Source organism: Gallinula chloropus, assembly GCF_964237585.1.
Source record: "Gallinula chloropus genome assembly, chromosome: 4".
Classification (NCBI taxonomy): domain Eukaryota; kingdom Metazoa; phylum Chordata; class Aves; order Gruiformes; family Rallidae; genus Gallinula; species Gallinula chloropus.
Genome location: NC_140088.1, coordinates 58,548,418 through 58,664,998, shown reverse-complemented (window position 1 = coordinate 58,664,998; position 116,581 = coordinate 58,548,418). Strand labels below are relative to the sequence as shown.

Here is a 116,581-nt window from a genome sequence, read left to right as displayed (position 1 = left end):
GCGGCACGGCCGCGGGGTGAAACGCAAAGGGAGACGAGAAGGAGCAAGCCTCGGGCAGGGCCGGGACCGCGGCGGCGGCAGGAGAGCAGAGGTCGAGGGAGGAGTGGAACGTGGCCTGGCGAGGCTGCCAGAGGCAGCGGCTCCAGGCGCCTGCCCTGCCGGACAGCCCAGCACGGTTTCAGAAAGCGGCCCGTGAAGCCAGCGCGTACCCCAGCCTGAAGCCACACGGGGCTGCGGCCATGACACCAGCTAAAGTTCTGTAGAGCGGCAGTACCTCACTGATCGCCTCTCCCTGCCGGGTGCCCTGGAGCAGTGACAGCCCCAGAGGAACCCTGGATGAAAGAGAGAAGGGGGGACAAGCTCAGCGCACCCTTTGCTGACAGGTGCTGAGTCCAAAGGGCCAGAGGTGTGAAGCAAAGGCTCCCCCGAGCGGTATGCGGCGTGGACAACTCCACCTTGTCCTAAACCGCTCTACAGCTCCACTCCTGTAGGTGTTAAGAGTTGGCGGCAGGGCTGCATTCCCAAGTTGTGTCAGTGTAGATGCAGCCAGTGCCCTCCGCAGGGGCTGGGGAAGCTTCATCGCCCACATCCTGAGAAACCTGTGTAAGAACGATGTCAGCACCTAAACCATCGGGGAGATGGTCTCCATTAAAACAGCAAAACAGACTTGTAATATTACAAAACATCCTTTAAATTTTTTTGAAGTTAAAACGATTTGCTTTGACATTTCCAAAAGATTGTTTTACTTAATTTCTGCCAAAACTGCTCAGAATAACAACTTTCCAGGAAATCTCCAGAACAGTATTTCTCAACAAGTTTAGTGACGTATTTGTCCCCACTGCTTGTTGTCATCTCTTACCACAGATGAAAACGCAGTTCCTGAGCTTTGCTGAAGGCTTTTGTCCAGTTTAAATCTGCTCTGCCTCAGCTTCTGTCCCCTCTCCTAGAGTCACTTCAGATCATGCAGTCCTGTTTGCATGGTGTGGGTATGGGTGGGAAGCAAGCAATGCTTCCCCTCCTCATTTCATGCTCTCTTGCCCATGCAAAGCACTTGGAAACACACATGGCAAAGTAGGTAGGGTAGAAGGTCCTTGGGGAAGAGTCAGGTATTTGGGAAGAGAGGTATACCTGTTTCTGCACCTTTGACACCATATTTTATAAACAGAATAACATTGCCAGGTAAGATCTGGTTTGGTGGAGAAGGTAAGAAAAATTAAGAAAGGAAGAAGGGGGAAAAGCACCACCCCTATCCAAATCATACTGATCCTTGGCCATCCAGCAAAATAAAACCGCACCATGCCAGCAGGTGGTGAGATACTTGCATGCTTGGGACCAGACAAAATTAACATATCCTTCATCTCTGCTTTGGAATGGTTTCTCTTCCTGGCTATTGCTCTAGCTTCTCCCATTTCTATTACTTTTGAAAAACTCTACCATATAGATTGAAATTTAAGCAAAAATTGTTCTAAGTTAATATACAAGAAAATACCAGCCCCAAATAATATTCACAAAAGGTGAAATTTTAATAATATTCCTAAGCCAAAACCTGAATTCCATAACAGAAACAGTATTTATTCCTGCCCCCCCCCCCCCCCCCCCAGCAGAGGTAGGGGGAAAAACTAAACATGCCCCATAAGTTTTGCAGCTTTATACAACCTGCAATATCATATGAGTATTTTTGGAGAACCTTAACAGGTTAGTAATCAAATAGAGTTTTCTAGACCCAAATGCTTCTGAACTGATGATTCACTTCAACAAATACCCTAACATTATTCACTGTTACTCACTTGAAGCTGCCGTGTGGCATCACTGCAAGAGAGAAATGTCACTCAGAGTCAACTCTGACATCAGAATTTTGGACAAGCAGTTTCCAAGTGAAGAGGACCAATGCTGTGAAACAGCTGAAGGTTACAGAAACCTCTGCCATGCTCAGAGGAAAAGGTTCAGCTACAGGCAAAAATAAAGCAAAGTATTAAACTTCCAACAAGTACAGAGGGCAGGCATAATAGTAACATCTCTTGCCAAGAATGGAACCTAAGACTAAAGGTTCTAAGTTTCTTAAAGTCTTGAGAGCAGAACATATTAAGCAAGAACACCCCAAAGAAACAGAAAACTCCAACAAAATCAGAAAGGACTTTCCAAGTGAACATGAACACATGAAGTCCTAGCAGTGCCTACAGAGCCTGAATATAGAGACTGTAAAAGCAACCAGAGGCGTAAAGCAGCTCACAACAGTGTTTACTGATGTGCTAAACAGCAACATATGCTCAAATACACAGTAAGGCAAAAAATCCTCCCCAGCCAGTAATACATTGCAGAGACAACTAATTATTAACCTTTTTATGAAGTTAGTTAAAGAACAGCTTAATTACAGATTTTTGTCAAATCTCTCAGGCAAGCTGTCTTTCAATTTTCTCAGTTGTGTTATCATAACTAATGTTCTTTAGATGACTTCTTGTTAAACAAGACTGAAGCACCACAACTCTACGTGACACTACCACGGGTGCAGCAGTTAAGCTAACAGGCATTGCTGCACACATATCAACACTGTAATTCTTCCCCAAGTTTGGAAAACAAAAAAAAAAATGCAGTAGAGTTGTTAGTGGTGACATTATCAGATGGGTGTGAGCCATATGGATTCAAGAGAGTGGGAGAGGGGAGAGAGCCTGGTTTGCACTTAGAAGGTTTGTTATTTTTTAAACTTCAGCTTTAAAAGCAAGAGTAAAATACTACCCAGGTGAGATTAGATACTGCCAGTTTTTCTAGCCCCTCACAACACTGATGTTGAGCTGGACTACCCCACCCAAAGAAAAACAGAATTAGCCCTACTTCAAAGCCATCTGTCACCATCACTTTTCTTTCTGTCTCAGACTAATGGTGCTGCAGGCAACAGGTGATACACACACTGAACCAGCAGCCAAGTCAGCCATCAAAACCATGCTGTGTTTGTTAAAAAAGAAAACCCCTCACAACCCCAAACCACGAAAGGCACAGCTTTGTCGTAATTTATAACACACTAATTTTCACTCAAAAAAAAAAAAAAATCAAACATATGTAAATGATATTATGCATTCATTTCAATAGATTCCTTAATGCAATGGAAACAATGTTTTAGAGTTTACTATGTGCAAGTGTGAAAATTTCTATCCACGTGCTCCCTAAATTGAATACTGTGAGGATGACACTGAAGATGTTCAAGTTACAGTGCAACCATCCTAGCAAAATCAATGTTTCATACAAAATAAACAGCACTGAGTTGATCTGCAGTGCTTAAACTGCAGTGAATGTTTGTAAGCCTGCTGTGTCTTGGGCTCATCTTCAAAAAGCAAGACACGCAAAGACCAAAAATCTTTCAGATTTTGCACTATCACAAATTTGGTAGCAGTGACACATGCACATCAGACTCTGCTTGCGTGCAGCTTAAAACAAGCCATTTGATCAATAAAGTTTACCTGTGCAAACAAACAACCCCATGCAGAGTCAAGCACTGATACTTGTCACAGAAATCCTGGAAGACTGGAGATTCTGTAACAGACAGCACTCACGAAGCAGCCCAGAGTAAATAAAATGCTGTTAGCTTTTATTTGCCTGCAGCTGTGACTGAAAAAGCTCAAGCAAAATACAGAACTAGGGCTTTTTTAATATGTAAAGTTCCCTTTTATATATAGAATACACACAGAGGCATTTCCCTTTTCAAACCTCCAAATTCTCCTCCCTCGCAACAGCCAGGTTCTCCCTGATCCCATTTCCTTGCATCCATCAAGTTCTCTTCTCGCCATTTGGCAACGGCAACCAGAGCGAGACAAGAGGCTCCCTTGCAAAAGTCATTTCCTCCATCCATTGGCACTCCAGTTACTGCCATCCAAATTCCACCTCGTGCCATCATTCTTAGAGCAAAAATGGATTTTAAGAAGTTGGATAGAAACCTGGTCTTCACTGAGAAATAGGGATTAGTCTGAAAAAGGCTCAATACTTTTCTAAAGTATTCTGGAAAAGACTTAAGCAAGACTTAATACTTCCACTTTTCTATTTAAACTATATTTGCAATTCTATCCCTGGAGGTAACAGCTCTCATGGGATTCCACATACACACATTATCTGTCCCTGTACTCAGATTTGCCCTATCAAGGCCTCTGCTGTAGCATTTTAATCAGATTTCCATGGTTTTCTTACCTTTCTTGCACTGCTTCGCATCTTCTCAGCTGTGATCCGGGCCAGATTTCCCCATAGTGTTTATTTAAACAAGTATCATGAAAGTTTTGGAAAAACACTTCAACACTTAACTCACACTGACCAATAGCTGCCCCCTACTTACCTGTAATTATAGCATCAGAACAAATAGGACATACAGGGGCTGCCAATACAGTTTTTATAGCAAAAATGGTGTGATCCTATGTGTGCTGTAGACTCTGCTTGCTCTGTGCCACGCGTATTTTCCAAGTCCTTGGTGTTAGACATGAGCACACATCTTGTATTGGCCACATTCACTTCTTTTGAGTTACTGGTTTGTATACATCATCACCTGAATTCCTTTCTGCATGAGTGATTATTCTGAGTAACGACAAAGATAACTTCATATGTAAAAAAAAAACCCCTTCAGCTCACTCATGAAAAACAGAGCAGCTGTTACAGAAATAATTATTTTTCAAACCTCCTTTAATTGAACAGAATATTTTGGGGAAAAAAAGCATGTCAGACACAGGAAATCCAAGTGAGGCTTCACCAAAAAGCTAAGTGTCTCAGGGAAAGATGTAGCAGCATGTTTTCAGATCACTATGATGCAGGGGAGAGAAAAGCTACTGAGAGAAAAGTCTGTCAGATGACATGCCCAGAAACGATAGTTTTAGAGAACTATCTGACCAGAAGGGAGTCAGCCAGGCAAAGTTATTTCAGCAGCCCTGCACAGAAAGCCCCAACCAACAGAACTGGTGGTGTTCAGAAGGGATGCTTTCAGAGGGAACAGAAGAGGTCTGCATGGCTGTGGTTTACCTGAAGATAGACCTATAAATAGGAGATACTAAATAAAGATACAGAGCTGAAATCAAGTTCTCTTTTCTTAAGGGCACTCTCAGTGGTTACTTAGTGTTTGTTTTTTCTTGCAGCAGATTTTCATCCCATTTATAGAGTAACTGCTTCTTTAATTTGAGGTTCCCATCTTTCTACACAACGCACCTAACAAAAGAAAAACTTAAGAAGAATCTTAGAACTATCAACTGTAATGTTATGCCTGAACTTACGTGAAAGTACACCTCAACCACAAAAAAAAGTTGAAACTACTAAAAATAAATGAAATCTGTGTGGCCAGCCACACACCAAGTAGTACATTAGGTCCAGAATAAGTTTCATAGAATCACAGAATGGTTTGGGTTAGAAGGGACCTCAAAGCCCATCTAAATTTATGTCCCTGCTTCTGAGCGCTGGAATCAGGGGTAGCAGCACCCCACAGTGTACAAGGGGGAGGGAAATCACTGCAAGACAGATCAGAGGCTAAATCCTGGTCCTGGCTGGTTCCTTTACTTCCTCCCCCCCCTTTACTTGAAAAAAAGTTCCTTAAGGGCTGAGTCTTCCCTGCTCCCTTGTATTGAGCTGACAAGGAGCAGAGCTAATGGTGAAAATGGTTTCAGGTTTGTCACTTTTCATTTATGCAGCAAAAAAAAAAATGAATCAGTGTTCATATAATTTAGTACTTAAACTTATGTTTACATACCTAAGTAGAAACAAGATTATTTTGAAGAGCTCTTGGAACTTTCACTTAAATAGGATACACCAGTGCCTCAACTATTAAAGTCTGCTCCTCAAAAGCACACACAATGCATTTGCGTGCCTGGGGAACTCACAACCTGTTACACTTAATGCCATTCAAAAATGCTACTCCAAGCCTAACTAGAAATTATGGGATCTAACTCTGGATACTATTTGTTTCAACATTTTATTCCCAAATATGATTGGTTTTTAAAATAACCCTAAATACACCCATTGTAATTTGCATTTATCACTATGAAGACAACCTCAGCAGAGGGCTGGATCACCATTTTGATGCAGTTTACTCCAGACTCAAGACTGAGGTAACTCCAGGAGGCCAGTCTGAGGCATCTCCAAAACTCTAAGATGCCCTACTGTGAACCTTTTCCTTTTTCCAGATAAACCCCATTTTATTTCATACTTAAATACGCTCAATTGATTCTAAAATACTAAGCCTGCTTCTATTTTGCAGACCAGCTTTCCACACCCTGTCCCAAAGTGGGATCAAGTTGCTTGGGTACCCTGCACAAGCCCCACACCCAGCACCAGCCAACAAGAACCTCAAATAGGATTTAATAAAGCCTTATTATAATAGTAAAATTAACCTTTTTCTGTAATTAACACACATTTTCTTATTGCTTCATTGCAGATATAACTTGCCAGGTAAAGGCTTGGCAATGATGATGGATACTGCAACAATCTTCAAGAGTGAATCATGACGATTATTACAAAAGCTGATTTTATAACTGCAAGAAAATGTTGAGTCTTTTTACAGCTTTGTATTTTATGTTCTAAACTGTAGGAGATTTTCTCCATTCCATCTTACCATAGTAAACTAAAATATTTAAAAACTAGTACATTTTTCTTTTACTTTTTGTTCTTAAACACAGAAGTAAAGGGCACTGGTTGTGCCTTGTGGTTTAGAAACTAAAAAAAATAACTCCACAGACTTACTAAATTTGGTATCTCAGTGAAATACTTGATTTACAAGTTGGTTTTACCAAAGCATTTACCATAAGTTAGAATCATTGAATACCAGGTTGGAAGTTATGTGTGTACACTGCAGATTACACAACTGCACGCTTCAGCTAACCTGTTTGTTATTAAAATGTCAAAGATAGATCACACCTTTCAAATAAAATGTGAATTTTCTGTTTAAGACCATCTAAACAGAAAACCACCTGCATCAGAACGGTCCAGCCCTGTTTATTAATGATGAGATGGCAAAAGCCTTTCAAATTAGTCATGCATCCAGCACCTGCTGTTCTCCCACTTCTGTTACTGAAAACTAACATCAAGGATGCTGAACCACAAACATATACTGGGAAACCTGTAATGTCAAAGACATTCATCACCCTCTCAAGCACCTTTTCTTTTTGTCCCACTCTGCACCTCATCAGGTTGATGCCCATACCCAAACTGTCTATTCAGTTAAAACAAATAGCCAAATGAAAACATCACAACTTGGTACTTGGGTCGTCTACCCCCAGTCAATACAATGGGGTTTTTTTAGGCCATTTACTACACTAATTGCTGGTCAAGTACTTCTTTTTGTGGCTGTGGACCACTTTAGTACTCCTATGTAATAAAACAGGTAACAAGAAATTATTCTCAAGCAGCTGCATTTGGTGCAGTATACAGAGACCAAGAGCAGATGCAAGAAATACAGAGGATAGGTGTAAAATATCCAAACATATTAAGTGACATTACTGCTTTCTAGAATTGGACAGACACTGTATAGCAATGCCTTTTTCTTGAGCAAAGAAATATCCTTTGGCTTGTCAGGACCCAGACCCCTACAGCAAAGGAGGGAATGGAAGGTTTGTCCAAGGCTGCTAAATTTCCAAAGTAGTTTTGCCAAGACCTTGATTGCTATGAATTGACTGCTGCGATCAGTAATAGGTAAGCTTACGTTTCACTGCCATAAAAAAATTTGCTTAGCAATATGAAAGCTACAGAGCTGCCCATCACTTTCAATGAAACTACATGGAACAGTGACTTTTAAATGAAAACAGCAAGATTATAATTTGTTTGTGTGCCCTCCATGTGGCATTACATCATAACTGCCATACCTGACCGGACTGTTGGGTTTTTTCCAAAAATACAAACCTTGTTAAAGTAAAAAAAGACTAATGATCACGCTTTTATCTTTCCATCCTTTTCAATGTCACTCACTTCACCAATTTTTAAGCAGAAGATCCGTGTTTGCCCCTGCACTTCATGAAGCGCAACAGCCAGTATGTCACAGCGTGTGAAAGTGTCAGCATTAGTACTTACCAGACAACACGTTGCCCAGATTATGGCACAGAGTCATACCAAACCATCTTTAGAATCAAGTTTAGTGCACAAGGCACCAAGTTTTCCTTTTAATTACTGTGAGCAAGATTTTATGAATCTGTAAGAGACGCACTACAGACATATATTTGCAGTTTAAAATGACTCATTTATACCACACTCGTTTACACCACATACTGCAGTGAAAACTGTATCCACAACAGGTAATATACTGGTTTAGTGAAACAAGAAACAACCCGTCTGAAAAACACTGGACAAACACCACACTCAAACTACTTGTGCACCAGTACCTACCGGAGTTTCCACCAGCACCCGTCCCTAACTACAGTATCCTCACAAAGCTACACCTTGTGTAAGTTACACAAGTCTAACATCAGTCTAGCTTCCTTCCTACCACCTACAATTTTAGGATAAACCATTTCAATATTCACACCCTGAGACTACCAAGACCTCAGACCTGCACCATGAAGCCCCGCTGCAGTTTTATAGGGGTTTTTTGGTGTGTTTTCTAGGACTAATATTTAGAAAGCATTATACTGTCTGTACAGGCTAATAACTGATTTCCTGAACAAAAGGAATGGGAAAAACTTAAAAATGAAGACTGGACTCTCAATTGCAACAACATTCTGAATATTGCCAAATTTAAAATGAAGACACAGTACACTCAATCTGTAAACAAAAGACGGATAACAGCAAACTAAGTGCAAAACCACCTTGCATCACTAGCTCACAAGAAGAGAGGCCAGCCCAGGAAACTGATTCTTTCAGGCATTTATGCTTTACTATCAGAGATGCTGACAACATTTGAAAAAATAGTATAGATATCTAAATAGAAGAATCACCGCTTAATTACAAAAATCCAAAGAGTTTTAAAAATAATACATAGTTCCTTAGTTGGTAAACGTTTCAAGGACAGATGATTAGGGATAGGCAAACAATGAGCAGCCCTTCCAAACCTTCTCGCTCAAATTCTCCCATCTATTGAGAGATTACAAAAATGCAAGCTTGAGGTATTCCAAGATCATCCTACTCCTTGGGTGCACTCACGAGTGCAGGAATCCACAGCTTGTTTCTTCTCCCCAATAGCAAGCACCAAACCAATTATGTAGGATAAACAGTTAATTGATCATATAATAACCACATCTCTGAATGAATTACAGGCATCTCAGCAGTGATGATATACTGCCATCATTACACCAATAAAATGCTTAAAGCCAGGGTTCTAGAACAAAACAATCATTGCAGTAGTTACCCAGTACTTACCATGCCCACCAGCACTTCAACTGCAGCATCAGTGAAGAAGAGTTTATTATTCGATAGGAAGAGCGTCGAAGCAGAGTGGAGTGCCACAATTCTTTACAGATCTGAACTACTTTTGATTGAGCCACCAAGGTCCCCCAGCTCAGATCACTGCTTCTGGCTCCCAGAAGACAGGGAATTCTGCTTGATGCAGGGTTTTAAATTAGATACACAAAATTGTTTCAGCTGCACATTTTTTTGAGAGGTACTAATTTTGAAAAAGTGTGGTGGGTATCTAGGCACCTTCATGGACGCATTAAGGTCAGTTTGTTGTTTCACAGGAGAGAGTTTACACATCAAAACTGAACAACTTGATTTATTTAAAATTCACCTCAAAATGCATCGTGTTTAGTTTCTTTTTTAAATGAACATTCAAAGCATCAAAATATTACTAATTTAAAAAGAACCCTTGTTAAGAATAAGATAATTTACATACTGTAGGATTGTGGCTGTGAGGGGAGAGAACAACCAGTGGTAGATTAGGCACAGTACTAAGGCAAACATGCCAGAAGACAACACAGTTCTATGCTCAACTTTTAAATATCGGGACAAAATAAAACAACTGGGTGGGAAAATAAAACCAACTGCTTACTTGAGGGTCTTTGAGTAAAAAAGAAAAAGTGTTAGTAAGTTCTCTATCTAGACCTAACTCATTCACGTATTTAAAGAACTCTATCTTCATCCAAATAACAAAAATTGTTTCTAAACCAAGGCAGATTATTATTTGGAACTGGCATAGTAAAATAAAGGATCACAGTATACAGAGCTTAAAATCCTGTACCAGGAAAGAGCAACAAGTGGTTTACAAGGGGATCATTTAGGTATATTATCTAATTTGTAAAAACAGATATAAAATATCAGTTGCATAGGGATTTAAATATAAGGCCAAGCAGGAGATTAAAGTAAAATAGAGATCATAAGAAGGGCACTATGGTGTCAAAACATAGTATTTCCATTTGAATTAATGTCTAATTCAAAAATCACAGTATTTTGCTAGTACTACAAACAGTGAGTGTCAAACTGTCCCATTAATCTTGAACTGAAAACTGACATTAGAACTTCTAAATAGTACAAAACTAAAGCTCATTGTCTAAACCTGATCAGTGTATTAGCACAATAGTGCTTGGTACGTACCTGATTTATATACTCTACCTTCTGTAAATAATATAAAGGTTATTTCTTGTTAATAAGTGTGAGATCACAATATTACTGCATGCCATCAGTGGTTTGCAGGCTTACTTGATATTTAATTATTCAGTCCTTGAAAGTGTAAGATCCCACCCTGCAGAATCTTCACCCATTGAACACAGAACACTGTCATTAATAAAATACAATAGAAGTTCCACCACTAACAACTAACGTAAGAGCCAGGATTGTAGGTCTAAACCCAGTACAGTTCATTATTATTAACTCACAGCGATTTTTGTTAGGAAGGTAACCTGTAGACTTCCAAATAATCTTGTGTGTATTAAATATAAACAAGAACGTAACTAACGGTCGTCTCTTGGCATTTCAAGTAGATTATTCAATTGTGAAAGTATTTCCGCAATCTCAATTTTAAGTTGTTAAAACAAATATTAATTTCTGTATCTACATGTAGCTTAATTAACCTAGAGTTGTAAGGTATAGTAGTGTAAGGAAAAAAAAAATTTCTCCAGATGAATTAGGCATTAAGGGACACTAACTGGGAATACCTGAACCAACATTGTAACTGAAAAAGTGCATAAACATAGTAATACTACAAACGTGTTAACTACAGAACAAAAGGTTTTCTGAAAGCTAAGCAATACTATTTTACATGTTATTATACAGGTTGCCATTTTTCCAAAGACCACAGAGCAAACTTATGATCTTAAAATTCCTTTGATGCATTCAAAGTGTCCTTCGGCTTCCATCCTATCTAGTGAACCAGGTACTGACTGTACAGTCGAACAACACTGACAGCGCGGTTCTGTACTTCTTCAAAATCCTCTCCTTTCTGTTCTTTGAAGAAAAAGCAGCATTTTCATTTCACGCTTTTCGTAGGCGTTTCAGACTCTGTAGACTGCCTCCCATCAGTCCATGCCTCTCGCGTGCTCTTCAGTGCTAGTGTTTTCTGCTGGTCCACCACAACGTAATCAACTCTTTCATCTGCCACACTGCTGCCCGAGCCACTGCTCTTTTTCTGGGAAAGGCCAGGGAGAGCAAAAAACAGAGGTTTAAATAAATAAACAAAAAAGGCATGTAAATGCCCCAAACAGATATAGACCAAGCACAGGTTTCTTTTGACAGGTCCAACATAGCCCCTCCCTCCAGGCTGGCCATTTGACTGACTAGTTAAGATGATCTTGATGGAAGCTCCATCTTTCCCAGCAACAACTTGTGCAAAAAATTTAAACTCTCCATGGAAGAAATGCAAGAGTTGCAGATTTGCTTACCTTACGAGGTGGGGTAGATTTTCCCGAATCTAGGTCCAGGTCTAAATATTCCACTTGCTTGTCTCCTTTTGGTTTTACCATAGGGCTGCTTCCTCCATCAAGACTGTTGCTTCCAAACAAATTCTGAAATTATAACGTAAATAACTTCAGCTACAAACATAGATGCTAATGGTCCTCATTATGAAATATGCTTGTTATAAACTGCCAAAATATTGAAGGTTACAGAACTGAGAGCTCTTGCAATCAGTTAAGCCATGCAAATTTTATTGACGTTGTTGAACAAGGGCATATATTCTAAGACAAAACTGGGACAGAGTTGAAAGCCAACAGGGGAAAAATACCCAACCCCCCAACCCCACCAAATTTAAGGTGGCCACCAAACCAATCTGTGCCTTCCACCTGATGTCCCTTTCATATCATGAGGTAAGAATGGAATGTGGTTTGTTTTTTTCAAATTAAGTCGTTACATCTCAAATTTAGCATTACTTCATTGCAAACTTTTTTTTATTTCCTTAAATTGCTGTTAAACACCTTAAAAGAATTTCAGCCTTACATGAGTGGCAAAACTTCAAATGAAACTTTTAACATTTCTTTCAAAAGCCATCAGGGTTAAGCTGAAAATCAAAAAGTACTATTCAATTGGTAAGACGGAAAGATTATAACTTTGGAAAAATCGTACAGGGCTGCCTGAACTGAAGTTGCATTGTGTATACCTAAATTTCAATTAGCCCAGATTTTTACAACCTCACCTCCTCTGTCCTCTCCCAGCCTGATCCCTCCCTCTTAACAGGTGTTATAGGAACAGTACAATAGAAGGACTCTTCTCTAAAAGATAAAGAAAAAAAAGGAAGACAGAGGGCAGCAGTCAGCAAAAAATGAAGAGGAAGGCAGAAGGAAAGACAGAAGGATAAGGCTGACAGCAACTTGAAAGAAAAAGCAGAATATTGCGGATTTTATTAAACAGAAGTATGACATGTCCAAACAAGATGCTTCCAAGCTGATGACAGAAAAAGATGAAGAAGTATGGACTCCTAAGGTGCAGTTGAAACAAAAATTTCCAAGAGGTCTATGTAGTTGGCACATTTTAAAACAAAGGCCTTCAGATATCTGGAAACATTCAGGTTCTCTAGGAAATAAGATATTTTATGGATTAAAGCTTAAAGGGCCAGGCTTTTAAAATTGAAATCATCCATTATATTTGTACCATCCAACTACTTTAATATGAAGTGGTAACAAGGAAAAACACAAACAACCGAGGCAAAGTTGGTTTCTGTTGCCCAAATTCTCTCAAACTTCTACATATTTAACATATAAAAATCAGGTTCTGTATTGAAGTTTCCAGCATAAAATTTAAAAAGCTATTACTCGTCAAAGAAAAATAATCTGTTATTTCAAATAAACTAGACAGGCAGAACATATGCATTAGAAAACAGAAACTTTAAAGATACATTAATGAAAGGAAATCTGTAAAACAACCTTAAAGAATGAGCGGTGCAAGCAAACAGAAGATATTAATTACAGGCCACCTGAGCTGTGATATTAATTATACTGTCTTGGCACGGCCGTTAAACCCGTGAAGAAGGGATTTTTAAGAATCAACAGAAATCCCCAGTTTGGACTGCGATTCTGCTGAGGGGAAAGCCTCAGGCACAGGCGATTCTAAAACTCTGCGTGAAGTGGGATGTTCCTGGCATCTGTGAAACGGGACGTTACCGATTACTTACCAACGCCTCTTGCAAGAGAGGGGCTAAATTTTTACATCATCAGCTCCGCGCTGCTGAAGCGCGCTTCGCCTGGGAAGCGTGCCCATGCTGCCAGCTGGTCAGACATGGTACAAGGCGCAGGCCAGGATGCTCTGCGGGCTCATGAGCTTGCACTGGGTCAGCACTGCCGCAGAGAAATTGGCAGAAGGGGCTCAGGGGGACCTGAGAGGCAGCAATGGCGAGCTGGAGGACAGGGAGGGTGGAGGAGCTGAGGTAAGGTATCCAGAGCAGCAGGGGATGGGGGAGCAAGCAGCACTGGGAGAGGAGGAGAGTCCAGGGTGTAGTGAAAGGGGCTAGCACATGCCATATAAGGACACAGACAAACAACAAAAAAAGGTGCTACACAGGCACTCTCCAAAGGTCTTTCATAAGGCTTTGCAGACGTTGCTGTATTGCCTACCAAAAACTCGAGCCATGAAAGTGAACGCGTTGGACTATACTGAACAAAGAGCTGAGCTCATCCATGTTTTCCTCCAGTGCTTTAGGAGTATTCTGGACCACATTTTAGTTTATGCCTAGGTCTACTGCTACTCTCTTAGTCTGAAATACAATTATTGGTTCTTCATTTTCTTTCTTTCCTGCCCCATCATTAACTTTTCCTAACATCTCTTCTCCTATTGCACTGCAAACCAAGTATCTGAAATTGTATTATCTGAGAAAATTCTGCCCCAAGGGGAAAAAATACAGATATTCAATACACAAAGACCCCTTCTATCCTCTTTTTTTTTTGAAAGAAGTCTAATAAAAGTACACACACAGTTTTTATAGAACGAAAACAACAAATATCAATCCTCCCCCCCCATTCCTTCTACATTTCTTAGAAGATGTCCTTTTTAATAAAAGGGTTTTAAGCATGTCTCAGGGGTTCCAAGACAGTGATTTTCCCTTGATGCCATAATACTGAACTGGTGCATAGCCCAGGACAAGCAATTAGAAAGAGGAGACAGTTTCTAGAGAGGAGGAAAAAGAAGCTGTGTATTGAACTGTTTTATGCAATAGATATGTATACTAACCATTCTTTTTATATATGGTTACGCTCTTAACTTCCTCAGTGAAATCCTACCAAAATTACAGTTTTTCTATGAAATTTTTTTTATTATTATTTTGATCTAGAAGTATAAAGGGAGTGATGTTGAGTGGAAGGATTTGTGTTTGCATGATTTAAAAGTAAGGACTGCACAGGAAGAGAGTAGTTAAGACGTAGATTTTACATACTGGGTCTTCAGTGGACTGATTTGGATTCATGGATACATAATTCTCTTCACTGTCGTGCGAGTCACTGCTGGAAGTTGTGCTATGAACTGAATCCGGTCTGGGAGACATGGGAAACCTGGAGGAGCTAATTACCAGGAATTATTTTACAAACAATACATCTCGAATATCTTAAACCTCCTGGTAAACAACAAAAATAAGCATATTAGAGCTGAAATTCTCATTCAAGTTTACGAGAGTGTCACATTTTTTGATTATACACAGTCCCTCATATTTAATATTACAAGATAAAAATTCACATGGGCACACTTCATTTTAAGGCTTATGTTCATATACACACACACACATATATACACATACTTCCAAAGGAAGCCTCAACTCATATTACACAGGCTAAAAATATAACACAGATGTACACATTTATTAACACTCTAGTCAATGAAAATAATATGAATGACAAAAAGCTGAGACACTTACTCTCGTGCAAAGCTTCTGGTGATAGGAGATCTAACTGGGGCTTGTAATTCCTCCCATTCAGGCAGAGGCTTTATTTCTAGTGGAGCTGGTTTTGCTATATAAGAAACAGATAATCTTAAAGAACAGAACATTCCTAGAGAAACTTATATTACTAGTTTTTTTAAAGCCTAAATAAAACCATGCTATTTTTTAAAAAGTAAACACTAGTTAGGAAAAGGAGATACCGCTCAGTTGTCTGCAAACCATGATATATTAACTTACATTTTTAATCTTTTCAGACACTGAAAAGCAACTTCAATAGGAAAACCCCCACAATTTAAGAATTTAGTAAGATGTATGCAGTAACTCTGTTTTGAAAAGAGACTCTGAAAATGGCACCATCATGCTTGGTCTTTACTTTGTCCCATGATGACTTGTTGAAATGACAAGCCCAGGATAGGGTTGATGGATTGTTTCAGCTTTAACTGCCAGCAGACCCAACTTTGGGTACTTTTCTTGGCTCCTGAAGAGTTGTTATTATGCAAACTCTGCCTGTACTGATGAGGTTTCACAGCTCAATGCGTGGGCAGAATCTGCAGCTTAGTCTAAGTTTGCAAATGTAAGAGATGAGCCAAAACCCAGCTTCAGTTCCAAGAGATGCTTGGCTTGCTTCAGTGGTTATCAACAGATGAGCAGAGTAGCAATGTGTTTGTGCCACTAATGACAGCTAAAAGATGTGCCATTTTTAAATGCCATTTTCATAACAGAACCACAAATAGAGTATTAGTGAGAAATGCATCATCCCTCCCTCCAGCCTGTACACTTCACCACTCCTAAATGTTAAGAGGGAAAAAAAAAGTATCATCTATTCTATCATAGGACTTGTGGGAAAGAAAATAAATGACATACAAATTGCTGCCACAGTTTGAATCCTAACTTCTCCCATCCTAAAGCTGTTTTTTAGAAAATAAAATACAATACCATTATAGTAACACCCTTTACTCTCCTCACCCCCATCAGTTGTCTGTCTCTTAACAGGTTTACCAAGATCAAGTGTCAGGCATGTAGCACTGGTTCATGTGGAGAAAGAGCTGTCATAAGAGACCACATGAGGAACTGAACAGAAGAGTTGCTTCATCAGCGCAGTTGTCTCACAAGGAGAAAGCAAAACTGTACTCCTATTTTCATTATGCTGACTCTTCAGATTGAGTCAGCTACCATATATTGAACATAAGGACTCTTTATTCAAATCTTCTGGATATGTATCAGTCTTTAGTATCCCAAACATTTTTCTCCTTTTCTCTGTTAAGAAGTCATAGCTACACACTCAAAGCATCAAGCCTACTCCAGTAATTCTGCCACTTTAACTCGCTTGCTTACAAAAAGCTGTCACCACAGACTCAGATGAGTTGTCATTCCTCTTCTATCTCAATATCACAAGAATCACAAGGTTGGAAGAGACCTTTGAAGATCAAGTCCAACCATAATATACATTGTTATAGGAGAGAAGAGCGGCAGAACCAAGCTTGATGTAGGCAAGATGATACTAAAGCTTGAGTGAGAAAAATGACCAGCTTGGCACAAGTCCAGGTGTAATCAGTAAACAAGGGACCACTCCAGCAGAGAGCGAGTACTTTGTCTCACTGGGAACGGCAGGAATATGTCATTGAGTTTCAATGGGCTTTAACAATGAAATGTAATGATGGGCTGCCCAGAGAGGTGGTGGTCACCATCCCTGGAGGTGTTCAAAAAGCATGCAGACATTGCCACTTCAGCACATGATTTAGTAGATATGGTGGTGCTGGGTTGACGGTTGGACCTGAGCATCTGAGAGGTTGTTTTCAACCTTGAAGATTCTATGATTCTACAATCAGTGACACTTCTCTAAGACTTTTAACATTATTTGTCATCTCCTCTACTTTTTGTGACTAGAACAACTCAGCAACTTCAATAAAGCCCATCAGACTAATTACAGTGCTCATTAAGATGCATAAATCAGTCTCTGTACTAGTAAGGGTTCATAGGATCATTATTTTGCTTTATTTCAGTGTTTAGCCAACAGCGGGAGACTTGGGTAAACTGATTTCAGGTTATCGCCTAACAAAAGTAGTTACAAGCCACTTAAATGTGAAGTCATATATACTTGCTTCTAAACAGAAAAAAATAAATCCAAAATATAAGCAGCTAAAACTTAAGAGATCAGAACATCCACGTTTAAGTAAAGGAGTGTTTCCTTACACTGTTTAAGCCAGGAAGACCTTAATTTCTTATATGGGAAACTTTTTGCTTAGCAATGAAAATGCATCTATGATCTTAGATTACAATAGAAGTAAAAAGGCTTATATACAAAAATAGTTCTAGAATAACAGGTTTCTTATTTTGTTTTACTTATTTTTATAAAGCTCCATATACATACAGCACTAAAGTACATACCCTTTCTTCTTGTAGTAAAGTCACCTATGGTTTGTGAATCAGTTCGCTCTAAACCATGTGGTTTAGGTCTTAAAATTTTAGGACTTTGACCTAATTGGTAAAAAGAAGACTCTCTTAATATTCTATTTGTAACTGGAAAATGGAATTTTGTAAATAAACAGCACAACCCCCTGCAGAAAGGTTATTGCCACAAGCATAAGCAAGCTGCTGAAGGATTTTACAGTCTAGCTAGGTCTCACACTAAAGGCTTAAGCACCAAACCAGAAACAAAGAAAACACTGCATGCAAGTAATTGGTTGGAGGCAAGCATAAAAGGTGTACAAAAAGGCTAAAAAGTGCATCAACAAATACCACAGCTGATCATCACTATTAACTGGTTTCAAGTTGCACTATATAAAAAAAAAAAAAATCCGTATTTTAGGAATACCTAGCATGAGAGGAGAACAGCCATGTTTCAGATAGAAGTTGAGATACTCTCAAAGAAAATAAACCCTCCTTAGTCACAGTATTTCTTTGGAAATAGTGATACTCTGTGAAGGTCTCCTATCCACTATGCATTTCCCACTTGAGAAACCCCAGTAATCTTTTTCCACATTGTATTTGTTAAAATTGTTTCCCAGAGGCCTGTATCTGTCTGTACCAAAAACACATCTCTGACCTTGCAGATAGCAGAGGACTTTCTCACCAAGCTCCCAGCCTGGGCATTGTCCAGGCAACAAAGCACAACCCAACCTCCACCACAAATGACCCTGTCATAAAATTCTCTAAACAATTGCTTATACCTATATATAAGTCACAGAATCACAATCACAAGGTTGGAAAAGACCTTTGAAGATCATCAAGTCCAACCATTTCCATCCTAAGCTAAACCATATCCCTAAGTACCTCATCAACCCTTTTTTTGAACACATCCAGGGAAGGTGACTCAACCACCTCCCTGGGCAGCCTGTTCCAGGCCCTGACAACTCTTTCAGTAAATTTTTTTTTTCTAATATCCAATCTAAACCTGCCCTGGCACAGCTTCATGCCATTTCCCCTTGTCCTATCTCCTGTCGCCTGGCTGAAGAGACCATTGCCCACCTCTCTACAACCTCCCTTCAGGTAGTTGTAGGTGGTGAAGTCCAGTAGATGCACTCATAATGTCCCAATACGTTATGCTATCATACACTACCATGCTAGCATAACATTCCCCAGTGTGGCGTTATCACACAACGTGACACTTCAGATGAGTCTGGTAACAAGGTGAGGAGTACAAACCTAGTAAAATGCCAGGGTCAACAAGCTCCCTGCAAGCATTAATACAACCCCTCTCTCAAAGTAGCTTTTAGCCAATATGACCAAACTCCCTGAGTGTTTCAGGTCATACTAGCTATTTTAAATAAACACCATCAATAACGCGTAACAACCCTTTCACGGAAGTCTATCTGACAAAGTGTTCTAATATGAGAAAAGGTGTCTTCACATAGTACACCGAGAAGCCATAGGAAAGGTAAATCTTTACAATAAACCAAATGAAGTCTGATTATGTATAGAAAGTTGCCCTACAGCACAAAATGGAAAAGGACTGGCAGACTCAGATGTGCGCTGGTACTACTAGCAGTGAGTGAGAATGCTTTGTAAAAAATAAACTTGGCAACAAACACCAGAAGTTTGCAAATCTCTACCCCAAGGGTTTTGCATATGAAGTGCTCTATTACTGTTATCACTGAAGTATTGGGAATAATCAAGTAACAACAAGAAAGGTAAACAGAAAGGTTTTGTAAGGGTATCTTAACTTTTACACCGTGCTTCTGAGAGCCCATGCAAGTAAGTACTTACTAGTAGTTCTGCATAGAAGCTTCCTAAAAAAGGACACAAAATGCTTTTCACACAGACAGCTCTTTTTTGATCTCAAAGTCGGATGCTCCCTTAAACAGGTCCAAGTGCCAGTGATGAAAAGGCCAAGCAGTTGGGCAATGCTGACCAAAGCCCCAGATTGTAAAGTGGCACACAAAGCATTCCCATCAAGTACGCTCTTGACTAGAGCTAAGGCAAAAGCATGACTCAGCATGTTGGCATAGTTCATTCTGATCTGATTCGATGTCCTTAAGTATCTTGCCTACAACTCTCTGATAAAAACTTGCTGATATAAAAAGAGAGAGCTTAACATTGATTGAACAAATGCAGAAGTCCAAATTCAAGCACCTTTTATTAAGAGCTATTTAATGCTGAATATGATTACCTAATCATTTTGGCTTTGTGTTCCACAGTTTTCTAATTGGTTTTAAAAGAAATTTGGCTCAATACACCCCCATTTAAAATACCAATTGATGCACTGACATAAAAGCACAGATTTTAAGTGCAGTAAGAAATCTAGCAGAGGTAACAGGGTTAATGAAATTATTTAACCACTATGTACTTTAGAGTCCCTGTGCTCTAATAGCCAAACACAAGTTGAAGTGCCTAAAACCTATAGTACAGAAAAGAAGCACAAGGAACACAGTTCTGTGACTCATTATTTCTGCTTTTGTTAAGGATGCTAACATGGTCTCGTGCAGCTAACCTTCCTGAACTATGATCATCCCTGCTTCACAAACGGGGATATTATGTAATCACCTGCCTCATACTTAATTTGGCATTTATAAACCATTCTAAGCCTTAGAGGAGAGCAATATAAGTACAGGTCCCTATAATACTTTTCTTTCTGCACCAGACAAGAACATACAAAATGTTCCAGCACAAAATAAATGCACTGAGCTTTCATCTCTTGCTGCTGAAAGACTGTGCAGCCTAAAAAAATTTGGTGGCAGAACAGCTTGCTGCTACCAACCAGCCAGGATAACGCCATTCCTCTAGTTTAATAATATGTCACAGAGAACTAAAATGTTCGTGCAGCATTGGTGTGTCCATGTCCTCCCCCACCCCCCAAAATGAAAAGCAAAGGGCATAATCCTGCTGAGCAGCTTATACTGTGCAAAAGAACAAAACCCCACACTAGGTAAAGGGGAGGGGGGATCACAATCAGAAAACAGAGATTACTTATTTGTGTCTGTACGTACGGCAGAATTCCTCCACCACACTTTTACCTGTTTAAGAAGATAAAGTAACACAAATTTGTGTGCAGAAAGCATTCAACAATATCCCTTACTCCCTCACAATCCATGCTTTAAATAAATCATCAGAAAGTTTGAGAGTGCCATTCTTTACCTAAAAATTGGCAGTTCTGTCACTATCTTAGGCCAGATCTGTTAATGGCAGTACGTGTTTTTTAGAATTTCATCTCTTACGTACCGTGACTTAAAGTCTCAGTGCTGCTCCCAAGTAACCTCACTAATTTTCTCCGAGAGCACATCCTAGCTGAATATAATACAGCTGACAAAGTGCCTCACAGCCATGCAACAAGTGTCTATTTTATTCAGAAATAATCACTACAGATAAGTGCCATAGGGCTGTTTTCAAACCAGCTTAGCTAAGGGGGAAGGACAGTAGTTCTCTGGAGAGCCTGGCTCCATACAGCATCTTTCAATGTCAAGAACACCAAGGGACACTTCTGCCATAGTTTAGGCCCACAAATCCACATTTGCCTCCTCTAATGTTTAGGCATTCATGTAAGAGAACACTTTTAACTTACATGGCTATTCTGGGAAAGAGAAATCTGGTTAAGAGAAGTTTTAAAAACTTATTTATTACTGAAAAGGAAATAAATTGTGTTGCAACACCACTGGATGCAAACCTACAGAGGGCAAAAAACAAACCACAGAAATTGTGGCAAGTGAAACCAACCAAACAAGAAGTGAAAATTAGATGTTTTCATTGTTAAGTCAAGTCACCACCTGTGAAATGCAAAGCGCTACAGCCAGGAGAAGCTCAGCTTCTGCACATTCTGTCAGACAAATACAGTGCAAGGGCACTCTGAGCTGAAAAATCACTAATGAAGTCTATTTTTCTAACAAATGGCTGCTTGTAAAAACTGCCAGGCAGAACATGCGATTATGGATCTAGCGTTAGAGTGCACTCAGACAGCATGAATTCTGCTCCTGGCATTTTGGTGTGTGTCAATGCTGCCTTTGTCTGAGAAGTCATCAGAAGAGTCTGTTTCACATGTTTGGTTTTGTTTCAAATAAAACCTTTTGGTTTTTCCATAGGTTATTGTAGTCTCTCTTCTTGTTTTACAGAAAACACTTGGAAAACAATGTTGGGGGGGAGGGAGGGGGAAGGGTACCCCACTGCAGCAAATTCCGACAGAGTAGGTGGGTCCTAGCATTTTTGGTTTTGAGGACGTAAGCCACTGACTGAAGAGCCTCATTTGTTTTCTGGCTACTGCCTTGAAACACTAGTACTAAACAAGATTTCTGTTAAGAACGCTTCTTTTCTGACTGACTGCTTGCTCCATGGCTTGCTGACAAGGGATTTTAAGTCAGGAAATTACAAACATCCTCACAAAAGAGGCTAACACTATTTAAGTACCTATTCAGGGCTTAAAATTTTAAAGTAAACCTATTAATGTGACATAAAATTTAAGAAATGCATGATCTGTTAATACTGTTTCCGGGCCAACAGGACTAATCCTTATGAGACAAGGAGATCAGACGTAGGAATGCTATAGCAATGCTCTACTTGGAATAGGAGGGGGGGGGGGGAAGCAAGACGCAACACCAGCCAGGTAAGTGCCTTGCATCCACAAGGGTACTTTCAGATACACATAACCAACAGCAGTTTCCTTTTTCCATTAAAAATTACCTATCTTCCCCCTTTTCTCTGCAATTAGAGGAAACTGAAATTTGCACCACAATCCAAGAATTCCAGTACTCAGAATAACTGGAGATTTTCCCTTAAAAAAACAGGGCTGAAGCTCATGGTCTTAATCCCCACAGGGTTTATTACTTGGTTTTCAGTTCTGCGGAATAACCTCCCCCCCTTTCCTTCTCTTCCTCACCTCAGTAAGCTCTGATTCCTGAGTACATGGCCTTCAGCACAGAGCTCTACAAATATCCTGAATTTGCTTTTTCATCTCTGTTTTTATTAAGACTATTTCCTGCCAAGGTACTACTAATTAGAAACATGTATTTAGTTATACAACATTCCTATCCATTTCCATACTAGTATCCAACAACAAATGGGAATACCAACAACAGGCTTAGTTCTGGTCAGTGTTATCACATGGATGGTGATAACTACAGCTTTTTCAGGACAGTAAAACCAAAATGAAATAAATTTATTCTTCCACTATTATGTAATATAAAAAGCAGCCATCTAAAGAGATGTTCTTAGACATCTTTATCATCTCAAAATAACTTCCCTTATAGCACTGGTACTTTGAATGCTCCAGAAATTAAGAATGAGTTGGGGAAAAAAAACCCTGATTATAATGACGACCAACTGCATCTGACAGCTAAGGTTCACTGGTATTCATAAAATATTTGCCAAATGCCATAAAACTATTCAGAGAATACCAAAGCTATTAATCATCTAAATACTATTTGACTGCTCTAATTTGCAAGTAACTCTGCATGTCTCTATTTAAAAAGCCCCCAAAGCACGATGAACTAAAAGCATTCAATAGTAGAGTGTTTTAAGATCAAAGTACAGTGTTCTGGAGTGATTATTGATTAGTAGTTTAGAGCTGCACTGGAATTCATGAAGTTCAAGGGATACTACTTGAGATTGGTTTCCTGTTTTAAAAACCAAACACCAAAAAAACCAGTTTAACTTGCTCACTAGAAAAATCAAGCCTAACATTAAGTCTATAAAAGAGCCAATGGGGTATCATATATATATATTTTTATATATATATATATATATATAAATTATGCTTGCCTAAAAAGCCATTAAGCATATAGTGAAGAAAAGAAAAATCATGTGGAGAGAAGAAAATACAGGGCGTTATTACCTGTGTTCTCCTTTTCTTGCTCTCCCTATATCTTTTGAGTTCCACACTACCATCTCTACTGCTAGTATCAGAGCAAGTCTTGCAGTTTGTCTTCAGAAAAACTCATATGTTTAAGTTTTAAAAAAATACATTATATCTAGTAAACTATAGCTTCCTTTGCAGCTGTGATGCAGCCATCCAAATGAAAGCTTTACTTGAAATTATTTGTTGTTTCAAAGTTTTGTAAGACAAATCACAGCTGCGAATTAAGGACCAGTATATTGTAGCAAGGAGCTATATAAATTTCTTCTAAAGCTATTAAGTAAAAACTAGCTTAGTAGAAGTAATTTAGAACAGCCCCAGAGGAAGTGCAATTTTCAGCTAAACGAAGTCTTTGGAGCTTGTGGAGGGAAAAAAGAAGAAAAAATTGTATTCAGCCTGCTTTAAGAAGTCTGAGGAAGCACTGAAACATTCCCCAAAATCTTTTTTGTTAAAAATTTCCTAAATGGAACAAGCAGGAGGTACAAGTTACAAGAGTAAATGGAAGGATGAAATGCATAGATTTCTCAAAACCAAGATGAACAGGACTTCTGCTCAGAAAAGTAATCATGAAAATTACAGCTGCTTTTTCCACAGATGTACAGTTCAGTTCTTGCTGTTGATTAAAAATCAACATTCACAATTTTTGAATGCCTACATGACCTAAAGCCTGAGAAGATGAGTGATCCTTTATTTAAGAATATGGAAGACAATCAGGATAGTGCAGAACACTGTAGTGTTGCCAACTTTCAATCGTTATTATTATTTTTAAAGAAGTGTTAGCTTCTGTCATCACTAATGCCTTAACAGTTTCTCTGAAGTTTTATTTCAGGATGGTGCGGTGCTCCTGTTATATCAGGATGTGCAATATGTTCACATTGTTTGAGTGTCTGAGTTGGCCATGTAAATTTTTAATAAGGACTCTCTTCACTAGGCTATTTATAACTTCATGATTAATGAGGGTTCTTAATTTCCTTAACAACTACCTACTTTGCTTGGGATTTTTACAGCATCATACTACACTACAAGAAGTGACTACACCAGTGATCCAGAAGCTTCACAGCGGGTTCCATGGGGACCAGAATGATTTAATTTTTTTTCTTAAACATTCACGATCATGAATTGTTAATTCAGATACATGCCCACACATCATGTATTTCTTTTCAGATCCTTAAAAAGTGCACTTTAGTACACTGATATGCTGCCACTCAGAAAAGAGAGGTCACCAAGTTTCACTAAGTAAGCATCAGACCCAAACTTGAAGAACAGAATTTCACCATCACCAATTCCATCACTGACTTAGCCATTTGACTCAGATACTGAAAAACTATGTTTTGTCAGTCAAGACAGCAAGCACAGAGTTAAGAGCTTTGAACTTTATGGATGAGACGTACACACACACACTAAATGCTACATAGCTATACAGAGTCCTTCCGGTCAGCTCCTACACAAGTTGTTTTTAAAAAAAATATATCTTCTCTGGGGGTGGTTTGGTCTTAAAGTCTTGCTTTAGGATCACAACCCTCTCCTCCCTGCCACTGGAAATAAATCATGGGGCAGGAGGGGGTAAATAAAATGCACAGAGATAGCTCCATCTCTCAAATGCTGCCTCCTGACCCACAAAAAATACATTTCACATCTTTTTTTTTTTTTTTTCCCTGCCCTGGACCACTCATTTTCCTTGATCTCTGGCTTATCTTGTACTGAAGGTAAGATCATATAGACTCACAGACCTCTGTCAGGCCTTAAAATCTTGTCATGGACAGCCAGCACAGCCACCTGCCTTACTACACAAGAGTCGCTCTTTCTGGAGCAGCAAAATCTTCACTACTGACCTGTAAGCCATCAGCAGGATGGAGATCACACAATCCACCATCTCATATCACAATCTTTTCCACATATTATATAGAGCCCCAGGGAAAGTATGAGGTGGAGAGCAGAAGAGAACCTGGCTGGGTTTTGCTGCCTTAGCAGTCTAGGGAGTCTTCACCTCACCACATTTAGGCACCTTTAATTCCACTACTTCTTATTGGATAAATGGTATTATGAGGAAGGAACATGCAATTGTCAAAGAAAATGTTACAGAATCTCTCTGTTGCAGTCTTAGAACAATTCAAAGAATAAGCCCCAACTGCATGGATGGAAGCAGTATTTCTTCTTGGAGCCTTTTGCAAGCAACTATGCTTTTAATTTAGCATCATGACTACATGCAACTGTGGCAAGCTAAAGCAGCCAAAAAGCAAAAATATAAAATCATAGATAGCGGTTCTTTATAATAGTAGAAGCAACACCCTGAAAAAACAAGTTAAAGAGATTATTTTTGTCATTGAATCATAGGTGAATGCAGAAAAGCACCTAGCCAAACACTCTCCATTTTGTCCCAAGCAACGTATCACTTACCTTTTGTTATAGTTCTCTATAAAGAAATAGTAAAGCACTTCGATTCAGAGTTATTGGGGCAGGAAACCAACACTGTGTTTTGAAATTTCTTTCAAGACTTGCAAAAAGTACTGGAAGCTCCCTACATTTACAGATGCAACTGAGCTAGAAAAATAAAACTACATGAAAATGTAGCGTAGTCTCAAGGCTATATATGTATTTAAAAAAAATACTATTTTTTGGTCCATTTTCTAAAACAAAGCTCTTCTAGACACCAGTGGAAAAAGACACAGGGTGTCTCATAGCTTACCATGGCTCCTGGCCCAGTGTATCTTACAGGAGGGAAGACTGAAACACTCTATGCCCTCACAGCAGTGCTGCCTATGTGCCCTCCTCAGAAGAACATATCTGTACTTTAGTGAATTTTAGACCTATTACATGTGTGAACTAAGTGTAGGTAATTGATTTTTCTTAACTCAATCCTCTGTCACAATCACTACTTCCATATAATCACCTATTCCTAAAATTTAGAGAATTTTAACAATTTAATAAATGATACCGTATGTCAGGTGCGTGTATCAGAACTGTGAAGACATGCACATTACAGTCACTGCTGCTGATAGATTGCCAGATTCTTGCTGCCTGACACATTATTCTTCAAAAACAGCAGAACCAGAAGTAATTGTGTATGTGCTTCATCTGTCATCTCAGGTTTACAAAACACAAACAACAGAGGGGAGAGCAGGCTTTATACAAAAAACCCAAATGGTGACTGCCATCACTGAGGCCTCCATTTCCTACCTTTGTCAAATTGAAGAAAAATAGAGGAGATGCTAAGCATATACACAACAATAAAAAGCAGAGCACTCTTTCTTTATATACTAGTTTCATGGCATTATTTCTTTGTAAAATGCATTTTTAGCACTTTATGTAATCAACTTCCTGGCCCACACAGAAACATTTCTGAGCTAGAGCTAATGTTCAAGGAAAGGTGATGGTGGTATTTCTCAGTAACAAGGATAGCCACCAAGCAGGAATTGTTACTTGGAGGCAGGGTAAACACTATTTTTGCAGCAATCTGTAATCGATAATAATTAAAGATAGAGCAGATTCTTCAGACAGGACATCAGATGGGCCCTACTGTACCTGGAGGCCTTAATCACCAACACACCTAATCTCTGCCATAATACCATCTCTTAGAGCAGCAGCAATGGTCTTCAACAAAAATTCTTGAACAAGTGGCATATTTAAGAAATCCCAAAAATTTAAAGGAGCAATACCGAGAAGGTAACTAATATACAAACCATTTCTTCCCTCACAATGTCTGCCTAAGTTTTACTGAACGTACCAGCCACTTTGATAACTTCTATGCCCTGATTTGTAGAAGACATTTGTAGCACACATATAAGCAGAAAGCCACCTGATAACAGAAGTTGCTACAAGAAAACGGAAGCTGAGAAAGTAATACAGTAGAAAAAGCACACTCATTTTCCTTGGGTAAGGGTCCACTAAGCCAGGAGTTTCATCCTATTTTATTTCAAAAGGAATTGCAATTTTATTTTCCCAAAGGTATTTCTGGAGAGCTCAACTACTGAAATGGAAATACATTACCATCCTGATGTGTCACCATATTGGCTCTTCTCAACAGTGGAAGATCCGCAATAGTACACTTAAAATTTGAGTGAGCCAGCATATGTGCGTGTAACGTAAAACCCTCAGTGACTGACCACCACAATTCTTGGTAGGTCAAGATCTTCAGCCCCTAAGCATTTACTATAAAATATTTACTTTTAGGGGCAGTTTTACTTGAAAATTACATTATCTTCTAAATTATATTAAATAATCATATTGCTTTACAGTGATAACAGCATTTAAAAGTCTATAGAAAAAAACAGCCCATCACTCTACACTAATTAAAGAGCTATGTTGGTACCTCTAGAAATCTTTTCCCTGGTGTTCACTGGGTAAAGTATTTGAGGATGAGAGCAAAGCAGGAGAGTTACACAGCACTTCTAGAATGCAAACCACTATTTTGGTTTCAAGAAGATTGATGCAAGAGCAGCAATGCTGCCCCAGCAGACATCTGTGCAACTGCTCTGCCCTGCCAACAGCAAAAGTGAAAAGCTGTTCAACATTGAAATTTACTACTTTTGAAGGCCAAACATTTTATAGTAAAATACACAAACTGGCCAGTCAGTGGAAATATTTTCAAGCATTTCAGTGTTTATTTTGAGAATATTTTCCAGCATCAGCTTCCATCAATCTGTTCCTGTCCAGTGTTTCTTAAGAACTAAACTAAACAAAACTACTGTCTGGTAACAGAGAAAAACAATTAGAAACAAGAGACAAGACCTTGAAAAAGGCTATGCCTCATTTTCTAAAGATGGACAGCCAGAATGAAATGTGGTACTTCCTATTTCATACTGAGATTGTCTATGTCATGATATTATCTACTTCATTTAATTACAGGCTGTTTTCAGTTAGTGTTAAAAATACTAATTTAAGCATTAAGTGATTAATCTGTATCCTCTGAGTATGACAGTGTTTTCCCCGAAATGAAGTCTGCTATTCTCAATGTAAATACCAATTTTTCAAGCACAAAGTTTTTAAAACAGGGCTTGATCAAAGACAAAATCACGCCCACATTTGATGTAATGTTCTTCAGTTCCTATTCTACAAAAATGTTAGTTTTGTTGTCTGAAAAACTGCATGGTAGGGAAATAAGTTCCTTAAACTGTTATCTGTATTTCTGATAGGATGTCTGATAAAACAGTCTAAGATATTTATTAATGATTCTCTGTACAAGTATCTCCTACAGACATATCACAAAAGTATCATCTTTGCGTCTTAAGAACATCAATCACCTAAATAATCCTTATCTTAAGGAAAAGTATGCTCAGTAAGCACCATATTCAAGAGATTAGTTTTTTAGGATACCTTTGAAGGCGTCTTTTTTTTTTTTCAAATTTTGTCATTTAAAGTTATGGCAGCTTCCTCAGACTCTTATCAGTCATCTTCCACACAACTGGCAGTTTAAAATATTAACACATGAAGCTACTTTTCCTTTTGCTTTATGACTTTAGGCTACCACACTTTTTAAAGGCAAGGAAATTTTAATCTACTACAGTCCATACAAATTTTAATATAAGCATTGCACCCAGCTGCTGTGATAAAGGAAACATATCTTAAGAGCTGGCCTGAATCAGCAGTTCCCTCCTCTCATTTGGATCCCAAGGAAGATACATATGGTAATCTCACAGCCCACATATGTTGAACATCTTCCTGCGACTGCCTCATGTGGCCACTACCACTTAAACATTAAGCAGCCCCAACATCAAGTGATTTTTCCATGCTTTTGCAGACTGAAATGAGGACTTAACATTACTTATTTAGTAGTAAATACCATTTCTTCACTCTATTTCTTCCTTCATTTGAACGCAATCGTAAGGATTGTTCTATGTAAGAATTTGTAAGAGCATCACATACTTTGAATAGCACTAAAGCAGAACAGTATACAACTCTTCTTGTAACAATTAATTTCTTCTAACAAAGTTCACATCAAAAGCAAATACCTAATACAGTTAAATTAGTTATTTTTAACTTTTACTTCACACAAAAACGTGTACTAATCCTGTTCAAAGCACTGTTATTGCTGTAAAGTTGTATTCTACCTGATGTCTTCTGTGCTCACTCCATCACAAGTCAGCTGTCTTCTATGTATAAGGACTAAAACTCACACTTCTGACTGTTAGCAATTCTGTGTCATTTTTTCATTAGTAACTACTGTGATAAAATCTAAATCTCTGCTTGTATTTGTGTTTTAATATGGTTACAAATAATCCTAGGAGTCCTTTATCTCACAGGATAAAAATTAGTTGGATAATAAATAATAAATCAATAATAAAAATAGTAAAAATTGTTAGATTTTCTAGAAATATGATAATTTTTCACTCATCAGAAGTTGGGAGAGCTGTTATTTTCTGAAATGATAAAAATCAACTTCTATTGCACATTTTCCTCACCTTTTCTGTCTGGTTTGAGGTTCCGATCCACTGGCGGTGGCTCACATTCTGCAACAGGTACCGACCGTCTGGGAGGGGTCTTTGGACTGGACCTGAAACCCATGTGAGCGGGTGGAGGGACTTGCTTTCCAAATAACGGAAAATCAAACGTGCCTGGTGTCATTGGTACATAGTTTGTTTCCTGGATGGCTTCAGTGAAGCTGCTGGAATGCTGTCGTGGAGGAGAGTTGGGATTCATTGGGACATAATTTTCATCTAGTTCTTCACTTGAAACACTTCCCACTGTCAACATGCTTCTGTTTTTCTAGAATTAACATATATTTCCTTTAACAAAATAAGTTATGCAATCAGCTGTGAATCACATGAGTTTTTTAACCTAATCTACTCAGATTAATATATTGTACTGAAACTGAAAATTCACAAACACCGTACCGCTTGCTTTTTCACATGGGAACAAAGAGTACTCAAGCACTGTCACTGCTGCCTCTCATCAGACCAAGTCATACTTACAAAGTGGTTATGGAAGCCCTCCAATGAATTAGATCTGTCATTCGGAAACGTTCGTGGAATATCATAACAGTCTTGAGAACTAATTTCTAAAGAAACAAGAAGAGAAAGTGGCTATTTATCATCCCCGTTCCTGTCACTTGGCACCAGGCATCCAGAATCTGTTGTTATTTACTGTCTGCTTCTGAGAGAACACAAACACACCTCCTGAAGCTGTAGCACACAGATTTTTATCTATAAACTTGAGAGGACTGTGTTCACAAACAAACTCAGCACTCATCAGTCATAACTTGAGGCATTTCATAGTGGCATCTTTCCACAGCAAGAACAGCAGAAGTACTTTTTCCTTTTAAAGAAGCAGCAAAATCTTCCTTTCACTAGGCAGGCGTAAGAATTTAGTGTAAGAGAGGCGTTTGAGATATGAAGCCCTTGTGAAAAACCTATTCTGAAGTAAGCAAACAGCAGATGTAATGTAGGGTCTGGAGAAATATTTTCTGACTGAACCCCCTTCCCTTGGAAAGCTGCTGATTGAACAGAATCCAATCTGTCGCAGGAACAGGCAGCTGCTCTCAGCTCCCCAGTGATGTCTTCAGGGGCTCTCAGTTTGAACAAACTGCTACAGAACCAAAGACCTCTCAATTTTCAGGTTCCTGGCTTTCAGCAATCCACATTAACAACACCCTCAGCTTTTTGGCTGCTTCTCCAGTGGACAGGAGTATTTGTGAGACATCTAGGTCCCAGGTCCTGCTCACCCCATGCAGGAAACAGTCTACCTTACCCTGCAATGAAGCATGCACCTTCCCCTCATGCAAGACAGAAACTGTGGGCAAACTCTGGGCTTCAGCCTCACCTTGCCCTGAAAAAAACTGACATTTTTTCCAAGACTTCCACCTCAGAGGAAAAAAATGCTTCTGCTATTAAATGCCAAATTAAAACTTTATTTTCAGGAAGACTACTTTTCCCGAGGCTGACAATGCTGGCTTTAGCATAGGAGTAACTGACTTACAAGCTTCAAGAAATGAGAGAAAATAAGCAAAGCAAACAAGGTTCTTCAGTTGTGTTGCTCTGTCATTTTACAACACTAACAACCACCACCACTACACTTACCCTACAAAATGAATGACAAACAGGGTAATACTATCTGAGCACCTGTATGATCATGTCCATTCTGTGTATTGCCTCCTCTAAAAGCCCTGCCTCCTTCCTGATTTCAGCATCCCATCCAGGATATAGCACAACGCAGAAAGTTCCCTTTTAAAATCCCCTCTGAACAGTCTTAAATTTCAGTTTACAAATAACACTATAATGCCCACCTGTCTCAGGAACCTCAGCAACAACAGAAAAAAAACCCCTCCTAGCCCAAGAGTGGTTAACAAGATCAGGAGGACTGCTCTCTGTAGCAATAAATATCAGCCTCCCAATCTGTACCTCTTGCTACGCTTCTCAAGTTTAAACCTGAGAGAATAAGAACAGGGGGAAAAAAATATCAAAAACTATAAACAAAAACCTGCCAAAACCCCTGGCAGAGAGAACTCCCAAAACCCACTAAATTCTTTACATAAAAGTAGCTCCACCAGATTTACTAGGATCCAAAATGCTTCCAGCTGCTAAAAAAGAGGAAAAAATACACTAGCACATCTGGAGTGCCAATATTTAGGTGACTGTAAGGGACAACTTGAATTTTACTTAAAAACTACAGTATGCCTACCAATCACATTGAGAGAAATAAAGGTGGATAGCAATGATCAGGGTTGGTCTCAAAGCTCTGGGTATGCATGAGTCCCACTGATCTTCATGAAACATTTTCAGCTTCTGCAGATTTGGGCCACTACATGCTAACCTTACTTTGGTCACTCTAAAAGACTGAACACAGTAGTACTGAACTCAGCCATACGAGCTTATTAGCAAAAAAGAGATGATTAGTTCTTCATCGCTCTTTTCTAAAGACAAGTTACAACATCTAGGTCTTCAAACGTTTTTAGCTAAGATTGAATGCCACGGTGCAATATATACCCCTTATTAACGTTCTGTGCTTTGCTGTTCTGATGCTTTTCATTAGTAACCTCCTCTGTTTCCTCTTTCTCACATACTTTGATCACTCAGACCACAGACTACTTTGTGAAATGCTACATGCTTGTTTGTAAAGGCTAGAAATGCCCCTCCTATGATTCATCCCTCATACCATTCATAACAAATCATTCATCACAAGACTACATCCTTTAACACAGAAAAAATCTGGAAGAGGAGAATAAAACATAGAATACTGACCTTTCCGAAAGATATTCAGATCTACAGTTGAAATGGTATTGCTGCGTGAGGGGGGCATTCCTGCTGTAGGGATGCAATAGCTACTGTCAGTGTCTGAAGCAGTGCGACTAATGCTACATGTTTCCACAGGAGATCGATCTGCAGCATGGTGAGGTTTTGGTGGCCGAGGCGGAGGAATATCTGGAATAGTCTCCAGTTTTGAAGTCTGAGACAGCGTTCCCTCTGGAAAAGTTCGTGGAATCTGGTAAGTACCTCCAGGTGTGGGGGGAATGTCATAGCTAATGGAGATGTGTCTCATCTGTGCGTCTAATAAAGACGCTGCTGACGGGGTATTGAAAACTTGTTGCTCTCCCTCTGCATCAGTCCCAGATGGAGACGCTGCCTTCGGTAAAACATCCTGTGAGTAACTCCTCGGCAGGTTATAAAGGCTGCAGTCTGCCAGAGTCAGTCCAGTACGAGAAGGTGGAGAGTCATAGACACCTTGCTGCTGAAAGAAGCCATTCACAGCATGCTTGCTCGCTGATGGAGCAGGATTTTTGTGGGAGGGCACGTTATCATTGCAGTCTGTTTCAGAAGAGCTGGATTTTGTTGAGTCAGCATGAGATCTACACATAAGATTGTAAGATTAAAATGTTGACAAACATATAAAGAAAAACAAACACCACAAATAATAAGAACAGAATTTCAAATGTAAATAACTAGAGTCTATCAGTTTCTTCCAATTTTTTTTAATGAAATGCAGGAATTAAAATTATTAAACAAACAGTTGTACTTAAAGAAGATCCTAAATAACTTAAAAACATACAAATCCATGCATGAGAAACAAGTAACACAAGCGTGGAGCTTTAGCAGCAGCTAAACAAGAAGTTGATGTTTCATAAAGCACATGATTTCCACACTGCCAACTTGGAACAGTTTGTTAGGGGGCTGGTGGATATTTGTTTTTTTTTTTTCTTCTCCAAACCCATGCTGCAACCCAGCACATTTTAATAACACTATTACAGGTAAAATGACACACTCCTTAGGTTTATGGTACTTGCTAGTTTTAATCAGGATGGGGATAAAAGTTAGAAGAAAAAATACAACTGCTGTACCACCCTTAGGCACATGCCTTAGGTTATCTACTGACTATATAAAACCGGTTCAAAACACATGAAGGAGAGAGAAATAACAGATAATAACAGAAATAGGGAGGGAGATAGCAAGGTCTTTGGAGAGAAAAAAAATAATCCATAGGATGTATATGCAACAGAGTGCTTTTGGCTTGAATGTAACTTAAGACAGCGTTAGACAAAATTGCATAGTAGTTTTCCTTTAATTTCTTCGGAAAATCCATCTTTTATAAGAGTAACACTCAAACACTAACCAGTACTAGTAAATGTGTATTGAGCGTAAACACACTGCTTTTTTTTTTGTAAACCTCCCCAGTTACATTGCTTCCAGGCAGAGAAATTCTGTTATCAGTCTGACTCCTTGCTTAAATGAAAGTGAAGACAGTGGCAAAATACTGACTCAGGTGGAGTTAATGCAGTCTGTATACTTTTTGATAATCATACCATCATGTTTCCCATTTTCTTTAGCATAATACCATACCATTGTGTTAATTTATACAAACATATGGCAATTATTACAGCATGCATGTGTATCAATGAACAGATTCTATACTGTTCTATCAGGTAACCAGAGCATGCAGTTTACAAAGTTTCTGAGAAATAAATTAGATTAAAATCAACAGCATGACTACCACAAGAAGCATTTTCCACTCCCACCCTCTTATTTTAAGAGACTTTCTACCTCAAAGTGATCACAACCAGAATTTTATTATTCGAATTTCAATTTGTTAGTAAGATCACACAAAACTCTTTAAGGAACAGCTGGATGCATCTCCCAGGGTACTGGTAACCTGAGGAGAAAGGAAGCCAGTTTCGCTATTCATTTAGGTTTCCTCTGCAGTCATTGGGGAAATGGAGACTGTGTGAAACACAATCTGTTCTTCTTAGATATCCATCTAAAACCGACGAATCACTCCCAAAGTGCCTCTCTGCCAGCTATCAAGGGAATCGAGGTGATCAGCTTAGACTGGACATCTGCAGTCAAGAAAGATGTCACTCACCCAACAACCAACTGGGTTTTGTTCTTTTAATAGAAGAGATACAATCTTCCATCAGTCCAAGCAGCTTCTAAGAGTTCTTCTCTAGCTTTACTTATATCACCTTTTCTATAGGCTTGTTATTAAGGTTTTTTGGTGTTCGGTGGGTTTTGTTTGGTCTCGGTTTGGTTTTTTTCCATTAGAAAAAGTGCATAGATTTCAGTTCTGTCTCAGTGGTTGGAATTGGCTCTAAACCTTGATCTGCATTTAGTTTAACAGACCCCCACAAAAAAAGAAGAGAATGTTCTCATGAAGTGTTTATATTCTTGGCACAACCAAGGAAGTGAAACTTCTTACATTCTTTATGATGCTGACCATCAAAATCATACCTCTTGTTGGCCAACAGTTTCCTTCCTTTGCCTCAGAGACTCAAAAATTCACAAGGGAACCACTGGAAGTTTAACACACTTGCAAAAAAATAGAGCACGTGGCACTGAAGGAACAACATGAGGCTGCAGAGTGCATAAGAATTGTGAATACACCATATGACTAGTAACACCTTGAGCTTAGCTCCTGCTGCAGCCCTGACCAAACCCTTCAAGGAGCAAGGAGTTCCTCACTTTCTAGACGTACTCTACTAGCCCCGTGTTATTCATTCAGACCAAAGTCCCAGCAAAGCTCACATGCGTTTTACAGAAGCAAGGACTGTGATCTGTAACATCAGGCAGCCTAGAGAAGCTGGACACCGACATTTCTCTTACAAAAACATTCAGGAGATGCAACTAAAGCATAAAATGCAACAACAGCACACGTATGATGACAGTGTTTGATGACAGTGTTTAAGGACCACCACTAATATGTAAGCAACAAATGCTATCATTTTAAAATTTAGTTGTTTTCACGGATCTAAGTGAATGCTGATATTTCTTTCTTGATCACAAGCACTTGTCAAAACAGAAGACTTTAAAAAACAGTGATACATGAGGCAACCAGACCTGTCATGTTCTTAGCTGATGGCAACAACTTAACATTTCTCATTATTAGAGGGCCTTTCTAATTTACTTCACGTTTTCAGGAGTAATTCACTACATGTTTTTAAAGTACTATTTTGGAACCAACTTCTTATTCTATTGAAATAGTTTTCAAAATACGAATGGATTCTAACCAATCTGATTTTGCAAGACCAAAAACTTTGAAGGCAGTCTGAAAAATGAACCAAGAAAGCAGCTTGTGCCAAAATGAAGACAGGGAATTCGGCCTCTGAAGTTTAATTTGTTTTCATAATTCATTATTAATCACTGCTCATAAGAACACCAAGTCCAATGCTGAAATTCTACAATGCATCTACAATGCATAGTTGATTGATGTTACCTCAAGGAAATTTAGGTCAAGACTAGAGTTCAGGGACAAAGTTTACTTCTGCTTTTTCTGTTTTTTTTCTTTAGAAAAGGATTTCACATGAAGGATGATTAATGACTTCTGCACTCAAAGTTACCAGAAAATTTTCATTGTTCCCACACACTTCAAAACAGCTCAATTAAAACAGTTAAATAAGTATTAATGTGTTTTTACACCTCAGTTTAAAACGATGGCAAAGTCGGATATAACACAATGAAAACTCCTCACTATTCATAACCAGAGAATGACTGTGCCATGAATTCAGTGTTATCACACGTGGGCATCACACATCTGCAAGTTACACCAAGTGCCTGAACTATTCCTTCCTCAGTGCTACGACTGGCAATCTCTTCCCACACAGCCTGCTGATCTACAAGGACTGGACATTAAGCTGCATTAGACAAGAGGTGGGGTATTGACATTGGGGACGCCAAATAAAAAGCCTGCCTCTCCATACTAAAAGCTACTTATTGACAGAGACCTAAGGGGGAAAAAAAGTTGTAAAAGTGTTTTAATCTGAGGGATAATCCTCCCGTTTTTGAATATGCTGCATTCAGTCTGGCTTGACCACTCATCCTTTCGAGCCGATTCTTTTTCTAATCTGCAGGAACGGATATGACTGATAACAGAATACTGTGAACAAAGTGGCAGCAAAATTGCTTGTGTGACAGCAATCTGGGACAGAAAGAGCAAGCATAGTAAAAATGTGGGCAGATAAAAAAATAACCCAGCTCTATTTCCAGAAAACAGTGGCCAAAGTTACACAGCTTTTCTGTTAAAACTCACAGAACACCATGCAAGACGCATCTCAAACAAACAGTATTTTCAGACAAGTTAATGGCTCTGTGATTAATTTCTCACACACGTCCCAAGAATGGCTACCGTTCACTCACTGCAGTGGAATCTTTTTACTTTCAAAATCTTCTAATAGCAGGTATTCCTGCCCTTCTTCGGAGAGAAAGGGTGACCCTTGGCTGGTTCATCAACATAGGAAAGATGAGGAAGACAGTGTTTAGTATTGCAATATACCTCAAATGAGCCAGAAAAATAGGGGTTTTGTAAACAGCCTTTGGCTACATTTTCTCATTTTGGATCCAAATACAAACCTTAAAATCTCACTGAAAATTACAGTCAAACAATGCTCTCTAGTCAACAGTGGTCAAGGCATAAAACTATTTTAGACAAAAGCCAGCACCATTATTAAAGCTGCAAGCGCTGAGTCCAAGATATTCCCACAACTGTATGTGGTGCATTGCATGACACCATAATGAAGCATTTAAAAATTCTTTGTTCATTCTGAAATACCACAATTCTTACAAATTTCAAAAAGGCAGCTCTGATACTTCTGTTTCAGTTACCCACCTCACTTGAAAAAGAATCTGAAAGCCTTGAAATCAAATTCAGTGGTTCCCAGATTATCTATAAAGTTACATGCAAAAATTGAACAGAAAATGCTGACTCTGCATATTGGAAACTTTAAAGCCTAAAAGGAAAATGTCATAGAAATAAGCCATTTAATTAAGAATACCTGCCTATTTAATTACATCTATTAAGCTTTGCACTTTAAGGAAAAAAGGTTTTATGAATTACACAGGTACATTGTTCCAAGTCGGGAAATTAATAGGACAATGATGCAGACATTTAATTTTTCCTTTGTACGTAAGGATGTGGATTGAGGTAGCACACAGACTGCCCCCTAACCAGTGATCTTAGTAGCATGGTATGCAGATATACGAAACCCTAATTCCATAAGAAAAGATCTATGACCGCTAGACTCTGTCCCAAATCCAGCAGAATACCTACTGTAACAGACATGAAACATTACAAGTCCTTTTAGGTGGAACCAAAACTACAGCATAAGTATTATTCTGAATTTTCATTACAGCCTTTTTAATAAAAGAACACAACTACTTAGTGCATTTAGTTAAATATCATATGCTAAGTCCATTAATTTTGACAATGCCAATGTTTTACTGTCTTCAAATTCTCTTATAGAAGTGTCATTTATTTAAATAATTTCTACACTCCCAAAGACTTTGTTCAGTTCTTGCTTGGTTCCCTCAGCATTTTATCTCCATTGGACCCCCCGCCTTCCCCAACACCTGAGTGCCTTCCCTTCTCTGTTACCAGTGTCTTCCTCAACAAATTTTGCAGCCTATTCATGAACTCTGTACCTTGCCACCTTTTGTGCCACCTTTTATTATCTCCTCAGAATTTACTTCCTCTACTACTTCCTCTACAAGTGGGTTACACTCGTCACACAACTCTGGAAATCAGGTCAGAAAGACTATTACACATCCCAACCTTCATCGTTCCTAAAAACACGCTTCATCCACTCTGTGCCCATCCCTTGCAGAAGCAAACGGGCACTCAGACACATGTCTGATGAGCCACAGTACTGAAATGAGAAGTCAGGAACGCTCTGCCAAGCTGTTTTGGAAATAATACCAAAATTTTTGATAGCTTTTTGCAGGAAGGGTGACATACCTGTCGGGCACCATCAGCTTCTAAACATCACTAAACCTTGATGCTTTTAACACTGAGAAAGCAGACAGTGGGTTTCCCCTTCTTTTGCAGGAGTCTTCGGGGCATGCCATGCTCCCCACTACCTGCACATTCCGTACTCTGGGGGAACTATAGGCTCATTCCTGCATTTTATAAGCAAGATTGTAAAGGGTGGATGCTTTTCTACTGTGTAATCATCAGTAAACAGAGCAGGAAACTCCTCAGGCACAACAGAGCAAGATAAAAATGCCAAGGGAGCAGAGAACACATGGCACAGGTAAAACTGGCAGAGCATCAAGGTGTTGATGAAGGAGGCACCAGCACTAAAAGGTATGGCCCTAAGGGAGTATGTGAAATACTCACGAAAACACTTTCAAAAGCAGCTTTCCTCAGCCTTCCACATACTTGTCTGCACTCACAAAAAGAACATGAGGTTTTGTTTGGTTTTTCTGGAAATACTCCAGCAGTTTTTATTTTAAATTACTGCAGAAAATAAGTTTGCCATGAAGTTCTCCCACAGAATCCTCAAGGTTGGAAGGGACCTCTTGAGATTATTTGGTCCAGCTCTTCCAATATCTCTAACCAAAGCCAACTTCAAGCGAGGTGATGCTCTTCAGGAGCTTGTCCAAATTTATTTGTTTTTAGTTGCTGGGGTTCCTTTTTAAATCTCAGAGGACAGAGATTCCACTCAGCCCCTGGGCAGTCTGCTCCAGGGATGGCCACCATGACCCATTCTGAAAAAACATAGTATTTCCCAGGTAACTACTATAAATACCCCATCCTTCTCTGCAGGAGGAGCTATTTAGGTCAGAAGTAGCAGTTAAAGATGAACATTGAATTCGATAGACATTCTCAATTCCTTCCTTAAAATTTCCTTTTGGACAGTTCTCTTTAGAACTGACTGTCTGGGCACTGTTGATTCAGTAAGAGATAAGGCTTTTTTCATCTTGTTTTTAAACCTCTGTTATTTAGAAAAAGTTAAAAATCAGGATACAGAAATTGAGTGCTTTAAGTCTCCTACGTTCTTAGTTACTATGAAAAAAATAACTTTTACTCTTGCTTGAGAGCCTGAACCAAGTTAGTAACAGTCAACAAATCCCATCTGAGGAATACTATGTTCAGTGATATAGCAGGTGATAAATATCTGCACCTCACTGAATCCCTTCTATGAAAGCTTTAACACCAGAAGGGAGAACAACTAAATCTCTAGTTTTTTCTGGTCCTAGACTAGACTAAACATACTTCACTGTGGCTAAAAAGGGTACCTTTCTGCTCCATGCCACACATCACTCCAAGCTACAATTAAATGCTTGGACCACTGCATTTATCTGATACTTCATACTTGCTATGGCTGACCACAGTTTTAAAGAACACAGTATGGGTCTAGTGCTGATCAAACAACTCAAACATTACTGCAAAAAGTTCAAAGCATAGAAGGAAAAGCAGCAAAAGAAACCGTCAGCTTCCCCCCAACAGATGTGCAACCAAATGTTCAGTGACTCAGTAGTAAAAAAAAAAAATTAAAAAGTACTTTTGGCTCAAACATTCTTGACCTGTAATACAAGTAAGTGTTAGTAAGGAAAAATTGTCACTTACCTCATAGGTTCAGGTTTTTTACTTTGACAGTTTATTAGCAGTAGGTAGTCTTGAGGATCTTCTTGACCAGAGGAAGACTCCAGTGGGGGGATGTTAATAAGCTGGTATGGAGGAGGTAGGGAAGATTCTGCTTGCATGGAAGGTGGTGAAGTGTTGACGGGCAAAGGTAACTCAGCAGACGGTTGTAACGGATTGACTGCTGGCTTCACAGCATCTGCAAACATAGAAACAAAGGATGCTTTTGACAAAGAAGAAATAGTCTTATACAAATTTATTAACTGAGGATGAGAAGAGTCAAGGGTCATGTCAGTGGACATAAGAACATCAGAATATTAATGTTTATTTCAGAGTATTTACCTATAAATCTTTATAATCTCTTTATATTTTTTCAAACGGTAATCAATTTTGTAAGTATGCCTTGGAAACAGAGGTTATGTCTTATTTAATAATTTGTTTAACCTGTTTTCTGGTCACAGAAACAACAAAGGTGCTGACAGCTGCAGTGAAGACAACTAAGAACACAATCTGTTGTTTTAATCAAGAGCAAACAAAGGCCCAGAGGTTATTACTCAAATATGGTAGGCTGAGTCAGCACTTGCACATTTTCATCTCTTTTTGACCAAGGTCACTTCAACAGTTGAGATTAGTCACCGGCCAAGAACTGGCCCCTCTGAATATCTGAAAAGCAACAGGAAAAGCAATGCTTTTGGAATGGAACACCCCTTACACCTATAATGGTAATGCAGAGGTACGCGAGGGACCACGTTCTACTCAAGTCTCCTCGCCACACACCCCCAGTTTTGGTGCAATAAATTAAGTAATTATGGTTTGTTCGTGTTATTTAGTTTGGTGAGTTATTTGGTGTTGGGTTGGGTTTTTTTGGGGGGGGGCGGGGGAGAGGAAAAGGTGGGGGTTTTGCTTGAGAGGGTTTTTTTAAATAACCATGTCTTTTTATTTCTTATCCAATTCCTATTCACAGACATTCTAGAGTATGTCATTTTTTCCTTCCAAATACATATATATCCTCACTATTAAATTATCTGGGAGACTGGAAAATATTGGCACTGTCAAACATTAAACCATCATGTAACTTTTTCATAGTTTTAATGATACATTGAGTAAGAACAACATAATTAAGCAAATTGTTCCTCAATTATCAAGGCTCCCTTGTACTTGCAACTCATTGTACATTACAATTTGCACAGCCCAAGAATGGACGCTGATTATTAGCACTGTTTAAATGAACGTATTATTACCCAATGCAGACTGCTTCTGTTAGGCTTACAGGCCAGCTATGCACTACAAAGTAACTTCAACAAGCTTCTGCTTCCCAGCACTATCCTGGGAAGAACCAGGTGAACAGACCAGAACATAGCCCAGCTGCTTCCAGTTCTGTGTACATGAGGTATGAGTGATTTAGATGTGGATATAGGAACAGCAGTACTTGCTTTGAACTCTCATGGCACTTACACAGGCTCAGAAATTAAATCCCACCACACCCATGTGGGTGGAATATGTCTAGGTGTATGAAAATTCCTCAACTCAACCTACCTGAAAAGGTAGGATAACCTAAAAAAAAAGTTTTAGAAGAGGTTGTGCCTGACCTATCCATCAAACTAGCTCACAGAACAAAGACAAAACCAGACCTCATCCAAGGATCACACACACACAAAATGTCTTTTTCACTACACGTTATGACATTAAAATATATGAACAATCTTCTATTATTTAGGAATTTCAAGAACTTGAGGGAGCCTATTTGAAGGCTGATATTTCTTCATTCTGATGAAGAAATTTCTTCATACTGTTATTTCTTCATTCCTAATCTTAGAGTTCAATACCAGGAATAGAGAGGTGCCTGAACAGACCTACCAGGCATATATTTCCTGCTCCTGGAAAAAAGATTAGTTGGAGAAAGGCCAAGTAGATCTCTGTCCTGTCCCTTCCAGAACTGAGAAATGCAAGTAAAATGGCACAGGAGCAAGAGCAAAGATGAAAAGTTTCCTGCCAGATACACTATTATTCTTTGGCCCCACTTACAGTCAAGATCCTCAAGGGCTTCAGTGTATCACAATCCCCACCCCTGCTCCTTGTCCCTGACTACACAAGACTTTTACGTCACTAAATCTGCTTGGTGCCAAGTTCGCACAAGGGGAGAATAAAGAAATCAAACAGGATGTCCCTGAAGCTTCCAGGGAAGACGGGTGTGTCAATTAGACCACAGGTAGTCAGGAGAGCCCAACAGGTACCTAGTAAGATGCATGCCTATGCGAGGCTGATGCATTTTAACAAACCATGCACTAGCATTCCCAGGAAGAGTAACAAGACTCAAGGGTAATTTTCCAGGGAAAAATACAGTCAAGAAGCATGAAAGACCATCAATGTCCACCAAGTTCAGAAAAAGAAACTTTCCTTTCTTGGGGGAGTAAGAAAAAAAAAAGTGTGTGAGAACAAAAAAGAACTTCAAGGCTGGCTGTAATTTGTAACCAGTGAAATGAGGCAAGGGGGTGACGACCATTAGGCTAAATACACTGGCTCAGATGGGCAGTCTCTGAAGCACACAATGCTGTCTCCAATGGCGGTCTGTTGCAGACAGGCTGAGCACAGGCTGCAAGGCAAGCCTTCTACAGGGCCCCCAGCTTCCAGGCACCCTAGTGCAGGGGCTGCATCCACAGCCCGTGCTGAGCAGCCTCTGACAAACTTTCCTCTGCATTTGTCCTACCCCTTCTGGGGACATTGAAGTTTTTGACCTCTACTACCATTCCGTGGCAGTGAGCTGCACACCTAACGACGTGTGGCATGAAGAAATGCTTAGTTTTGTTTTAAAACTGCTGCCTGATATTTTCATTTGATATCCTTCAGCTCCCATCTCTAGAGAAACAGTGAACAATTGCCTCCAATATTCCCAACCTTACACAACTTTGTCAGAGCTTTTCTGATTTGGTGCTACTTAATTTTTCTTGGTACAAAAGCCTTTTGGCTGCAGATCCTTTCTCCCTTCACCCTCACCTTTCTGAGCTCTACTAATCCCTTCCTGGGAAGAGAAACTAACTATTACATAAAATGCACAAAAAAAAATCTGGGACACACTTAACGGCTTCACAAAGGTATTGATTCATTCTGTTCCTAACCATTAGCCTTTTGATTGTTACTGTGTATTAAAGGTGACACTGTTCAACTATCCAGAAGGTTTATGATCTCCAAGCAAAGATTTAGGGCCCATAGATCTTAGTTGATCGTTAGGGATACTTTCCTTGTGATCAACTGCCTCACTTATTGACACATACACTTGACAAAAGTCCTGCTACAGATCTGTTGGGGATGTGTGTGTGGTTTAGCTGGGATCTCTCTCTGCACTGGACAGAGCACTAAACTATCAAAGAACAACTTTCTGATTTGAAATTCATCCTCATTTGTATTTTGTATGTGTTCACTAGTGTAGCTTAATGCCTGATTTAAAGAGCAACTGAACTCAGTCTAAAGGACTTCGCTGCTGTGCTACTTACTTATTTCACACATTCAAGCTACTTCAAATTTGACTACAAAGAAAGCAGTAACATTTATGACTTTCATCACTGAGCAAACGAATGCTCTTTGCCTATCTCTACCCTCTCAAATATTCTCTTTAGCCATGTACTTCAGAAGCTGATATGAAGAGTTTCTCCCAGGAGCCTATTACGATTTCAAAGAGTACAGTCACCAACTTGCTCCACTTTGGACTAGCAGATTTTTAGGGAAGGGGTCATCTGCACACCAAAGAGCCTTATAAGTCATTTGGTTTGTTCCCAGAACTCAGACACTCGGACTGCTTTGAAATAACTGGGAGCTGGAAAAACATCCAGAATATTTAACATGCAAATGAGCATAACAAGAATCCTATTTTGTTTTTATAATTCCTGCATTCAGTACAGCTAGAATAAGCAGCTTTCTCAAAATAGGACAAGAGGTTTATCTTTTATCAGTTGGTTTGTTAAGAGTAGATACAGTCATCATTTTGACTAGAACTTATACTTGTTTCCCCTCATACAAAAATGGTTATTTGCTTCACTAATAAAACACTCATAAAATTAATGAGCTAGAAAGATTTTCTGAACTCGAGTAATAAAAGGCTCCCCCTCTTCCTTCGTAACTACATAAAGAGTCTTTATGCCACACATTCCTGTATCTGTGCTTCATGAACAATCTAGAAGATTTGAGTGTGGAAGTTTGCATGAAGGGTTGGTTTTGTGTTTTCTTTTGGCTTTTTTAATTGAGAGCAAAATTTAATTGTTTTCTACAGCATGATGTATAGTCTCTTAATATTCTAATTATGTAAATACTTGAAATGTTCTCATAGTGAACAAAACACAGAAGCCTCATTACAGCAAGCATTTCTTTAAATGTCAAACTTGCAATCAAAGAAAAAGCATTCTTTGCAGATCGTAGGTAGACTAAAATAGAAACGGGGGTTTTCCCATTGTAACAGTGAATCAGCAACAGATAGGCAATCGTGTGATTCTACTGTTCCTCTGAGATGCTTTGTTCAAACCATTTACTCTGATGTAGACATTATTAAAACAACCAGTGGCCAACAAAATATTAAAGTAATAACCTTGAACAAAAATTCACAGATAAAAGAGTGTGAGCCATAATTTAAAAACTCTTCACTTTAATCCTTATAAAGATTTTTGGGTTTGTTTTAAATTAAGTCTGTTAAGTCATTATCTGTGCATCTTAATGTAATGAGATACATCCTGCAATACAGTACTGGAGTTTCCTTTTGGTGTCAGCTTCTACATGGTCTCAAGTGACAGAGCCTGGAATCAAAGGGTGACACTCGTGCACGTGCACACAGACAGCACAAGCGTGCGCATGCTGACAGGCACAGGCAAACAAGCCCTTGCTCTGTTCAGGTACTTAACACTCAATAGATGTGAGCCAGGTCCAGCATTACAGTAAGGAGCTTTTAAGTTATAATAAGAACTCAGGCACTCCTGAAGCATCCAGAATCATCTGCAGATGTTTTGCTTGCCAGCAAGGGAGCTGCTAGTCTGGGTTTGGTTTCCAGCATAAGTGTTCACCTTAGAATCAATATGAAATCTCTACAGTGAGCCTCAATTCTGAAGCTTTCTGCTGTACCCAGAGAACACCTTTACAAGTACTGCAATAAAAAGTTCCTGTGCATTTCCAAATTTGTTTTCTTAGTTTACTGTAATCTCAAAGTGTCTCTCTTTTTCTGAAGGCACACAAGATACCATATTTAAAGAACACTAGTGAAGAGTTCAGCAGTTACTCATTTCACATTATGTTCAGAACAACTCTGCTTCCTGCACCTGAACTTAAGACATGACTTCTTCAAGTTCCGATCACCTGCTGAAGATTAGGGCTTTTGCAGCTGACATCTAAAATTTAGTACTTACTATCTGCAGTTCACATGTCATTCTAAACCACACCTTTGGTTACCCATGCAAAATTTCTCAGAATTTCTTCCCCCTCTACACCTGCAATTTTCTTTTGAAGACTATTCATAAAGGAAAAAGAAACATCTGTAGCCTGTTCTCTCCATCTTCAGATGGTACATGGGCTGGGTGATGCAGGAAAAATAATCAAGAAGTTCTGCTACAGACTCACTTACATAGGTGTTTGTGAAGAAAAACAGTGCAGCTCACCCCATAACAGTAATTGGGGATTTTCCTTCACAGATACAGCCCAGAGCTCACCTCAGCAGAGCAGGTTGCTCTAGCCACATGGTCAAGCTTACCCAGCTAGGGCTGCAGCACACTGTCTGGACCTATGGGCACCTCTGTGCTCCAGAGAGGCTTCCAGAGCTCCACATACTGCTGCACAGCACCTCACAACTAGGGAACTACCAATCTGCAGGACAGCTTTCCAACCCACTCTCTTGCAAGCCCCTTCTAGCAACAACATCATGAAGTTGATGTCACGTAAAGTGTCCAGCAAAAACCAGAGGAAATTAATTACCCAGGCTTATTAGATTCAGTTTACTACTTCTCAAGGAAGAGTAGAATCACCTTTGATACAAATTTTTGTCATATGCAGCTGACAGCCTAATATTAATAACCCCAAACATTCAAGATTAATATTGACTGCTGTCCTGATAGTAAATTATATCTTTTTAATGTATGCTGTTGGTTTTTCCCCCTCATATACTTGTAATAGAAGACCTACTGTTGCAGTTTTTGTACTCTAGTCATCATCACTTCATTTAGCCACCCATTCTTTAACCCTATAATCTGAAGTTGAAGCTGTCCTAGTCCTCTATGCTGTTTTCTCTTTCTCCTTTGGATAACAGGCAAAACACCTCAGTGTTTCCTCCCTTTACTCAGTTCTTTAGCTACAAGCTACCACCTCTACCAAACCTGCTATACCAAATCTCAGGTTCTTCTCTAGTCTTGCTTCTTCTATTTTTGCCTTTGCAATTTTGGCAGATGAATCTTGAAAGTCTGACAGCCTCCTTCACAATCCATCCTCACCTTTCTCTTTGCAATTCCACCTTCAAAAATGTCTTGTTCTACATCTCAGTGGCCATCAGCCTCCACACCTTTGCCTCCAAGCAACCAACCAAAAATAGTCCACAAAAAGAGATGCCTTTGTGCCACCACTGCCTTCAAAACTACTGCTTCAGTTCTAAGACAACAGACTCACAATCCTTATACAGAGGTCCTCTCTCCTAATGCTTAACTATGTTGTTCTTTCATAGTATTCTTCACTGTACTCCAGGTCACCAGTCACTCATCCCCAGCATGGCATCTTTGAGCTGACTTCCTAGTTCATCATATCCAAGAGATACAAAATCATCATTAAATACGTATCTCTATGGTGCAATTTCATTGCAAAGACTTTTAAGTTTACGGCCACTGTACTTCTATGTTCCACCAGAGCCTCCTCTCCTTCACCCAAAGGCTCATGCTATTTCTCCCTGCTTTTGAGCCCTTTCATGACCAACATGTCCAATATTCATCACACATTACTAAGATAGTGATTTTGATTTCTTAAGTACACCAGCCTCTATCATCCAGTTGTTACAGCTGTCAAAGGAGAACATACTTTATTTCCCACAGGCAGACCCTTCACACAGGAAGGGCACCCTAAACACCTCTAATGTCCCCTATTGATTTATCAGACTCCCTGAAAATGTCTTCTCAGAAATCCCTGAGTTCAACAACAGTCTAACAGCTCAAGCACTAAGAACACTTATCTGTCACAGTGGTACAAATCCACCTTATTTCCTTCCACTTCTTCCCACACCTCTGCTCCTCTGTGGATGTCTCTTGCTACAGACAGTAAATTCTTAGTGGCAGAACCTGTTTTCTGTTTCACTCATGTCACAGGCAGCACAGAGGCATCCTGACCCAAGATGAAGATTTCCAGCACAGCATAGCAGCACTGGTGCTGGACCATGCAGCATTAGAGGGAATACAAGGTGGCAGTATTAGAAGGTAGAGTTATGATCACCCTGCCAGTCACATACAATACTGCACCCAAGCTGTGATCAACCAACATGCATTACCAGAACAAGGTTTTTAAAAAAGTAAAAATCTGAAAATAATTCTACTCTTCAGAATGCAGAAGACACGAGAGGCATATGCCACATCACAGCTGCCTGAACTTTGAAAGCTCTGCTTGTGAAGGAAGCTGTAGCTCTTTCAAAGTACATTCCTTATGATGACAGAAACTTTCTTTACCACATGTAATTATTTGTGTAAATGTAACTGCAGATTTCAACATCTCGTTCTTCCCTTTTCTTTTTTTCTTCTGCTTTACTTGGTTATTGCTATCTTTATTCAAATGAATACATGCAAGTAACATGTTTGCATATATAGTAAGATTATTTCCTCCTTCTCCTGCTCTACCATATGGGCAATTCACTAAATCTCTGAAACAAGGAGTTGGGTCACATATAAAACATTCACCAAAGATGTCCACTGAATTCTAGGAAAAGACTTTCATAGCCTGTGCTTAAATATCTTTAGAAGGTTTCTTTAATATCACATTGCTCACTGGAAGAGAAACAAACGACTTTTAACTTCAGATAACAAGTGATCCACGTCCTGCTTATCACAGCTTTTAATGCTTTGAAAGTCAGCTCTTCCCTTAGTATTTACTTCCTGGGAAAAACAAATCCTTCAAGTTTTCTCCTCATATATCACTCTTAAAAATCCATTTCCTCTATTTCTACTGTTCTTTACGTATCTATCCTCATCCTTCTGCAAGCTCAGGCCACAGTATTTTGGCTGAGGTTTCCACAGCACCAGGCAGAGCAGAAGAGTAATTTCCCACATCCATTTAAGCTGCTCCATCCTAGAACATCTCCCATTGGAATTCAAAGCACACAAAACACATGCAAAAATTTTTTTGCTTTAGTTGTATTTTAACCTGTAAATGACCTATTATATTATGACCTTACAGAGAAAATATGAATGTTAGAAGTACAGTATGAAACTCAATGGTGATCCTAAACCCCAAGGCTCACATGTAGCTCCCCAAAACTCTGCATATGTATTTTAAGAAGAAAGATGCTATTAAAACAAAATTTACAGCTTCCATTTGAAAACAAGAAGCATTAGGGATGACAACATAAGTACTTAGTAATTTCTTTACAAAAGTAGAATTATTTAGCTCATTTAAAACAAATATTTCCTTCATGATTCTGCCTTGTAAGTTTAAAAGGCCTAAATCACTGTAAACTCATAACAGAAAGTCTCTATAAAAAAGTAGACACTCAATGGCTTGTAAATGTGACTAAAGAACACAGATTTATCTATTCAGTCCAAATACAAATGTAACATTGTACTTCTCCTGACGAACAGAATTCACATACATAAATAAATTTCTAGTTGGAAAGTCACAACAGATCATAAGACAGAAAATAATGTGAACTCATTTTTAAGAAAAAGAATAAAAGCAAACACAAACTTTGCACCATAGGAATTTCTGTGTCTAAGTATGGAAGAAGCAGCTCAGAGCTAGTTTGAATTAATTTTTTTTTTTTTGGTCCCTCCAGTTACGATTAACTCTTTCTCCTTCATACCCCCCAACACCAAAACCACGTATTTGTTTTCTAATAGCACTGTCCACCACTACCTCACAACATTTTAATTTGTAAATCCAAGGAAGCAATCAAACTGGGTTTCCAAATCAACAGCAGTAATAGGCCAGTGGCGGACCCAGTCCTTGATCAAGTAAAGGATGCCAATGACAGGCCTCATAACCCTCTAACCAGTCTGGCAAGTGACATCTTGTCCAGCTGCAAAGAAAACTATCTTCTGTTTCCATGGGCTAAAGGGAGGATTGGTTATGTACCATACAATCACTTTTTTTTTAGCTCCATACTAAAGTAACACTGCTTTCTTGTCTGCAGTAAATTACACCTATTATTTAACTTTTCAAAATAAACTGCAGGTTAACACAGACTTTATATAGCACACGTTTACAACTTCCATTACTAGGAAGATTTATCTTGTAAAATAAGAACTTGACAATAAAACAGACACTCAGCGACTGATTTTCCCATCTTCCTTTTTTAATTCTTTCTCAATGCATTGCAAAACATTACTAAACCCATAAACCAGAGAGAACTGTCAACTCTCCGTTCTGTAAAGGTGTGGGGGTAATTCAGACAAAGCTAAAATGCCAAAGATGAAACACACAATCAGAGTGTAATGGGAATAAGTTACCCATACAATTGACTGTGGCAAAAAGCAGTTTTGTTCCAAACAGCCAGCAAGGGCACGGTTAATTCTTCCCACATTCATAGCACGTTTCATCTTCAGTTCAACACAAGGTGTAACGTCAACAGAAAATTAAGGATTAGCAATACATCAGCTTTCAGCAAGGAGAGGCCTCCTGGCTTTCAGGGGACCGACCCTACCTCTCTGTTCCACACAAGAGATACGTACTCCTCACATACACAAGAGCTGCCAGGTACACACACACTGTCCTCCCCAGATTTCTAGTGTGTCCCCAGAGCCAAGGCCTTCCAAGCTCCTCCTGCCCACAGCTGCACTGGTGCACTCGTGTATTACCCACTGAAAAGCAGACGCCTGCCTACCTCTGTCCCACAGGTAACAGATGCCTGGCAGATGAATACTGATTCACCCAACTACTGCTCTCAGAAATGAGTTGTGGGTGGTCTTGGTTGTGTTCAGGATGTCATAAAAACAGGCTGGAATTGTCAAAACAAGTACCTTTCACAGAATTTGCAATTTGAGTTGTAATTCAGATATGAAGTTTTATGACAAAGTTTCAATTCAGAACTGCAATGAGGAGAAAGGAAAAGGGGCCCTCTTCAGAAAGCAACAATATTTTCCAGTCATTTTTGATGAATTTGCTGGAGTAGAAGGGATGCAAGCCCTTTTTCCCCCCCAATTCCCTCAATCCACAATCCAACAAAAATCAGGGACTAAATTCTCGCCCCTTTATTTAGGCATGTTTTATTTGTAACCCTCTTACTGCTCCTATTCAATGTTTTCTTGGGACTGTGCACAGAGGTACAAGCAAGTCACACAACCCACTAATCTCCACCAGGAATGCAGGAATAATAAGTAAATAAATAAGGATGGATTCACAACAAGCAATAGCCACAAGGAATTTCTAGGAATTAAACAAACCACCTTGTTTCCTACAAGCTGCTTTCACAAAATGTCTATTTTGGTAGCATTACAATTGGATAGTGAACTAGTTTCAGCCATTGGGGCTGGACTTTTTTTCCCCCAAGTTGCAAAGCAGACGGAGAAATGGTAATATTAGAAACCTGACATTTTGCACTCATTCCTGCTTGCATAACCATGTATTTTTATAACAAATGGAATTCCTTTGATGATTATGATGATCTTCTGTTTTGCATTATTTTACTTCAAGATTTTTTCCTATACCCTTAAGATCTAACATCATGCAAAATAAAAAGAGCATCATCCAAGTTCTATAGCACACCTAATTTGTAACAAATTCCTGATATCGCCCTCTGTTCTGCTTACTTTCTTTCACAGGAACAAGGAAGTTCCATAACCAATGCATACAAGCTTTAAACCATATGCCAGCTAAAGATAGTCATCTGTTGTTTGAAACATTATTCGCATGTAGGCATTGCACTTTCTCAGAAAAAGCAACAGAACTTACCCTCATCTGTAGGGTTGAACCCACAGATATCACAGATACATCGAACCCACTTATTCATCTCCTCCTCGCTGTCTGCTACCAAATAGAAAACTCTGTCTATCGTGTTGATATCAAAAATGTAACTGTTTTCAAACTCTTTTTTGTTGAAGGTTAATCCAGCATCCACTTGTTGACACAAATTTAAGTCAATAATACGGATAGGCTTCTTGGCATGGTCATTTTTGTAGTATTCCAATACATCTGGATCCCCTGTTAAGCGGCCGCTGCGAAGCACAAACCATCTCCTCTTCCATGCCTGAAAATTAGGGAAAAGAAAAACAAAAGAAGAAAAATTAGAAGGAAGAATTCATATTTTAAAACTGTTAGCTTTTGTGCATGGTTTCAACCTGGTTTGAACTGAGTAATAACAAGCAGTTCAATTCTAATTCTAATAGACAACATAACAGCTACCTACATTAAATACAATCTATTTATGTATGGTTATAGCAGTGGACTAGTTATTTTGTATTTTAAAGTTAATTTCTTCTATTTTAATTTTGTTTTTAAGAGGGAGACATATAATTAAGTCACTATTAACAAAGTGAGAAATATGAAACCAGTAAAGAAAAAAAAGGGAGAGGGGACTAGGAGAAGGTGGAGGGGGAAAGAGCACACACACAAAAAAATCTTAAGGAAGCTGACATAAGCATGGGAACGGCAAAATAAAATATATCTCCATGTGCTCTAGAGAGTCTTGTTTCTGCTACCTGCTGCTTTGGGCTGATGCATTTTAACTCTAAATTTTTCACTGATACTCAAAGGTAGTGACCTGCATTTAAAGAACAGACAATGCTCACATTGTACACTTGCCTCAGTGTTAAGGGAACTGTGCACTCAGAACCTCATAATATTTCTGCAACAGTATTTCTTACAGAAAAAGAGCTACATTATTATTTTGGAAGCATTTAGAGAGATGGGGATTGAGAAGATGACTAAAGAATATAGTTTTACTGCATGAAAACAGTCACTGTGGAAGGTACATGCACAGAAGAAATACATTTCACAACCTGATACCATGCTTGTTACATCAGCCTTTCTGTTGCTGCAGAGAGAAAGATGTCAGTCTGGGAGACTAGCATGCCTCATCTTCCAACTAATCCTCAGCTGCCTTTCACTCCCATGGGCCTGCATCGCCTGGCGTAATTCTTGCTGAAGACACCAACTCAAACCAGGTAACCAAGGTTTGCATACAACTGCCCCGGCGTTACCAACAGCATCTCTTATTGCCACACATACCGGTATTTCTGTTACTCAGCTCTACCAGCAATACAGCATCCTACGCCCTAAGCTTCCATACAAAAGCACAAATGCCAGGGTAATGGCATAGCAGAAGAAACGAGACAGACTGCCACTGCCCACTACAAGAGCTGCACTGCATTCACAGTTAAACATCTGAAATGAGAGCCTGGACTCAGTGCGAAGCCATCAGTGTTTCATCCATTTGGTTTTATGCTTTTCAATGTAGTTGGAGACCAAGTAAATCAATGCAGTAGCCAAGCCCACTGAGTTACACCACAAACTTGCACCATGACCCAAGGCACCTCATTTAAAACTTCTTTAGGATATTTTAACAAAGTCGCCCACAAGTCCTTCGGATGGACACCAGAAGAAAGCAAAAACCACCAAGAGAACAGGTGAGTATTTCCAGACAGCCTTTGCTGCATGCTACAAAGGAAAGGAATTACATCAGCAAGCATGGTCCCAGGAGAGATCAAGATGTGTCAATTCCTTTACACTTTGGGGCACAGTTTTGAAAACAAAGAGTTTCTTACTGTGTATTAGAAAAATACATGTTTTCCCACTGAATTTTTGTGTAGCCATTGCCTTCACACAAACTAGCAGAGGGACAACATAAAGGACAAAGAGCAAGAGCAGTACTGCCATCTTCCAGCTCCAAACAAGCACTATGGGCTTTGCACTAGAGACTTGCAAAAGCCTTGTTGTCAAGTGGACGTGCCTTTTTTGGGTATCAAACTTAGGAAGCTTTTATAAAGAGATAATATAGAAAGCAGGAGAAAGGGGAAAAAAGCCAGACAGCTTGATTAAGGCTTGAGATCCATTCTCCAACTACTAAGCCTCTAGAAGTTATTTTATTTTAGCTGTGATTACAGCATCTGCCTTTGAATGCTGCACTGTGATTCAAGTTGCTTGAATCAAGTCAAGGTCTCAAGCAACTATTTCCAAGGGAGCAGTAAGTGTAACGGGGTGAATAGTACAACACAGAAATCAAAGATATAACAGATGAAACCCCTTCAATTCAGATTTCAAATGTGAGCATCTTCTAGTAGCACAGCTGATAAGCACTATTTAACAGCGACACTGGCAAAGTTTGTTTTGTTTCCTGTTTCCAAATCAAGTGACATCTTAGATGTTGGGATAACAGGAAACTCCGTCGGAGACCCTTTCCGCAGACAAGGACGATCACAGATAACTGTTACAAACCGAACTGCACAGCCCTGTGGCTTCAGAAGCCACCTCCATGCTTAACCTCAGCCTTCAGTCATTGAGCCGAATTTTTCAAAGCTTACGTCAGGAAGGAAGATTAGTGATAGGAGAGGGAAGAGAGCCATTGAGAAGCACGATGCACTTCGGCTCACAACTTGAGTAGCAAAAAAAAAATAAAAAGATATAGTAACCAAGCGTGTCTCTTCTAGATGCTCATTTCTAGCACTGAGTTAAAGAGTGATTCTTCGCAAACCTGATCATCTCTGTTGAGCATTAACAAGTAAATATGACTTTTTAAAAATCAGAAACTCAACTAACTAAACAGAATTTGCTTTCAGCCCTTCAGGCTACAAAATACCAACTGTAAAGTACTTAAAACATTGAATTTAGCCTACCAGCACCTGCTACTATTTTTGAAGAGTTTTCACATAGTGCATATGTGAATGTTTATTTCAGTCATATAATGAGTCACACTCACTGAAACTGGCACAGATTATATTCAAAAACAAAAGCAATTCCATAAACTACACACTAATAAGGCAGATACAAAGGTTCTCTGGATTACAGTACAAAGCACAATTTAGCAGCAGAATAAAGCTTAAAGCTAGACAAGCGAACTGACATCAGCACCCTTGCTAATCATAGTACAAAAGCGCCTCTATATTTTGTCAAAGTGCAAAATGAGCCCACATAAATCACTCTTTGTTATTTGAAAATATCTGGGATTCTTAAAGCTTGGTCTATTTTTAACATTTCAGTATTTGGCATCGTAAGGAAAGCTGTATACTGTTTCACTAAAGTGCAGAATACTGTGCTGTATGTGTAAGAGAAGAGCTTCTTCAGTAACAGCTTTCAGAAAATCTCAGAAAGCGTGTATATGTGCAAATGCATTTTAATTTTTCTTAACCCCCCTGGGCATTCTTATTTGAAAAATTTGCATTTTCCTTTACAGAGCATTTTACAGACTTTTAATCACCCAAAAAGATGCAACTGGGTTAAGCCACAGGTAAGTTACAAGCACTACTTATTTGTCACATTACAGATGTCATCAGCAATACCAAAACACTGGTTCTCTGCACCAAGTCAACTGCATCAAGGCCGAGACGTCAAAAAAATAACCAGCATGGGATTTAATCACTTGGTCTCAATACCAATATTATTTAATTCTAGAGAGATATTTGACCAAATAGAGAACAGTCAAGAGGTTTTTAAAACAAGATTTTTTCCTATTTATAAAATGCATATTAAGACAAATAGGGTTTTAAAAGCGTATTTTATAAACACGCCTAGTTACAGAATACCACATGCAGGTGAAAAACCTCACTCAGAAGAAAAATTGTTCCTTTTAAAAGGTATAGTGAGGCAAACATCATGGGAATGGAGTGCACCAAAAACTTGTGTAGGCTTTGTAAATTATAACAAAACAAGATTTAACGAGGTTTGCTGCTTTTGTTTCAGTCTGAGAAAGGCCTTGTGTGCCTCTTGGGTTGTTTTCTGCTTTGAGCTGCAAAGCATATCAGCTGGCCTAACATAGGACATCACCACTCTTGCCAAACATTGTCCTGTTTGTATCATGAGACCATCGTATCATGAGACCATCATAACTATAGAAACAAGCTTGTTTGCTTGTTTTTGACGTAGTCTAAAATGTGACAAGCCACTCACCCACAGAGCATGGACTGATCAAAGGAACTGTGGAATTCTGTACTTTTTCACACAGCATTTTGAGTAGGTTACAAAGCAAACCCAAGATATTCCTAAGATTCATTTTTCCACTAACATAAATGCAAACTGCCGATTTAAAAGCAAGTGGATTGACTAAGAACCTCGCAAAAAGCATCATTTAGCAGTGCTGGTGTTTGGTTGAGGCTTTTCTGAAAGACCATAGCTAAACCTGTATGCACTGTACAGGATTTACAATACACTCCCTTTACAAGAGGTACACCTATCAAAGACGGTGTAGTAGCTGTAACTCCCTTAATCTCTACATTTATGGATTCTCACCCATGTCCCTGTCATATATATTTGAGATTCACCTCATGCAGCTGCAGTTCAACGATGTAGGAAACAGGAGGTATGTGTATATATGGAGATGGAAAGAGCAGATAATTCATATTAATATTGTAAGAAGGATTTAAACTTCCATTCAGACCCCTTCACACTGTTGCTCAAAAGGCCAAAATACTTCCACAAGATCTTTAAATAAAAGCTTACAAACGTTAAATCAAAGACTTCTTTATTGGTCAATTTGCTCTCATGTGGTCAAATAACTCTGCTTACTGATGAACCGGTCAGTTGTCCTCCTTTGATTTTTAAGTATTATTACCCATAATCCTCACATCATTTAAAGCTGATTTTCCTCTTCTAGCACATTTACCAAGTTTTTGGTTTAGCTTTTTTTTTTGGGGGGGGGATTTTTTGTTTTGCTTTGTAGTATGCAGTGAAAATACCTCCAAAACTATCCTACCAAGCACTGGGGCTAAGGCAAAGAGGGTATCCCTTATATCCTGCTCCAATAATACTGCTGATAAATCCTTCCCCATGTATGAACAGTAGGCCCGTGAATAAAATTACCCATCTCAGACCTTCCCTCTCATCTTTCAAGAGTGCAGACATTTGTGCTTGGGTTTTCATCTCCGTACTCCACAGAGTACTTCAAAAGGACAGTATTTGAAATTGTCCTTTCCCAGAGAAGTCATACAAGTCTTGAAAGAAAGCAGCAATTTACCCAGGGGTGCAGGGAAGGATTCAAAAGAACACCTGAAAGGATTACGAACTGAGAAGACGACATGTAGAGCACTGAACCAGAAAGAAGAGTGTGTGTATGGAGTGGGGAAGACAGCCCCAGGTCACTTCAGAATGCTCTCCTGGATATCTCAGTCTTGAACCCAACTCTTGAGTTCTTTTCACTTGTGTGCTGGGATCAAAACTTGATTTTTTCTGTACTATTTGCTCCCATCTATTTCACCTATCCCCTTCCCTTTACTTTTTTTCCAAAGTCCAGGTTAAACAACAGTGAAATTGTGATATGTCTTCGACAAACAGAAAGAAAGATCACAAACATAAGTTGAGTATTTCTTTTTGCCTTCACATTTCCACTGTGCAGGTGTTCTGTTCATTGCAGGAGATAAACACATCTCTGACACAGCCTCACTGACCACCCGCATTAGACCTGCATCCCATTAGAAAGTAAAATGAAGTAAAAATAAGTGTTCCCTCACGCTATGCTTCTTTTTAAATCCTGTCTGTGGTAGGCATGGACCAGTGACAACTGTCACTGATGAGCTTCATCCCACAAGGCACGTATTTGGGAGGACTGCCGGGAAGTAGCTAGAAGAGGTCACATTAGGTGACCGTACTTCTAGTACAGAACTTTACTTTCTCCGCTTGCTACTCTTCTGGCTTGCAGAACTAACTCCAACCTGGTGTAATTTCACAATTTCAGCTGATGGTTTTCCCTGAGAAATTAACACTTGTATATTTTTACTCCGAAATAAATTAAGCCGCATTTTCCGAATGCATCTTATGGAAATCTTTGAAAAAGGCTGTATCATGAGCACCAAAACTGAGAAACTTGTAAGAAGTAGTTATTTCTGAAAACTATTGTCATAACCACTAGCAACTGCCTTCTTCCCTAAAAATGATGCCCTTTCTTTTTCTGGTTTTGAAATGTAAGACAGAACAACTAAACCGAGCACAGAAAAAGCATGCTTAGTGTCTCAATTCTAACAGCAGAAACTGCATTTCCAGGATTTGAGAATAGGCCAAACATTCTACTTTTAGTAGTGTTAAACACTAAGAAATGTAAACAGATTGCTGCAAAACAAACTAATGTTATATGAGGAAAATACCAAATACATTATGGCTTGCTTTAAATACTTAAGACTTGTTTTCCAGGAAGCACCATCTTTTCTCACTGAGCAAAATAAGGAAAAAACAGTCTCAGTGGAAGTTTCCACTCTCCTGGCCATCATCCTGATCATCTGTTCCGAATACACACAAGGCCAAAATTTCCTGTTTTCAAACTATTGTCACCATTTTCTAGTCTTGTGCTGTCGATTCTAACTTTAGCTTGTTAAATAAACAAAAGAAAACACTGAAAATAGAGCAGAACAATACTTCCACAGAGATTTACCGTGAGCACTTTCATAATTGATGTTTCAGCATGTGAAATAACCTCCCAGCATTACACCACCAATTAAAGCGTCAAAAAGGGTGCAAAATACAATTCAGAGATTGCAGCACTAATTTCTGCTTTATTTTGTCAATCTAAAGATAAATGAATTCTTCCCATTTTGCATGGCAGTTCTTGTCTTTTTCTTTTTTACAACACTTCTAAAATTTGGTCTTTTCTTCCTCTAATCACAAGCACGTTATCATCTCCCTCTCCAGTCTTTCCCATATTCAGCCTATTGAACACTACCAGGACAAGCTCCTTTCTTTCATTCATCTTCTACTTTAGAGTTCTCCTTTCACTGACTTGCTTAATTGCACTTTTGCGCCTCTTCTCCTTTTTTTAAAGGTTTTTATTCTTAGGCAAGGCAACGGCGGACTTGACTCCCTCCCTGTTACAAGTCGTCTCCTATCGCTTTGCTTCACCACTGATAGCAGATTGGGTTCATTTTTCATTCTCTCCCACATCTCTCTTCTTTCTTCACCCTCTGAAGGCTCACCGAAGCCATAAGCAAGGGATCAACATCTCCTTTCAGATTCCCCCTAAAGATCAGCCTCTTTGGCAGTTCTTACAAACACCCAACGAGATTACAATTTGACTTTGCATTAGATGGATTTATTTAAAAAGTAAAGGTTTTGTGTATTCATTTGGGTTTCCTAGGGTTTTTTTTTATTTCTCAGTTTGCTTCAGTCTTTTCATCAGCTCAATTAGAAGTCACTTCCCCCCACAGCTCTTCATCTAAGAAAGCAAAACATTCAGGATAGGTCCTGCCCTCCCCCCTTTTGAAGTGCCTGTCCATTACTTATCCCAAGGGTTACTGCCATGCTGACAAGATTAGCAAGGGAAGACATCAGCCATGCTGTCTGACTTGAGTTCCACTACCACAAGCTCACGGGTGTATGTTGGGGCAGGTTGCATGAGAGCAACACACAGAAAAAAATAAAAAGTTTAGGATTTATAAAGACACAATAAATGCAAAGCCGAAAGGTGAAGCCTGCAGTCCACTGGTACCAGCAGCTTCTTTCTCAGAGGCCAGGGCTGAACTTGTTCCAAATAAATTTTTGCCTATTCATTTCTCACTTCCTAGCAGGGCAGCCTGTAACAAGGTGTGAAAAACCTCTGTTCTTCCAGATTAGAAGACCAGTGCTTTCTACAGTATTTTTTTACATATTCAGAGTTTTCTGGTTTACTTTTCCCCCTTACTTGCCTATCTATCTTCATCATCTCTGAAAAGCTTAAATACAAGAAAAAAGGAAAACACTAGAACTACATAAAAACATGCAATTCCTTGTATAATTTTGGGTCCTTTAAAGGACATTGCAGCTTCAACAAACATGCAACGCATGCTTCACTGCACATTTGGATCACCCAAGCATGTTCATGCTGCATACAAAATAGAGATTTCTACAGATGACAGAGGCCAGGCAACTCTGCACATCAGCTCTTCAACAAAACACTCCAGGGCTTAAATACTTCTGTACTCCCCATAAAGGAACAAGGAATTGCGCTACGGAAGCAGCAGTTTCTCCAACTTCAAAAGGGAATGATGAATTTAGGAGGATTTAGCAATGAATTAAAGGAGGACAGTGCGAAGATATCCCGTATTTTTTACAAATTGCCTCCAAACTGACTAGCCTGGTTTAACCTACTAGTTTTACACACAATCAAAGAAGCTCCTACGTATCCATTAAAATACATGGAAAAATCTCCAAAGTAAATTCCAGGTAATGCTTTAAACAACAAACCCTACAAATCAGATTTTAGGACATGTTGACACTCCTTATATATTCTTTACAAGAGTAAGGCTGTATGATAGCTGACATTTTTGCACATCAAGTATCTGTAGACCAAAGCAGAAGCCTCTTTTGTAAATGAGTCAGCTACTATTAGATCAATGAAAGGACTGATACTCACTCAAGCCACTTTACTCTGGTATAGTAAAAGGAAAACTAAAGGAAATCTATTGTTCTGCCGAGGTATTACAGGGAGAAGCAACACACTTCTTTAAGCACAGTGAGGCACTGCAAGGAATTCATTAATCTAGGAAAGTGAAAGAATTAGCAAGACTCTGCTCTGTGTTTACATTTTAGAACTGAAATTGTTAGCTTTTCCATTACCAATCATCAGATCTTCAATATGCACAAACCACATGTGCCGACACGGAAGGAAAAGCTGCTAAGTAAAAGGTAAGATAAAGTAGAAGTCAGTCTTGTGCCCGATACATTTATTCTCACTTTACACGACAGAGAATATTTACCAACCAGGCTCAGTGAAGTTGTGCTCAGGGCGGGTGGGGGCTGGAGGGAATGGTTTGGTGGTGGTGGTTTGTTTTTGTTTAGTTGCGGTTTGTTTTTTTTATTTTACAGGCAGAACTGACATTAAAAGCTCCAGAGAAAAAGTAATTACAATATAACAAGCACAAAGTCAAAATTATTTGCAAGACATTATGATATATAAATTGCTTTTTCTATGCTAATTAAACTGAGTTTCTATTATAAGAAAAATACTGTTTTTCCAACACTTCAAACAATATACTTCTAGATTCAGGTAACACCCTGGTAGTAACAAAACAGTTAAGAAAATGTTGGGGGTTGGACAATCTCTAGAGGTCCCTTCCAACCCCTGAAATTCTGTGAAGTTTAAAAACCCATTACATCACATACCAATAGCAAAATTAACTACATATCAGCATACTCGAAAATTACGATGCTCTTGTATAATTCATTTGATTAACCTCCAAAACACTCCTCTAATCTCATCAACTCCCACAAAAAGGTTTCCTACCATTTCCTCCACCGCAATGGCCCCCCCATGCCGTGTATTATTAGGATCAACAGTTCTGTAGAATTTAACCACCACAACCAATTCACTTATTTCTCTCTCCACCTCAGAGCAGCCTTCTGGATCAGGATTTGTTCTGAAATCAAATCCTTCCAGTGGCACTGCCGTAACCGCTGACCATGAACGTTGCGCTCCCTCTGTGGAGGAAAACCTGAGCGCTCGGACCAAGTCCCAGCCAGCCAGCGTCTGCTCCCGGCAGCTCACTGCAAACCTCCCCGTTGACAAAACTGAAGGATTCACACCAGTGTTCTAACAGCCAAGAAATCACAGATGGTTCTTGAAAATTGATACAAATATTAAGATAAACTGAGTGCTTCGGAGGGCTCTATCAACACACCTACGCGTGCCCACGTATGCCTGCAGCGTACCGAGACGATATGTCACAGAGCTTTTACTTGCACTTCATGGCATAAAACTTTAATGTCCTCTTTTTTTTTTGAGCTAGCAATACAAGTGAACAAACAGGTCAAGGTTTAGGCTCGGTCATGCTTCAGAAACAGAATTTATCCAGCCAATTAGTAAATTAAAACAAAAGCCACACCTCTTTTTGAATAAAAGAAGACACTAAGCAAAAACACAGCATTCTTTAAGGAAGGCCCTGTTTACATACTCAAACCCATTCTCCATATACTTAAGTTACAAAGCAGAAAAGTAAACACCACCAAGAACAAGGCTTTTTTTCTAGTTTACCTCTTCAAGTCTTCAGAAAATTTAAGCAATGTCCTGGCCATTTCTGTAGTTGTGTCTACCCCAAAATAAGCAAAGCTTTCTTTTTCCTGCCGGCTTCCCACCTCGCTCTACACCACCCTATCCTCATAACCTTTGACCAACAGGAAGCAGACACAATGGACTGAAAATAACAGCAATTGTAAGATTTGGAATGATTTAATACATGAGGGGTGGGCTTAAGATTTGAAAAACTTCCCTTGCTTTAGTTTTTCAACAGTTGCTTTAAACATGTTATTTACATAGACCTACAGCATTTGTCAGAGATCTTAGGGTGAATGAGGCTAAGCACCGTAAAACACACTACTAAACACAGAGGTGCACACTCTTGCATTTAAGTCATAATTCATATACAATTTATTTAATTTTCTGACAATGCAAACAGCAGCAGTGTAAGTTTTACAGCATTACGTCTTCCCCACCCCCCCCAAAAAAAATTAATTTATCTGAGCTTTTAGATCAGAAACAGGTATATGTCTCATAGAATAATATGACATTCTGGTAAGAAATGTAATCAGCAGTCTATTTAAACACTGTAGTTACAGCTACAGCAAAAATAAAGTGGTGATGGAGAATCACAGACCAATTTGCTATACAAAAAAAGACCTCTGCTAATTCTAAGTAGCTGAGGTGTGCTTTATGGTATAGAAGGAAGGATCTTTACCCTCTCCCCATACAAAAACCCAAGCAAGGACCACATAGCTACCTTCATTACCAATAAGAAATTCATTCGCTTTAAATTATACTAAAATTTTGGCATCAATGCTGAAGAGTTATATATTCCTAATCCCAGATAAGCAAATAAAACATTTATTTTTATTAGTTTTAATGCTTTTTCTCTTGCACCCCAAGTAACATCTGATTCTTCTTTTTGCAACCCCACAATCACACTCTGGCTCTGTCATCCCTTCTCAAAGCCCCAAGGTTCCTCCTTTGTGGTTTACACCGCAGTGCATACGGGTCACACTGATAAGAGCGGAATGAACTCACTCAAGAGAGGGACTCACCTCTTGTGTAAGAGCTATACTTCGTTTTTTGGAGAAGGGAATGGGGGGCATTAAGTGCCAATGTCATTTTTAAACAGACCCCTTGTTCTGAACATGAGACAACTAAATCAAAGGTTCTTCCACACTCGAAAGCTGGTAAAGACCTCCACCTTGTAAATGCCAATAATGTTTTAAGGCTATGAGCATTACAGTGAAAATAGAAGCATACCAAAATGCAAGGTTATTATAATGTTCCAACATCATGCTGAGTACGTTTGCTGCCCCATGCACACACTCTATCAAGCATCCACTGTAACCCTTTTGCACATTAGGCACCGCTGGACTTTAGTGGCATTTTAATCATGGAGTTACACTAGAAATATTCTTTTCTTGGCAGTGGAAGCTCAGGCACTGCATTTGTGCAGGATAAGACTGGATCTAGCTTGTCAATGCAGTATTTCATTAAGGTCTGCAAGTGCTCAAAATAACCACAGAGAAGCCCCTCACGATATATTTCAGCACAGTATCCACAACAACTTCCAAATAGAAGACGTCCATCTTGCATATGAGCAAGCTTTTGAACATAGCAGAAGCACCCCTGACACACTGTAATAGTAGCTTGAAGAACAAATGGTTCAACAAGTAGAGTAAATACGAGGTTCGTTGCAAGCTTGCGGTTTAAGAGTCCCTTGAAACCACTTTGTCTGCTAATAGGATCCTCCTTTTCCCTTCCCCCATTTTAAGACACAACCTGATGCCATCACACCAAGGAATAACAGAGAAAGGATATCCTGCCTAGATTTTCCATTATCCAGATCAAATCATCAATCCAGAGAGGTCTTTGCTTACACATAGGATAAAAAGAAGATGCTTCCAACTGATAAACCCTGAGAGGAAGCAAGGTTGGCTCCATGACTATTTTTAAGCAGTTAGCACTCACAATGGCCTAAAATTAATGGCCAACCCGCAGGGTCCCTGAAGCCTTTGTTAAAAAAAAAAAGTAAGGATTTCACATATTCGGGGGGAAAGGGTGCAAAGAGGGAGGGGGGAAGAACAATAACTAGAAGGTGGCAAATACAATTATGCTTCTTTCCAGCCTCACCTTGAATTAAATTTGTATGCTTGGTTTAAGCGAAAAGTTAGGAAACTGTATGTTGCATTCTCTGAAAGCGAAGTTTTTCCTTCAACAATTGCTGGGAGAAATCTTACTTCATAGCTCTTGCTGTTTTCACTAATATACTTTTGTTGTATCATATGGCAGTAACTAAACACATGAAAAATAGGATTACGTAGCCATACGCTGAAAGCAGGAACTTGTTTCTCAGCCCCAGCTTCCAACCACCACAGCTGTGCCGCAGCTTCCAGCTGAACAGCTCCCTACATCTCACCACCTAGCAGACAAAGGACATTTAGTGTACCAAATGGCCAGTGTTTCACATTAAATCAAAAGCATCCCACATCTAAGGCTTCATCTGGGCATGATAAGAAAAGTCATACTCTGTGCATCTGGACAGACGATGAATACAAGCATCTTTGGCATAATCTAAGGATAAATCATTTAAACGGCATTGTTTCAACAGTAAATGCACTGAAAACGCAATTGTCACATCAGGCATTTCTTTAGATAAAGGACAAGATATGGCAGAAGGCCCTGTAAGATCACCTTTGTAATCTAGGAAATGCCCAGAAACTCAAGAGGTTTTGTTTTGTTGTTATCCTTTTTAATAACAGCACCCTTACGATGAGTAACTAAGAGAATCATGGAAAACACAAACTGCCCAGAATTTCTGATCTCATCACAAGCTATTCCCCTCCTCTATGTGCTAGATAAAAAGCGAACAATTAGCCTGCTGTTTGCTCAGTACAGTGAGATTGTTCATCTCTTCATTTGCATCAGATCACATCACAGCAGAGAGAAAAAACATTAAAAATAGATTAAAGAAATAAGTAATCTATGATCAAACCACTAACACTGCTACAAGAACTAAAATAATAGAAATCTGATGGGGTTTATTTCGTAGTTTTGAGCAGATTCAAGTGTTACAATCCCTCCACCTTATCTGGCTTGCAAAGTACTTTAGGTTTTTAAGCTTCACTCTTTGACACAAAAAGCAAACACTGCATTGTCCAGCTGGGTTTTTTACACCTCTGTGTGAGTGTTTCATAACTAATTTCACTTACTATTACAATGTTTAATTTTTAGCCTACAAGCACCGAAAGAACTCTAAAACTGGGTGCCTTGTAACGTTTTTAATTGGCTCTCTATACATCTGAATGGCATCTACTTTGTTTACTCACTGGAAGCTCTTACTACTGCCAGCACTTCAGGAACAATGTAACCATGGAAAGGCAAAAACATGTTTTTCTGCAATTTGTTTGTCACCTAACAGAATTATAAGGTACACACGTACCAGTCTGAAAGTGTTTTTAATAGCTGGTAATCTCAAATGGACAAAACAACCTACCTCAGCAGGTACTGTGTCTGAACTCCTAACTTAACCCTTTTCATTCTGGAGCTATGTATGAGTAATAATGACCACTGGATTTGCCGTAACACTGATTATTTTTCATTACCTGTATTGTAATGACACTGAAAAAGTGTATTCTATTTCTGAAGATGCCCCTTATTTTCTTCATCTTAATAATGGGAAGAGCGTTGGGGCAACAACAAGAGGCATGAAATCAGAAACAAGATTTAATACCTTATACAAAGTTTCCCAACTCCTAAAAAATCGTATCACACCACCATTTAGATGAACCCAGTAAGATACAGAACTAATTTGATTTTAAATATAGATTTTTGAAAAAGAGAAAAGGTATGCCACCCTAACAACATATCAAGCTTCAAGTGAAAAAATTAAGCTTCCCATTTCTCCCACCACTTGCACTGGCATCCAAAGTCTTTCCTCCACTAGGGAATATTTGGTGCCACCTGTATTAGGTTGTGTGACAAAGATCCACCAGTCTGTGAAGTACAGCATGGCGAGAGGGATGCTGTAAACCAGGCCAGGCGCCACTCCGTAGGTCCTCTGAGCACGCCTCCCTCCTGCTCACCAGCACTCCTGATGTAAGACAGGCCACGGTGTCCTGTCTCAACTAGGTGTGATTTGGCAGAGGAGTGAGCTTTCACACCCAACATCCATGCCTCACAAGGGTTTCCTAGGCTGTTGGTTATCTCAGTGCCAAACAGATGTGCGGCACATCTCGAGGTCTCCAAGTAGATGGCTTCCCTACTTGAAAAGCCAACCACCTAGCCTCCCTCCCAGATCTGAAAGGCTAAGAAAAACACAAGAAAAAAATAAAATTAAATAGCTACTCTAAGCAATACTCATCCGGCCTTCACATTTGAACATTTTGGTTCCAAGTCTCTTGCAAACCTCTTCTAGAAAGCTGCAGAGCTGAACCTGCTTATACACAATGCGAATCGTGACAGAACTGGTAGGACCAATAACAACGTCAAACCTTAATTTTAGAAGCTGCTGATGTAGAATGATTATATCTTCACTGTCACTGACTGTGAAGACAAGACACCTACTAACGTCACATTATTTGCACTGCTGCAGTCAGCTCCCTGTCAGGCAGGTGCCACTTCACCAAAGCTGGTACATGATTTGAGAGCACTCATTTCTCTTCACAGGCAGGGAGGCCAAAGACTGAGTGATATGGAAACAAGTATACTCTCACTTTTGATAACAGGCTGACATGCCAGAGTGGCAGGAGCAGCCAGTCTCACTCTCCATTATCATATTTTCCATAGAAAATACAGCAGATTTCAGCAGATTAGGTGAGTCAACTCAGATTTTACTGAAGCAGAATTGTATCGCTGCACAGCAAAGATCAGAAGATTATGAGGATGGGATGATAAAGCGAGAGTTTTTCAGTTTTAGTATCATTTTGGTTTGGTTCAAAAACACATTGGGTTTCTTTGCCCAGAAAGTCCCCACAAACTTTAAAACATAAGGCTCCATGGCATGCCAGGAATAAACACTGCTAGGAGTAAACTGATGGGCACCATCCAAATGATTTCAAACCAGAGAAAATTTCCTCTGGTGATCAAAGTCACTGAATCAAAGAAACAATAAAGAGCACTTATACCAAAGTCTTTACACCTTAAGCAAAATAAGTTGATCAATCATTTTGTTTAGTCACAAAGTGACTAACAAAGAAGCATCAACAGTATTGTGTGCTTTCCACCTCTCAGCGCTGCTCAAATACTGCAATAAAAGCACAGGTGAACAGTTTAATATTTAGCTATACTATGAATTCCCTCCCTACAGCAGCAAGGAGAGATAATTTTCTGCAGTAACACGCTTGAACCAGACATGCAAATTAAACACCTTCTGCCTGAGCAAGGTGATGACAGCATGTGATGCTGCGAGGAGGAAAAATGTAGAGCTGAACTTCTCTGAGCATTTAGCAGGTATCGCATGGTGCCCACAGATGGTAAAAGAAGTTTCACTGATTTTATCAGACAACAAAAATGAGCTGACAGAGTAGAGAAGCATATACAAATACCTGCTTTCTCTTTGATTCACAATATTTAGATTGTTATTTCCAGCCCAGGTTAAACAAATTGGTGTTATGATACTATTGTTAGGCTAGAAGTATAAACACACTCATGCACCCTTGGAGGCCCGCCAGATAGCTCAACAAACAGATTACAAAAGAAACAGCGAAGAGGTAGAACATGAGCTGCTGCTTGGGTTCACTCACCGGGCTGTTATGGAGAAGGAGCAGCGGGTGGGAAGGAAGAAAACAACACAGAACAACAGTGGAACAAAATATGTTGTGAACACACTATTTTAAGAAGTGCAGAAGGATTCTTTAAAGAAAAAAAAAAAAAAAAGAGAAACACAAACACGCAGAAAAAGCCCCTCAAGAGTTGGTTCATACTCAGCAAAATAACTCCTGAACAGGTTGCTCAAGCAGTTTCAATCAGCACGCTTAACTCAAGGCTAAAGGAACGCTAGATACAGATTTCTTACAGCAAAAGGAAAAATCAGTGCTCAAAGCATACATTACAATCAGCACAACTCTACTCGGTAGAGAAAGCTTTTTGGGTTTGTTTTTTTTTTTATGAACAAAGACTAAGGACAAAATATGCTTTCTGGGTAGTCCAGATCACCCACTGAAGGGGTCAGGCTTACCTTCCCCCCCCCTCCTCACTGGAAGCAGCTCAAGCACTTAACCTCAATTCTCCATTCCACACAACATTTCTCTGAAATAATAGCATTTTAGAAATATTTTACCCCCTCATTTCAACCAAGGGAGAGGTGTTTTGAGACAAGCTATTTACAGTTGTTTACCCTGTTACAGATAGAGAGTTGAAAGCAAGTATATACAAGACGATGGATTTTTCAGGTATTACAGCCAGCCTGTGCAAGCAGAGAGACTTACAACTTTTAAATAAGAAAAGCAGAGTAACAAGCACAATCATGCATTAGTCTCCCCAGATTGCACTCTGTCTTGGTGAACCTGAAATTGCTTATGTGTCCCAAGAGCAGCGAGGTACCATCCCTGTGAGCAAGGTACCATTCCAGCTCACCTGCTAAGCCAACCCCACCTGCAGAAAGAAGAAAACCACACAAAGCCGCCAGTAACTCATTCCCTTTGAAAAGGGTCTCGGGAGATTGCTCATTTATGATTTGGTTTCCTCTGTTCACAGCTGATGCTGTAGAAAGAGTAAGGTGGGTTACAGTCATAACAACAAAGAAGGTTTCTATTTTCATAAGGAAAACACTTGCCTTGTATCCCTGGAAATAACTCTGTAATTTTACATTCTATTCTGAGGAACAGGTCTTCGCCAGCAAAGTACAGCTGCGTACCAAGGCCTTACTTTACCCATGATGTAAAAAGTAACTGAAAAGTAGTGCCACCAACTGAATACCATCAAACATCTCAGGCAACATCAGGACTTTATGAAGGCCTCTGAATAGGAGATCTTGAGACCCTTCAGCTGAGCCAGCACACTTGGAGAGCAAGTTGAAATGGAAAACATTTCCATACCTATATATAACAGATGATGGAATTCACTCCAGCCTACCATACAGAAAAATATACCTAATTACACAAAAAGTAATGCTTTGTGAATAGTTTCCAAGGGGATAAAAACCTGCAATAAACAAATACGTTCATTTATTTTCTTAAGCATTCAGTATTTGATGAAACTTGATTCTGCATATAAATTATTGGCCTGCCTCTTATTTGCATATCACTGATATCCAGTATAGCCTTGAATTAAGTCAAATCACTTGAGATGGTATTATTATGCTGTTTTTACTAAACAAGGAAAATTAAACCTGTGAGAACTTTGCGTGTACTTGCTCTGCTGATCGTATTTCACAGGCTATTGTCATCTACAACTAATAACTAAGTATGACTTCTTATTTTCATTTTTTTTGTCAAATAGACACGGAAGAACATACTCCTCCCAGTGTGCATATTTGCCTACTTCTTCACATGCTGGAACAGGTTGCTGCTGTTGCTAGTTTTGGTTTTTGGGTGGGTTTCTTAGGTATTTTGGTTTTGTTTTTAAACACCTAAATAGCTCTCCAACAAAGATGACTTCCTTGCAAAAAATGCTGAATAAATAGGCCACATTTGACAACAGAATTCAGAAGATGCTACATTTCTGGGTTTCTCTTGCCAAAACAAGAGTGCATCTCTGGTTTTTGTCTCACCACATGTGCATATGTGCTTACTAATATCACGTTGTACTTTCTCTAAGCAACAGACATGGACTAACTGCTCACAGTATGCAACAAAAAAGTTAGGTATTTTTTTTCTGTGTGTCTGTCCCCTTCAAATCGACAAACATGGCTATTCTTTAATACAGAAAAACCTGACTATACAGCAACAGTAGCGCTGACCTCTCAAAATTCTGTTCTACTAAACCCAATGTTGTAAACACTGGAGTACCACGTTTGTTTTTCATTTTTGCTTGCTAGCAAAAACAAAGCTGAAGTATACAACTAGTCGAGTATACTAGCTTTCACATGAAATTCAAAGTTTTTCAGTAAGTTCCTTAAAACCAAGTAGCACATAACCAAGTCCAACACAATTTCTGTATACCACTAATTCTACCATGACCTGCCTGCTGCACTACTTGTAAACAGGATAGACAAGAGGATAAGGAGTTGCCACTTATACTGCACCTCATCCAAGGTCAAGACAAAGCCAACCTTCAGAAAAAACACAGTTACTTTTTTAAAAGCAGAACTGTGATATGCACTGTCCTATTCCCCTTCACTGTAGGGACATAGTAAATTAAAACAGAAGCCTATCCTTTTAGCACTAATACTAGGCAATTTCACAAACAGCAGCAAAGCATGATAAAACTGAACTAGCACAAGCCTTACACCGACTTTACAAGAAAATAACACCATTATTCAGAATCTTACTTTAAAACACAGAAAGATGGAACATCCTTTATCAGCCTCCAGCAGCTGTGAGTTTTATCCAGGAGAAAAAAACAGGGAGATCTCCATTTCAGCATCACTCCAAGGAGAGCACTACGCTTATTTAGCATTAGTTCCCAACAGCAATACAACTGAAAGCTCTGCAATCTGGTAGACTCAATGAAGGTTTTAATCATCTAATGAGATTACCTCATCCATGTGTGGTTTCACAATGCAGTCTCAATGGTAGCCCATTATGCCAGTCCCCTGACATGCCGTATCAATCATGCTAATCGGCTTACTCTGCTATCACTCCTACAGCTAGATGCCTGCCACGCACAGAAACCAAAACCATGAAGAGCTTCTACCTCATGGGAAAAAAAAGAAGTTGTGAACTAAGTGCTGCTGTGACAGTACAGAAAACACCGCCAGCTCCAATCCTAACATTAATGTCACTTCCATGCAACAGGCCATGAGCCATGTTCCATTTTTAAGTTTTACATAGGTTCTATGCTTGATCACAGTAACGTTTAACAACTGCCTTATGGAGAACAAGAAGTTTACATGTTTACAGTTAAGGAATTTCACACTAGAATATCATAAGGATATCTATAGCTGCCTCTTCTGAAACACAGGCTTCTACAGTTATCATAAATGGAGCTCTCAAAGCACAGCACACTGACTGTTTTACTGTGAACAACACAAAAACATTACAGTAATTCATGACATTAATTTACCAAGCAAGAAGCATCCAACCTCACAGCACCGATGCCTCTGCCAATAAAACTTAATGCGTATTTTTTCCTTTGGTTACAAGAGGAAAAGCGGACCTGAGTTCTGATATCTTCCCAGGAAACATTGGGATCCAGTTGTACGCACAGTACATAGGCTGGAAAGACAAACAAGACAAGCTCCCCCAGCATCAGCATTTTATACAAGAGAGATTAAGCAGCTTGCACAAAGGAGGACAAGAATCGCAGGCAAAAATCTAAGATACACAATCTGTTAAATTAGCACTGCTTTATCACACTGGCTTTACCTTGCACTTTTCCCAAAGCATGTGAAAACAAATATTAGCACTACCAGAATTTCAACACATCTTCATTAAATGGAAGAAAAAACACACAAGCCTAATCACAGATATTAACATAGTTAAAAACATGATTACTTTTTCAAAGACTACCTATACTTGACTGGGGGACTGTAAAACGGGACTCTTTAAACCAGGACACCTTTTACCATTAGCTACTTTCAATAACGTGAAGCAAAGAGAAGGGAAATTAAATAAACCAGATGACTACATAATGTTATATCTCCACACTTAGGTTGGAAATATACAGAACTAGTTAAAACTTGATAGAACCTGTCAAAAGCAGGACTCTCAAAATAAAAAACCCAAACCAAAAAGGCAGAAAACCCAAAACCAAATACACCCAAAACTAGTATGAAGCAACACCTTAAGGTTTTTACAATCCTGTCACTAGTATCAGCCCATTTTACTGGGCCAAGCGTCCCCTGTGTCTTCTGATAGCATCTCAACCCACTGCCAGGATACTCATTTAATATAGGAATGTGAGAAGGGAAAACCAGTATGGCAATCTTGGGGAAAAAAGTCTTTTTATCTTGTTATCCAAAATTAACTGCCTTGTAAGCCACTGACTCAGTTGGCCCAAACGAAGCCAGGATCTGACTCAGGACTCCTGCCTTGCTGAGCAATCATTTTTTTAAAAACAGCAGGTACCAAAAAGTATCCTTGTGTCACTTGATGTTCCAGATAAAAATCATCATATTCTGAAAAGCATATATATTTTTCTCCTCTGCTTTTCCACAAGCACACTCAATCCAAGCAGTAACTTCACTTTTTTTATTGAGTATCACCCTTGCACATCCCAAGTGAAGGCAAACATCTCTCTACTTCAAATAAGAAAACAGACACCATTGGCTTTGCTGGGATAGTCACTTCATAGTAGCTAGTCTGGGGCTGTGCTTTGGATTTGTGCTAAAAACAGTGATGATGTTTTCATTCCTGCTGAGCAGTGCTCACACAGAGCCAAGGCCTTTTCTGCTCCTCACCCCACCAGCGACCAGGCTGGGGATGCAGAGGGAATTGTGAGGGAACACAGCCAGGACAGCTGACCCCAGCTGCCCAAAGGGATGTTTCATACCATGCAGCATCATGCTTAGCATACAGAGCTGGGGAAAGAAAGCAGGGAGAACAGGGGACACACACAGGCAGAGTTACTTAATTTGACTTCGGAGCCCCACTTTCCTGGGGATGGCTGAGCACATGCCTGCCGAGGGGAAGTGGTGAATGAATTCCTTGGTTTGCTTCACTTGTGTGCACAGCTTCTGCTTTACTTAAGCTACCTCTGTATCAACCCATGTGTTTTGTCACTTTGACTCTTCCGATTCTCTCCCCAGTCCCACCAGCAAGAAGCAAACAAGCAGCTGTGTGGCGTTTCATTGCTGGCTGGGGTTAAACCACAACAGTCCTTTTTGATGCCAAATGTTGGGCACAAAAGGTTTGAGATAACAGCTATAAATTTTATCCAGCACATTCCAATCAAATCTGTTATTTCTGTATAGCCATTAATTGGCAGGCTCCTGAGCTTGCCATGGGACTTGCTAGCCTCACTGTACATTATGAATCCAGTGCTTGTTAGTGGCTGGTTTCTGCTTTCACTGCTTGCTGTAGTGCTTATCATCTTACTGTGCTGTGCCTGGGACCGTTTTGATAACAGCAATGGCGATAGCCAATATATACTTGCTGTTTCTGTGCTGCTGTACTGGACAGGCTGGAACCCCACTGTCAACTTGAGTCAAAGGGACTGCAACCTGTGGACAAGTCCACATGTAAGCAGGACACCCTGAAGCATCTGTAGCTGTGGATAAGCCTATGCCGGAGCAGGGACATCTTGAAGCATCTGTAGCCATGGTTATGTCTGTGCCACAGTAGGTGTAACTCAAAAAGGACAGTGGCTCAAGAATAAGTCCACGCTGGAGAAGGAACACCTCGAAGCATCTGTGGCTGTGGATACATCCATGCTGCAGCAGGTACACGCCTTGAAGCACCAGTGGCTGTGCAAGAGATCATGCTGGAGCACCTCAAAGTGCATGAACATGGATAAACCCACAACAGAGCAGGTACAGCACTGGACAGGAATAAGGAAGCAACTGCGTGGTGTTTAGTTGCCAGCTAGGCTTAAATCACAACAGAGACAGGTAATTTATCCCTGCTACCCAAAAATACACACTGACCCTCCAGAATAGAACATAAAACTGGGCCGTGCTGATTCACCCCAACTTCATTACTTTTTTACACTGAGTTATATACTCAATTTCTCAATTTTCCAGCCAAACGAAGGACAAGACTATGATCAGAGTAGTGAGCATGAATTTTAGAAAAAAATCAAGCCTGACCAACCTGACAAAATGACTGATTTCAGGGATAATGGATAAACAGTACGTTTCAATTACTTGGACTTCAGGAAAGCTTTCAGCACCATCTCCCTGTGACATCCTCATAGACAACCACAGTGCAATATGGGCTAGGTAAGTGAACAAGAAAGGCAGACTGAAGAGGGGCTGAACTGCTAGACTCAAAGGCTTCAGCAACACGAAGTCCAGAAGGTCCGTCACTGGTGGCATACCCCAGGCACCAATACTGCGGCCGATCCTATGATGTCTCTTCACGAATGACAGAACGCAGCACACCCTCAGCAAGTCTGCCGACAACTCAAAACCGAAGGGAGAAACTGATACACCAGATGGCTGTGCTGGCAACTCAAGTGGGACCTCAACAGTCTGGAAAATGAGCCAAGGAGAACTTCATGAAATTCAAGAAAGGGAAATACAAAGTCCTACACCTGGGAGGAATAGCATCAGACATCAGTGCAGGCTGGGGGACAGCCAGCTGGACAGCAGCTTTGTAGGGAAGGCCATGATAGACAAACTAAGGATAAGCCAGTAACATGCCTCAAGGCAGCCAACCACGTTCTGGGCTGAATTAGGCAGAGCACTACCAGCACAGCAAGAAGAGGTGATCCTTCCTCTCTACTCAGTCTGGTAATACACATTTGGAGCTCTGGGTCCAGTCCTGGGCTCTGCAAGAGACACACAGACATGCTGGAGAAGGTCCAGAGAAAGGATAGAGAGATAATTAGGGGACTGGAGCATCTTTCACTTCAGAAGAGGTCAAGAACTGGGACTGTTTAGTCTAGAGAAGAAACGAATCTTACCCATACATGTAAATACCTGGCAGCTGTAAAGTCAATGGAGCTTGACTCTTCTCAGTTGTGCCTAGTAAGAGATTAAGAGGCAATCGGCACAAACTGAAATACTAAGAAATTCCATTTAAACATACAAAAAGCCTTTTTATTATGAGGATGCTTAAACACCAAAGCAGGTTGCCCAGAGCTCAACATCCTCGGAGATACTCAAAACCTAACAGACATGGTCCTGAGAAACTTGTTGCTGCTCTGAGCCAGGGACCTAGAGAACATCTCCAGAGGTCCCTTCCAATCTCAGTAATTCTGTGAATATATAAGTAATCAAGCAACTGTCAAACACTGTACTTGTTCACTGTTTTGAAGTTTTATTTTTACCACAAACGCACAAGCCAAAGGACAGCTTGCATAAGCAAAGACCTTCAAATCCTTTGCCATCTGAAACACCATCTACCAAGCAAGAGCTTTCTGGAAACAGTAAAATACCTTTCTGTTTACAAAGCAAATTTTGAATGGTCTATGAGACATCCCAAACAGAGAATTCAACTGAAATAGTGAGGCAGGTAGACAAGCTACTATACAACCTGTTTTCTCCCCCTTTAAAGGTTAAACTGTTAATATAGTGTTAAAAAAAAAATAATCACAAAATAAAAGGTCTAGATACAAATCAGTGTTGCTTCTTCCACTATCCTGTCAAAATAAGTTCACTGATAAAACGGTGAAAAGACCAAGGAGAGGATGAAAATGCATTTCATAGAATCATAGAATGGCATGGGTTGGAAGGGACCTCAAGGATCATAGAGCTCCAACCCCCCTGCCACAGGCAGGGACACCAACCTCAGGCCTGGATCTACACAAGGTTGCTCAGGGCCCCATCCAACCTGGCCTTGAACACTTCCAGGGACGGGGCATCCACCACCTCTCTGGGCAGCCTGTTCCATCACCTCACCACTCTCTCTGTAAAAAACTTTTAACTTAGCTTCAGAAAGAAATGAGTTAAGAAACCCACTTCTAATAATGCTTTGCTTCAACTGAAGTATCAAATATTGACAATAAAAGCAGCACTGTTATTCTGCCACTAGCTTAGCACTGGCATATAAGTAGAAAGAGAAAGGTCGTCTCTGTAAGCACAGAACACCGGCAACGCACAAGTGTCTGATTTGAAACTTCTGCACCTTTAATAGACATAAATATTTAGTTCTGTCAGCAAATGACTATTGCTTCCCAATTGGAACAATATTCCAGAAGCGTACTAGCAGCCCTCTAAAAACAAGTTGCTCCTACCCCACCACAAAACGTTCCTGTTGAGAAATGCTGAAATGCCTCTCAGGGTCTCTCAGCCTTGCTCCTGAGAGAATTTAACAGGGTGGAGAGGACAGGGAAGGCCATCTTTCCTAAACAAACCAGTAATTATCTCATTTTCACTCCTTTTCTCACACAGTCAGCTTACAACAGATATCCAGGACAAAGTCATTAGCACAACCAGTTAAAACATGATTTAACTAAGACAATACTATAATGGCAGCCGTTAGGCAACCTAAAACTTTGAAATTCATTGGTTTGTCTACCTGTAATAAGATTCCTGATGGTATTGTTAGTTTCCATAGGGATCCAAAGGGCTAATTAAATGAAAAGTCACAGTATGAGCTGCACTCTCAGTGTGCAAAACCAGAAAAAAAAAAATCAACTTCATACAAAGTTTGTTTTACCACACATCTCAGGTTTGTTTAATGCCTCTGTTTACTGTATAAAATTGTTTAGATTAAAGTAATTCCAAGCCCGGGTAGCAGAGGCATACAAAGCCTAGTAAAGCTGCATTAGGATGCAAGAATTAGTTTCTAATAGCAGAGTGTGGACTTTATTTGGTTTCTGTTCCACATTTATCAGTGGTACTATTATGTTCTCACAATTGGTTTTGTTATTCACAGCAGAAAAATACATACTCTCAAACAAGTACACTATATTACTGACTAAACCCAGTCTGAGCATCATACAGATATCCAAGTACTTGCCTTGCTCATAATGGTAAAACACTAGTGAATCACCAAGGAGTGCTCAAAGGATAAAAGGATGTTGCCCTTAAAAAAAAGTTTGAATGCATCAAGTCAGTTTCTATCAAAAACATGAAAAGTAACAGATTCACACAATTTCTGAATTTATTTTTATTCATCTGCCAGTTCTTAAAATCATTTCCCTAGCTCAAGATATCCTAATAAGCATACTAAAATTGCACCAACACATAAGCAAACAGTCAATGGAAAAGAACTCATGACAGGAAGAAACTGATTTGCAGCACAGGATGAGCAGGAAACTGGAATTTGCAAACTGCAGTCTTAAGAGTTAAAGAGTTTTTAAATTACCTCCACTTATCAAGAAATTATTGCCTCAAGCTTGGTATATAAGACCATAATAATGTTTGATGTCTGACAGGTCACTTTGGGTCATAAACACATGCTCTTTCTGACACATTTCTTGTTGGTCAGAACCTACAGATTGCTCCACACTTCTAACCGTTGCACTGCAATAGGCACAAATGTTGAAAGAAGGTTTTAAGAAATATCTTCCCACCTGACAGTAATTTCTTTCTGACTCCATTATGATGAAGCAGAGTATGAAGCTGTTCTGGAGCTTACACCCACAGAAAACTTTAAAGATGAGAAAATGCTCCTGGAGATGGACATTTGACCACATTACGTATGGGATTGGGATTGTTTGGGTGTTTTTGTAGTTTTGCATATTTAAAAGAGTCCGTCCTGGGAAAGTGCAGGTGCTCCCTAGGCCAGCATGCTTTCAAACCTCACCTACAGGATTTATAATGGATGTAGTTCAGAACCACAAACCTCAGCATATATGCTGTATGGCACCGCCAAGACCACGTCTGTAGAAAGGCGTATCTCAGCCTGCCCTTGCAGTTCCTGTCTAGTGCACTGAAAAACCAAGAACTAGAGAAGATACACACACACACACACATATACAGGCTGATAAACACCCCAAATTCAAGGAAGCCTGATGACTTCTTCTGATACAATTCTCCAACTAACTCTGAGAGGTGCGCAGTGACAGAGGACAGACCATCTGAAGACTAGCAAGCTCCAGGGCATTGTCTCACTAATAGTCAAAATAAAAAGCTGGCCTAGACAAGTCTTGGGAGGCAGCAGAGTTCCAGCAGAATGAACCCTAGACCTAAGATGTTGCTAATAAGCAACCCGTGATATCTTCTAATCTCTGTAGTGCAGATTCAGGTCTGAAAATAAAGGATAACATCTTTTATTGGACTCTGCCTCCTGCCCCTAATTTCTGCTGTACATTATTACATACAGAGATATCGTATACATACATCAGAATCAACATGATTTTACAATTATAGGTCACCAATGTTTGGTAAGACAGTAATTTCAACCATTGTTCCAAGTAGTCACTTGTTAACGTATGAACTGCAACTACGTAAGATTTTATGGTATAAAGTTATAGCCAAAAAAAGAACAGTCTCATTAATTTAACTTGATTAAAATCACACTTCAAATATTTCAGACAGTCTAGAGTGCATGCATGAAGCAAAGACAAGACATATGTATTGGTAAGCTGTTCCAGGTGCAGAATACTATGGAAGAAACAGACCTGCAAAAATAGGGAAAAGCTATTAACCAGCCCCAAGAAAGACCAGATGAAGTAATTTTGCATTAGCAAGCAGAAATATGTTCTGTGTATTCAAGCAAAGCCCTGCCTACACAGGACCAGGTTTGTGCCCTCTCCTGCCCTGGAGCAAGATGCGCTGCAGCACAACAGCTTACCACCTTCTGAGCATACATCCAGGGCTGCAGTTTTCAGAGGTCAGCTGTAGGAAGGCTCTCTGTATAGAGTGCATGCAGCTGTATCTTTGATACTCTGTCTCCACGATAATGTCTTAAACGGGAAAGCCAGTTGTATTTATTTATACTTGATCCAATGCATCTCAAGATCATAAAGAAAACTACTCTTGCTCACCCTCCAAGAGCCTCCCCACAGCTGCGCATGGGTACACACGCACATGCAGATGCATATTTTGAAAGGCGAGGGAGAACAACAATTGATTTCCTGCAAGTGTGACATCCTGTTGTTTTTCCAAGGTGATCTAGAGAATTATCACAATCCCAGATGTTTACAAGGGGCAAGGGAAACTGTAGTAACTTTTGACAGGATGAGACAGCTGACGGCTTAAGCAGATCATTCTAAACCCAAAGCTTCACTACTTTTTCTGTATAGGGCCTCTCTGTCTGAAATCCTGGAATCGCAAGCTGCAGGACATTAGCAAGCACACATTTGAGTTTCCAGCCACTTCAAGTGTGTATGAAGCAACGAACTTATACAAAGTATTTTTAGACTTCCTGCAATCAACTGTCCTCCCGGCATTGCTCAATATGACGCACAGTTGTCTGAATTATACAGTTGTGGTAACACATGCTCTAATTTTAAAGTTTCATTTTTGTGTTTTCCATAAAATAAGTACTGTCAAATTTGTTCATGCAATAAGTTGAATCACAAGTGATTAAGGGTCATCTAAGCTAAACCATACTGTGTAAATGCTTATTAAATTATAAAAAGTAATTCATTTTATCTACATAAGATAATTGTGTAAACTGAACAAAACACTAGTAATGACTGGGTGTGTATAGAAAAAGAGGTGGCTAAAATCTGCACAGTAAGTTTTGCCATTACAGAGTCGCACAAGCCTAAGGTTAGTCTTGCTCAAAGATAACAGACATCATCTGTACAGGAAAAAAAAAAATATCAAGAAACAACACTGCCTCAGTTTTACAGACCTTGCAAGATGGAATGGCTGAACTCTTTAGGAATTCGTCCTATTTCCTAGTGCAGTTCAGAAAATATTCATCAGTTGAATTGTTTTGAGGAGGAAGAGTGGTCAGGAAATTGGGTGACTATCATCTAGGCTTCTCCTGCGTCCAAGAAGGAATCAAATTATAGCTATACCAGTGCATGTACGACAAGCCAGACAGAAGTATTCCAATACAAGATGTTCTTGCAAGAAATAACCATGGACAGGGTGATTACTTGAACCACCTAATTTTACAGCAGAACTGAGTAACAAATCGCTATTTGATGCAGCTCCAGACTATAGACTATTATAATAAATACTGTCATTAACCATGATTATGCATTATCTCTAATGAAGAAGCTTCAAATGAAGGAGGCTTGCAAATTAGCTGTGTCCTACATCTCAGAACCAACAAAGAAGTCTTAGAAGTCTTCTGCTACCAATTTGCAAAAAAGATTGGTCCAATAAGATGCTGATGACACTACTTCCATTAAGATAACAAAAGATGCCATCAAGATGTGGTGCCACGATGTTAAACTGTTACTGATGTGTTTCGTTTGGACTGTAACTGCTCTTGGTGTAATTTAGCGCTGCAACTGCCATTTACAGAAAAAAACTGATTGCTACTTTTGGCAACTGCCTCAATTCATCATCCCCTCATTACTACCATTATTATTAGAATACTAAGTTGTAGAAAAATTGATCACGCTGTACCAACTAAAAAAAAAGAGTAAGTTTCACAGACTAAAGCTGACAGACTGAACCAAATTGCCTTTGATTCAAGACCCAGCTGAAACTGCAATGCAAAAAAGTAATTAGTTTTAAAGAGTAAGTTTTCACGGTAACATTCTGTTAGAAAGGAATTTGAATTCCTTCTGAAGAAAGAAATCAAAACAGTATCAGCTTCATGTTAATAAGGATGACTGTTTTCCTCAGTCTAAATGATAACAGACAAAGAATTTAACTGAAGCAAAGTCTCTGGAGGGGTGTCCTCTAAAAACAGCGAGGAGCTAATCAAAACAATCAGAATTACACTGACTGATTCAATGCTGCTGAGGCTTACTACAGTATCTGCTAGTGACGGCAGAACACCATATTCCTAGTTCCCAGTTACGATCTCGGTCCTGATAAAACCAAGACCACTTCAAGGCATGAAAATTTAAACCACTTACAAACTTCAGGATCCTCTGTTTAGTAACACAGAACACATTTCTTGTTATGACAAAAAGGGGTCAGATGAACAGAGTAAATAAAGAAAAAGTCTTTTTTTGCCATTTGACGTTCCAGAAACCCTCTCCCCTTTGCAGCACAACCAGAAGCTCCATGATTATCCAAGAAGCAGCTTTACTAATTTGGACAAATGTCATACAGTTGGTAAAGCATAGATATCTCTTCGTTGCACACACATGCAAAAACACTCAAGCAAATGTTCTACACACTGTTCTTTCTCTTTGGCATAACATGCAAGGAATTTCCCTAAGATATCCTCTGAATGCAAGACTCTGATTGCTATCACCTGCAGGTCCAGAAGTAGCATGGAATTTTCAAAGATTTATTGTCCACATCTGAGTCCCAGTATTTTAGTTATGGGTTCCTGCTTTTACCACAAACTAGGTCCAGTTTTTCACTCGGCAGCCCAGCACAAACAGCAATAGCTCTAAGAACAAACTAAGCTCGGAGCTTAAGGAAAAAAAGAAAAATAATCACCACCAGACGAAACTCCAGTTGTCATGTTGGCTTTGCACATGTGGAAACTGGTTAACCATTAATGTGTGAAAAACAGGTTAACCATGAGCCAGCAATATGCCCTTGTGGCCAAGAAAGCCAATGGCATCCTGGGGTGTATCAAGAAAAGTGTGGCCAGCAGGTCGAGGGAGGTTCTCTTCCCTCTCTATTCTGCACTGGTGAGGCCTCATTGGGAATATTGTGTGCAGTGCTGAGCTCCCCAGCTCAAGGAAGACAGGGAGCTAATGGAGAGGGTACAAAAAAGGCCTACAGAGATCATTAGGGGACTAGAACATCCTTTATAAAGAGAGGCTGAGGGATTTGGGACTTTTTAGCCTAGAGGAGTCTGAGAGGGGATCTTTACCAATGCTTATAAACACTTGAGGGGTAGGTGTCTGGAGGGACAGTCTTTTTTCAGTTGTCCAAAATGACAGGACAAGAGGCAAACTTGAATACAGGAAGTTCCACCTAAACATGAGGAGGAACTTCTTCACTGTAAGTGTGACAGAGCACTGAAACAGGCTGCCCAAAGAGGTTGTGGAGTCTCCTCTGGAGACATTCAAATCCCACCTGGATGCTGTCCTAATACAGCCTGCTGTAGGTGTTTCTGCTCTGGCAGGGACACTGAACTAGATGATCTCCAGAGGTCCCTTCCAACCCCTGTGATTTTGTGAATATCAACACTATCAGAGACAACAAAACACAGAATCCAATCCTTGCATTTGGATAGATACTTCTCAGCTGTTGTGGTATTAGCCAACTTCAATCACTTCAATTGCTAGGAAACATGCATTTAATTTCCTAGGGATGTGTTAGGAAAGGCAGAACCCATCTTTGCACTGTAATGCTGTTTATATGGGAAAAAAACCCCAAACTTTTTTGAAGATCAAGTTAAAGGAATCACTATGATTCTAAAGCTTTGGTTCCTGCAGAGAAAGCACCAACTCCTGCCACATATCATGCTTCCTTTATCTTTAAATCATGAAAGAATGAGAAAGGAATTACCGAAATGTTTTAATAGGAACGTGTAATCTGAGAGTTACAAATAATTCATCTAAACTATGGAAAAGAGCAGAACATAAACAGAAATTTATTTTTTTTGTACCAAATCCTCACTAAGGGGAAGCTATGAGGTTGGTATTTATGCCAAGAGCCTGTACACTCTTTGTAATAAAGCACAAGGAATATTCCAAGTACTCCAAAGAGCTACTATAAAATATATATCTATATATATATACTGACAAGGAGAAGCATGCACAGAAAATATTTAAAGCCACGAAGGAGCTCAAACAGTCATTTCCATGCTATCTGGTTTGAGACTGAGAAGGTGAAATGCCTTGCCATCTCCCCAGTCCCCTCTGCATTTCTTTGTATAAAGCACACAGAAAGACTAAGTGACTGGAAACTATTTCCCTTCTTTGTACTGATATTCCCATTTTATAATAGTAACAGATCCTGACACCTGAATAGGAAAACCTTGTTATATGGGCTGTTATAGACACCTGCAACTCAGGATCAGGCCTTACAGGCAAAAAAACAGATAGAGGTAAAAAACTGCACCTGTAAGATACAGGAACTTACACAGATCCAGCAGTACCTCTGATTCCAGTTTCAGAAGCACATATCCAAAAGTCTACAGTTAAAAGACCACACAACAAAACCCCATGCCACCCCTTACACGTATGTGACTGCTATGTAATTTGTTGGGTGAATTTGAAGGTGCAGTCAGAACAGAGTTCCTCTTTTAAAGCAAAGTCAATACAATTACTTCTAAAAACAGAAATAATGAAATGTTTAAGTTCATTCTGACTGCGATAACATCTGTACCTGGAATGTGACAGCAGCCAAGATTAGTTTTACGTCTCCCCCTTGGAGTGAACACCAGGTATTTCTGGACAAAATACACATTGTTTCTGGGGCTTTTTCAGGTAGTTATGAGAATCTAGATGGGTAGCAAAGCCCCAGTAGGATTTTTTTTTTTTTTTCCTCCAAGTTAAACGTTTTAAGGAAGCATAAGCCATTGGGGTTTTTTGTTAGCTTTCTGAGGTATGTTCTCAAACATTCTCCCTTTTATTATTACAGTTCTTGAGGAGACCTCATAAAAAGATTATGAGGAACTGCATTCTCTAAAAGTTGACCAACATTGTTTCAAAGAAAAGCATATTAAACACTGTAGTAAATGCAGTTAGCATTTCACCACACATTAAAGTCTCTTTACATCCAAGTGAAAAGTCACGGAGATTACAAGCAAAAAAAAAAAACCCCGAGTTCTAGGCTTGTGAAATGAGTTTAATCAAATTATGACACAAAGTCCCTGTCAAGATTACTTCAGTTTTCACATGACACTTTCACCAGATTAGTAACCTCTACAATACTTTAGGCAACAAGCCATTCCAAAAAGAAAAGGTAAATGCAAAAGCTTCCAAGATGAACTGAGTTGCTGCTTCTATTTTACCAGTAGCTGCAGTGTGCAAAGGAACTCCTGCTACGATTTCAAAAAAATTGGCTTGCATGATATACTTACAGCAGCACACCTGCCCTTTTGTTACACAGAGATAGTCTACTGACCTTAAACGCCAAGTCTGTTGAAGGAGGCTTTCATCAATGAAACACAGTTGCTTAATGACTTAATGGAGACAGACCATTAGCTTACAAAACAGCGTCGGTTTGTCTAACCAGAAAGAGAGTAAAATTATCCCAGTGGGATAGAAAGGAAGGCTAGTAAGAAGAAGAAAGGAAACATTGAGTGCATGAGCAGGATTTGGCTATGCCCAAGTCGGCAGGACAGAAAGACAGGACATACCTCTCCTCGGCGCTTCCCCTCTCTGTCTCACATCCCTGCTCTGTGCGAGAGTGGTCTTCACAGAAGCTGCACATACAGCACAGGCTGGCCCACAGCCAGCTGGGTGACTTCAACTGCTCCATATTAATACGGCCGCAGAAGCAACAGGCAGGGGACAGCAACAGAAAATGGAGGGGGCTTCACCCTTTACACCCAGGAGGCAGCTGAGCAAGAAACCAGCTCACTCATGCGGGACCAGCACTGGAGCGTTATTGATGTTGGCACCTGCTGTGCCACCTAACACAGGCACAATTTGGTTCAAAACAAACAAAAAGACCCAACCCAGCCACAGCCACACACAACCCCCTCCGCTGGGTACCTGTGACCGTTTAAACACCAAGACATTTACAAGGTAACAGGACTGAGTCTCCTCAGCCTCACTGCAGCAAGCACCTCAAGGTGCACCAGCACCTCGCAGGGGCCCTTAACAAGCAGAGCCTCCTCATGGTAAGGGAAACATTTAAACAAATAAGACATTAAAAAGGCCTTGGAAGTTTCAAAGACTGATAAAACACACTAAATTCCTGCAATAAATTATCTTGCACATTCTGAGCTATTTCCTGATACACGAGCTGTTCAGTAGAAACTTAAAGGTCAAATTTGCATCAATAGCCTCGCCAAGAAGTTTTCTACTGCAAAAAGAGGGGAGGAGGAAAGACCAGAGAAGCAGACATGACAATAGGAAACCAGTATCTGTTTTTTACACAAAATAAAGTCACATTCCCGGCATAATCAGCCTAAAGATTTAAGTTCATTAGTCTTGTTTTAACCAATATTTTTTAAGTCTAATTAGTCATACTTATTCCTTTCTCCAGTGCTACTTGGAAGGCCCTCTTTCTTTAAAGAGGGGAGAGGGATTATGGACTGTCTTAATTTTAATCTTTCCTCACACTCCCACACAGAGAACTTTTTTTCCTTAAGGACACTTCACAAGTACTTCATTATGTCAGAAATCATTTTTTACCCAGTATATATAAAACAGTTACTCGCCATATTTAACTCATTCAAGCTGCAATAAAGCATCTCACCACAGAAGTTCACTGCTGTTAAGAAAAAGATCTCTGAATGCTTAAATTATAACAGCATGCTCAGACAAGCAAACACATGGAAATGCCAAATGCCATTTCTGATGTCACTTGCAGATTTCTAACTCACACCTTGTTGGTATCTTTAACACCTCCTGTGAATGGAGAAATGGAAGCACCTGTATCTTCTAAGGACCAGCACATACCACTATGAAAACCGAAAATCTTAATTGCTCAAACTTGTCTAGTTCACAATTAATCAAGCATGCATAACATTAAAAGGTCCCACACTCAACCAGCTGGTATTTTAGTGAGATCACATGCATAGTAAAGCTGATATGCTACCACACTCAGATGGGGAAGGATGAAAAAAAAAGCACAGCCACATGCATGCCTTATTTTCACACCTCATACTGTCAATAAAGCCTTTCAAGAATAAAACACTCAAAAAGGAAAAGCCCTGTTTCTTAATGCAACCTGGCACTGTGATTTGCAAAGTCAACAGAACAGCATTTAAAGCAGTTACAGCTTAGTACTAGTTGTGCAACGATCAAACCATAATGAGCTATGCACACCTAATACCCAAGAATGAAGACTTCTCAGTGGCTCAGCTTCCAGGCTGCCACTCCATCCCCCACAGCTTCTCCACCTGAGAAAAGCTGCAAGGTATGTACCCAGCATCACTTGGGCCTGTCACACACCAGCACTGCTATGCTGCCTGGTACCCAAGGCACAGAGAGCCTTAACTCCATTCAGCCCTACTCTGCCCACTGCAGGAGGAGGGAAAGACCAAGAACCCAGCACCTTTCTGACAGCTTGCTTCAACTTTTTCCCTGTAAAGTCACCATTTACCCCTGGGACAGGGATTTAGCCCTGAAAAAAAACCCTGCGTTACCATCAGGTGCTGTGATCCACCAGAAAGTATTACTGAAATTCCCCCAGAGAACAGATTCAGCCCAGCTGACAGCAACTGTAGGTCTGAATGAAATATTAAAAAGCAATCAAGCTGATTACATTATGCATCAAAACATGGTTAAGTGGTACCGTTTTGCTGCAACATTAAAAGAACATCTGATCTTCCTCTTAAGAAACACGGCTTAGTTGTCAAGATACAGGCAAGAAAGATACATGAACTGCAATGGAAGAAAGTTTTCTTTCAGTAGTTTCTGGATTATAAAGCTACACCTTCCCACACCAAGTGAAAGTAAAGAGTCAATTTAGTGACCTTGCCTTAAGCAGATGAAAGAAACTGTAGCATTACAAAGTTCTATTCCTTTTGGGTTTTTTGTTTGTTTGTTTGTTTTCTTACGTGCAAGCTATTCCCACCACTCCCTTCTCAACAGGTGTAGGTTCACTTGTAAAGCTCCCAGTAAACCACCTTTCTTCTCAAGAACAGCCTTCTCACTCTTGCAAGCCAGCTGCTCTCCAGTTTCTACCCAGAGCCCAAAATAAGAGTAACATCCATCTAGTCATGAAAAGAGGAATCCAGAAGAGAGAAGCAACATCAGAGAAAGAAGTTTGTCTGCATATCTTGTTCTACAAAGCCTTTTTTTTTCTTTTTAAAATCCTGTTCAACAGAACAGCAAAGATTTCCATTGCTGATGTGCTGTATTTCTGCTACAGACAAAAAAAAATACACTTAAAATTACTTACACACATTCACCCATAGCAACTACAAACTCCAGGCACTGACAGACTTGCAGAAGACTTTGCTCCAGAAAAGGGAGAATCTTATGATGAAAGGACACTGTCAGAACTTCATCTGCCTTTCAAAATGCAAAGGCTTTCACTAAACCCGAGTAACAAATTTTTGAGCCCTGGTCGGTTCAACTTCATTGAGAAGCATCTGGTGAAGATAACCAGCCAGTCACCAACCAGATGTCCTGTGTTCCTCCACAACAGTGACAATACTCACAACATCCTGCGGAAGACCTTAGATAGCTCGTGCTTATCTTATTTAACATTTTAGCAGTCATTTCACATGGCAGCTCTCCTCTTACTTTTAATTAAGAACTTTCCACTTCAAGTATCCTCCAAACATTGGATGCTTTACTTAGGGAGACAGCACGAGTTTAAGTCTAAACAGCTACAGAGAGACACATTGCAAGTTTTTACACACTTTTTTTTTTGTACCTCTGCATGGCTTTTCCTTTGACGACCTAGAGAAACTCAGAGGAACATAGTGATTGTTAAATTCATGCTTGGATTCAGTGCAAGGTAAAGATTAAGAATGTAAAAGCATGCTTTGTTGGACCACCACCAAGTCTACCTGGGAACCTCACACAAAGCTCCAGAACCATACTTGAGATTCCACTATTGTTCCCCATGAGACAAGTGAAGTCATCCTTTGCAGCTGTGCATTAAACAGCTCACGCAGCATTCGGACCAGCAAGTTTTCACCAGCCCACAGCCTACTTCTACAACTTCACTGTTTGTTTAGTTTTTTGCCTGGTTTTAACCCAAAAGGGTTTCGCTGACTTGTCTTAACAAGAGTGATGCCACAACACAACTCCCAAGACACTAAGGCACTCTCTCATCAGTACTGCAATTCCAAATTGCAGAATTTCAGAGGCAACCAAGGTGATACAACAGGAACAAAACAAATGGAACAACGAATGCCAGACTCTTCTCCCAACATATTATTATTAGCCTGTGGATGCTATCGAAAGCCTTGTATCAGATCTGTGGAACAGAAAGCAAAAAAAGCAGCTTCCCAAGGAAAAAAAGATTATGTCCCACAAAGCCGTCTGCAGACAGCAGAGGGGTAGATGTCTCCTGTTTTTGCACAGCAAGGAGACTGTTGAAGCAGCAGTTAGATCAGACAGCATGCCAACAGGAAAGGTTTCACATTTCAGCATTGCAAAAATCCCCAAACACACACAACAAAAAAGGAAATTCTGCTTCCATGCATCAGGCCTGAGAAGGAAAATTCACTAATGAAGGCTTCTGAGTCAAGTAATAACTTCAACAGAAAAGTTCTTCCAAGTTATTTTTTGAGTTACTCGGTTTAAGTCTTTGCATTTTGTATCACAATCCAACTAATGAAATTCTTTCCAAAACTCCACCCTTCCCTCCATGCCAAAAGTTCACAAATTTGAAATTCTAGCCTCATCCTGGATTAACAATTCACTGCTCTGTCACCAAGTTGTATTTTGCAACCAGCCTTTAATGTACTTGTAGCAAGAACCGTCTATAAAAAAAAAAAAATCACACAGCTGCCAAGACCTGCTCTGATGCTCCCGCTCCTCTTGCTCCCCCCTCTCATTCAAGACTCCAGAGCTGCCTGAAGGCAGACACAGGAAAGGGGATCTCTGCCAAGAGGCCAGGTATTTTTTGCTATGGGTACCAAGGTATCTATTGATTTAAACTGAAAGTCTCACAACATGTCAGTAGGTCTCAGGTGGAATCAATCAAGTTGTTTGTCTCATTTCATTCTTTCTTCATAAATTAAGGAAAAGGAACAACTCTTAATCAGACATCAGTCCACCAGTATGTTACTGCAAGAGACTGCAGATCATGGTGTAAATGCTAACAAATGAAAAAATTCTCCAGAGCATAGCACTCAGTTATTAAAAATACATAGCTTTGCTACCCTAAGAGTATGCTAGTGTCTGTATATTCTCCAATACTTTAAAATAAATTCCTGTAGATAGTTTTTCAGTCTTGTCAACAGCACAATTGATATCTGTACATGAGAAGAAAAAGCTGGAGACAATCTAGAATTTCAAATACCAAAAAATAACTTTTTTTTTTAGGATTTCTAATTATTTTTTAACATGATAATATGTAATTTAGTGAGTTAAATAGCAAAACTATCTGGAAACAAAGCTCTTAGGGAACAATGTGACAAAAGAAATTTATTTATAGGTCTGCAAACAGGAGGAGGGAACCACTGAAGCAGCTGTATGGTTCTCACAAAGTGAGAAAAAAAAAACACAAACAGAAAAAAAACACAATTAAAGGAGGAAAAGACAGACAGGGAAGAAATAGTTTAAAATAAAGGCTCCTGTACATAACTTAGTCCCATCGCAGTTTATTGTGAAATTGGTTTTTTTGGGGATTAGTGTTTGGTTAAGTTCTTTTTTTTACTTTAAAACAAATGCTCTTTCTTTTTTTTTTTTACTACCTGATCCAGTTTTCATAAGTGCCTTTCCCAGTTTTCATAATTAAACCCATTAAATAAATAATTATACGGCTATGACGCATGTTGCTATGGCAAGGATTGCGATAGCAAAGACTCAAGCTTTTATGACTTCACTACAAGGTCACATAGAAGCCTGTGAACAAGAAAAATGCGTGGCAAAAAAAGGTTACTTCCATTAACATCAAGTGCAAAGAGAGATACTAAGCTGAAGCATGCGTCTGCACTCTGGAGAGGAATCTGAAGTGCAAGTATTTAATTTTTCACTCCAGCCTCTGCAACAAGTCACAGAAGGAAAAGAAATGTGACTACCAACTACCTCATCCTTCTGGTTTTGTCTGAAAGGTATGTTAGCACAACCCTCAAACAGTGCACGAAGCCCCAGGGCCACATACATTTACTTGCCCGCTAACCCAGTTGAATGCTCTTTTGCCTTTCAAAGTATCCATAAAAATACTACAAGACTGTGATCTTTAAAGAGCATGCAATTCCTCACCAGCTAAAGAGGCGTTCAAAGAAGGACTCCACAGCCTGCCTTCCCATAGGAACATGGGCATCTTCCGTGCCTGCCATTCCCACAAGCAAAGCTCAAGTCCAGCCCAGGTGGGAGAGACACAAGAAGGCACACAAGCAAATCAGCAGTGCCAGCCCAACGCAGGGGTTCTGGACAGTTGGTGGAGCTTGGCAGCTGCATGGTGGTCTCTGAAGGGGATACCCAGGGTAAGACAGCAGCCCACAGATGTCTTCACGGGGAAGGGAGAGAATAGCAGGCAGTAGCTTTCAGCCCTGCATGGAACAGGGTTAGGGAGAAGACAAGCGCTGCCCTCAGATTATCAACTGCATTTCTTCCCAAAACGGTTAGAAAGCCCCATGCTTTACCATCACGGATGGCCACAACGTATGAGAAAGAAGCTGCCTGTTGGACAGCAGCAGTTATTCCCAGCACAGTGCTGCTGGCCTGTCAGCCCTTTGGGTGACAAATGTCGCCATGCCTCAAAGATGCAGGAACACCGGTTTCAAAGGAAAGGCATAAGCAAGGTAAAGGTGCTTCTAACTTGTTTCTATTTTTACCAGTAGATCCTGCCCTAAAAATATTTGTGTGGGGGAAGAGAAAAGACCAGGAGATTTAGTGGGGTGTCAACTGAAAACTTCTGATCAAATACATACATGCGTTTGAAGGCAAATGCACCGCTTTGATGCTGCTCCACGGCAAAGTCTACAACTTAGCATAGAGGACGAGGCAAACAGACTTTCACATTAAGAGAAGAGGTGGGAGATTCAAAATCAGCGATGAAGAAAGCACACACTTGTACTGAACTTTCAAAACAAGTTATTCCAGTTTGACATTTTTCTTCCTGAACTGACGTAGCATAAATAAGAACCAATGAACTAATGAAATGCAAAGCTTATCCTGGAGCATGAAAGTATTATAATTGTGCTGTGCTCTGCTAATTTTAGAAGATGAAGAAGAATGACTCTACTATAATAAGTCAAATGTAAATATACAGGGCCATCCAATCACCTGTAGTGCACTCAGTTGACATTATTTAATTCTTCTCCACATCTTCTCAATTTAAGGCAGTAAGGGCAGCAAGGAATTCTTCTACAACCTGCAGTTTGCTAAATAAACAAATCTATTCTGCTCCAGAGAAGTTTACTACTCACAACCTCATTTACTTCAAGGCTCAACTTCAGCCTGCAGATTCCTCCACCCAAGACAAAGAAATATCAGAAAGCACAATAAAAAAGTGTGAAGTCTAGCATCTTCACAGTGCTCCAAGCCCCTCACTGGCTCCACCATCACCTCTGAATCCCAGGGGAAAGCCAGATTTTCATCACTACGGTACCCATGAACTGGGCTAGCATCAGTGTAGTAAGAAACTGCAGTCGGACTAAAATGGAAATAATTTATTAAAAAAACAACCTACTGGGAAGTTTCAAATAAAGGGAACATCTTCCCTTCTAGCCATTATTTCCAGTTAAAAATCACCACGGGTCATGACCTCTCCTGTTATAAAAGCCAGTGTTTTGCACAAGCCTTCTTCCAGTAACACAGATTAAGGAGGTCAGATAACTGCACGGAAAAACTGAGATACAACCCACACAGTGAAGCTCTACATGAGTACGTGCATCCTATCTCTGCTTTAAGTTACCCTGCAAAACTCTGGACAATCTAGCCTAAGTGCACATTCATAAAGAAGGCTATCAAATCATAAAACTCAGGAAGCCCCAAGACTGTGAAGCTGTGTTTCCAAGTGGGGAGAACAGACGGCAAAAAATAATCTAGAAGTGTTTTGTTTCAGTGGAGCTGCATTTTTAGTCTTACGAAGAAATCTTAATATTATTTTCAGGTTAAAGTTAAAATATCTTCTTTGACAGAAATTACAGTCAAATATTTCTGTTCTATGATACAGGTTTTCTATAAAGGTCCTTAAATCAATGGATTATAATGAGATATTTCAATTAATCTAGACAGCACTTGCTATATGACCCTCTCACTGAAACCTTTAACTTTCTTGTTTAAGAAACTTCGGGATCTTAAACACACAAATGTTATATGCTATGTTTCCAGAGAAACAACAAAAAGCAATTCTAAGCATACACACACGCCAGCTTTTACAATGTACCAGATTCTACAGCTGAAGCAGCTCTCTCCAGCAAAACTGGCAAAAAATTAATCGCAGAACTTGGTTCAAAACCAGACTTCTTTCGCTTTATGCTGTTTAACAAAACACCAATCAACATGCCAAAGTGCTCTGATTAACTGGCTTACTGGAAAAATTCTTCACTAAATTTTGCTTAGTATTAACTCATTAAGCTTAGTCCAAGAGGAAAAAGAATAAAAAAAGTAACTGGAGCAATTTTACTTCACATTGAAAGTGTGTGCTGAACGACTATCACACTAAGAAGATCTAGTGTGAAATTAGTTGTTCACAGTAGCTATGTTATACAAAATACCGAAAATATTCCTATGATGAGCTCCAAAAGCTCACCAGAAGACCAAGAAAGCAGTGAGCGTTGCAGTGGGTGAGGGGAGAGTTAGAAAAAGTCACCTGGTTTGATACAAGATGTCTGTTAATACAAACATTTTAAATTTGTCTCAGAACAAGCCCAAAGACCATCAAGAAGAAAACCTGTAACTTCCACTTACCTCCTTTAGGGACTTGGGCCCTGCCCCCCTTCCCCTTTGATTTATTTTTTTTAAATAAATGGGAATGGTAAGGCTATTTTCTGAGTGTGCCTGATTCCCCCTCTGCAAAAAAGTGATAGCACCATTATGAGGCGTGTCTCAAAAGACTACAGATTTCAGGTGCCATTAATGTGTCACACCATGGGGGCATATTTTGTTAATGCTATGTAAGATATTACAGTATATTCACTTAGCTCTGCAGACTTCAACCACACTCACCTAACAAGACAGGCGAGTTTGGCTTATACAATACGTAAACAAGCCTTAGAGCAAACATGCAGTAGAACAAGTTGAAACATTGGTAACATTAGTTAAACCTCATTACACCTGAGTAGCCTCTTCATTTCCAGTTATTCCCATTAAGAACACTGCAGGTTAGCAGGACCAGAAAATAACAAGTCACCATCTTCTCCATCCCACTCACACACACACCCCCACCCACCCATTCCAGGAATACCTTGCAGAGATGCCACAGAACAATTGCAAGAGAGCACAAACGGCTCTTGACCACTTCCAGGTTACTTTCACATCTATATGCAGAAAGTTTTATTTCTTCCCCCCAAGCAGAGTCATTGCAAAACTCAGACATACAGGCTGATCAGTTTTAACTTGATCAGCAGCAGCCTCTGGTACCCTGAACTACATCAGTACATGCAGGACCCTGGTGAGGTGGCTTGAATTACATGACAGCATTTGGGATAGATGTGGAGATTCTGTCCTGTGCACAATTCTATTTTGTCACACAATTTTTAAACATCTGTGAGATGGTCATACCATTACTTTAAAGCTATCTCACAGCTCCAAATCACTTCACACTTGCCTGACACAGGTTGGGAAAAAACATACCTGGCAGAGGCTTCAGCCAAGGAATACAAGGATAATGCTATAGGAAGCACTCAGATACTCCAAAGCCTTTTACCTTGTTCAGGTGGTGCACTCTCCTGTCTTCATGTTTGGTTTTGGGGGGTTTTCTGTTGGGTTTTTTGTTTTCTTTAATATATTTTTATTAGTGGGATCATAAAACAAAAGAAAATTTGGGTTTTAGTTAAAAATGCATTATTTCAGCAGTTGGCTTTCACAATTCTGTTTGCTCTCGTATCTCAACGGAATTTGAATCATGTATGCTATTTGGGTCTTCATTGAAGGATGACCACAAAGAAACTTCACGGCTGATACACAAGACAGCAGCTTATCTTGGCAGTGCTTCTAACAGAGCACTGATAATTCCCATGGTCTCCAGTCTGGATTCTGTCAGTTGTTTCTAGACACAAATTCAAACCATTTCAGCCTTAATGGATCTCCATACAGGTAAAGTCCTAGCTACAAAGGAATCTCTCGATATAGCCAGATTAGATTAATAGGAGATCAATTATGTTTAAAGCCTGCTACATGCTTTCCAAGCAAAGAGAGAGATGAGACGATTTTTCAGCATGAACTATCCTGAAAACATTGTCCACAGATCCTTCCCTCAGTAACGTCCCATCTCAGATGGAAGACAGAAGAAAACCCGCAAAAACAGTTCTTGTGATCTAAGGTGCTGAAGTCCATTTAATGCATGTGCCTGGCAAAGAATGATAATTGTAATATTTAAGGATGCCAAATAATACCATGTCAAAAAATAACATGCCCAGAATAACAAGTATATTCAGTGCGAACATCCCCCTTGTCTACAACCAATCCTCACTCTTCTAGACAGAGCATTTCATACAAACGCACAAGTGAATAACCTATAAACCCTTTGTTGAAGTAATCGAAAAAAACCAGCCTTAATTAACAACTGAATGAAAAACATAATTGAGTTCTACAGTTCAGAAAACTATTTCATCAGTTCACCCCAAACTTCGCACAGAGCTTAAGAGATACATCTGTTACAGCATGAAGAATGTGATACAGTGCAGTTATGAAAGGCTTTAAATGCAACCTTTAAGTAGTCCAAATCTCACAAACTTCTGAACAAACAGTTGTTGCACTTAAAAGATATACAATATGATTAGCACATCTGACAAAATCCACCACCAGCTATAGATGGTTCTGCCTAGAAGTCTATGTGCCCATCTAATGTCGAACTTGGGCCAGGCCATCTATTATTCCTGGAAAAGACAACTTTTGCAGTCAAGAGACTTAATCGTGAGGAAAATGCAGGTATATTTTAAAGGAGCAAAGAACGTGAACTGCAAAGGCGACTTACATGAAAGCAGAACACATGCTTCACTTGGTAGCAAAGCATTAATGATAGCAGCACAGAGAAGACCAGTCAGAGGAGAAGAGGCAGCACTTGGGAGCAGACACACTACAGCTCTTGCCATTGATATAAAGATTACATTAGATGATTGTGGGAAGTCAGACGTGGATTAAGAGATACAAACTAACGTAGAACCTGCAGATCCCCATGGGAAAGCAAGACCAAAAGAAAAAAAAAAAAAAGACTACTAGCTTTTAGTGGAGACATGAATCAAGTTACCAGAGTTGGAAGATACAGTGTCACAGGGCTAAACACAAGAGATCAAACAAGCAGTTATTGATTATTCCTAAAGTGAATAAAGATTAAACTGGAAAGATATAAAGAATGAATGAACTATTGACACAAGAATCGGCTTGGAAAAGGTCACCTTTAGGCCTCTGCAGACATCTGCTTAAGTCATGAGGAAAGACTGAAGCTGTGGCTTCCCAAACACGGGGATGTGCTAGTACATAGTTTTCTGGGAAGACTCTTAGCTCTGAATTTTGCTCCTGCCTCCCCCTTACAGATGACCTCCTGGGCATACTACAAGGCTTATTTATTTACCCAGGTTTTTGCCTGAAGGGTACAGGGATATGTGTGAGGATTTCCTATTAAGAAAGCAAAAAGATACCCTTTGTTGGCACATGACTAATTTCTAAACTGTTTAAATTGTTTTAATTACTATATACACACTAAGAGGTTATGGTAGAAGCTGAAAAACACACATTGTGCTTTATTATATTTAGAATATATACTTACTTAGAGATTGAGGTAAGCTTTACCACACTCAGTTGAAGTTCAGCATGTTCTTTCAAATAATTTAGTTAACAATACTTAATTTTTAATCCAGAACTATAACAAGCTTGGAGGACTCTCTCATTCTGCCTTTGTATGTTAAGATAATACATGACTAACACAACTAGAGTTCAAGCAGTGCATCCTTGTTATCACCTACAATAATTACCCCAAACAAGGTTTCCAAATTATGCTACTGAAACCTTAAAGATCAGTTTGGTTCTGCATAATCTTCACAATAAACCATTGGGCAAGTCTGTGAAACTATCCTTGTAAATCAAAAGCTACAATCCTGTAGTCACATCTGCATCTGGGGACCTTATTCCACAGACAAGTAAGAAGTTGTGTGAATGCTACTGGGGAATAACTGCAGTTCAGAGAATCAACTACTTTCTCCCAACATGTCTCTTTTTATCTATATTGCCAGTAGTTTAGGGATCTGTTAAAAAAATAGAATTAATCATTGTGGGACGCTGCACTTCTTTGTGAAAAGCCAAGATTAACACATTGAGTCAACAACTTCTATTTTGAAATAGTTTAATTCTCTAAGGAGATGACTGCTTTCCCCAAATGGTGCAGACGTGTCTGCTGTTGTCTGGGCCAATTCAGAGGCTTGTTATTCACTACTTGGTTGATTTCAAAATCAGACTACCCCTTCAGAAAGTTGCAGAGACTATGACATCACATTTATGATAATTTATTGCACAATTAAAGTGGTTACATCCCTGGATTTTATTTCGTGGGAAAGCATGTTTCTACTACAGTCTCAACCATTTTCTTGGCTTATGCCTGCTCACAGAGTTGCAAGTTTTAGTATAAAGCTTAGCATGATTTTTTTTCCTCATAACACTTTAAAGGTGTTTTATAGCAAGTTAAGGCTGTGCAGTTCAGTTGCCTAGAGAAATATTTGCACTTTAAATTAAGACACTGGAATCCCACAAGCAACTTGCAGAAGCACTGCTTAAATATTTGCTAAAAATCCCACAACCATCCACCAGATTTGACTTTAATACTACTCATGGCTTCTTAAAGAAACAAACAGTCCCACATCCTCTAAGGAGGAGAGACTGTCATCTCCTTAAATGAATGGCAATAATGCAATCACTGAAATCCAACACAGTACAATTTAATAATCTCAAGTTCAAATGAAAGATCTGCACACCCAGGTGACACTTCCTCCCTAAAACTGATAAAATAGTACTGCAGACTATTACAAGGCAACTTTGAGTAATGCAAATGATTGAAACATTTGGTTTCATTATACTTTGGTCAGCGTTATCTTCACTCTAACCAGAAATACTTTATACTACAAGCTTTAATTTAAAGGCAATAGAAGACAAGTCCTGTAATACTATAATTACAGGACCCAACCCTCACATTTTTGCTTCTGATTCAGCAAAAAACTTTCACCCTACAGTGTACAAAGGACACAAAAGGATATTTTTTTTTTACATTCTTTAGCATGGCATTTATTTGAATGTGTACTATTTAGTTTCAAGAATTCGAAAAAGTGTGCAACATTTTCATGCAGTTGTTTCCACATTCAGTTCCCACTCAGTACAGTGTTCTTAAGAAATAGGTTAGACTAGGATATATTATAAACAAGTTACTGTCTTCCATCACACTTCTTTCTTCCCTATTCCCTATCATCGTTCATTATCCAAAGAGCATCCCCAAGAAAACTGTTTTCATACTCCAAATACAGAAAACTCATTTCAACCCCAACCACAGGGATCACTAAGTCCTCCCACTATCGTGGAAAGAAATGTAAATTCTTTCATTACACGCAGGCAAATTGTGTAAGTAGGCGATGGCAGCAGACATTCACAGCTTCTAAGATCAGCTACTGGGTCCAAAATCTCTCAAACCTAATCTTTCTGTGGAAATTCGTCCTTTGGTTTAACTGATGGGACGAGAACAAATGGCACAAGGGAAAACCCCATGCCCCTGTGCGTATACAGCCTCAGCCAGGAGAAACTGGAACACGAAGCATTCCTGCAGCATGTAGCAGCAGGGTTCTTTTGCTTCAACTCTCTCTTCCGAAATTGGTATGAGACAATGCTACAAAGCAGCACAGTTGCTGCTTTGTTTTACTGGCACAACCTGCCAATTTTTTCTTTTTTTTTTTTCCCTCTACGTCACCTTTATGGAGAACATCCTCCCCATGCCATATGCACCACAGTCTAGCATCAATGTAAGTTGTAACTGTTGAAAAAAGGTTGGACTTTATGATCCCTACAGGTCCCTTCCAACTCAGTATATTCTATGATTCTGTAAGATACTTGTGCTCTCTTTACAAGAAAGCATGATGAAGAAATCAGTATAACATTCAGGGTGTTCTTACCTCATCTAGTCTGTCCTAAGTACAGGTGACTTTTCCCCACCTTCTTCCAGTCTTAGTATGAATAATCAGAGGCACAAGTGAGGATGCACAAGTGGATGGTACAAATGCAAAGTTGACAAAACAAAGACTGGATCTTTCTTCTGCTGTCACCATTTAGCAAGTAAAACCCATTTAACAGTTCCATATGTAGTTGCAGCATAGCAGCAATGTGTGGCAGGCTGTGAGGCTGCTCTATCACAATTCAAGACAAGTTTCTCCCCATAAAGGACAGAAGCCAGCAAAAAACATGTACAAGTGCATCAGGAGAGGTAGGGAGTCCCCATGGGCATTAGCTGTGTCCTCTACAAATCATTCTGGAGTCACAATTAAAAAAAAAGTAAAGTAAGGTTTTTCAAACCTTAGAGATAAGAATAGCAATAGGAAAAGCAGGGATAACACAGTCATATCTTGCAGCTTTTACAGATACGGCTTCAGAGGTCCAGCAGGCTGATGGAGGCAGACCACATGTCCCGAAGTGCCCTGTGTTATCTTCTTGCCTTGCAGTGAAAGAATCCAAAAAATGAGCAAAGCCCAAGTATTACACCAGACAGTGCTTCCCACAAGCAACTGGTTAGATGGCAGACACCACGTATCTCAGCAGCATACCTACATGCAAGGTATGACAGAGCAGGAGAGGCAACACCAACAGCAGGAAGACTTGAGGAAACCTAGTAACTACTTCAGAAGCTTGTAACCCACTGCTTCTACTGTTTTTATCACCTGCTACTATTCACCTGCTTGTCCCCATCAATGAAGCAGCTCCAGCAGCTTAGATGCAGAAGATTAGAAAGAGAAGGATATCAGCTGGCCACAGAAACATGTAGTAAGCAGCTTGTCCAGCCCATGCACAAGTGAATTAGCTTCCCAAGCACACTGCCAGAGGGACACCCCCCACCATCACCGCCTTCATAAATACAATGTCAACATTTGGAAAGGTGCCAGGAGTAAAATGTTTGTTTACTGCCAGCAGGAAGAAGTACCTATGATTCAGACATTAGGAAGTGACAGGATGGACTAAATTATGCAATTTAGAAGCAAGAAAATAAACACTAAACAGTTGCAATGAAAGGAAGGAGGAGGAAAGGACATGAGAGAAGTTTTGGATCTTCTCTCTCGCTTGTGCCGGGCTGATGCGATCACCACAGGAGGCAGCCCCCATAGGACTCCTTCCCCTTTTAACCCTGATCCTAGAGCTGCTAGCCAGGGACTTTCCTCCTTAGCACTAAGTAAGAAACATCTGTCCAGTTCAGTCTCGCAGTTGGAAAGGACAGATCACGGTCATCCTTATTCCCTGTTTTGTTTAAGCAAACAGACATCGTGGAGAGGAGCAGTCCATCTGCCCTCCTTTAAACAACAGCTACCAGAAGTGAAGAATCCCGAGGCGGACAGAGAGAAGGCTCATTTTCCAGCCAGCTAAAGGAGATGGAAACGTATTTCAGTTCTGTCAAATGATGGTTGCAAAGATTGACAGAAAAACCTCTTCCTGTAAGCAGAAAGCCAGAGAAGCACCCTGATGGGAATAGCGCTGCCTTCCCAGCAGTAGTTGGAAGCAAGCGAGCATCCCTCAGTGTTGCTTACGACTTTGCACCTCCCCTCCACAGTTTGTAAGATTGACTCTCAGCAGTACATATCTAGCACAAGTTTTAGTTTTGTTCAACTGCAGCAATAGTCTGCGTAATTAAACAGGCCCATTCCAAGGCTAAAACAGCAAACAAGATTGAGTCAAAGTCAGTCGGGGCTCCACTGTAAGAAAATGCCACCGAAGAACACTATCAGGTTTATGTAATTATGATGGTGCCTCCCTTATATAATCAGTATAAATATTTTCCTGCCACTCTTCATAAATCAGACAATAAATTCCTGTCTTGTTGGTTGTTTTTTTTCCCCTGGAGCTGCAGAGAATCAGAGAAGCCACCAGGTCAAGATAAAAATGCAAAGGAATAAATTAACTTAGCACCCAAGCACACACCATAGCAGAAAACTCTGTAGCTACTCATCCTGGGACAAAGTTACCCTGGGATGAAACCAGGTTTAAGTTTCCCAATTTACACTAATGAGTCATTTGAATGCCACTCTGCACTTTTTATCTTCGCCTCCCACCCCATTTCACCCTTCCCCTCCCCAAAACTCCAGAAAGAAGAACACAGGTTTTATCTTAGTAATGACTGACGCCTGAGTGCGTGTAAGTGTGTTCTGTCTGCAGACAGACCTTTAGTAGCAAAGAATAACTTATTTGTCATAGCGCTGACAAGCTTATGCAATTTAACTTCATTTGTGCACGCAGACATTAGGTAGGTCATAACTAAGAGCGTGACATGACCTCAGCTTTGAGCTTTAAGGGCATTATTTCACACTGAGTAACAAGTCATTAGACTGCAAAACTCACCTACATAGCGTGATGCGAATAATTTTAGCAATAGCTGTGTGGAAACAGAATTGGGAATGCATTAGAACATGCAAGATTCAGGAAGATCCACTTACTGTTATAACTTTAACAAGTGTGAGAGTAGGTACAAGTTATCTCCCTTGGCAACAGGAAAGGAATTTGTATACAAAAAGTTTATCTAATGCCACCATGAGAAAATCATGCAGCATAACACGTAATTGAAATAAAGAAGCATTTCTTTAATGAAGAGCACCACAAGTAATCACGGAATTATATGACAAGTTATATATTCAAAAGGGGCAAGTTTTTCATCAGTCTGTGGCTTTTATCTCATATCAAGTTCACACAGACCACTATCTTCTTGGAAAGCAGAACTGTCAGATGGGCTCACACCCATAGCCTACCTCTGACACTTCGAGAATGCCAGCAGAACTAGGAAAACACTGGATCCGATAGGTGAACCAAAGGAACTGGTTACATTTTAGAAGTCCCTTCCTGTCACATCCCAGCCCTCTAAGCAGTCACTCTTACAGCTGGGGGATTCTCTCCAAGCCCCCTGGAATCTCCTGTTGATTTTAACTATCACAAGAGTTTGTTTTTTAGAAAATCGTAACTGTTTTCTAGATTCTGTATGTGAACTTCCAAGTACATCAGGATTAACAACTAATGACTGGTTTCAAAACACTGTCCTTCCAAAGGACCAAAGCACCACCCCAAAACCAGGAGCAGCTTCACTGCTACATCAGATCCTGCTTGAGAATCCACTTGGAAACACAAACGTCAGAACACTGTAAAAGAAATATGCATTAAGTGTGAATGGGTACATTTGTCTAGTATATTACATGACTCAGTGCAGTTATTCACCATACAAAGGGAAAATGACAAACTGACACACTATTTTCAGAATTGCTTCTTTTTTATACTCGGCTATCATTACGTTTTAAAACTCAAAACCTTTTTTCCATCTGATACCATGTGTGTGTTTACCCTTTTAATAGCTCTCCCAAACGGACTGTAATTCATGTGTGTTGATTACATCAAAGGCCTATTTGAAGGCAGGGGTACTGAATTTGAATACTTCCTATAGTCCTACTCCACACCCCAAATATAATACTATGAACTCGTACTGACAGCAATAAACACCCCCAGAAGGTCATTTTCCTTTTAAATCTCAAATCCCAGACTACACAGAGAAACAAACCAATATCTTTCTATTTTTGTGTTGGGTTTCAGGGTTTGTTTTTTTTCCTTTTCTTTTAAGGTAAAAATTCTGAAGAGCCCATCCATCGCTGTAACCGCTGAGGGTGGAACGTGCTGGCCTGCACCACTGAAACCATCGCATTCCTCCTGGGGTGGAGACAGGCTTACCCCGGAGGAAGGCAGGCAGCAGATCTGCCATCACCCTGCCCCAAGGCTGGCTGTGCTGGGAAGTGGGTGGGGAAGCAGATTTAGTTTGTGACAGCCACTATCTCCAGTGCCATGGAGGGTTTATCTGGCATTGTTTTCACTTATAAAGCAGCAGGACAAGCCACACATGACCAGCTAGCCAGCTAGAAAACTCTGCTGTGGTAAACAGAGAGAAGGTTGCCTTTCTCCTGCAAGGCAAGGTCATCCCAATAGCCTGCCGCCATAGCCAGCCACCAGGTACAGCCGCTGGCCTTGCCTACACACAGCCCCACATCAAAATGCCTCATCGGAGCTCGACAGTGTCCAGCAGAAGAAAAAGGTTACCTCTTTTTTAAAAGGAGAAAAGCCAAACTTTCCTGCTGGCTTCCTGGAAGTTCTCAGAGAAAAGAACAAGCACAGCTCCTGAAAAAGCATCCGTTTGTTGTTCTTTGGTTTTATTTGGGGTTTTTTTACACCCCTCTGCCAATAAGCCACTCTAGAGCGAAAATGTTTCATTTAATTCAGGTCTTGACATGGGGCCTGAACTCAATTGTCCTTAAGTGACAAGCTGGTACACTAACTTTGCACAGCCTCCTAGCAGAAGTGCCACCTCTTTTTCTTGGTTATGTTTTGACACAAAATTATTTGTATTATTGTGCAGAGATATTATGCATTATAATACACAAGCCATAGAGACATGGCTGCCTGGCTAATTTTTAATTACATGTTGTACCTGTCCTGAGAGACAGGTATCATGCTGTCATTTACCCCAAATAAATGCCATTTACCTTGGGGGGTGGGGGGGATAAAAAGGAAAAAGTGTCATTGTAACCTCAGGGTGTTTAATACTAAAGTTGCAATTTTGGCACATAAAATGCTATTAAATGTATTCCTTCTCCTCAGTTATATAAAAAAAACCCCCAACTGGTTAGACTTCAACAGTTAACTTGGAGAGATGAGACAGACTGAATTACCTTCTACACATTCCCCTACTGGATACTGCTAAGGAAGGAGACAGTCAGATACTGGGTATCATTAGATTATTTTGTACAGGGAAAAGCAGTGTGGCATGTTTCAAAAAGCTTCAGAAGTTTATCACACAAAGGAAAACTTTTGTCAGCAGCTGGAAGCAAGAGCAAACACAAAAAGCAGAATAACTCACCTGCCAGTGGAAGTTGGGGGGGTGGGTTTTTTAAAGCTCAAAAACACAACTAGCATATTGCACTGAGCAGTATTTGAAAAGCTAACACTAGTTGTACAGCTATGACCACTTTTGCTAAAATAAACAAGCCAGGGAATTCATAAAAGACCAACCGCAACAGCCTAATCAGAATTGATAACGGGGGAATTGAGAACATACAATACTTTATTTCTGGTCTGGAGATGGCAGAATCCCCCTCACTCCCCAAAAAACCAACCCTAAAACAAACCAATGTTGTACTGCCACGGAAATACTAATTTGTACATATGAGGACATACATTCACATTAGAGTCCCTAAGATAGCAGCAAATTACACTGGACTCACCTGTACACAACACATACCTGCCTTAACAAGATGATCCCTTTCTGCCTGATCTTTCTGCCTGCCTTGCTCAAGTAATTTGCGTGACATAAAGCCTGTCTCTCCTAATGAAATACTGCTCTTAAATTGCAACAGTTGAGACTGCTTCTATTGGCAATAAAATAATTAGTCACTGAAGTACAGAAAATCTTACGGTCATTTTTAAAGAGTGTCAAGAAAAAATAAAGGAGACGTATCTTTGCTTTGTCTTTATTTGCTATACACAGAAACAAAACTTGCACCTCATCAGTTGTACTAACTTTCATTTAAGAAAATATTTCACCCAATATAGTTTGGTGACATCTGGTTGTAAACTAGAAAAAGGTGATACTGAGACTAAAGAGGTAGGAGATACCCAAGCCAGAACCATCTACAATACACAAAATTACTCTCTCCTTTAAAATTCCTACATTTTGAATCACTGATGTTCCTTTTACTTTTTGCCAAGACTTCTATCAAAGCCTTGTGCCAAGCTTAATAGGAAATAAATGCATTCTGAACATCCCTAAGACATTACATTTCATTCTAATCATCTGACCCAAAAGACATGTAAAAGAAAAGAAAAAAAGACAAAAAAATCCATGCCTCAGAAGTGTCCACGGCATGATTCCAAGATTCTTTTAGAATTAGAGAGATAAAAGGACACTGAAAACAGTTTCACGTCCATCACTTTCCTCTTTCTAAATAAGGGACTGATGAATACAAAAAAAAAAAAGGAATTGAAATATAAAGATTATTTCTTATCTGAAAGAGTGACCTCATCAACCAATAGCCTCCAGAACTGATGGGTGATTTTGACAGTCAAAGCCTATATTTTATTTTTTTTTTAGCTAACTGTCCAAGAACAACATTCTTTTCTCAGTATCTCCAATCCACATTTATTTCAGAGCTGCTTTGGGCTTGCGACTGATTTTAAGAGGTATGCAAAACAAGGTCACCTGCCTATAATTGCAAGTTAAATTCATGGTATTTCATTATTTCCTCTGGGTGGTACATGTATTGCTTATACCGACACTCAATGCTGCAAGACTTGATGCACACATGGAGGAGCAGCTGCTGTTAAGTAGAAAGGAGGAGATATTAATCTGATTTTGCACTTGCTCTCCTTGTAAGTTCTTCACTGAACTGTCATCCCCTGTGATTACCTGCTCCAAATCCTATTAACAGACCCACCAAAAGACAGAATAGTGAAAGGGTACCCATAAGCTACAATACATCCAAAGAGAATGCTCTTAAAAACAACAAAGAGTCAGAACTGGACTATTTCCTCATGTCTCACCTATTATGGTCCCAAATTAAGGGTTACTATTTAACAACTCCTAAGAAAAATCATTCATTCCAAGATTATTTGGCTTATTTTTCACATCCAGCAGCTCATGTGCACTTCAAGATGAACATGACGATTTGTACTTGAGTCTCCCACTTTCATATCTAGACCAAGAAAAGAAGCACTGAAGCAGTCCAGGTACTGTCCGACCAACCAAGCTCAAAAACATGTAAATTAAGTGTACATCAGCACGGTATACTAAATGAAAACTAGAATAACAAGCAGAGGAGACTTATCTCACCTAGTACGTGCATATTAGACTTCTTAACCTGCTTCATACACTGTTGCCTGCTCTTTAAACCATCTACCCCGACACCATCCACCTGTAATTAATTCAGAGCGTGAACCATAGGTCAAGCCCTGACGGTGCTGCAGCATCGGCAGCAAAGTCAACACCAGCCATTAATGTCCTTTCAAAGATGATAAACACTTGTTTGATGAGTTCCACGCTCTTCCAGCAAGACTTACACCCAAACAGCAAGCACAGCAGGCAGGTATACCCCCACAGTCATACCCGAGATCTTGTCAGTATCTTCAGCTGGCAACTTCTCTATTATCAGCAAAAGCATTTTGTCTACTCATGCTTTCGAGTTCATGGTTTAGGGTTTACTAACTCACGTTTAAAAAGATCCGAAGTGAAAATACTGCTTCCTGCATGGTGTGCAGCAAGAGGGAAGGGACAGAATTCCTTTCAGAAGGGAAGATTTCTGCACGAATGCCTATTACCACAAGGTCTTCAGCAGCTCCTGGAGGAGCAACCACCCAATCAAGTTCAGAATAGTAGGATATTACTTGATTATACTCATCTGTCTTGACCCAGCTCTACAGGGTCACTGAATGGTGTCAAACAAACTGTGTTTGTTTTTTTTTTTCTCCTGTAAACCAACAGGCTTCCTAAATTTGCTCACTATGCTCATGCAAGATCACACATACCAAAAAAAACAAGCTTTAACACAAACACGTGCCTTCCAGAAAAAGGGCTTGTGTCAGGCACTGCAGCTTTTACCAGATTACAACTATTATGCTGAATAAAACATTTCTTAACACCATTACATATCTTAGCAAGTTTAAGCATTACTCAAGACAGAAGAGGCACCTATGTGATTAGTGCCAACGAGCAACTGCCAAACAAAGCCACAGTAAAATATTCTACATTATTGCTTCTATAACTATCATCACAGCCTATAGTTCACACATCTATAGCTATCTGAACAGTTTGGCACTTCTTTCAGTCACCACGTACAACTGAGAACTTCAAAGTAAGGGGATGCTACACGCAGACTTGTCTGAACTGTATCAGTGCCCCATACGTCCTGGGGAGATGAAGCCTTTTGCTCATTTTTAAGACCTTTGGTTTCAAGTAATTAAATCCACAACCACATGCAAGTAACTGAAGGATTTTTAGTTTTAACTACATCAGAATGAAGGTTTCCTAATTCACTTTCAAATCATCTCATGAGCTCTCATATGCACAGGTAAGCCTTTCAGATACAGTGAAATCTGAACCAACATACCAAAAAAAGTGCTTTGTCCTTTCCCAATATAGTTTATGTGAGATATTTTTGATGAAGTTTTACCTATTATCAAACAACAGGTATTTCATTCTAAGCAGGACATGTTAGAATACTGAGAATGCCTATGTTCCATCAATAGACTTTCTACAAAACAAGTTCCATAATCCAGCCACCAGTGGTAGAACTAGAAGACTTATTCCCATTCCCTTGATCTTTTCCCTCCCTTGCTTTACTAAGTACAGCTGTGTTTAAATATCTGGTGGTTTCTTAGCATAAAGCCAGTAAAGATCCTCTATGCTGCTAACACAAAGAATCAGCTATTTTAACTGGCACGTGCACAGCATAACTGCAACGCAGCAGAAAACCACGAAGCCAAGGCTTACTATCACTTTTTCAAGGACAGATGGAGAGAAAGGGGCTTTCCAATTAAATCCTTAAAATTAGGGGGACCAGAGAAGAAAACATATAGTAGGTTAAGGTGAGGGAGTAAACGTTTGCAAAGTTGAAGGCAACAGAACAAGCAAGGGAAAGAAATAATAGAGAGTAGCAGAAGCTGTGAAAGTTAGCAGTCCTCCATCCCTACACACAAACAAGTTCCTTCATGCACTTAAGCACAGACCACAGGGACCCGCCAAGATTTTGTCTCGGCTCCTTTACCCTTCTTCATTACTAAACCCACATCCCATCTTGGACCCCCATCCGACACCAGAAATAATTTGTGTTTTCCCCAGAGCTACTGGAAGTGACCAGTCCATCCCAGCCACCCAATGGTTCTGAATACAAGCTCCAGGAAACCAACACCAGGTGCCAGTGGTTACCAGAAAGTTACCTCTGTACCAAATCCACATGAACAAGAAAGACTCCTTTTAAGGGGAGAAAACATCCACTGCGTAAGGCATATATTCAAAGAAAACTGATTTTTCCACCTGCAGGACAGGGTCAGTCAATGTTTTTTTCTTTTTTTAGCCTCAAAATGATTGTAAGCTAGCTTTAATACCATCTCCAACTGTTCCGAACTAAAAATTGAAGTCCCTGTGAAACATATGTCTACGTACTAGCTTCAAAGTGCTCCTTTTCACCCTTCCTAAGAACTGAAACCATATTTAACTGCAATTTCAGACTTTTTATCTTCCTTCCCAGATGGTAACCTGGATTTGCCCCAACACTTGCAAGCAAAAGCTAATAGAGCGTGAAGTTACAATTTTCCATATATATATGTGAAAAGTATGCGTTGCAGAAAAGCAGTTTCCTATTGAAATCACTTTCCCATCTTTTCGTCTGGTGCAGCCTCTTGAAATATCACCAGCATAAAATACAGCTTTAAAAAACACAGCTCTCCTGTGCCTTCACCTAAGCATAGAATTACAGAGAGCATAAGCCAACACTTCAGCCAGTGCACTCAGCTAAAGTTCACCGTCTTAAGTACATCAACTTTTTGTTTGCTTGAAGATGGCAATCACTCTGTCAAGGTCACTTTTAGGTCTTTGAAGTGAGCCTGAACCATTAGCCTACAACTGATCAGGCACTACAGACCCACAGGAGGATTTTTACTTTAAGACATCCTCTACACAGCACCTTTCTTTTTATACAAGCAGAAAACAATCTAAACAATACGCTAGATTTAAACTTGCAACCTTATCCCCTATAAAGCAAGCAGATGCTAAACCAAGTCACACTCACATAAGCTTGCTGTACTGTGTCTCCAACACCATCTCCTCAAAAAGGAGACTTCCCTTTCAAGTGAAAATTAAGGAATTACCTCTTTAGGACAGGGAACCACTTGACCAATGCTGTAGCCAAGGTTTTCCCCTCAAAGGTTCTGATGTTATTCCAGTATGGAAGCGGTGCTATAAATACACTGAAAGGGCAGTTACATGGAAAAAAGCTAGCGCGTTTGGGGACTGATTTATGGTATTGATTTAGGAAGGCAAACTCTTGCTTACAACTCTGTCCCACTAACAGACAGCGTAACTGTACGTGATTTACAGCCCAATATGGAAGTTTATTCAAACTTTAAGAACATTAATACTGTTCTTAATTCGTACACATTGGTAGAACTGCACCCTGTGAATACACACACAATATACAAATACAAAAATACAGCCTGTGGACAATTTGACAGAGAAGCACAGCCCTGCCATGACCCATCAGGACATTCTCTGCACAAGTCCGATCCTGTGCCCTTTGCACAAACAGGATTTTTGACACTGGGAACCAGAGAATGAGATATCCCAAACATTACTTCTTAATTTAAAAAGAGTCTGATGTCTCAGTTTAAAAAAAGAAAACAAAGCCTGTCCATATCAGCAACAGTTCTTCAGAAAGTGGTTGATCATTACTAAGAGATGAAAATGAGAGAGTCACATTAAGACCCATATTCACGGATTCTCAAATGAACCTGAAGGTTTATCTGCTTCAAGAAAATAAAACGAGAGAAGCCACCGATAACTGCAAAGGCCGTTTCTATTGAAATACCACCTAACTAGCAAAACAATGAGTTCGAAACAGAAAAGAAAGAAAAGGCCCAACGTATTTTGTACCAAGGACACAGACGCCGTGAGGTGACCCGGGTGCCAACGGGAAAGGGCTCAGCAGAGAGGAGTCCTGGCATCACCCCATTCCTCCTACGTGACCTGAGAGTCCCCGGCAGCACGGAGGAGCCCCAGCGCCCGGCAGCACGCTGCTGCCCTGTCACGAAATCTGCCCTCTCAGCAAACGCGCTCCATTTTCCTTCGAACTCGGTGCCAGCCCCGCTGCAGCCCCTGCTAGTGTGTTTACTGCTGAGCAACAGCAGCCTGCGCTTCAAGTATGAAAGCGGCACTTTCCTTGCAGCCCCCTCCTCCACCCACTCCCCTTCTACCCGATGTTGGGGGCTCCAGTCCCGAGGGCAAAGATTCCCCCCCCCCCCCCCCCACGGCGGGCAGCGCTCCCGGGGCATCCCGGGCTTCTGCCGTCTCCGGGCCAACAGCTCCAGCTGCTCTCCCGCCAGGAGCTTGAGCGACTTTCGGCCCGAGCCGAGTTACGGGGCGCCCCTCGCCCTCTGCTTCGATCGGGCACCAGCTCCGGGACGGCAAGTGTTTACGTTTAAAAATACATATGTACCGAACCGGATCCAAAGGGAAAACAGAAAAACTCCGCCCCCCTCCCTCTCTCGAGTCCCTCGGAAAGGCGATAAAAGCCAGGCAGAAACATCTGACCGCCCGGTGCCCCTTTTTTTTTACGGGGCGAAAGGGGGAAAAAAAAGGAGGTAAAAGAAGAAAAAAATTAAAAGGAGGGGAAAATAAAAAAAGGGGGGGGGGGGGGGGGGGTAGAAGGAATGCTTGGGAAGCCCCGCGGGACGTACCGGGCAGCAGTCCCGGCCGAAACGGTGAAGCGGCCGGGAGGCCGGCTCGTCCGCGCCGCTACCGCCGGGCCCGGCCGGGAAGGACCGCGCGGGAGGCCGAGCCGGGCCAGGCGGGAGCCGAGCAGGGAGCCCCGCCGCGGGAAGAAGCGGGGAAAGGGAGAGGGAGCGCGGACCGCGAGTGGGAGAAGGCACTCACGTAGCGTTTCAACTTCTTCTCCGGTGGAGACTTTCGGAGCCAGCCCGAGCAGACCACCTCCCCGCCGCTCATGGCTGGGCCGCCTGCCCGCTGGGGCAGCCCTTCTCCTCCTCCGGCAGCAGCGGCGCCCGGGCCGGGCCGAGGGAACTCCGAGACGCGGCAGCAACACCGCGCCCGCTCCGGCCTCCCGGGGCTGCGGGGCGAGGGAAGGGGCGGGACGGGGGAGCGCTGTGTGTGTGTGTCTGTCTCTCACGCACAACAACCAGCCGGAGCGGCGAGCGGGACTGAGGCGGGAGGTTCCCCCGTTCCTCCTCCTCCTCCTCCTCCTCGCCGCCGAGTCACACGAACATCGGGAGAGACGACAGGGGCGGCCGCCGCCCCGCTGCAACTTCGGCTCCGGCGTCCCAGGGCAGGATCCAGCCGCCGCCCCGCGTCGGTGGCACCGCCCCCCGCGTCGCCGGGACCCTCCTGTCGGAATAGGGCCGCGGGGGGCTTCCCCTCCCCTCGCCCCACCGCCGGGCCGAGCTCAGCGCCGGCCGCCGCGGCAGCCCGGGATCGCTTCTTCCCCTTCCTCCTCCCCCTGCGCCGGGAGGAGTGGATCGGCCAACGCTCCTGCCTCCTTCGCCTTCACCTCCGGGTGAAGAAAGGGGCGGCCGCGGCAGGGTCTCAGCCCGGGGCTGGGGCCGCGTCCTCTCCCTCCTGGCTAACGTGGGAGGGGTTTACCCTGGTATTCACGGCGTCGTGTGTCCGTCCCCCCCGCCCCCAACCCACTTTTCTCCACAGCGCCGGCCGCCAAGGACAGCCCAACGGGGGCACCTCCCCGCCCCGCTTGCCCCCGCCCCTAGCGCCGGCCTCCGCGCCGCCCCGAGCGGAGGAGCCGCGGCGCGGCAGCTCCCCCCGAAACTCCGCTGGAGCCTTTTCAAACAACAAGGGCCGGGAGGGAGAAGGGAGGGGACGGCTCCTCCCAAAGGGATCTTGGGAGCTGTAGTCGGCGGGCGGCAGCGGCCGGCGGGATCTGCGGCGGCGCGGCCGTGCGGGGGGCGCGGGGCGGGGAGGGGCCGGGCCGGGCCCGTCGTTTGCCGGCGGAAGAGAAAGGGGGTGAGGGACGGACCCCGGGCCGCCGCGACAGGCTGGCCGGGCCCGGGGGGGGGGGGTTGGTTTTGGTTCTGAAGGACGGGGCTGCGAAGCGAGTGGCGATTTGAGTAGCAAGTCGCGGCTGAAAGGGTGATTCTTTGAAACCCACCGCGGAATCGTCCCTCAGAGGGGCTGCGAGGAAACACCAGAAAAGAAAAAAAATCCAACCCAAAAAGCCCTATAAAACGTGCGTTGCAACACCTCTGCGAAAGCATGCGCCTCGCGGGGAGCCTGAAACTGCCTTAAACACCACAAAAAGTTACAAAGTTGGGGTGTTAGAGGGGAAAGGCGGGATGCCAGGTGCGGGACCGGGGGGGGGGAGGGTGATGGCGCTGGTAAGAGGCTGCGGTGAGGGGCCGGCCTGCGACAGCCGGGATGGCTTCAAGCGGGGGTTGGGGGGGGGCGGGGATTTGAAAGCTCCCGTGGAACAACCAGCCCCCTCCCGCGTGGGTGCACCCCCCACTGCAGGTCCCCCCGAGCCCCTCCGCTGCACAGCACTGTTCCCTACCGAAAACCCACCGAAAAACCCCAAATGAAAATAAAAAACAAGTTTTGAACCGCCCGCGGCAACTTATGAATCTGCGGCACTGTTACTATTAGCTGCCGTATCGGTGGGCTGCGAGGCCGGCCCCTGCTGCCCTGCCCTGGGGAAGAGCCGCAGCCCCCGGTACCCGGGCGGCACGTCCCGGGGGCGAGGCGGGCGCCGGCTGGGCTCCGGCTGCCGGGAGGTGGCGGGGATCGCTCTCAGCCGGCGCGCTGCCGCTGGCACCCATGGCGGGGGACGCACGCAGCGGCCGATGGCTTTGCTCACCCCCCCCCCCTTTCTCTCCCGGCTGAGGGGCGGGCGGTGGGGCCCCCGGGGCAGGTCTTTCTGGTCTGCCTTCGCACAGAGAATACCCCAAAAATAAACAAAACGGGGGAAAAAAAAAAAAAAAACCAAAGGGTGAGGGATATGCAGGGCACTCCTAGACGCTATTCATCTAAAAGGGAAGGAACAAACTCATTCAGCATCTCCGCTTCTGGCGCTCTCTGTCCCTTCCGCTCCAAAGACCTCCACATTTTTTTTGGTTTGGGTTTTGGTTTTGGTTTTTACAGATTATTTAAGTGCGGGCGTGGGACCACTGTGGTGGTGGTGGTGGTGGTGGTGGTTAGCATCAGTGCGCCTCCACCGCAGAGAAATAGTCCCCCTAGTGCCGTTCTTGGAAGGGAGCGCTGCCATTCTTCGAGGTATATGGCGTGGAAAAGTTACAAAGCAGCGGCTGTAGCGGTTTGACGGGGGGGGGCATTTTCAGAAATACCAGGGAAAATAAAGGTGAGAACCTAGAGACATTAAAATCGGTGCATCAGTTTCACCATAAACCTTTTCATAATAGGTATGACAGGTAAAGCACTAATAAACACTAAAAGAAAAATGTCTAGAAGATATTTTGCCAAAAACATTTAAATAAAAAAGAAAAAAAATGCTGAACATCAGCCTATAGTGACATTAAAAGTGCACAAATCCTAGCATCCAAATCACCCTCACATACATTTCTGCACATTATCATTTCAGCTGGATCAGTGGAAGAGATGTTGGAAAGAGTGATTTGATATGTGCAGTCAGTAAGCACAAACTCAAACTGTAATTTTAGGCTTAGATTTCAGGCTGGGTTTCAGAATAGCTCTTCTGTTTAAGCCAGTAATGCCATTGGTTAAGGTTCTCAAAATTTGAGATCATTTCCAAGTGTCTGATAGGACCACAAAATTTTCTAGTTTTCTTTAGAAACCTGGAGAACATTTAGTTCTACACGTAGAATCAGTGTGAACTTACTAAAATGCCATTGGCATTAGGGTGTTGTAGCATGATCTAATGGTTCATTCAAATCCCATTAATTAACCCATGTCTTGAGGGCTAATCAAAGGAAGCCAGAGTCTTTTGGCTTAGGCAGACTCAACAGAGGCACCAAACAAACAAGTTATCTGGTTCCAAAGACACAAAATTGTCCCTGAGGTCAAATTTCAAAACTTTACATTTGTATCCTAAAACACGCTGAAACCAGTGTTTCCCTGGAGTCCAGCATTAGCTTTCACGTATTTGTCATATTTTCATTTGTCAATTCATTTTCTTGAAAATAGCTATCCAGAGACAAACTGGGGGGGTGGAGTGCATGTGTTCACCCTGCCACATAAATGACAAATCCTAGGTTAGGGAAAAGCAGCTAATGTCAAGAGCAGCAATAAGTAGTACTAGACCTGACCTTTTAGACCATACCTTGTTGTGAAGCCTCATCACAAGCCCCAACAGTGGACATAAAAATGCTTTATCGGATTGTTGAAGAAAATACAATGTAGCAAAGAAAGACTTCCAAGTGACTAGTTAGGATGTCTGATGGACTGCTCCCTTCCTAGTCCAGGCAGTGGATTTCCCTTTCAACCGTTTCAGCTTCCCCCTCACAGTTCCACCAATGCACTCGCTAATCCTCTCAAGAGAGGGCTACACATAGCTGCCCCCCCTCTTCCCACAGCTAGCTAAACCAAGAATATTAATGCTGTGGATTTCTATGCATAACCAGCAGAGCTCTGCAGTTCATAATTTAGACATCTTGTATTAGGGTAAGCTAAAGCAATTAAGAGCACTAATGAGATGGATAAACAGCACAATATTTAGACCTGACTCTGTAATGTCTGCATAGTTACAGCTGTAAAACTGTCTATGAAGAGAAGTTAGTGGACACAACTGAAATAATTATCCCAGCCAGTTTCTCCATGTGGAATAATCCTTACACTCGTCTAAGGCTAGGGCATAATTTCCTGAAATGAGGATAAAAGTTGCACAGATCTTAGTCAAGAATGAATGCTTCAGACAGTTTTCCTGCTCTGGTTTTGTTCTGAAAGTTTAAACAACATTAAGCTTGCTCCATCTTGAAATTCTCCCCCAGCATGGCTTGTGCTTGCAAGTGCTAAATACCCCAAATTGGGTAATCACCTGTTTGCGGGACTGCTGTCACCCTACATCAGGGCACAACCAACCTCTCCCCTCACTGTGTCCCCACAGATTATTTCTGTACCAGCATGCTGTTACTCAGGAAGCCCAGAGGATAAAGGTCCTTTGAGCTCAATTAATTGCACTATGGAGGCCTTTTGTGTTTCTGTACAAGGCCAGTCCTGGAGGGAAAAGGGTTTTCTTTGCATTGCCAGTGTATCGACAGTGGCCTGAAGAGCTGCAGAGGTCTTGTTGTGCCTGCCAGGATCAATCTCACTCTTTAGCTTTGCCATCAGTGTTTGTGAGGAACTGCCGCCTCATTTTTCAAACAAGGTTCCCTAGCTTTAGACCCTCTCCTCTTGCTTTTTTTACTAGCAGCAAGAAAACAACCAACAGGCCTCAGTCGTTTTGCAGCCAGTTGAGTTGCTGAGGGGTTTTTTTCTTTCCCCATGTTTAGGAAGGAGCATGCAATTGGCACCTGCTGGAGGCCAGGAAGAGGATGCACCCAGAAGAGCAGCCAGGGAAGGGAGCTCCAGAGGGATCCATCCTCACTGCCTAAAGCACCAAAGCCACTTCAGGCCCAGCTACTGCACCCAAAGCAGGACCTGGTTCATGACCAGCTACTGTGACCAACTATACAGTACAAAAAACACCAAGTAAAACACACTTCAACCAGCAAGGTGATGCTGTGCCATGCTATGCGACAACTACACACGCGGCCACAGTGCTTGTGCCACCTTCCAGCTTGTTGCATGGCTGTTCAGGCTCCTCTGACAGTGGTTTCTTCTCAGCCACCATTTTTCTTCCACAAGCACATGCAAGAAGGCTTGGTTCCTCCAATGACTTTGTGTTCTCTCACAAGTCCATTCCAAAGTGGCTTAAATGGGTTCTCTGAGATTTTGGAGGAGCGTAGTTACGTAACTCACCAGATAAAGTAGGTCATGTGGAAATCCATTTGCCTCTGGTCTGCCTGCCAAGCTGCCCTGACAAAGGAAACAGGAGCTGATAGAAGAGGAGATTAAATTCATATGGGTTTGTTTTTAAAAATATAAATGACGCTAATTTCTCATGCAAATAGCTTACAAATTCTGGACTTGCATAATGAGACATCACTTGCTACAGCTCTCAACTTTGTATTATAGTATGAAAACCTATGCAGTCATAGTCAGCTATAACTTGATAGTTATCCCGAAACTCTTCAGTACCCTCTACTTACATTTGGAAACAGCATTTGTACTTCATGATGATACAAGAGACTTAAAGCTCTCATAAAAAAATCTAATCAAAGAATAAAAAAATAATTAAAAATTTTGCATGTCAAACTGTATCCCAAAGCATCTTTAGGTATGAATTTCAAGAATCTTTCAAGCTTGAAAAAGCCCTCCTTTTAGACATACGTTTTCATCTCCAATGTTTCCCTTTTGATTTCAGAAATATTCCCAGGTACATTTAATCTACAGAGTTATTTTGGTCAGTTCGTGGATGACTTTATCTACTGGTTCTTTCAAATTGTCCACTCACATTAGGGTTGTTTACTGGTTGTTAAGTTACCTCTTGTCTCTTTTCTGTTACTCCATTCATACTGGTGTAAGCAAATAAAGGCAAAGGTAGAACTCACACAAAAAAGGACCAATTTTCAGTCCTGCATTGGTGTAATACGCTGAGATTTCCTTTCTGATTTTTGTAGAAAACTCTCCTTCCCACTTCGGGAATGGAAATTCACTGGTAAATGTTTGTCCTCTGGGTTTTTTTGCCAGGGGATCAGTTGACTACCTTACTTCATGCAAGGGAATTTCCCTTTTGTTCCTAGACTGAGCAAGGGAGAAGGAGCTGGCTGGCTGGTTGGCCAGCCATGCAGAAACTTCCTTAGGTCTATGCTGTTCAAAAATTAATCAGCGAGATTTTCCCCTCCTTAATTAGAATAGCTTTGCACCTATCCTTGTGTACTGAAAATGATAAGATAAGAAGCATTTTACAAGTTCAGCACAACGGAAACTTAATAGTTCGGGCATGTTTGCTTTGGTCCTGTAGTAGAAATAAAAATTACTATAGAGATGACCAAGTTTTCAGGAAAAGAAAAATGCAGTCGTGTAAGAGACCAATACTGAAATGCTGTGCTTAGTCAAGAAAGCATCACCCAAGCTCTTTGGTTGAGCATGGCTTGTTGTCCAAGAATGCAAAGTATTGAACACCTCCCAAAAGATAAATTTATTGCAATGTAGAATACCAGGGAACAAGTAAAAGATAAGAGACGGCAAATATGAGGACACTGCAGGCTGGTGGTTTCTATTACAGCATTAAAAAAAAAAAGCAAGCTCTTAGCAGAGAATATTTTGGTTAGAAAGCCTTTTCATACAATACAACAATTTCAATAATTCAGCTTACTTATAATAATAATTTATCTCAACTAGATATTCTGCTTTTTGTTACTTTTCTTTGTTTGAATCTTCATGCTTAAGTAGCTCCTTGCGACTGGTATTTTGAAAATAAAGTAAGGAAAGCAAAAGATTACCTAGCAGTATCTGAAGAGAGAAGGAAACATGTCTGAATGCCAGGCAGGCTTAGGATGTGTTTAGCTGAAGCTCATGTTTCCCCCTTATAGATTAGCCCAAGAACTATGCTGCAGTTGTCCCAAATTTAAATTAAAGTCACCAGGTGTCTTGGAATACTTTTGATACCCAGTGGGAACATGCAATCAAACCCAGGGAAATCAGGCAGTTAAAAAAGGCTTTTTTGAAAAAAGGTGCTTTTGAGGGGAGGTCCATCTAACAAATGCACAAATGGCTCTGAACGCTGCAAAAAATAAAATAAAAGGACCTACCATCACAAGACAGAGACAATGGCAAGAAGGAGCCTTTGTAACATGTTCTCAGGCTGCAGGGTGACACATTAGGGCCCAGACTCACATTGTCTGGGACCTGGTGCTTTGCAGAGAAATTAGCTCCACTACAAATTAGCTTCCCTGCAGACTTCAGGCTGCCTCCATCAGAAATGCTTAGCCAGTTTTGGGGATAGTCCTGACACTTGCCTGCAGCATCAGCCAGAGGAGAGTCCTACTGGGTTGGGATTCATCTCACTGGAGTCACCTACAGTGTGGTGGTTTGCATATGCGCAACTCATCTACGCCTCCTTTAGAGTCAGTGGCGAGGTACAGGTAACTGGGACACATTTCATCTCTTCCAAAGGCAGATGTGTAAATTGATTAGGGGAACTGGGTTCCTAAAGCACTTGTTTATCTCCATTGTCTATAAACAGGTGTCTAGACAACTAGCTCAGAGGTAGACAGCCACACTTGTGACATGTGAAGTTGGGCAAGATGAAACCTTAGCGTGCGAGTGAGAAAAGCAGCTATAATCTTAGGGGTGGATGCTGGTCCTGACTGGGGTTTTGATCGATTTATTTGTTTCCCTTAAGTG

General features: G+C 40.5%; 1 protein-coding gene across 2 annotated transcripts; it reads right to left on the bottom strand.

Annotated features, from left to right (window-relative positions):
- Positions 1-9,641: 9,641 nt before the first annotated feature.
- Positions 9,642-109,268, bottom strand: GAB1 (GRB2 associated binding protein 1). 2 transcript variants are annotated; one of them, XM_084262763.1, is made up of 11 exons: positions 109,070-109,268; positions 51,387-51,681; positions 40,269-40,482; positions 32,681-33,285; positions 30,416-30,501; positions 29,906-30,209; positions 17,618-17,707; positions 15,206-15,299; positions 14,732-14,855; positions 11,754-11,876; positions 9,642-11,500 (listed from the first exon to the last, which is right to left on the bottom strand). In XM_084262763.1, exons 1-11 carry the CDS (start codon positions 109,139-109,141, stop codon positions 11,342-11,344), a joined length of 2,166 nt encoding a protein of 721 aa, XP_084118889.1. In that variant the 5' UTR covers positions 109,142-109,268; the 3' UTR covers positions 9,642-11,341. The 2 variants fall into 2 exon arrangements, with proteins under 2 accessions (XP_084118889.1, XP_084118890.1); XM_084262764.1 differs by lacking the exon at positions 17,618-17,707.
- Between the last annotated feature and the right edge of the window lie 7,313 nt (positions 109,269-116,581).

Bases quoted from the DNA above. Each gene is read 5' to 3' on its own strand.
- GAB1 (XM_084262763.1), bottom strand. From the start codon at position 109,141: ATGAGCGGCGGGGAGGTGGTCTGCTCGGGCTGGCTCCGAAAGTCTCCA. The intron at 15,300-17,617 runs GTATGTACTTTA...TTTCTTATATAG, and splicing joins CTTTACTACAAGAAGAAAGG to CAAAACCAGCTCCACTAGAA. The intron at 14,856-15,205 runs GTAAGTGTCTCA...CCTGGTAATTAG, and splicing joins ACCAGAAGCTTTGCACGAGA to CTCCTCCAGGTTTCCCATGT.